The sequence below is a fragment of the Zootoca vivipara genome, chromosome 6, assembly GCF_963506605.1.
Source record: "Zootoca vivipara chromosome 6, rZooViv1.1, whole genome shotgun sequence".
Taxonomy (NCBI): domain Eukaryota; kingdom Metazoa; phylum Chordata; class Lepidosauria; order Squamata; family Lacertidae; genus Zootoca; species Zootoca vivipara.
This window is the reverse complement of record NC_083281.1, coordinates 29,421,747-29,564,644: the sequence shown is the minus strand read 5'-3', so window position 1 is coordinate 29,564,644 and position 142,898 is coordinate 29,421,747. Positions and strand designations below refer to the sequence as shown.

The 142,898-nt window shown below is 44.2% G+C and overlaps 6 protein-coding genes across 13 annotated transcripts; 3 read left to right on the top strand and 3 right to left on the bottom strand.

Annotated features, from left to right (window-relative positions):
- Positions 1 to 3,491: 3,491 nt before the first annotated feature.
- Positions 3,492 to 23,790, top strand: THEMIS2 (thymocyte selection associated family member 2). Its single transcript, XM_060275719.1, has 6 exons — positions 3,492 to 4,964; positions 10,964 to 11,104; positions 15,196 to 15,426; positions 16,927 to 17,957; positions 19,812 to 19,983; positions 22,478 to 23,790. Exons 1-6 carry the CDS (start codon positions 4,871 to 4,873, stop codon positions 22,576 to 22,578), a joined length of 1,770 nt encoding a protein of 589 aa, XP_060131702.1. The 5' UTR covers positions 3,492 to 4,870; the 3' UTR covers positions 22,579 to 23,790.
- A 76-nt stretch (positions 23,791 to 23,866) lies between these two features.
- On the bottom strand, positions 23,867 to 33,108 carry RPA2 (replication protein A2). The gene is made up of 9 exons (XM_035117965.2): positions 32,985 to 33,108; positions 31,018 to 31,109; positions 29,161 to 29,262; positions 28,741 to 28,854; positions 28,092 to 28,166; positions 26,283 to 26,396; positions 25,866 to 25,979; positions 24,613 to 24,707; positions 23,867 to 24,515 (listed from the first exon to the last, which is right to left on the bottom strand). Exons 1-9 carry the CDS (start codon positions 33,001 to 33,003, stop codon positions 24,431 to 24,433), a joined length of 810 nt encoding a protein of 269 aa, XP_034973856.1. The 5' UTR covers positions 33,004 to 33,108; the 3' UTR covers positions 23,867 to 24,430.
- Positions 33,109 to 42,030: 8,922 nt separating this feature from the next.
- Positions 42,031 to 54,434, top strand: SMPDL3B (sphingomyelin phosphodiesterase acid like 3B). 3 transcript variants are annotated; one of them, XM_035116879.2, is made up of 8 exons: positions 42,031 to 42,543; positions 44,476 to 44,692; positions 45,445 to 45,542; positions 46,646 to 46,789; positions 48,106 to 48,278; positions 49,795 to 49,975; positions 51,443 to 51,576; positions 53,317 to 54,434. In XM_035116879.2, the coding sequence occupies exons 1-8, from the start codon at positions 42,483 to 42,485 to the stop codon at positions 53,785 to 53,787; spliced, it is 1,479 nt and encodes a 492-aa protein (XP_034972770.1). In that variant the 5' UTR covers positions 42,031 to 42,482; the 3' UTR covers positions 53,788 to 54,434. The 3 variants fall into 3 exon arrangements, with proteins under 3 accessions (XP_034972770.1, XP_034972771.1, XP_034972772.1); XM_035116880.2 differs by having other exon boundaries at positions 42,033 to 42,543; positions 44,479 to 44,692; XM_035116881.2 differs by lacking the exon at positions 44,476 to 44,692 and having other exon boundaries at positions 42,484 to 42,543.
- A 2,308-nt stretch (positions 54,435 to 56,742) lies between these two features.
- Positions 56,743 to 66,023, top strand: XKR8 (XK related 8). Its single transcript, XM_035116878.2, has 3 exons — positions 56,743 to 57,983; positions 58,927 to 59,117; positions 60,763 to 66,023. Exons 1-3 carry the CDS (start codon positions 57,661 to 57,663, stop codon positions 61,533 to 61,535), a joined length of 1,287 nt encoding a protein of 428 aa, XP_034972769.2. The 5' UTR covers positions 56,743 to 57,660; the 3' UTR covers positions 61,536 to 66,023.
- Positions 66,024 to 67,538: 1,515 nt separating this feature from the next.
- EYA3 (EYA transcriptional coactivator and phosphatase 3) lies at positions 67,539 to 124,402 on the bottom strand. 5 transcript variants are annotated; one of them, XM_035116872.2, is made up of 19 exons: positions 121,545 to 121,836; positions 103,201 to 103,295; positions 102,495 to 103,086; positions 99,568 to 99,611; positions 97,504 to 97,583; positions 95,235 to 95,301; positions 93,390 to 93,532; positions 89,765 to 89,902; positions 81,265 to 81,350; positions 80,866 to 81,049; positions 79,568 to 79,707; positions 78,231 to 78,314; positions 76,939 to 77,028; positions 76,572 to 76,630; positions 75,706 to 75,863; positions 74,271 to 74,385; positions 72,190 to 72,311; positions 71,339 to 71,439; positions 67,539 to 70,437 (listed from the first exon to the last, which is right to left on the bottom strand). In XM_035116872.2, the coding sequence occupies exons 4-19, from the start codon at positions 99,609 to 99,611 to the stop codon at positions 70,357 to 70,359; spliced, it is 1,692 nt and encodes a 563-aa protein (XP_034972763.2). In that variant the 5' UTR covers positions 102,495 to 103,086; positions 103,201 to 103,295; positions 121,545 to 121,836; the 3' UTR covers positions 67,539 to 70,356. The 5 variants fall into 5 exon arrangements, with proteins under 5 accessions (XP_034972763.2, XP_034972762.2, XP_034972759.2 ...); XM_035116871.2 differs by lacking the exons at positions 102,495 to 103,086; positions 121,545 to 121,836 and adding an exon at positions 124,251 to 124,402; XM_035116868.2 differs by lacking the exon at positions 102,495 to 103,086.
- Positions 124,403 to 124,844: 442 nt separating this feature from the next.
- PTAFR (platelet activating factor receptor) lies at positions 124,845 to 142,593 on the bottom strand. 2 transcript variants are annotated; one of them, XM_035116876.2, is made up of 3 exons: positions 142,301 to 142,593; positions 137,026 to 137,191; positions 124,845 to 128,947 (listed from the first exon to the last, which is right to left on the bottom strand). In XM_035116876.2, the coding sequence occupies exon 3, from the start codon at positions 128,900 to 128,902 to the stop codon at positions 127,844 to 127,846; it is 1,059 nt and encodes a 352-aa protein (XP_034972767.2). In that variant the 5' UTR covers positions 128,903 to 128,947; positions 137,026 to 137,191; positions 142,301 to 142,593; the 3' UTR covers positions 124,845 to 127,843. The 2 variants fall into 2 exon arrangements, with proteins under 2 accessions (XP_034972767.2, XP_034972768.2); XM_035116877.2 differs by lacking the exon at positions 142,301 to 142,593 and adding an exon at positions 137,324 to 137,782.
- Positions 142,594 to 142,898: the final 305 nt, after the last annotated feature.

Sequence of the window (142,898 nt, the reverse complement as noted above, 5' to 3'; positions counted from 1 at the left end):
TCCTGATTGGTAAATTGAGAATCTTACAGGAAATTAAAGGGGGAAACCAACACACACTTTCTATACAAACTACGGCATTTCAGAAAGAAACCTTAATCTTATTTCCTGCACTGTGTATGTATGCTTCTGTATTAATGGGGACTTCCTAGTTAATAACACCAATAATAATAATAATAATTTTACATTTTTATACCACATCTTCTCCAAAGAGGTCAAGATAGTGCACATGGTTCTCCCCATTTTATCCTCACCTTGTGAAGTAGGTTAGGCTGAGAGATGGTGAGTGACCCAAGGTCACCCAGTGAGCTTCATGGCTGAGTGGGGGGGCGGTGTCCAACACTCTAGCCCCAGCTTCCTCAACCTCGGCCCTCCAGATGTTTTGAGACTACAATTCCCATCATCCCTGACCACTGGTCCTGCTAGCTACGGATCATGGGAGTTGTAAGCCAAAAACAACTGGAGGGCCGAGGTTGAGGAAGCCTGCTCTAGCCACTATAGTACACTGGTCTTGATATATAGTGAAAGAAAACTGCTAGCACATTTGTAAAGCCAAGCAGGGTCCAGTATGATCTCAAATTGGTGGGGGGCCACGTGTTGACAATTCCTGCATTGCAGGGGATTGGACTAGATGACCCTTCGGGGTACCTTCCAACTCCACAATTCTGTGATTCTGAGTTTTGTGGGGTCTTTAGAACTCTGCCCGTTGCATAAAGCACATTGCGCTAGTGTTGTGAATAAGTGTGTTAAGCTTCTTAACCCCCTTTGTGGTTGCAAATAAATGTGCTAGGCCACTGCTCTGTTCAACCTCCATGTGGGCTGCCCAGTCCACTGGGGCGGGGAACAACACTAGCCCCCCCCCCGGACACCAGCAACCCACCATATAGCACTGCTTTAAAGGTAAAGGGACCCCTGACCGTTAGGTCCAGTCACGAACGACTCTGGGGTTGCGGCGCTCATCTGGCTCTGTTGGCCGAGGGGGCTGGCATACAGCTTCTGGGTCATGTGGCCAGCATGACTAAGCCATATCTGGCGAACCAGAGCAGTGCACGGAAATGCCGTTTACCTTCCCACCAGAGCGGTACCTATTTATCTACTTGCACTTTGACGTGTTTTCGAACTGCTAGGTTGGCAGGAGCAGGGACCAAGCAACGGGAGCTCACCCCATCACGGGGATTCGAACCACCAACGTTCTGATCGGCAAGCCCTAGGCTCTGTGGTTTAGAACACAGTGCCACCCGGGACCCTTTACTGCTTTAAGGTATGCCTAAAGTGATAGCCCCAAGTACCATGGATAGCAGGTCATAGCACCGAACCTCTATCCTGTAACAAGGGTGACCAAAACAGACTCACTTTTTTTTTAAGCCATTATTGAGTTTTCAAAGGTTGGTCATGAATGTGTGTGATTCCACCTAGTGATGCATGAAAATAGGTGTGTTGGGGGGGGGGGACGAGTTTCAAAAAGAAGATCTGAAAGTGTAAAGTGAGGCTTCCAGGAAATTGATGTCAATAGTCATCAGTGACTGGACTCTGGAGAAGGACAGGCTTCCCGTATGTAATGTATTCATCTAGTTACTTAGGAATTTAGAAACTGCCTGGCAGCCGGAAGCCATCAAAGCTGTGCCCAGCAAGATAAAAATGAGATAAAATACCCCTGGAAAAGTTCTAAAAACAATTGAAACCATACAGACTCTTAAAAACAATAAAACCATTTCTATAGATGTACAATTAATAGCACATAAATAACTAGGCGACACCTCAGGGAAAGCCTTCTTAAACAGAAATTTCCTCAGTAGGTTCCCTAAATGTTGTGTTGCTAGTATCCTGCTGAATTTTCAGCAGATAATTGATGTTGGAGGCCAAGACATTGTGGGAAGTTAAAATGGCTGCCAGGATGGATTCAGAGTGCCATTGTAGCAAAACGCCAACACTCTCTTTGAAGAGCTGTCCAGTCCAAGTCTTGTTTACAGATCAGGAACCCTAAGAAGGGAGAGAGTTTTTGTCAGAAGTGGACATCTAGGCAGCAAGCTGAACACAGGCCACACACTTCTTCACTACGGTGAAGTGTCTCAGGTCTCTTGCCCTCGCTATCAAGCCAAAGTATATAAACTGATGTGTTGCATGATGTCTGAGAATAGCATTTTCCACAAAGTTCTCTTTAAAAAATGAATGAATGAAAGCAGAAGCTTCATCACTTCATAAGAGGTTCACAGAGAAGTTCTAACAAACTATGCATTTGCATCAAATTTAGCTTTCATTTTCAACCAGGCTTTTCTTTGAAAGAGAAACTGAAGCTGAAACTTTAAAAATTGCATTAAAAAAAAAGAAACCCACTCGTCATTTTTTCCATTAAAAAGCCACCTTCATTTATCGTTTCTCTATCCAACTTCAGTGGGAGTATATCTATGAGATGCTACTTGCTTGAGTGCGTGTCACAGTGGCCGGAGTGGGCTACTTCAGAGTAACGACTCTACACAGCTCTGCATTTTATCTTTTTATTGGTGCTGCGTATTTACAGTGCTAAAGAGCTGCGTATTTACAGAGACACATCTTATCCGCTTGAATCAGAACCTCCGAATGGCGTTTGGCGCGTTTTTCTCCAACATAACAACTTGGGGAGACCCATCCTCTTCCCCCTACGTTTTCTGCGCAATTCCGGAGTTGGGGGGACAGGTCTGCCCCCCTTGCTTCCCCCTTCCTGTCCCACCTGGGACGCTGGCTCCGCTACCCTGTCTGAGCCTCGGACCCCACTTCCTGCTTCCCCACTTGAGACGGAACTCTCCCTGCTTTCCCCTGCACTCGGGGATGGGCTGGAACTCAGGAGGGGAGGGACTTCGCGATATCCCCTGTCCCTCACAGTGCGTATTATATGAATGTTGCTGTATATGTGTGCATTGCTGTTGTTTAGTCGTGTCCGACTCTTCATGACCCCATGGACCAGAGCACACCAGGCACTCCTGTCTTCATGTGTGCATATGTTTTGATTTTAAAGCTAAAGATTCCAACTGATTAATATTTCCTTCAGGTTAAGTATTTGTTGTTCTGAGCCTGCAGATCACTTCATCCTCTAGGACAGGCATCCCCAAACTGGGGCCCTCCAGATGTTTTGGCCTACAACTCCCATGATCTCTAGCTAAGAGGACCAGTGGTCAGGGATGGTGGGAATTGTAGTCCAAAACATCTGGAGGACCGAAGTTTGGGGATGCCTGCTCTAGGGAGTATTTGTTGTTTGAAAAGGTGCCTTGAGTGCATTTCTAAACATGACTTAGGTTGCATATGCACCATACATTTAAAGCACATCTCCCCCCACCCCAGTGTAAGGGGGAGAAGCATCATGAAGTTGAGGGGGAGAGTAGCCCTTCTTGCAGTGGTTTAGCAAGGCTTGGGGTGAGGGGGAATGACCTGTAAAGGGAGGGGGTTGGTCATCTGTAGGGGGAAGGGCAAAAGGGGAGGTGGGGTTAGCGAGAAGGGGAAACAGCCCCTAGTAACTGTATACCAGCATAAAAACCTTGCTAGATGTGCAAATGTTGGTTTGCAGCCAATGTGAACATAGGAAACTGCCTTATATCAGGTCAAGGCATTGGGCCACCCAGATGAAGATTGGCTCCTCTATAGGGGTGGAATGATCTGTCAATTTCAGTTCTCTTAATTTCTCATTTTTATGAATGTTGAATTCAGTTCTCCACATTTCTGCAGCAATTTTTTTTAAAAAAGACTTCATGTAAATTCTCCAGGACGTTAGTGCAGATTTCTCCTGATCAACACATTTTTGCATGCTGCTTTGATTAATGTACAGTACACAGTTTTGCAAGCAATTTCTCCTCCTAATAGATTGCATTCTTGTGTGTTACTCTCCACCACAGTATATACATTTGTATACATACTGTCCCCTAATAATATGCCTGTTTGTAAGCATTGTTTGGTTGGAAGAACTGCGTTGCAAAATTTGGATGGGTGTGGATTTTGAAAGGTGGCTGGCTGTGTTTCAGTTCTCTGGTTGTTTTTGTAAGGCGTGAGTTTCATAGACCTGCCTTTAAAAGTGAACTGAATCGAATTTCTCCCCTATCCCCGCTCCTCTGTGATTTCCCAAGGTCAGGCAGAAAACATCTTCCCCATCAGCTGCTACCTGATTCTTTTAACTGGAGAAACCAGGGACTGAATCTTGAACTTTCTGCACCCAAAGCAGACATGCGCTCTACCACTACATCATGATCCCGCCCTGAATCTGAGAACTTCCTAGTGCAAAACTGTGCGTTTCCTGCATGCCTGCTTCAAAAAGTGGAGGTGCAAAAGCACTCTTCTGCCACTTCCAACGGGGCGGTTTTGGTGGGTGATGTTGCCCTGTGTGCCCACTCACATCCATCCCATACATTTAAAGCACACTTCTACAGTCATGGTTCCCCAAAAAAATATCCTGGGAACTTTGCAAAAGGTGCTAACCTCACAGATCTACCATTTCCAACACGCTTAACAAACAACAGTTCCCAGGATTCCTCATGGCTGCTAACGTGATATAGGTAATAGTGCTTTAACTGTAGGCTGTGAACATGTCCCATGCCACCCAGGGACTGCATTATGATTTCCTGTCAGACTCAACTACAGTACTTTAAATGGCAATTTGGCCACCAGTAGCATAAGCTCAGGTGACACAGCCCATTTTTGTGGTGCACAATAAGCCACTACCTCTTGTCTGCGTTGCACTTCTTGTTAAGTGCCGAGCATTAAACCCAATCTTGGGAAGGCTACCCTTTTAAGACCACCCTTAAAAGAGGAAGTGAAAATCACAGCTGAACATCCACATACGCAGCACAGCTGTCCTGCAGAGCAGCAGAGTCTCCCACACACTGCAGCAGCACTGCCTGCAACAGGAGTTATGGATTCTGTTTCCTTCCACCAGTACATCTGCGATCTGGATCTTTGCTCCTTGCCTAGAGTGGTGAAGATCTGCTCTGGAGTCTACTTCCAAGGTGAGCATCACTGACTGATTCTCTCTTTGCCGCCAGCAGATTCATCCTAAAGTTGGGAGGCAGGAGGTGAAGACAAGCAAGGGAGCTATTTGAGCACGCTGATTGTAATTACGGCAAAGCTTGAGCTGCAATCTTAAGATTGGCCTGGGATGAGAGTCTTGTTCTTGGCAGGACGGCATAAGGCCAGCAAGCCCCTGGTGTCCCCCCCCCCCACCCTGACTTAGCCCTCCAAGTTCCGGTGCAAGTGTACCTGGCTGCTTCCCCTCTGCACAGACCTTCCCAAAGCTGTTACGATATGCCAGGATTGATTTGCATAGCCGTTGCGGGTGAGATGGCTGGTGTTCAGTGTTTGGGGAAGCAATGACTGTGTTGCTCACTGTGAAAGAGTTGTACGTGAGGACTCCTTTCACAACGATGTCAAAGTGGGGAAGTGGGAACAAGAGACGTTGCTGATCTCCCACCCTGCTTTTGGACTTGCCGAAGGCATCAAAGTATACCTTGAAATATTTGTTGCTGGCAAGCAAAATTGGGAGAAGGCTGTTGCTTTTGTGTGGCCTGTTTGTTGGCTTGCCAGAGGCATTTGGTTAGCCGTTGTGAAGAACAGAATGGTGGACTAGGGGGTGGCCAACTCCCAAGAGACTGAGATCTACTCACAGAGTTAAAAACTGGTGGTGATCTACCCCCTTTTGGGGGGTTCAGGTCAAAGTTGTTGAGCTTTTTTTTATGAAGGAAAGCCCTGTTTTTGTAGGGGTTCAGATCACAGTTGTTGAGCTTCTTTTAGGGAGGAGGAAAGCCACATTTTTAGGGGGTGCCGGGCAAAAATGTTGAGCTTTTTTTCAGGGGAGCCAAAGTTGTTGAGCCTCTTTGGGAGGGACACAGTGATCTGCCAGTGATCTACCACAGACTTCCAGTGTTCTACCGGTAGATCGCGATCTACCTGTTGGACATGCCTGGACTAGGTGAACCTTTCTTCTGGCTTCTGAGGGCTCTTCTTACCTTATGTGACTTGAGCAAGGCTGTTCCTGGATGTGATCAGAAGCCATGGTGCAGCATTTATGCAACTCATTTACTTGGAGGGATGGAAGGTTGTTAATTAATAGAGCTCTATTGCTAGCACTATAGAACAGGGGTCCCCAAGCCTTTTCCTTCCACGGACCACTTGCCATGGGCTGGCTAGATGCAGAGGAGGTGGTGGGAGGCAGCAACTGGGGGGAACCCCCAAGGGAAGAAGGCTCAGAGCCCAGGAATTGGTGGTGGGATGACAATGAGTGGCCAGAGAAAGAAGAGGGAGCCGACTGGGAGGAGGAGGTGTCGGAAGCTGAAGAGGTAACAGGGTTTAGTGAACAGAAAGAGTCTGTGACAGAGAGCAGTTCAGAATCAGAGGCAGAAGTGGAGGCTGGAGAGGAGGGCAATGAGTCAGGCTGGTTAAGAAGCTGGATCTTGAAGTGGCATGACATTATTTGATTTGATTTGTTTTATTTCTATGCCACTTTTCATTCACATAAATTGCAAAGTGGCTTACAAACAATAACATAATAGAACATCACAAATACAACACAAATCATATAAAATAATTAACAAATCATCAGTAAAACAATTACCGTCTATAAAACACTATTAACAAAACAACTAAAAAAAGCTAAACAGCACAATTACAACATTCAGAATGCACTAGCAGGGGTCCCCAAACTAAGGCCCAGGGGCCGGATGTGGCCCAATCACCTTCTAAATCCGACTCGCGGACGGTCCGGGAATCAGCATGTTTTACAGGAGTAGAATGTGTCCTTTTATTTAAAATGCATCTCTGGGTTATTTGTGGAGCATAGGAATTTGTTCATTTTTCTTCCTCTTCAAAATATAGTTTGCCCCCCTCCCAAGGTCTGAGGGACCCTGCTGAAAAAGTTTGCTGACCCCTGCACTACAGCATTCATAATCTACAAAACAATATTAACATTAACATAATAGCAACTAAAAAATAAGCTTAAGTTTTGTTGAATTCACACCCCCACACTCCCCACCCCCATGACTAATAATCTTCCACTCTATTCAGTTCGTGAAAAGACATCTGCAGATAATGCTCCTAGGGTTGGTTGGTGGGGGAAGGCAGGTGGAAAAACCCATTGCCAGATGGCCAGCACAAAGTCTTTCTCCTCCACATTTCAGGCTGTATATGTATACTAGGTAGAAAAATGGTGTTAAGACACCAAAAGCATCCAGTGAGCTTCTGCATGAACATTGCATTCTGGTGCCACAATTTGGGAAGAGGAGAATGAGCAACCTTTTAAAAAGATATATGTAATGATAATCTTCTTATCCTCAAAGTTTTATTGGAGTAAATTTGGAAAGTGAAATAAAACATTAAGAGATGGCTAAGATGGTGTTAAGAGGCTGTTTCGACTGAATAAAAGTTTTGCTATTATGACCAATGTTGTTAAGACACCTTTATAATTGACACAATTTTTAAAAATGAAAGTTTCTGTGTCACAACAATCACATGTGCATCAGTGTTTTGGAGAAAGTAAGAAAAATAAGAGCGTGAAGAAAGAAGCCTGTTTTCAACAAATATGTGTGAGCCTAGAGTGTGTGGGGATTCTAAGTGTATATTAGATTTGATTTGATTTTTAAATGGTGTGCGTTTGTGGCATGCATGTTATTTGAAACTGCTGCTCAGGGTTCCGCTTTATTGTTTCCTGCTGACTTGTTTACTTTGCCTGCTTTTTTATCAGAGCCTTTATCCGATCCTCCAGACCTTTGTGCTGAATGTGGATAGGGCTAAAGCAGAGATTGCCCATGATTGCCTTGCTGATGTTGCTGGACTACACTTCCCATCATCCCAGACCACTGGTCATGCTGGTTGTGGATGATGGGAGCTGTAGTCCAACAATCTCTGGAGGGCACTTCATTGACTATCCCTGGTCTAAAGTGGTACTCACGTGCGGAGACGTCGAGAGCAGGGCTTTGCTTCCCCACTTCATTCTCTCACACGTTGATCCAGCCAGGGCCTCTGTGTTGTCTCCTGCATTGAATCCTGTTTTATCTGTATGGGTGGGTAAATCTGTCAATTTTGGTTTCCCTCAGTTCTCTGTCTCTCTCTTTTTTTTCTTTTCATTCTTAAGTTCAGTCCTTCAAAGATCCAAATTGGTTTGAGATTTAACTTCTTTATTTTAAGTCCTTATGAAAATCATCAGCATTTTAGTGTGAATTTCTCCTATTCTACACAATAGTATGTCACTTTGCCCAATATGCACATTTTTGCAAAGCAATTTCTCCTTATACAATGCATTTTTGGATGTAATCGTCACTAATATGCACACTTCACCCATATGCTGCCTTGCGGGACCTCTTCGGGAAGAGAAAAGGCTAAGGAGTAAACCCTACTCAAATCCAGAATGGAGTCCCTAAGATGGCTGGATGGTGTCTGTACGCCTCCTTCAGCAACTTCTGCAGCCAGATTGGTGCTGCATCAGCAAGGCTGGGGGGGGGGGGTCATGTTGTCGAGGCAGCCCAGGACCTCCATATACACTGCCCAGATGTGTGCCTTGCAGAGTTCACTTTGGTTCTGCTAATGCAACATAAACAAAGTGAGAGGCAGATGTTACTGGTCTCTGCAGCCACGGCAAGCGCTGCGATTCTCCACTGATTTCACCTCGCCCCTGGAGGCAACACTCCATTGTATTTCCAGACAGATTCTAACAACCCATATGCATTTTTGCAAACATTACACGGCTGAAGAACTGCATTGCAATATTCTGTGAAGTATGCATTTCGAAAAAGGGCTGTTTCAGTTTTTGTATTGTTTCAAACACTGCAAATGTGCTAGTATGCATTTCAGATTATTTCTCCCCCATCCCTAATTGCATTAGGCTTTTTCTTTCTTTGGCCTGAGCATGGAAGCTATTGAGGGAAGCTATAAAGCAGAAGGGCTAAACTACACATATTGCGTCAGAGAAATTGAAAAGTGGGAACTGCTGCTGTTACCGGGAAGACAAAATAAATTGGGTATGGGAAATCAGGAAGTTCTCCTGGCAGATTGCAGAGCCTTGGGTTAAAGAAGGGCAAAGCTAAGCAGAACCCTTCACAGTAGCTTGTATGGGGGGGCAGCAGGGGGCTGGTTTTATTTCAGGCCCAGTGGGCTTCCCCTTTCTCTCCCTTACTAAAAGACAGCAGGAAATGGCATGAAGTGTGTGCATTGAAGAATGCTCAGAATAGAGAATACCAACTTGAGGATGGCATGTATACAAATTATGAACATGCAAATTGGAAAGGCTAAAAGAATCATAAAGAACTTGGAGGGTTTTAAACACACACACACACACACACACACACACACACACACACACACACACCCCAAGCAGTGTACAAATTTTATGAAATAGAGTGTGTGTGTGTGTGTGTGTGTGTGTGTGTGTGTGTGTGTGTGTGTGAGAGAGAGAGAGAGAGAGAGAGAGAGAGAGACATCTGCAAATGACTCAGATTTCATGACTCAGATTTAATTGGTCTCATGCAGGAGTCAGCAAACTTTTTCAGCAGGGGGCTGGTCCACTGTCCCTCAGACCTTGGGGAGGGGCAGACTATATGGGGGGGGGGTAAACGAATTCCTATGCCCCACAAATAACCCAGAGATGCATTTTAAATAAAAGCACACATTCTACTCATGTAAAAACACACTGATTCCTGGACCATCTGTGGACTGGATTGAGAAGGCGGTTGGGCCAGATCCGGCCCCCGGGCCTTAGTTTGCCTACCCATGGTCTCATGCAGGGGTCAGCAAACTTTTTCAGCAGGGGGCCGGTCCACTGTCCCTTAGACCTTGTGGGGGGCCGGACTATATTTTGAAGAAAAAAATATGAACGAATTCCTATGCCCCACAAATAACCCAGAGATGCATTTTAAATAAAAGGACACATTTTGCTCATGTAAAAACACCAGGCAGGCCCCACAAATAACCCAGAGATGCATTTTAAATAAAAGGACACATTCTACTCATGTAAAAACATGCTGATTCCCAGACCGACCAGGGGCCGGATTGAGAAGGCAATTGGGCCGCATCCGGCCCCCGGGCCTTAGTTTGGGAACCCCTGCATGCTTTCAGGGATCATTTCCATAGTACCAAGCTAGGGAAGTCTACTTCAAAGCAATGGGGCCCATGACTGGTGGTTGGGGAAAAGGATATTGAGCAAAATGGGGCAAGGAAGAATGGAAAAAAAGAGATCTGAGAAAGAGTGGAAAGGTGTTGTGCTGGTTTTAGTCACTGGATTCTGGTCTGTTAGGGCAAGGGAGCACTGCCCCACTGACCCGAGTCATTGCCCACCTGTGTGGCTTTTTACTTCTATCCAATCCTGAATCTTGAGGCTGGCTCTGAGTCAGACACACACCTGTGCCTCCCCTTCCCTCATTTGGATTCTGCATGCACTTGATGAAGCAGATGTAGGCTACCTCTTTTCCAAGGGGCATTAAAAAGAGGAAGAAAGAATGCTATTTGAACAGATTCGTTTCCCACCCTCCCTCCCAAACAGGTACAAGGAACCTGTAAGGAAAAGTTGCTTTATGTCTCCCTACTTTACAGAGGACAGCCCTCAATTTAAAGGAGTCCTTTATTGAAAGGATAATAATAATAATAATAATAATAATAATAATAATAATAATAATCTGATTTAATAATAATAATAGTACTTAGTACAGTATTTGTAGAATGTTTTTCATTATTTTTTAAAATCTTTACAGCATCCCTGTAAGGTAGGACAATACTGTTATTCCCAACATTAGAGAAAAGAGAGGGGGCTCCCAAAACTGAGAGACAACAGCTCATCAAAGTCCCTCCCTGGATTTGGACTAGGAGCACTACAGCTCTGGTCCTACACTCTACCCACTAGACCATATTGTATTTTATAATCAGTTGTTGTTGTTATTTATGTTTTTACCATATTGTCTTTTTAACCACCCTGCTAGCAGTTTGTCTTCCTGTATATATACTAACTAAAGACCTCCACTTTATCCAGGATCTGTTTATGAAGTCTCTGGCAATGAATGCTGCTTATCAACAGGAGATCTGATGAAAATTATTGATATTCAGCTGCAGAACATCTCCTGCAAGAATGTGGAGAATGGGCACATATATGAGCTGCCGCTGGATTTTAAAGGTATGTGCATTGTTTGCTTGTTTGATTAAATTTCTACTCTGTCCTTCAGCTGAAAGTTCCCATGCTCTCAAGGCAGTTTACAATACAAAAAAGTGTTCTCTGCCCTTTTTAGTAGTGCCCACAGTGGAATTTTCACAGATCGCCTCCTGCACACTGAGATGAAACTATTTCCAGTGTGGGTCTAGCATGTGAACCTTCCTGCATGACTGGGGGGGATTTTTTAACGTTTCCTTTTACAGTGGACTTCTGTGTGGAACACATGACTCGTAAGCCTCTTCTGCTTCCTGTCTCACCTTATATAACGTAACATATATGATGTCATATATAATGTCAGGTGTTTTGGGCAGGTAGGCATGGTTTGGCTGAAATGGCATTTTGTTTAGTTAGTTATGACAGCATTTATAAAACCGCCCTCTTGTAGAATATTGAGGCTGTGTACAGCAATACAAAAACACCTTTTAAAAGCATGTTGGAAGCCGCCCAGAGTGGCTGGGGAAACCCAGCCAGATGGGCAGGGTATAAATAAATTATTATTATTATTATTATTATTAGCAATATGGAACAGTTATGAAAATGACTGGCTACTCAAGAAAATCTTAAACAAGGGCATAGTCCTGTCAGCAGGAAAAAGGAGTTTTCAAGAGACATCTTGAAGACTAAGGCAAGGATAGAAATTTAGTGACTCAGAAGGAAGGCACATATTAAGAGAACAGACATCAGGAAATGACTTGGCAGAAACAGTATCGAGACAGAGAAGAGGGACACGGGACTAGTGACACCAAATACTGTACCTGAATTCTGGTTAAGACAAGCTGCGGCTCTATAATGTGGGCAACAGCTGCCATCACTGCTCTGGTTGACCTCAGTGGATTTATATCCCACTGATATTATTATTATTATTATTATTATTATTATTATTATTATTATTATTATTATTATTATTGGTGGCCAGTGCAGATGTCTTAGCAGAGGTGTTGCATGCTGTCAGCCATCTGCCCTGATCTAGCTGTTGCACTCTGCCATACACTGGGCCGTAGTTCAGCGGTAAAGCTTTGCATTCAGGCCCCCATTTTCATCCCTGGCATCTCCAGGCCAAAGGACCGGGGCTTCTGGCACCATTAACTCTCTCCTCTTCAAACAATATGAATCACGTGGAAACAGAAGAGCATGGCACTTCCCCCGCCCCCAAGGAGTGAATATGTCACCTGTAAGAGCAGGATTTGCCAGTGGTATAAGCTTGGGGGTTTAGAAGACAAGGCAGGACCTGGCCCACAATCACTTTGTTAGACCAGGCTCAGGCTGCATATACACACCATACATTTAAGGCAAATAATATTAGGAGTTGTAATTTGTTGAGGGTGCTGGGACCAGGAGTAATTACAATTCCCACAATTCTCTGGAGGAAGCAATGTACTTTAAATGTACACTGGGCCCCTCCTGATGACCTGTTTATTCAGCATTCAATGTGATGTCCTTGCACAGAGTTTATACTTGGACACGGGTGCCGACATGCCCTACTTCCACTGGTGAGAGGCACTATTTAGTGGGCTGTTGCTGGGGCCTGACACCCACCCCCCACCCCCTCCAACTTTATTTTCTTAACCCTCCGTTTTGTGCAGGTTCGATATATCAGAAAACCTGTTTCCCCAAAATAATTGTTTCTCACTCACAGGTAAGCAAATAGTTGCAGTCATGCCCACAAGGGACTCGTTTCTAGAACTTAGGGAGGGTGGGCTACTGGTGGGAACAGGCACAACATGATGATGATGATGATGCTGCAGCAGCAGCAGCAGCAGCAGCTTTATGCAAGTCTGGTTTGTCAGAAAACTTATACCCTATTAAAAAATTGGTCTACCTGCATGCACGGCCACAATGGACATTAGGTTCCTGGAATAGGGAGGGTGAGGAAGTACAGTACTAATTGTGGGAAGGAGACAAGAACACAGTGTGTGAATTCATCCCATCAAGAATCACCCACAAGTGTGAATGTGGGATACTGAGATACGAGTTCAACTGAAAGTGCTTGTGTGTGGGTGATGGTGCACAAAAGCCCATATGAAGCACATGTGAATTAACGCTTTGGCGTGTACACAGCTCTTGCCTTGTATTTTATTTTTTTGCTTTAGACTGAAACCATCAAGAAAAAGCTTGTAATGAAAGTTGGCATATAAAGGGCTGTCATGTGTCCTGCTTTACACTGAACAGTGCCAGGAACAGATGGGGCAGGACTCTCCTCCTGACACTGCCATCGCTGCTGCTGACCTGATGAGGCAAGGCAATGGTGAGGTTGGGGCAGTGCAGACCACCAGCCATACCTGCCAAGTTTTAGCCTGAGAAATAAGGGACCGGAAGTAGCAGACTGGAAGTAGCGCTGCCACCATTTTGGAACTGGGCGGAGCATGCTCAGAAGTGACTTTTGATGCTGCTGTGCCCAGTTCCAAAATGGCCACCGCGCCAGAATAAACCGGGGGAAAAATCGTTTTTTCGGCTTGGAACAGCTGGAAAAACGGGGGTTTCCCGGGGAATACGGGAGACTTGGCAGCTATGCCACCAGTGGAAGCACCCAACCAGTGGCGGAGGAACCCTCTCTGGCACCTGGGGCAGTACAGCCTGTACGGACTGCACATGTGTGGCATCCCACGCGTGCGGACTCCATACGGGATGCCGCACATGCGCAGACTGTACGGGCTGCCTCTCACGCGCGGCAGCTGTACAGGCGGCATCCCATATGGACGGCGAGAGAGAGCGGCAGCCTGTATGGACGTCGTGCCTTCGGCCGCTCTAGAGCTGGGGGGAGGCAGGGGCCATCTTGTGGCCCCTCCCAGAGTGACACCCAAGGCAGCCTGCCCCCTCCGCCCCCCTTCCTACACTACTGCACCCAACTAGCTCTGCTGCTGCACCAGCCCTGCCTGCAACCTCGCCAGCAACCTCCTGCCCAGTCCAGGTAACCTGGCGTCAGGCAGGTGGCCACGACTCACCACACTGGCCATTCCTTTCTTTGAAGGGCTGTTCAGTCCAAGACTAGTTTAAAAATAAAGAGCCCTATGAAGAGAGGGCAGCATATACTGTGTGAATTGAAAATATGAATAATTATCCTTGGGATCGCCTGGAATGTGGTTAAAGACTCCTCAAATTACGGTATGGTCATCAGAGAAGCTGTCTTATTAGCGGCTGGAAACATGTCAATACACTTTTGAGTTATGACGCAGCTTTAATTCAGAGTCCGACATGGAGGAGACTATGCTGGCTCGAGATTAGTCAAAGGGGGGGAAGAGAGCCATAAATAAGACAATGGATGTGTGTTTATAGTTTTGATTTGGCAATTCTCCCCCTGGAAAGGCTATCTCGAGAAGCGATCTGGAGCGAAATACTACAGGAGTGTAAAGATCTGATTTATGGTGACTGCTCAAAGATGGCTGTTGCCGGCTGAGAGAAGGATTCTTGGACAGACTTGGCAAGATACCAGCGTGCGAAGAGATAGTGTTAATTTATAGAGGAATCATAGGCATAAATTCACGCAGATATATTTTGGTCAAACTTGCTTGCCTGAGAAAACTCAGGGGCTTGAAAGAAGATGAAAGGACTTTAATAGATTATTGGACAAGATCTGGACATTATTGATTAGAAAGCAGTGACAAGAGGAGGAAGGAACTTTCTGAGTCTGAAGCATGGGAAGTCAATTTTAAATTTGTATAATTTGGCAGCAGATTTGGATTAATTGTTTAAATGAAATTTGTATAATTTGTATAACTTGAGAATGAATTAGATGTTAAAATTGGAAAATCTAATAAAAATGTTTATTAAAAAAAGAAAAAAGAAGAGAGGGCAGCAGGCTTGGAGTTGCCCTTAGACAGAGTAGCTGCATGAGCCACCTGGTCTTTCCTGCTTTGGTGAGATCATACTGTATTCCTATTAAAGCAATAGGAATTACTTATACTGTAATTTGGCTTCTGTACATATAAATTAGCATATGAAGTTGTTATGCAAATTGGTGTCCTCTCCTCCACCCCCCCCCCTGGCAATTTGCAGGTGGCCCCTCTCAGGATATAGCTACTTAAAATAACAACTTTAATTTTGCATACCCCTCCCAGGTCTTTTTCAGCCCAGTTCAGAACTGCCGCGTGGAGCACAGAGGAAATCTTTCTCTCGGGGCTCTCCCTTCCCCAAGGACAAGTTTTTGGACTGCCAACAGCCACAGCGCTACACGATCCAGGAGGTCCTGCGGTCAGCAGTTATGCGGCAGAAGAGGCTAACCTGCCCGGAAATTGGCAAGAGTGAGGTCCAGCTCTACCCAACGTATAAAGTGAAAGCAATAATGCATTGTAAGTATAGACTGAGCTGCGGCTTCCTCAAGGCTGGGAAGACATGGTGGAGGGAAGAGCGTGATTCAAGGCGAGGTGCATGTGTACACATCTGCCAAATGTCTGCTCGGGGAACATACTTCCTGGTAGAGCGCCTGCTTTGCACACAGGATGTTCCAGGTTCAGACCCTGATATCTCCCTGCTTAAAGAATCTGATAGCAGGTGGTGATGGGAAAGCCCATGCCATTTAGGGGTTACAAAAATGGTAGCTGTGTGAAATTCAGTTCAGTTCCACCCTGAAAGGCAAACCTATCTAACTAGCACTCTCTGAAGAAGTAGGCAAACTGAAACACAACTGTCCTTCACACTGAAATTCAATAGGATTATTGAATAGGATTATTTGCCTATGCAACTGAAACCCCTTCTATACCCCCTAAATCTGTTCTGGGGGTTCCCCAACACACTGGAACGTATTTGGAGTGGGCAAAGAGAGAAGAGAGGGGACGTCCCACTACACTAGCAATTGTTGCACTGATGGCACATGGCAGAATACTGCCCAGTTTTCATGTCTCATCCTTTTAAAATAGAAGCCTGTGTGGTGCAAGGGAAGGGCTTTCGCCCATACAAAGCTCCTCCTGCCCCTGAAACTGCTACTGCATTTGGCACAGGAGGAAAGCTGCTGCAGTATGAAATCAAAACAGGGTTGGTAAACTGTGGCTCTCCAGATCTTGTTGGAATACAACTCCCATCAGCCCCAGCCAGCATGGCCAAGGGTCAAAGATGATGGGAGCTGTAGTCCGGCAACATCTGACCAGTTGCACAGGTTCTCCAGTCCTGAGTTAACGCTGCAGCCAGATTGTGGAACTGATTCCTTGCAATTTGCTTCTTTCTTGTGGCACTGCTAAGCCACCCTTGCCACAAAAGGATTTTATTTTCCCCGTGGAGGCATCAGACTGATGCCACTCTTTCCCCTTCCCTGCCCCCAATCCTTCATTTACACATTACCTCTTTGAGGTGTTTTATTCTGCCCTTCGCAACTGACTAAAACAACCTTACATTAGTAACACACTTTAAAAAAAATACTATCAAAACACACAAGAGGCACAGATAAAACAATAAATGGCAGGGGGAGAAAGCAGCAAAACAAGGAACTCAATAGAACAGTAAACTGGGCAAAGGGCGACAGCAGGAAACATCATTAAAGCAGTTGATAGGGAAACTGCGGCCCTCCAGTGATGGCAGTTAAAGTCCTGCAGGAGGGAGACAGGTTTACTACCTCTACATTAATGGTTTGAGATCAAGATTGGCTATCTGTGGAGTCTAGATGATAATGACGGCAACAGGTAGAAATGCCCAGGAGTTCCATTAAAATAAAATAAAAGTTAAGTCCTCTCTCCCTTAAGCCTCCCACCCAACTTTCAAAGACAGCTTCCACATGATTTCTCAACTGATGGGCAGGTTCCTGTTTGTGAGAATCTTTGCCAGGGCTCTTAATGACCATGTGGTGCTTATTTCCCCAGTTCGAAATGACGTTGTGCAGATCAACTCTACCCTGGATGTAGAGGTGGTCGACGTCACCAAGGAGTCCCAGCACATCCACTTTATTAAGCCGCTGATGCTCAGCGAGGTCCTGGCAATGGAGAAAGCGCTGCCAGTGGAGGCCGAGATCCTCGAGGCCCCAGAGAGCCTGCCGGTCTTCCAGAGTGACTGGTTCTCCCACCTACAGAAGGGCTGCCAGATTCACATCCACAGCAAGTCCTCGGCATGGAGGGTCCTGGCCTCTTCTCGCAAAGGCAAGACCCGGACCTGCTACTTCCTCCTCTCCAGCAGCTACGAAGGCCGCTTTCGCCGATGCCCACGCAGATTTAGCTGCACTTCGGAGCTGGCCCTCAGTTTAGCCACAGGCAAGAAACTGCAGGTCGTCGTCACCAAGGACTGTGAGAGCAGCGAAGGGGAATTTCCTTTGTTCAGTGTAGGAGACCGGCTAGAGGTGCTGTGGGTCGCGAGAGCCAGCAACCCTTCAGCCATGGACATGCTTGTGTGCTGCAGGGACAATGGAGATGAGGACAGAGAGCAAATCCATCTGCCCCTGTTCTTGGAAGCTGGCTTCGTAGAGGATGTCCGTGACAGCAGGAAATATACCATCTCTGAGGCAGTGGAGCACCTGCAGCTGCCCTGTGAGGTCAAGGTGCTTAGTACTGACTGTGCCTCAGATCCTCTAGGCTGCTCCTCTGTCCTGACCCTGGAGACCAGGATCGACTTGCAATTTCTCACTATCAGCCTGGCTAAGGAGCCAGCTCTCACCTTTGACATTCCTCCACAGTGGTTGGACATGTCTCTCTTCTTCACTGGAGGGCCAGCGAAGGCCACTCCTCCCACTTCCAGTCCCGCGGTGGAAGAGTTGACAGAGGCCTTTTATTATCATTTGCTAAAGATACTGCCCAGCAATGCATCAGCACCTCCGAGACCTCCAAAGCGAAAGGACTCCAAGTGCAACATGGACCTCAGAAAGGCCAAAGGAGGAGAGAAGAATGCAGCAGAAACATCCAAGGTAATAAGGAATACAGGAGAATTAGAGAAATATAGCAGGGGCAGGATGTGTTCGTGCAAAGCATTAAATACTAGGACTGGAATGGTTTAGTCAACTACAGTGGTACCTTGGTTTAAGAACAGCTTAGTTTATGAACAACTTGCATGAAGAACGCTGCAAACCCGGTAGTAGGTGTTTTGGTTTGTGAACTTTGCCTTGGAATAAGAACATGTTTCGCTTCCTGTTGAGTGTGTTCCATTTGTAAACTGAGTCCCCCGCTGCTATGGGAAAGCACGCCTTGGAATAAGAACGCTTTGGTTTAAGAATGGACTTCCGGAACGGATTAAGTTCGTAAACCAAGTACCACTGTAATGGATTTTCCAAAAATTCACTGATGAAAGAGGTGCCACTGCTTAATAAGCCAGCAAGTTTTTAAGCAAAGAATACTTATTTGTATTTTGTGGCCTTAAAAGTTTATAGATTGCAGGTATCTTAGAAGAAGCATTCTTTCATTCGGGAATGCTTCTTCTAAAATCGTGTCTGCTATGACACATGTAAACATAATCTAAAAATGAATAAAGATAACCCTCAGTCGTTCAGAACCGGTTTCATCATATTGAAAGGTTGGGAAAGCCGAATTGCGTGCTGTCCCTAGGAGCAGACAAAATAATACTGATTTAAGGGCAGAACTATCTCCAAACCTAGTTGTGTCTCCCAACAAGTAGTGCCTTTTGATTCCCCTCTTCCATGTGTTCAATTTCTGAATACCTTTTAAAAAATTGTATAGGTGGCCCATTTCATGACTTTGATGCACGAGTTGAATGAATGATTAATTCCTAACACAAGATGCTAACTTTGCATGCATGGAACTAATCACAATTGTGCTCGCCCCCCTGCCACCCACTGATTCATTGATTGGGCATGGATGTAATTTTTCCAGTGAATTAAGAAAGCAAAAGGAATGCTAGCAAATCATTGGCCATGCAGGTCTGAGTTGCCAACTTGACAAAATAAGATGAAATGTTTATGTTATTTATCTCAGATGTTGAGGGTATAGCTGAGTAGACAGAAGGTGGCAAGGAAGAGCACCATCTGGTTAAGACTTAGAATAATGGAATCATACAATCATAGAACCATAGAGTTGGAAGGGACAAAGAGAGATAAACTAGTCCAACCCCCCCCCCCAAAAAAAAACAATGCAGGAATCTCAACTAAAGCATTCATGACAATGTTCACCCAACCTCTGCTTAAAAACCTCCAAGGAAGGAGAGTCCACAACTTCCCAAGGGAGACCGTTCCACTGTCTTAACAGCGCTTACACTCAGAAAGTTCTTTCTGACTTTCTGGCAGTCAGAGGAGATGGCAGCGTAGATGGCCATGCCCCCACTCAACACAATAAACAGAAATGGTCCAACAAGTTATATAAAGTAATAACTTCAACCCCTGTAAGACCATTTGAAATCCAGGAAGTAATACACATTACTATCTTAAGCATCCACCTCTGATAAGACCATTCAGTTAAGTGCAAAATTAACTACCTACACAGGAGCCCCACCACCTTGCTCTGAGTCAGACACCCACTTCCCACTTCAGCACTCTAGGCAGGTACTTTCCACCAAATCCAGCTCTGCCAACTATTAACACACTGCTTAAAGATTCTTCTTAGCCTGCTAGACTCTGGTTATTTACTGTGCAGTAGCTTATCCCACTGGCTTCTGAAGTGAGCAGCTTAGTAATCAAATCGTTAAGTTTCCTTCTTAAAGACAGAAGTTTAGGTCTGGGTTTGGACTAAGTTTGTTAAGCTGGTCTTAGCATCTTCAGATAGAAGTTGCCTTCAGTGCGGGGAAAAATACTTGTTCTGTTTTCCTGTATCAGTTACCTTCTGGCAAGTCAAGCAGCACATCGAGAGAGCCTGCAAAACTTCACTTCTCTGGACCTAAGCAAACAGGCGCAAGTGGGAGTGTTCTGAACAATCTTAATGAGTACACCATGGAATGCGAATGTCAAAGATTCCAGGAGTGTTCTAAACCCGGGAAACAAACCACAGGTATAATTACTTTTTGCTTGTGAACAACTAGCAGCAGGGGTGGGGAACCTTGTTCAGCCCAAGGGCCAAAGGAAAAAGTGGGTGAAGCAATGAATACTTTGTAAAATACGTAAGCTAGTTTCTACATACATCCCTCTCTGTTCTCCATCCAAGAAAGCAAGAGTCATTTATCAGGGTTCAAGGGTACATTCCAGCCAAGCAAAAACACTCAAGGGCATGTGAAGCTAGCCTAGAGAGGGCTGTGGCATGGGTAGATTCCCCAGAGCCAGACAGTACGGCTTAGAGGGCTGCATTTGGCCCCTGGACCTGAGGTTCTCCAGCTCTGTATTAGTGAAGGCACTGAACATATCAAACCAATCAAATTCACCTTAGATCTCCCAAATCATTAGTTCAGTATTCTCTGGAAAGGGGAGCAAACAGGCTAAGTGGGAAAGGGACCATAACTCAGTGAAAAGAGCATATGCTCTTGTCAATCCCGGTTAAAAGGTAAAGGTAAAGGGACCCCTGACCATTAGGTCCAGTAGCAGACAACTCTGGGGTTGTGGCGCTCATCTCGCTTTATTGGCCGAGGAAGCCGACATACAGCTTCCAGGTCATGTGGCCAGCATGACTAAGCCACTTCTGGAGAACCAGGGCAGCGCACAGAAACACTATTTACCTTCCCACCAGAGCAGTACCTATTTATCTACTTGCACTTTGACGTGCTTTCGAACTGCTAGGTTGCCAGGAGCAGGGACCGAACAACAGGAGCTCACCCCGTCACGGGGATTCGAACCGCCGACCTTCTGATTGGCAAGCCCCAGGCTCTGTGGTTTAACCCAGTGCCACCCGTGTCCCATCAATCCCAGTTAGCTCCAGTTAAAAGATCACACAGCAGATGATGTGAAAGACCTTAGTCAGAATACATGGATTGGGAGCACAGGGATGCAGTTTGCCAGACTAGCATAGGAGATGTTGAGAGAATGAGGATAAGTCAAAGAAGAGGCTGAATGCTAGTACTTTTAATGATAAATATATTTGCAAGACTGAATCAATTAGATATGCAAATGCTTTAGAAGTTGAACCTATGAAATCAGAACATTGCGTCCAATAAATTATGAAAAGGATGGACAAATAGTCTGACCTGATGTAAGCACACACCTTAGCAAGTAAACTGTTCCAATTGCACCTATATTCAATAAGGGGAAACCTTGTGCATCAGGAAGAGATTAGAATGGAGTTTTTAATTATAATGTAGTTTAGCAACAAGGACTCCTAGAAATTAAGGGAATTAACAGTAGAGGTTTCCACCTGCAAGTCCCTGGACATCAACACTAGGACAACAGAATAAGTAGATAAAAATGATTTGCATTAATTGCATGACTCTCTTCATTGTTTTGATGGTAGAGCATGGGACATAGCCTGAAAGAGACTGGCCTTCAGATTTTTGCTGAGGCAACATCCTTCTTCACCTGCCTGTGTTATAAAATGAGGTAATTCACCTAAACCAGGCATCCCCAAACTCCGGCCCTCCAGATGTTTTGGACTACAATTCCCATCTTCCCCAACCACTGGTCCTGTTAGCTAGGGATCATGGGAGTTGTAGGCCAAAACATCTGGAGGGCCGCAGTTTGGGGATGCCTGACCTAAACGTATGCTGACCTGGGCTCCTTGCAGGGAATACTGAGTGAAGTTCCTGCTGCAGGAATCTGAAGGCCTAAATTCATGCTGGGTGTGCAGGTGTCAAACTCATTCTTTTAGGCTCATATGGCAAGTGATCCTTATACAGTGATACCTCGGTTTATGAACACCTCGGTTTATGAATTTTCGGTTTATGAACGCCGCGGACCCATCTGGAACGGATTAATTCACTTTCCATTACTTTTAATGGGAAAGTTCGCTTCAGTTTATGAACGCTTCAGTTTATGAACAGACTTCCGGAACCAATTACACCCATGTTTCAGTTTATGAACGCTTCAGTTTAAGTACTCCGCGGACCCGTCTGGAACGGATTAATCCACTTTCCATTACTTTCAATGGGAAAGTTCACTTCAGTTTATGAACGGTTACTCCGCGGACCGTCTGGAACGGATTAATCCACTTTCCATTACTTTCAATGGGAAAGTTCGCTTCAGTTTATGAACAGACTTCCGGAACCAATTGTGTTCATAAACCGAGGTACCACTGTATGCCTCTTTAAATCATGATCCAAGGACTTCCTGTCTTAACTGCCAACTAGCTAGGCTAGGCAAGACACAACCTTTTTCTACAGTGGTGCCTCCTTTGTGAAAATCTCACCTGACTCATCAAACAATCCTATTGTGCAGTTAATGCGGTACACTTGAGAATATAAATTGCCCTGCAATGACTTTTTTATATTTTCTTATGCTGCCTTCAGTAAATTGTTGCTTGATTTGAAATGTGTATTATTATTTTTATTATTTATGCTACCTTTCAGAATGCAAAAGTAGCAAAGTGGGATATAATAAAAAAAATTACACGAATTATTTTTCAGGCACAGCTTTCAGTGATGATTCGGATCATGACTATGAAGAAATTAACAATGAGGTTTATGGAATGACTTCCAAACTGCGAAGAACTGTTATTAAACATTGAGATACCTGTCTACAAAGCCACAATCCTAGGCTACATCTTTCCTTCCCTACTTCCATGGTCAGAGCCCTGTTCAGGAATGAGGAGAATTCTGTATTTTTAAGCAAACAGATCTACTTTGCACTTCCTGGACTAATACACCAATCAGAATGTCACACTGCACTTTGCTGAATTTATGCACCCTGAGCTCCAATGCGTACTTAAATATACACGTTCTTAAAAATTCAGAGGCTGATGCAGAAATGGGTTAAGAATGGACTTGCGAAAGAACACTTCTGAAATTACACCAGAAACAGATTTGTCCATCCCTAGGCCAGTATAACAAGCTGCTGGTTCTTTTCCCATTATTTTTGCCCAGCAGCAGCAGCCTTGCTTTTGAACCCAGGGCCAGGAGAGACTGTGTACGACTGTAATTAGCACTTCTAAGCCCCAAACTGGCAGGCCATGACAACTATCTCCACCCTGAAGAAAGCACAACGTATGAAATGTGGTCTTTAGAGCCTTGCATGTGCCCTTATGCTTTATGGTGGAGCCTGACCTAAAGGAAGTCGGGTTCCAAAAGTCACCAGCGCTGCAAGGAATCAACATTACCAAACACCCCCCCCCCCCCCCGCAGGGTGAAGAAACTGCAATCTCATTTCAGGAGACTTAGCTTTGGCAACAAAGAGGGTTTTTAAGAGTACAATACTGCTGCCTGTCCCCACCCTTACAGTAAAACGAGGTTCTGAAGTTAGGCTAGAAGCAACCATGCCAAACACAATGCAGTACATAGAAACTATAAGGGGTCCCTCCTATCTGCGCTGCCAGACTCCCTTGGAGATGACATATTTCTGGGGCCTAAGAGCTACCATTAAAAAAAAGTGCTGAAGCATAAAATGATATGGGTCTGCAATTCAAATGAAGCTGGGTTTTTTATCATTTTGTTTTAACAAGATGTACTGGTACCAGTTACACAAATATGTTGCGGGTTTCAATGTAAGACTTCTGCCTATTTCAAAACTGCACAGTTGCATTTGCTAGTGTATTGACAACGGTCTATTTTTTAGCATAACTAAAATGCAAGTGGTGGTTAAATTTTGAGGGTTGGGTGACTTTTAAAAAAAATGTCACTGAACTACTTTTTATGCCACACTAAAAAAAAGGCCTAGCTTTAAGGCCTTATCAGTACTGCAGTAAAATATGGATTGCAGAGTCCCCCAGAAAGAAAAGGTCCCCACCCCTGTGTTAGCTACGGTATATATTGTAATTGCATAATCAAATATTCTCAACAAAAGAAAAAGAAACACTGATGCAAAATAAAAATAGCTTTATTGAGATAGGAAATGTTTCTTGAAAAAAGGCTACTTGGCATTCACAGTGCAGTGGGGAACAGATGTGTTCAGAATTTAAAAATATATAACAACTCTAAGCATTTTTCTTCTACCTATAGAGAAATCTGACGTGCCATTTCCAAACCATGGCAACCAGTTGAGGGTCACAGCTGGGTGGAGTTATCACTTCCAAAATTGCCCAAAATATAATATGAGCAAAGACTTATGAGTTTGTATGCTCTTACCATCAAGCCCATTTTTCTCTTCTGAAATACATGTACTTGCGTGTGTATCCTTATACTATTATTAATTTGTGCACTATTTATGTCTATCTAGAATAGTATGTTCACCATCAACAGATAAAGATACTACCTTCTATAGATGTACAGCTTGTTGTCACTTCTGCATTATAATCTGATGGTTGATCTGGGCAGAAACCACTCATTCCATAATAATCAAATTCAAAGGACACTTCAGCTCAGTTCAGATATGATGATCTTGGTCTAATAGTTTACTAGACGAAGGTATTATATCTAAACAAAGCATTAATCGGCATCTGTAGATTTAAAGTGCTCATCATCGATAGTGGAATAGATATGTCCCTCGCTGCTAAGAAATTCAACAGCTTTCCTGGAAAAGAGAACAAGACATAAAAGATCCAATTGGAAAATTGAGATCACTGGGTAAGTTCTCCTTTCAAAAGCCTAGGCTGCTTATATATACGTACTTCAGTGTTGGCAGATTAATACTACGCAACTGGGACTGCAGATCCTGAAGACTTATCCCCTCAGCAGATGTGGAGCTTTTAATCAAATTCAGAATCTTGAACAGAAAGAAATTAAACAGTGTTACCCAAACACAAATAGCAGTGCAGTATAGACTTACAAGACGAATATGCCATCTGCTTTAAGAAACACGTTCAATGCACATCATAATTATAATATGGAATGTTATTCCTCCTGTTGTCAGGATGAACATAACTGCTGAAATTCTAAACAGAGGTGTAGCAAAAGCAAATCAACTTTCAGCAGTGGAATATACTAAATTTAACTGATAATAAAGAGGTTAAACTACTACTGACGAAAACTACTTGCACATTTTTAGAGAGCAATTCAAGGCCTTCCTGTTCAGGAAGGTCTTTAGCAAGCTATGATCCAAACGGGATTTTATTCTGATATGATTCTTTTTGTACTATGATGGATGGTTTGGTATTTCATACTATTACTGTGTGTTTGTCACTGTCACATCAAATTACAACATTTTAGCTGATCATGTTCTTTTTATTTAGCTGCCTTGATTATTAACAAAAAGACAAAATAGAAACGATCAAAAATAAGTGTTGGAAATATGTATTTTTAAAAAATAATTTTGCAACAACAATTGGGGCATTTTGACAGAATTAATAATTCACATGCAGCTTTCTGTACTGGATCTCAGGGGAAGAACACAGCAAGAAGTGTCTTTACTCTACCCTAGCAATGTTTGCACACAAAAAGAAGAAGCAAGGCCCTAGCTTATGTGAATCTCCCCTGCTGCAATTCAGTTCGTTCTTAAGTTTTGGTTTTGCCATTCAGGCAAGTTACCCACTTTTTAAACAGCCAGCTGTCACTCCTAGAAGGCTGATTTAGTGTTTTATGTTGTTTGAGATCTAATGTTAGTCTAACTTGTGAGTAGACCTACTGAAAGGCCTATTCTTAGTATGGCTAGCATTGGTTATCACCCACTGCATTTATGACCTGACTGCATGGCAAATTCCCAAAGTACAATAAATTGTGCGCATGAGAGAAACTCAGAAGAGGCTGCCTCTGCAGATATAGGGGCTGAAAGCAATGGGTTCAAAGCTAGGAGTTTGTACTCTCATTAGAAAAGGCATCAAAAGTGACCCAACTCCTAAGACCTCAGACAAAGCAGTCACTGGAAGACCGAGAGACAAGGAATCTGACACTCTGCCCAGAATTGTCCTGTCATCCTTATGCATACCTGAGTCTGGTGTGCTGTGAGCCCACTCACTGGCAAGGCACCATTTCCTCCATAACTTGACGTGTTGCCCATCCCCATCAAACCAAGTGGTTGCGGCATCTTCATTGACATTGGCTAAGATACATGGAAAAGGAACAACCACCAACTTTGGTTAGTATATAATACTACAGGTGTGAAATTAGAAGTTTTAGAACTGGGGAAAACATGTGACAGGCAACTGCAAGATTCTAAAGGATAGTGATGTTGAGAGGTTCCTCTGTGCCACTGAAAAAGACCCAAGCCCGCCCTGGCTGTGCTAGTGCAAACCTCCTGCTTGCTAACACTTTCTGCGCTGCTCATTTTTCTTCACCAATCAAATGTTTCGAAGTTGTTTGCCCTCTGTGAAAAGGCTAGTGTGCACCTCGTTTCTACATGTACCATGTTGCCTTTTCTGAGGATCATATGGGCATTTACGACTTCAAGCAGGTGTGTGGTAAATTCGTTCATATCTTCAAGTGGCAGGATCTTGAATGCAACCAGGCTCTTCTTGTTCTATGATAAAGAAAACAAATGACATCTCATTGAACAGTTATTGCCCATGTATTATTTATTTATTTATTTATTTTATTTATTTATTTATTTATTTCCTGCCTTTCTCCTGACAGGGACTCAAGGCAGCTTACGGATAAAATGTTAGCTTCTAATTTTTTTACGTTAGTGATAGGGGAAAACAAACTTTTTAAAAAAATGCAAATGTGCTCCCTGCTAAGTGGCATCTTAAAACAATGGCCGAGTGCATTTTCCTAATTATGTTCATGATCTTAAGAAACTTCCACTCTCCCTTTTAAAGTCAAAGTTCAAATTTTCAGTGTTTGGATGACTAGCCCCACATCTTAAAGAGCCTTCTGCATCCAAGAATACATTAGTAAATGAACCACTCCTAATCAGCATTTTCAAAGAATTACCATATTTTTCGCTCCATAACACGCACTTTTTTCCTCCGAAAAAGCAAGGGGAAATGTCTGTGAGTCTTACGGAGCGAATGCATGGTCCCTGGAGCCGAATTGCCCAGGGGCGAAAGGCAGATTGTGTGTTGTTTTTTTAAGAAAGAGCTGGAGGCTAACAAGAGGAAGAGTGTTGAAAGGACCTGCTCAGCAGCTGATTGCAAGAGATCGGGAGGGAGATAAGGGAGCTAGCTCCCGCCCCGTCCCCTTGCCCAGGCCTCAATTGTTGTCTGCAGAGGGAGGCTGCTTGTTTCCCCAGCAACATGTGACTGGCTGATTAGATTATCTGTCTGGAAACTGTAGAAATGGGTCCCTTTCCTTTCCTAGAGAAGCTGCAGAACTGTGAGTTGAACCCCATAAAAACAGGATTTTTTCCCCCTGTGCAAAGTAAGCTCAACAACTTTGAGCTGATCCTCAAAAATGGAGCTTTCCCCCTTTGCAAAAAGATGCCCAACTGTGAGCTGAGCACCCCAAAAAAACAGGGCTTTTCCCATTTGCAAAAAAGCTGCACATCTTTGAGCTGATCCTCAAAAAAATGGAGCTTTCCCCCTTTGCAAAAAAGATGCCCAACTGTGAGCTGAGCACCCCAAAAAAACAGGGCTTTTCCCATTTGCAAAAAAGCTGCACATCTTTGAGCTGATCCTCAAAAAAATGGAGCTTTCCCCCTTTGCAAAAGAAGCTTCCTCAAATATTTAATGGGGGGGGGGCAAAGACACCTAGGTCTCTAGGAGTTGGCTACTATGCCTAGGACAATTCAAGAAAGCAAAATCTTTTTTTCCTTGTTTTCCTCCTATAAAAACTAGGTGCGTCCTATGGTCAGGTGCGTCCTATGGAGCGAAAAATGTGATATTATGAGTTTGATACATCATGCATTTATGAAAGTCATATTCTCTCTCTCTATGGAATATCGTTTTCACATATGCCAAATCCACTCATTCTGACACTATATTTTATACAGAGGTGAATAAAATGGAGGGGTGTATATTAGGCTTGGAAGCATGTTTCCCATCTCAGTGAACCTAGAGAGAGTACTAATAAACTAAATATAACCCAATACCCAACAGAGGAGGAACACATTTCAAATTAAGGATCAAGGACTGATTTCATAGGAGCACAGACCCTTCCTACTTAAGTAATTAATAGTCACACACAAAATGAACAGGACTCTTTATTGCAAGGATTAGTCCTTTTGGTGTGTGGGAGGGAAGAGTGGTATTAGTAATGGATAATCTTATCTTCTTACCTGGAAAGATCGCAGATGGCCTAGAACTTTCACATAGGTTTGAGGAGGCACCACAACATTCTCACTACCTGCCTCCTGTATAATAAAATTGAGAATAGAATGGTGGTTTCTTGGCCTTTACCAGCAATTTGGTAATCAAACTTGAGAAAAGTGTTTTAACAACCATCATATATAATACATGGAACAATATGGACAAAGCCATTCAAAACACAATTTTTCACTTTTCCATAATTATGGCACAGTTAGAGAGATGACAATAGTTTGCATAGTCCAATCAGAAGGGCTCCTCTTGTTTTTATGACTGCTTCCCTACAAGTTTTTCTGCTGCAATGTGTACAAGCAAGAATAAATCATTGCCTGATCACCTGTGGAACAATCATGGGCAGGGACTGGAAAGACACTAGGCCAAATTAAAAAATTATGCACCAAATGAAGTCAAATTCTGTTCAACTTGCATTAATAATTCAATCAAGCAAATTTGAACTATTTAGCTATTTTAAATTATGTATTCTACTTCTGCTACACAAGAAAAGGAGGGAGAGGTAAGATGCCAGGCAAGTCTCCTACCACCAAGTCTCCCCAGTTCTAGTTGGGCACTCTAACTATAACATTATGCTGGCTCTCTTAGTTTAGACAAACTGATATTTACATCTGCGTCGACCCACTGCCTGACATCCATCGGGGCTGCGGTCATGTCATCCACTTTGTAGAGAATGTTTGTTGGTGCTTTTTCTGCTTGCCTGATTATGCCAACAATAATGACCTGCAGAGAAACAGATGACATTTTTTACTGACACAACCTCTAGCTTCAAGTTGTATCACAAGCTTAGAAACTATCTCAAGAGCATTTAGTTAAATACTGTAACATTCTATATATTATTAACTACTGCCCACAAATCTATCCACCCCAAATGAATAATAGGTTGCCACAACCAGCAGAGATGTCTCATGATTGAGAAGAATGCTCGATTTAAGGAAGCAGGTAGGGAAATTCTGAGGAGTACTTTAGTAAAACAATCCAGGTGGCACATGACAGATTTCCTTAATCCCAGAACAATTTACATCTTACCTGCGAAAGCTCAACATCTCGGACCCTGAAAGCATCATCTACCTGTTCAGCAGAAAGTAACTGTGACACTGTACAGGGAACAATATTTTGTGATCTTGACCTCTGCAACGACAATATTTTAAAATGTTCATCTTCAGGAACTTGCTCTTTGAAAAGAAAAATATATATTGCAGAGTTCAATTAACAAGTTTTGTTGCAGCTTGAAAAAAAAATATGCACAGAACAGCAAGAATGCTTAGAGGAAGAAATGAGAAAATTTTATAAAAAATAAGCAAGAGTAGTAAAGGTGTTCTAATTAATTATCATTGTACTGCTATGGACCACTGCAAACAATTAAAATGAATGCATAACGAACTACAAAGCCTGTAAACAATTCCTTAAATATGATCCACAGATAAACCGCCACCAATAGAAATCACAGTTTTACCTCTTTCCTCATAAATTAAGACTGCCATTATCAAGTTTAAATGTTAAAATTTCAATTTCTAGCTTTGAGAGAATGGGATTTTTGTGGTGCTATTACTGTATAACTGTTATACACCAAGAAGCCAACTATTAAAACCTGCACAGAAAATAAACATGCTAATGAGTCATGAGGACCAGAACAGCAAAACTGGCCCACACATTTTGCTGCCCGAGGCAAAGAACAAGATGGTGCCCTACCCCATTCCAAATATAACCAATCAGACTAGCAATTGACTCTTACCAACAGTGGTGATGGAACAATGTCTGCACCACTATACCCAAGGGCAATAGGTTAGCTTAGGGGCAGGGAGGATAAAAATCAACGATTTTTTTTTTTAAAAAAAATTAAAAATCGGATTTTTTGAAATAAAATGCTTTTTGAGGAAAATATATTACCATCCAAAGGTTATTCCATCATGAAATAAAGATTAGTTTTTTAATTATGTAGAATAAGGTTGTATATGTTTAATTTTTTGGTAAATAAATTCCATTAATCCATTCACAATGTCATGCTCTTCCAGAGGTTTTTGTAAGATTGGGCAGTTTCTCTGCCTGCAAGATATTATCACAGATGCTTGGTTTACTTTTGCAGTTCTCAAAACTGAATTTGACTCAGCAGAGATCACATGCCTCTTCTTCACAGCAAAAATGTTATAACATGAACAGAGTTGAGAAAAAGACCTTAATCCTATTGTTCTACAAACCTATGAATACAGAATCAACCCCTCCAGTGCTAAGTTTCAAGAAGTTCAGTGAATAGAATACAGTAGAAACAATATTTTTCTGATTGTTTGGAGTGGACAGTATTTAAGTTTTTCATGTGTAGGCTGGGCTGACAGTCTTTAAGTTTCTTAAAATATATATATATTGTTTTTGTTTAGCCAAATTACTTAACAAACATGGATGTTTGTTTAAGCAAATAACATATGCTGTAATGTTATTGTTTCAGTTGAACAAATCTATTTAAATTGTTATTATTAAGGTAATGATTATTTTTCTCCTTCCTAAGTACAACAGAAAAGTTGTCCAAATACAGTACCGTATGAATGATTAACCTATTAAACTGGGGATAAAAAAACTAATTTGAAAAGTTGTTATTCTAAAAATCTTCATCTACCAGCATATTAAAGTTATACCAGCAAGAATTAGTCTTTATGTAGAAAACTATGATTTAAATCAAGCCTTACTGACTAGTGATTTAAATAGTGATTTAAATCAAATCCACCCTGCTTAGGGGCAGCAAATTCAGTTGTGATCCAAACATTATTTCTGTAACAAAGTGCATTTCATTCTATGAAACCAATATGACGACTCTTTGAGAAGGGAAGCAAATAATAATAATAAAATTTCAAATGTGTAACAGTCCTCACTTGTTACAGACAAGTTACATACCGATTTTCTTTCACCTTGGGTTGCTGAAGGTGATGCAAACCCTCCAGGTGATTGTGTATATCCACTACCACCATAACTATTGTCATAGCCACCTGGGAATGAGATCAGAATAAAATTAAGTTGCAGAGCTATTTTCACACTGTTAGGTCCCTGGACTTAAAAAGAGCAAAAGTCATCCAAGTGAATGGAGCAAAATCTATAAAAGAAGTTATAGAACACTTTAGGGAGAGTTGTGAGACACAAGGATCCTAGAAGCAATTAGTTGCAGCTTCCAAGAAACCCAAAAGAAGCCCACCACACTGTCCTGGTTCACTGATAATGATAAGCCATGGTCAGAAATAAACCACAGCTAAGCTGCATGGCCAGAGGCAGGTGACAAAACACCTGAGCAGAAGGGAAAGAGTTGGAGGCACGACCCACCAGTCATTTTAACCCACACCTCTGTCTTTGAGGATCACCCACAACACTCTCTTCCACACCCAAATACTTTACACACAGAGCTGCCCTCTCCCCACTTTGATACACCTTTTACCTCCATTTCCCCAATTAATTAAAATTCAATAAAATCATAGAGCTGGAAGGGACCCAAGGGTCATCTAGTCCAACCCCCCACAATGCTGGAATCTTAGCTAAAGCATCCATACAGATGGTCATCCAACCTCTGCTTAAAACCTGCAAGAAAGGAGAGTTCATACAATTTAATTCAAGTGATGATGAGAGTCCTACTGTGACATGGGGCGGTGACTGGATGGTTTATTGTCTTCCCCACTTCCCTCAACTTTGCCTGGCAAAGCTAAGCCAGCAGGTGCAGGAACTGAAAAGTGCCTCAAAAGTGTATGGAAGAAGGCAACCGAGGAAGAGGCCTCATCCAGAGTCATGCCATTAAGCCACCTAACTCAGTACAGCTCGCACTGACTGGCAACAGCAGCTCTCCCAGGTTTCAAGGCAGGGGACCTCTCCCAGCCCTACCTTGGAGGTGGCCAGAGACTGAACGTGGGACCTTCTGCACATCATAGCCTTTCCCCAAAGCCATCTCCCTACCTCACAGGCATAGCCACCCAGCTACTGCCAACGGAAACGAAAAGGCCCCTTTGGCCCTCCCGTCCCAGCACCAAGCATGCTGCAGTGTCAGTGGCCAGCTTCTCCAACAGTACAGCCCTCACCACTGCTCTCTGTAATGCGGGACATGCATTGGTGCTTTCTCTGGGCGAGAATCTAGCAACCCTGCCTAGTGGTTAGGGCAGCCCTGCATAGTCAAATGCTTTAAGCAGCCCCTTGGCAACTCGGTCGAGCCATGTTGAGTCTTTTACCCCAATGCACCTGCTCCTGTACCAATATTTGTGTACCTTTCCACCCCACTTTTACACTCTTCCCATTATGTTAAATGACTTCTCCAATAAAGAGTCTTCGTTCTTCCAGCAACCTTGTGACTCAATATCACTAGTTATCTGTGTTGCTCAACGTTTAACAGCTTGTTCCTTCTAGGATTAATAATGCAATTAATATTAATGCAATTAAAACAATACAATCTTAAAGACAAAGACAACGGAGACGGGAAGCTGCTGCACAAAGGGTTGTTTTTGTTTTGTTTTTGGTGGGGGAGGGAAGAGGCCTCCTAAAATGTGGGGACGCTGCCTACTAGTTTACCCATGATAGCCAGCCTTGGCTCAAGGGTACTGGCGCGCCGCCCCAAAACTGCCCCCCCTCTATGGACGCCGTAGCCAAGAGGGGGGGACAGGCCCCAAATCATTTTTTTAAATAACTCAATGAGGCAAGGCACGTCGAGGAGACTTGGACTGACTCCCAAACTCTGGGCTTGGAGAAGCGGGGCCCGAGGGCAGCAGAGGGAGGAGGATCCCGGAAACCCCCACCCCGGGAAAGAAGCTCCGCGACGTTCCTTGGCGCCAGCCGCCTTCGCGGAACCGGGGGTCTCCCCACAAGCACGCGCACCGCACACAGCCGCTCACCGGCACCGCCGAGCCACATGCCGCGAGGAGGAGGAGGAGGAGGAGCAGCGCGCGCCAAGAGGGACCGTTGCGGGAAAGCGGGTCCACGAGCTCTTCTCCCTCACCAAGCTCTTCCTCTCTCTCGCCCCGCCCCACCCTGAGCGCGCCAAACGAGCGCTCAGGATAGGCCAGCCTCCTCAAGCTGACCCGAGCGGGCCAATCGAGGAAAGGCAAAGGGGAGGTACTCGCGGGGGCGGGCCCTGTTGGAGCGCCGCGCGCGAAGCCTTGGGAGTATAGAGGGAAAGGGCTCGCGGAGAAGCGCGACGCTGTAGGTTCTCGTGCGAACGCCAAGGCTGGGTGATTCGGCTGGCGATGGCGGCGGGCTAAAGCTGTCCAAATCGGTGGCTGCCTCTTATGCGCACGCTAAAGTAATATTAAAGAACACCCCCAACCCAGATATATCTATGCAGTGTTTTTTCTCTCTCTGGGGGTACGCAGGGGTACGCATACACCAAAACATTTTGTGAATCTTTGTACTTTAGTCCATTTACTGTATTTTATTTTTCCCAATTTGAACTAAAAATTATGGTTTTCTTGAGTCAAAATGAAAGCACCCCTAAACATTTTTAAAGAAATAAAAAAAATCACTGTATCTACGTATATTAAAGCATGCTCCAAAGGGGGAAAAGTCAATATTAAAATACAGAAGATTAAAGGAATTGAAGACATCAAAACTATCCGAGCAAATCTATGTGTGTAATGCATAGATTGTTAATGGTTGCTGAGAGTTCTTAGAAGACCCCTATCCCCCCCCCACTAAGCTACAGTTCTCAGAATGGTTTAACAGACAATCCCTTTCCCCAGGGAACTGGGAATTGTATACTGTATATGTATGGTGAATTCTCCTTACCCTACAAGTGCCTTTTTGTAAAGGCTTCTTTTAAGAATGACTGCTTTCAGAGGCCATGAAGTCTACCAATAAGGGCAGTGCTATTTTTCTTCTAGAAAAAGAAGTGCTGGAACTCACCAGTTCAAATACTGTGCATGTATCGCCCAAGTCACCAGTGAAGCTCTTAACCATGCCAGTAGGTTACGATCAATAGCTAGTTCCCAGCTTGGCAGCCAATATAGATGGCAATGTTTTTTCTGTATCAGTGCAGGCTTGTCTGTTAGGCCAAATTGGGCACTGCCCCACCAACCCCAGTCTGCATCCAGCCCACCTCCACCTGCCTATCTACAACTAACCCAGAGGGTAGTAGCAGTTCCTGCCCACTTCCTCTTCCTTAATTTCATTATTATACCAGAGAGGAGGAGAGGGACGAAACTGGGATTAATCAGCTCTGTCTCTCATTGGCTCTGGGGCCACATACTGTTGGGCTCTACCAGCCACACTGGGCATATTATATCTTGTACTGTACATTAAATTTCCTCCTATGCATGACTATTCAAGCAGCAGGGGCCCTGCCCTTTCTCTTTTTCCATCTAGCCACTCCACCACCTTAGTACCACACAGTATTGTCTTTCTGGTGCCAGACAAAAGATTCACACACACATCCCAACTTCTTTAGGTGTTTAAAAGGCGCAGTCCTATACATATTGTTTACTCAAAAGTAAATGTCATTGAGTTTGATTACCCTTCCAGGTGAAAGATTGCACACCCACAATCTGTTGATTCTTTTATGTTGCTATGATCACTACGGCCCCAAATAACCTTTAATGGGAGTGAGTCCCATTGAACTCAGTGAGATTTACTTCTGAGTAGACATATGTCGTCCCCTTCTCCTAGTGCCCTCAATCTTTCCCAACATCAGGGTCTTTTCCAAGGATTCTTCTCTTCTCATGAGGTGGCCAAAGTATTGGAGCCTCAGCTTCACGATCTGTCCTTCCAGGGAGCACTCAGGGCTGATTTCCTTCAGAATGGATAGGTTTGATCTTCTTGCAGTCCATGGGACTCTCAAGAGTCTCCTCCAGCACCATAATTCAAAAGCATCAATTCTTCGGCGATCAGCCTTCTTTATGGTCCAGCTCTCACTTCCATACATCACTACTGGGAAAACCATAGCTTGGTTGGACATAGGTTGGACAGTGTTCTCGAAGCTACGAACATGAGTTTGACCAAACTGCAGAAGGCAGTGCAAGACAGGAGTGCCTGGCGTGCTATGGTCCATGGGGTCACGAAGAGTCGGACACGACTAAACGACTAAACAACAACAGACATATGTAGAACTGTTAGTGTTTATTATCAATTATTGTTCTTTTAAATTTTATTAATTTTATTCTGTTTTTATTTTATTATACTAGCTTTGTTATATTATCCTTTTATTTAAAAAAATAGAATTTGAAGTGTGATATGTAAATAATCTAAAATAAATAAATACGCATGTATACATCTCATTTTTCAAGGTGGCATTTATAGCATTCCCAGGCTCTCCACTATAGCACTGGCAAGGTCCAAACCTGCGGAATTTCAGGAATGCAGGTGCATCATATGCCTTCAGACCATCGCTCACCACAAATTTCAATGTAGGGGTGGGTGGGAGTTAGAAAGTTGCATTTGCACAACTCATAGCTGCCAAGTTTTCCCTTTTCTCATGAGGAAGCCTATTCAGCATAAGGGAATTTCCCTTTAAAAAAGGGATAACTTGGCAGCTATGACAACTGCACTCCACCCTGAGACTGCATTGGACTGATTGGCATGAGGCTTTATGACTCAAGAAATGTATGTGAGTAGAGTTTCTTGGAGCGCCTTTGCTTCTCCATTCAAACAAGCCAGGATTCAGCTATTAGCTATAGGTTTCCATTGCATTGCATTGCAAACTTAGATACTACGGTTAACGTCTGGCAAGCAAGTGGTGATATGAAACAATTGTATAGAGTCTTGTGGCTCTTTAAAAATTAACAAAATCTATTATGGCATGGCCCAGCTTTTGTGGGCTACAGTCCACCTCATCAGATGCATGAAGTGTTATCCTGGGGTGGAACTATAATCAGTAGGCTGTCTCCAGGGTTTGTCCTTTTCAGTGCAGACCCACTGAAATCAATCAACATGGCTGGCTTAAGTCCGTTCATTTCAATAGATCTACTCTGAGTAGTGTTCAGAGGTAAATGAAATTCAGAAAAGCACAGATAGTGATCATTACATACCGTAGTTAACAGCGGTAATTCACAAAGCTGTTGTTAACGTAGTTGTCCTCCTGATGTTGACAAACCAAGTAACACATATGAAGTGCTGAAACTCCTTTGTCTAGGTTCGGTCCACAAGTCAATCGAGCCTCCTGATTCAGTAGTTTCACTTTGCAGCCTCCTTTAGGAATTCCTTTGTTCCAGAATCGCCACTTTAAGACCACTTACGGAGTGTCCTGGGAGAATGAAATGTCTCCCACACTGCTTTTTTGGATATTATATATTTTTATTTATTAAATTTATATCCCACCCTGCCTCCCAAAAGGAGCCCAGGACAGCAAACAGTTCTGTAATTACACACACACACACACACACACACACACACACAATAAAATCTTATTTTAAACACCTGAAAGCTATTTAAAACATCTTAAAACACCTATATACAGCACAATAAAACATCTAATGCAGGCATGTCAAACCTGCGGCCCTCCAGATGTTTTGGACTACAATTCCCATCTTCCCCAACCACTGGTCCTGCTAGCTAGGGATCATGGGAGTTGTAGGCCAAAACATCTGGAGGGCCGCAGGTTTGACATGCCTGCTCTAATGCAAATTTGGGAACAGATGCATCCAAATCATCTGCCTGGGTCTGCCAAAAACAAAAGTTTTCAGCAGGTGTCTAGAAGAGTACAATAATGATGCCTGCCTTATATCAATGGGCAGGGAGTTTCAAAGTACAGGAACTGCTTCAATCGACTTCTTATAAACTTGCCAGATATTGTTATTCTCCCTGTTTCTTTTTATTGTTGTCTTCATAACAACCATGTAAGCAATAAACAGTAAGCATTAACTAGGTTGGGTACAATAACAACTACTAGATACCCCAGTCTCTTGCCTGCCGGTGAAGTTCACCCGAACTTGCACATTCTCGATGTAGAAGGGAAGGGTCACAAAGCTTGAACTTCTACTCTCTGCCAAGCCAAGCTGGCCTTGTTAATGTTTGTGTCAAGAAATTAGAACTGAGCCAACTCTGCTCTGCTGGGTCAGCAGTGTATTTCAGCAACTGAAGCCCCAGAGTAGGAGATTCTAAAGCGACACTACTTGAGCGCTGTTATGTACTGAGCTGAATCCTAGAACAATAGGATTCAGAAACAGCGGGAGCTACCCAATCCAACTCCAGGTGGAAGTGAATCCGCAACCTGATTGGCCTGCTGGAGCAGCCAATCAGGCGGCGGGCAGAAGTGAATCTGCTACCTGATTGGCCTGTAGGAGCAGCCAATCAGGCTGCAGGCAGAAGTCAATCCACAATATAATTGGCCCACAGGTGTAGCCCTGAAGTAGCCAATCACGCAAGGCCCATTGTGTAAATAATGTATATAAGCAGATGGTTTTGGGAAAAGAGCCATTCTTCTTCTCCTCTTCTCCTTGATGACTATGAGCTGAATAAAGAGCATGAAATTCACTCTCGACTCCGAGTACATTTCACTGGCGACGAGGATGGGATCCTGCTGAGCTGACCGCCACCACGCACTGCACCGCAGCACCGCCACCTGCTGCACCGCTGCATCGCACCGTGCATCCAGGCTTCAGCTCCAGGACCCAAGGAACCCAGAATGGCAACCGACAGCAGCTTCTCGCCATTCAAACCAGCATCAGGAGACTGGGAAGGGTACGCTGCCCGTTTCAACTTCCTCCTGCAAGCGAAAGAAGTCACCAACGATGCCATGAAGAGGGCGACATTCTTCAGCGTCTGTGGAGAGGAGACGTTTGAAATCGCCCGGGCTCTCCTTGCACCTAGAGATGTCGCTACCGTCTCGTACAAAACAATAATGGAACGGCTGAAGGAGCACTTCTCACCACAGCCCTCGGTGGTAGCTTGCCGAAATGCCTTCTACGCAAAGTGGCAAGCCCCGGGGGAAACCATAACTGGGTTTGTGACCTCCCTCCGCCAAGCCGCCCGGCTATGCAACTTCTCAGAGTTGGAGAACATGCTTCGTGACCGCCTCGTCGGTGGCCTGAGGGACGAGATGTTGCAACGACGCCTCTACGCTAAAAAAGACCTCACGTTCCAGATTGCTCTGGAGGAAGCCCTGGCAACCGAAGCCGCCGAGAGGTCAACGCAAGAGGCACGACCGGCCCCGCCATCCCAACCGAGGGTCTACCACGAAGACCTCACCGACGAATCCGAATCTGACAGGGAGGAAGTACACCGAGTACAGCGGCGCACTCAAGCAGCACACACACCACAGCAGCCTCGACGAGAAGGAGGGAACTGTGCAAGCTGCGGGGAGAACCACGAGAGGAGGACCTGTCGTTTCCGCAACGCAGAGTGCAGGCAGTGCAGAAAATTGGGACACATCGCCCGGGTGTGTCGGGCTCGACTCACCCGTCGACAAGCATCAGATGACCGACCCAGGAGCCCCAGGTCACATGGCACCATGCACCAAGGCAACTCGACGGAGATCACGGACTACCAGGTATTCCAGTTGCCCCATCCCAGCACAGAGAAAATTTATATAGAGGTACAGATAGAGGGAGCCCCATGCCGCATGGAGCTGGACACGGGTTCAACTCTATCCATAATCTCGGCCCGAACATTAAGGGAACTGTGCCCTAATGGGGGTCCCAAACTAAGGCCGGCCCCATTCACCCTCCGGGACTTCCAGAAACGTAAGGTCCCTACAATGGGGGTGGGGACCTTCAGGGTGCAATATCGAGGGCGAAAGCAACAATTGGACTTGCTGGTAGTTAAGGGCCCCTACGTTAGCTTACTGGGACTGGCATGGTTTGGACCTCTGGGGCTAGCCGTTACCGGGGTGAACCGCACTAGCTTACAAGTGGACGTGGACGCCATATGCAAAGAGTTTCCAGGGGTTTTCGATGGGGCATTGGGACGATATACAGGACCCCCCATTGCCCTACAGCTAGACCCCGCTGTACGACCCATCAGGCACAAGGCCCGCCGGGTCCCGTTCGCCCTGAAACCCCGCATAGACGAGGAATTGGACCGACTCGTGGAGCAAGGAGTGCTGGAGCCGGTGCCCAACGCCCCCTGGGAAACTCCAATTGTCACACCCGTCAAGCCTAACGGTTCGGTCCGCATCTGTGCAGACTACAAATGCACCATAAACAAGGCTCTCACGGCCCATGCATACCCAGTGCCAGTGGTCAGCCATGTCCTCGCCACCCTGGCTGGGTCAAAAATCTTTGGCAAACTGGACTTGGCCCAAGCGTATCAACAGTTGCCTGTGGACGAAGCCACAGCAGAGGCTCAGACGATTGTGACGCACAGAGGGGCATTCAGAGTAAAGCGGCTGCAATTTGGCGTTAGCGTGGCACCAGGCATATTCCAGAATCTAATGGACTCTCTCCTTAAAGGGATTCCTGGCGTCACCCCCTTCTTCGATGATGTACTGATCGCCGGGCCCACACCAGAGGAATTTGAGGACCGCCTCCGCTCCGTCCTGCACCGTTTCCAGACGGCGGGCCTCAAGGTGAAGCGGGAAAAGTGTTTACTGGGAGTGCCGCAGGTGGACTTTCTGGGATTTAAGGTGGACGCAGAAGGGGTCCATCCAACCGGTGACAAGGTACGGGCCATTTGTGAGGCCCCAGCGCCCAAGAGCAAGCCCGAACTTCAGTCATTCTTGGGACTATTGAACTTTTACCATGCCTTTCTTCCGCATAAGGCAGCGGTAGCGGAGCCCCTACACAGACTCCTAGATAAAAGGGCCCCTTGGGTGTGGGGCCAGCGACAAAGGGCCGCATTCCAGGCAGTCAAGGACTTGCTTGTCTCGAACTCGGTCTTGGCACACTTCGACGAGAGGCTGCCAGTGGTGCTGGCATGCGACGCCTCTCCCTATGGCATCGGCGCTGTCCTGGGACACCAACTCCCAGATGGAAGAGAGGTGCCGGTGGCATACTTCTCCCAGACGCTTGCTGCAGCCGAACGAAACTACTCACAGATTGACAAGGAGGGTCTGGCAATCGTGAAGGGCGTAAAAAAATTCCATGATTTCTTGTACGGGCGGCCCTTTACCATAGTGACTGACCACAAGCCGTTGCTTGGCCTGTTTGCCCCCGAGAAGCAGACCCCCCAAGTGTTGTCTCCACGTGTCCTCAGGTGGTCAATTTTCCTTGCCGGCTACCAGTATGCACTAATCCACCGCCCTGGGAAGGCGATGGGCCACGCAGACGCCCTCAGCAGGCTACCACTACCAGAAACAGGCCCCGACCCAGCGCCTGCGCAAGAGGTTATGACCCTGGAGCTGCTTCCCGACCGACCCATTCAGGCACAAGAAGTTGCGCACCATTCCACAAAAGATAGGGTCATCTCCCGGGTCCTGGACTGGGTGTGGCGAGGATGGCCCAGCAGCAGCCCCGGGCCAGAATTCGCTGGCTACACAAACCGCAAACATGAACTGTCGGCCCACAAGGGGTGCCTGTTATGGGGAAGCAGGGTTGTTGTTCCCCAGCCCCTCCGCAAAAGGGTCCTCACAGCCCTACACGAGACACACCCAGGGGTAGTGAGGATGAAGGCCCTTGCCAGGAGTTATGTGTGGTGGCCGGGGATTGACAGAGAGATAGAGGCCTGGGTCCAACACTGCCAGACCTGCCAAGAATCCCGCCCGGATCCCCCAAGGGCCCCAGTCCAGCCCTGGGAGTCCGCCCGACATCCATGGTCACGCTTGCACGTGGACTTCGCTGGACCCTTCCAGGGAAAAACATTCTTCATAGTGGTGGATTCCTACACCAAATGGCTGGAGGTCGCACTGGTACCGTCCACTTCTACGGCGGCAGCCATCCGGGTACTACGTAAGCTTTTTGCAACCCACGGGCTCCCTGACACCCTCGTCTCGGACAATGGAACCGCATTCACGTCAGAGGAGTTCCAGACCTTCACAGCGCAGAACGCCATCCGCCACATCCGCTCAGCACCATTCCACCCTGCCACCAATGGCCAAGCGGAGCGCATGGTGCGGACCACCAAGGACAGCCTCCGCCGCATGACACAAGGGGACTGGGAATACCGCCTTGCCGCATTTCTTCTAGCACAGCACAGCACCCCAAGCACAACGACGGGCCGGAGCCCAGCTGAACTACTAATGGGCCGGCGCCTTGCAACTAGACTGGACCGACTTCACCCCGACAGAGCTCAGGATGAGGTAGTGGTGGGGAAAGGCAGGAACCCCCGGACATTTGTGGCCCAGGACGCAGTGTACGCAAAGAATTTTGGGGCAGGCCCAGCATGGGTACCCGCCACAGTCACCAAGGTGACCGGTCCCGTGTCGTACGAGGTACTAACGGAAGGGGGGCAATGTTGGCGCCGCCACTGCGACCAGCTACGGCGACGATTCCCAGGAGGAACCCGGGAGGAGAGCGGGACAGAGGGGTCCCAAGGGGACAGCAGGGCAGTGAGGCCTGTAGAGCGAGAGGGGTGGGCAGGGGAAGCAGAAGCAGAAGCAGTAGGCACAGAGGGGCGCCCCGAGGCTGGAAGGACACCGGAACCAGAGCCACAACCTAGTGGTTCAGTGGCGCCAGACCAGACAGCCCCGGCACAGCCAGCAGCCTCGGAACACGAGCCAGAACCAGAACCCCTGACCAAGGAACACCCCAGGCCACAACGCACACGGAGGCGGCCAGCAGACCTTGGGGACTACGAATGCAACTTCCCGGGCAGGACTGGAACTTAGAGGGGAGGGGTGTTATGTACTGAGCTGAATCCTAGAACAATAGGATTCAGAAACAGCGGGAGCTACCCAATCCAACTCCAGGTGGAAGTGAATCCGCAACCTGATTGGCCTGCTGGAGCAGCCAATCAGGCGGCGGGCAGAAGTGAATCTGCTACCTGATTGGCCTGTAGGAGCAGCCAATCAGGCTGCAGGCAGAAGTCAATCCACAATATAATTGGCCCACAGGTGTAGCCCTGAAGTAGCCAATCACGCAAGGCCCATTGTGTAAATAATGTATATAAGCAGATGGTTTTGGGAAAAGAGCCATTCTTCTTCTCCTCTTCTCCTTGATGACTATGAGCTGAATAAAGAGCATGAAATTCACTCTCGACTCCGAGTACATTTCAAGCGCTTTTGGAGAGTTCCTTTGTAAGATGAGAGCAGGACCAACTACCAGCTAGCCAGCTGCCTTCTTCGGTGTCCTAGCATACACCTTTGGTAAAAGCCTGCAAGCCTCACACCCTTAAAAAAAAAGTATTACAACCCCTCTGCTAAACAGGAAGATGCAGTTCTGAATCAGAGCAGAGTTGCTGCAACAGCAAAAGGAGCCTGTGAGTCAGAGATCTGATAGAGGCAAGCCAAGCCTGAATTGGAACTGGCTAACTTTCCCCAAAGCTACGACTACAGGCGTGGAACTTCAGCCAGGGATCGCTGGCAGCGAAAGATGGATCTTTTGGGAGTCCTGTTGCTCTTGATGCACTGCAGAGCCACAACCGCTGCCTCAGGTAACTTACCCTTTTTGCTGCACAAGTTGGTTGAGAGGAAACAACTCAGCAGTGGGGGTTTAAGGGAAGAAGGTAGGTTGTTTGTTACACAGTTAGGCTGGACAGCCATGGCACTAGCTCATGGTTGCACAGAGCCAACCTATGAGGTTTTGCTGCTTGAGACCAAAGATCAGGTTGTGTCTCCTACCCCCATGTTTTGTGTAGAGATGGAGGGGGGGTGGAATTTGGTTTTGTTTGCGTTTTAATGAGAAATTGCCCAGTTCCCACTACCTCAAACTCACAAGTGAACTGAAACACAATTATCTTTTGAAATTCACACGCATCTGAATTTTACAATGCAGTTCTCCAACCCAATTCTGTATACAGTGGTACCTCGGGTTACAAACGCTTTGGGTTACAAACTCCACTAACCCGGAAGTAGTACCTTGGGTTGAGAACTTTGTCCCAGGGAATCGCGTGGTGGCGGCATGGCGGCAGCAGGAGGCCCCATTAGTGAAAGCACGCCTCGGGTTAAGAACGGACCTCCGGAACGAATTAAGTTCGTAACCCAAGGTACCACTGCACTGCATAAATATGCATCTGTTAGGGGAATGTGTGTATTCAAATGCATACATTAGTGAAAATAGCTTACAAAAATGTATTAATTTGGGGGAAATTGCTTGCAGAAATCTGTATATGAATCAAACCTGTGTAGATTAAAATTGTTTTAAATTCAGATAATTTATCATGGCCAAAGTTGATGGACATTGGATCCCTAACAGCATCAGAAGGGCGACAGGTCCCCCACCCCTAGTGTAGCAGCTAGTCTATTTCTTTTAATTGCTGTGTTGTTTTATTAAGGATTGGTTTATTGCATATTTTAATTATGGATGTTTATGTTTTAATGCATGTGTAACAGGGCTTTTAAAACTACCGTATTTAGAAGCCTATCATGGCATGATATATGCATTAATAAATAATAATAGTTTGCCCTCTGTACTTTGGTCTTCTTTCAGCAGATCTTGCAGAGGAAGGAGCTACAACTTGCTCCTTCCTCTGCAACTCAAAAGTTCCTCCCCTCCCCAGAACAGCTGATGGGGAGGGGAAGGATCTAGAGCAGGGGTCTCCAAACTAAGGTTCGGGGGCCAGATGTGGCCCAATCGCCTTCTAAATCCAGCCCACAGACGGTCCGGGAACCAGCATGTTTTTACATGAGTAGAATGTGTCCTTTTATTTAAAATGCATCTCTGGGTTATTTGTGGGGCATAGGAATTCATTCATATATTTTTTCCAAAATATAGTCCGGCCCCCCACAAGGTCTGAGGGACAGAGGACCGGCCCACAGCTGAAAAAGTTTGCTGACCCCTGATCTAGAGGGCTGGATGAAATCTGGTTGTGGGCTGTATAGGGCCCAGGAGTGCATACTCCTGCTCTGGATTTCACTAAGCACTTTCTAAAGCAAAAGCGGAACCATTTCATGAGGCTATCAATGGCTGGATCTACACTAATTAAAAAACGCTATACAAGCTCTCAGTGGAAAATCCTATTGGCAACAAATAACTGCTCTGTTTATAATGTGGTTGTTTGTTGTTTAGCCGTTTAGTCGTGTCCGACTCTTCGTGACCCCATGGACCAGAGCACGCCAGGCACCCCTGTCTTCCACTGCCTCCCGCAGTTTGGTCAGACTCATGTTCGTAGCTTCGGCGAGTGTAGCTGAGTCCAATGGCAAGCTATTAATCCTGATGGCAATATTCTGCCTCCACTGTTGGAGGCAGTAGGCTCCTGAATACCAGTTTCTGGAAATCATGGTGCAAAGTTCGGCTGTTGCTCTCAGGTCCCACAAGCACTTGGTTGCCCCTGTGAGAACAAGATGCTGGACTAGATGGGCCACTGGCGTGATCTTGCAGGGCTCTTGGGTCCCTTTTTTTTAAAAAAAAATCCTTTTGTCCTTAGCAGGTTATTTTTGGCACATCACAGACCTTCATCTGGACCCGCAGTACAAAGTGAGCTCAGACCCCTTGAAGGTGTGCCCATCTGCTGGCGCCCAACCAGTGGCCAATCCAGGGGCTTGGGGAAATTACTTGTGTGATGCTCCGTGGATTCTTGTCAACTCTTCTGTTTATGCTATGAAGCAGGTCCTCCCGAACCCAGACTTCCTTCTCTGGACTGGGTAAGGAAGCGCTTGTGCATTGTTGTCTTTTGCCGTGAACACAACAAATGCGACTTTCTTCTTTGCCACTTTATTCCCCACTCAGTTTGGCCAACCTTTGTATAAGCCAGGTGTGGGGATCCTTTGCCCTTCCAGATGTTGCTGAATTGCAACTCCCACCACTTTAACTCCCGCTTTAAACAGGCATGGCTTCCCCACAAAAAAAAAATCCTGGGAACTGTAATTTGTTAAGGGTGCAGAGAATTGTTAGGAGGCCCATATTCCTCTCACAGAGCTACAATGGTCAGAGTTCCTTGTGAAGAGGGATTGTTAAGCTGCTCTGAGAATTGTAGCTCTGTGAGGGAACTAGGGGTCTCCTAACAACTTTGTCCACCCTTAACAAACTACAGGCCCCAGAATTCTTTGGGGGAATCCATGACTGTTTAGAGTAGTGTCATTGTGCTTTAAATGTATGGTGGGAATGTGGCCTATTAGTTATGATGACTACATATTACCTTCAGGTATTACCAGTTGCTGGGGCTTATGAGTGGAGGAGCCCTCACCACCTGCTTATGGGCTTCCTGTAGGCATCTGTTTGGCAACAGAATAGACAAAATAAATTTAAAAAATAAAATAAAATAATGTTGGACCAGATGGGCCTTTGGGTTCATCTTTTGCTCTTGATTTATTAACTCTTCTACGTCTATCCAGGGATTTTACTTTTCCCAGTATCTTTGTCCCCGAACCAAATAGTATTTTGTGCTGTTTTCCAGAGACGACACTCCTCATGTACCTGATGAGAAACTGGGTGAAGATACTGTGCTGGAGATAATTGAAAAGCTAACCAACCTGATCAAACATGTATTTCCAGGTAGGGTGTGCCAGAACAATTGGGAAGTAAGAAGCCTGTGCCCAAAAAATAATAATCCAGAAACAGAAGCAATGGGTTTTCAATTGCAGGAAGGAAGATTTAAGGCTGGCGAATGTCTTCAGTCTCCTGTGTGTTTCAACAATGGAGCCAAACTGTGGAATGTAGTTCCTTGAAGAGTGTCAAGAACAGGCAGGGCTGACCCCATAAGTGTAGGTAGGGTTGTGTATTCTGTATTAGTAAAATTAATAAATTCAATACCAAATGATTCTATGATCCAGGTAGTTTTTTTTACAGGGGGAGGCACCTTTTTTTCTGTAGTGGTCTGCAATTCCTTTATAGGTAATCTGTTGCAGGTTGGCAGAGCCAAAAGTGAGTTGAGCCAGAGTAGGTCAAAGATCACCTGCAGCCCCAGGGCTCCTCCTTGACCACGCCTGTTTTACATAATGATATTTAGATCCCAGCTTGCTCCCATTAATTTCTTCCCACATCGGAGTGACAAGCAGGATATATGTAAGCCTTTCTTGCTGCACTCTTTCCTCACTTCCTGTAGCATAGCCGTGGCTCAGCTGAGTCGTCATGTCAAACCATGGTTTGTGCTAACCATTGTTATGAACCCATGTCGTGGTCTGAGCCTGCAGGCTCAGAGCTGCTTGTCTGCTTTCTTGTTCCATCTGCTCAGCCCCTTGCTTCAGAAGTTTATAAATGCAGTCCTGTGTCCAGGGTGCTCTTAATGGCCCTTAACCATGAATTCAGACAGATCTGTAAACCACGGTTGGCCCAAATTGTGATTTGTAAGCCAGCTTCAAACCATGGCTTGATATGCTGGTTTGGCAGCCCTCACACAAGCTGCCATTTGCCAGCTAAATCAAGTAGATACTGTATAGTGTTTGCCTCTGTTGCATTCTGCCTGACATTATGATTTTAGGACAATGTTGCAATGTTAATTGTTGTAAGCGACAACAAATCAGGTTCCAGTTAGTGATGCTAGTGCCAGCATTGAGTTGTTTGTTCTGCAGTCACCTCCAGCCTGTCTGGATGCAAAAACTCTTCTCTTCCTCTGCCTCTAAACCCACTGCACTGTTGTTTTCTTGTATCCCTTCCAGAAACTCAGGTCTATCCTGCAATGGGCAACCATGACTTCCACCCCAAAAATCAATTTCCAGTTAAAGAGAACAGGATCTACAATGAAACTGCAGACCTGTGGAGCTACTGGCTCAGCAACAGCTCTGTGCAAACATTCAGAGCAGGTGCGTGCTAGATCCAGTTGAGAAACTGATGCGGGTCATGGGAGGTTGAAGAGGGATCCAGTAGGCCGAAATGAAATGCATCCATCTGTGCAGGTGAGAAGAAAACTGAAAGATCACAAGCAGGGGGATGTCAGAAGCTGCTTTGTATCAGGCCAGATTATTGCCTGTCTAGCACAGTATGGTCTTCCCAAACTTCCCCAGGGCTTCCCAAACTTGGGTCTCCAGCTGTTTTTGGACTGCAGTTCCCACTATCTCTGACCACTGCTCCTGCTAGCAAGGGATGATGGGAGCTATCCAAAACAGCTGGCGACCCAAGTTTGGGAAACTCTGGTCTTCTCTGATTGCAAATGGTTTGGCATGATATTTATCTTCACCTGCTACCTGATCCTTTTAACTGAAGATGTCAGAGAAGTGTTGTAGCTCCATGGTAGAGCAGACCTGCTTTGCACACAGGAGGCCCCTAAGTTAAATTTCTAGCATCTCCAGGTACCGTAGGCCTCCTGGGAAAACCTCCAGATCTGAAATCTCAGATTGCCATTGCCAGTCTCTGTAGAAATACTGAGCCAGATGTGCCAATAGACTGATTTCAAATAAGGCAGCCTCCTACGGTATGTGTATGATTGAACCTGGCACCTTCTGCATGCAAAGGTCTGTGCAGCATTGAGCTATCACAGTTTTAATTCCATCATTTTTTTGTCCTGGTGGGAACAGGCCTGTTCTGGGTTGGACTACAATTCCTTTCATCCTTGAGCATTGCCTATGTTTACTGGGGCTAATGGGACATGGAGTCCAACAGCAGCCGGAGCACCACAGGTTCTCCATCCCTGAAAATCTAGAGCAGTGTTTCCCAAACTTGGGTCTCCAGCTGTTTTTTTGGACTACAACTTCCACCAGCCCTAGGTAGGTCAGGGATCATGGGAATTGTAGTCCAAAACAGTTGGGTACCCAAGTTTGGGAAACACTGATCTAGAGGGTAGCTTATCTTCGGTTCTGTATAGCTTCCATCTCTTTGTTTTGTGACTGATTCAGTTGGTTAGTATCTATTTGACAGTTCAGTAAGGCAAGGTGTTGGAAATTCTGTTCACTTGTTATAGACATGTGCTAATTGGTCCATTCTTCAAAAGAGAGATTGCTGGCTTTTCAGCAAAAGGAAGAATGAAAAAAGGCATTAGCTAAAAGAGTTCCAACATTATTTAGGGGAAGCCAATGCTGATTAAAGTGATCTGGTACTGCTTTAAATGTATAGTGCAAATGAGATAGCATGGGGAACACAATCGACCACAATGGATGGAACTGTGTTACTGGTTGTTTTGCAGGTGCTTTCTACAGTCAGATGCTATCTGGTCTTGGCCCACCAAGGCGAATGATTGTCCTCAACACAAACTTGTACTATGACAGTAATAATCAAACCAGCAGCCTGGAAGATCCAGGAGGCCAGTTCCTTTGGCTGGAAGACACGTTGACCAAGGCAGCAGAAGCAGGAGAAAAGGTTCCTTAAACCTGCCTTATTGTTTATGGACTAATAAGCTTACCCAGTTGAAAGCTGCATGACTGGTGAAGGCTTTACTACAGATTGGTCACAGAAACAGTATCAGAGTTTTTTTTGGGGGGGGGACAAGGTTGCATGATATCAGGTATTATGGACTGGGGTCAAGGGAAAGTATTAGGTGAAATGAAGCAGGCACCATTCTACTGGGCTGTGACATATATTCGGTAAAATCTGTGTGAAATATGAATTTCCATCACAGATACTTAGCACTGTGGCATGTGTCCGCCGTAGCGAGGCTGGCTCCAGGTTTCAGGGGTCTGTGAGCAAAATGACCTCTTAGTGGGCCCACCTGTCTGTTTGTGGGCCCTCTCAGGTTTATCTGGCGAGGGCAGGTGCCAGCACTTGAAGGAATACTACAGGCAAGGGCAGGTGGTTGTGTTTTGTCTCATCGTTATTTCCCACAATGCCTTGGAGTGGTGCTACTGCAGGGCATTGTGGGAGATGAATATGGTAGCTAGACTCAGCCAATCAGCAGAGCTTCTTGTGCTGAGGCGGCCATTTTTATAACAGAGGACCAAGGTAGGTGTAGCAGTAGGTCTTGTTTGGAGTGCCGATAGCTCCCCAAGGATGTCAGGTGTATTTTAGATAAACTGCTTTGAGATTTCTACTGTTGTTGTTTAGTCATTTAGTCATGTCTGACTCTTCGTGACCCCATGGACCAGAGCACGCCAGGCACTCCTGTCTTCCACTGTCTCCCGCAGTTTCGTCAGACTCAGTAGCTTTGAGAACACTGTCTAACCATCTCGTCCTCTGTCGTCCCCTTCTCCATGTGCCCTCAATCTTTCCCAACATCGGTGTCTTTTCCAGGGAGTCTTCTCTTCTCATGAGGTGGCCAAAGTATTGGAGCCTCAGCTTCAGGATCTGTCCTTCCAGTGAGCACTCAGGGCTGATTTCCTAAAGAATGGATAGGTTTGATCTTCTTGCAGTCCATGGGACTCTCAAGAGCAGGCATCCCCAAACTTCGGCCCTCCAGATGTTTTGGACTACAATTCCCATCTTCCCCGACCACTGGTCCTGTTAGCTAGGGATCATGGGAGTTGTAGGCCAAAACATCTGGAGGGCCGCAGTTTGGGGATGCCTGCTCAAGAGTCTCCTCCAGCACCATAATTCAAAAGCATCAATTCTTCGGCGATCAGCCTTCTTTATGGTCCAGCTCTCACTTCCATACACTTTCCACTACTGGGAAAACCATAGCTTTAACTATGCAGACCTTTGTCGGCAAGGTTATGTCTCTGCTTTTTAAGATGCTGTCTAGGTTTGTCATCGCTTTCATAGTAAAGCCGATCACTATATTTCCCATTGCACAGATGAGGCACTGAGGCTGGGAGGTTATTTATTAACCTATAGCTACCTGGTGGGTATTTGGGCTGTACACAAATGTATTGCCAAGCAGGCCCGACTGCCCTGTCCACTTGGACTTCAGCATGTTTTCCTCCTTCTCTCCTTCTCTTTACAGGTCTATATTATTGGGCACGTCCCTCCTGGCTTCTTTGAAAAGAAACGGGGCAAGCCTTGGTTCCGAGAACACTTTAACCAGAGATATACCGAAATAATTCAGAAGCATCATGGAGTGATCGTGGCACAGTTCTTTGGGCATCATCACACTGATAGCTTTAGGATGTTTTACAGTAACACAGGTACATCCCCCCCCCCTGGTGCCATAGGAAGGGCCATAGCTCAGTGGTAGAGCATCTGGCTTGCCTGCAGAGGGTCCCAGGTTCAATCCTCGGCATATCCATATAGGACTTTGAGAGACTCCCATATGAAACCTTGGTGGGCCACTACCAGTCAGTGTAGGCAATACTGAGCTAGATAGACCAATGGTCTGACTCAATATACAGCAGCTTCCTATGCCTACAAGTTCAGAAATCCACTGTAGGCTGTCAGGTTGCTTTTACACTGCTTTTCAATAGAACCAGGACTGGGCTGGCATCAAAGGTCCAGCATGGTTTGGTGAAAGTCTGCTGTCCCCCCTTGGATCTGCTCCTTCTTTTCACCATTTTCTTTTCATTTATTTTATTTGTATTCCGCTTAACTGCAAATGAAACCTCTAAGCGGCTTACAAAAAAAATCAAATGATAACATATACATCAGAATAATCAGTATCAGCCAAAGTTAGAAGCAAGTTTTTAAAAATTCAAAATATAATTAAAACCAGCAGTTTAAAAAGTACAAATGATATTAATAATTTAATGACATTCCATGGACATTGCTATTGTGTTTTAAGCTGGAAGTGAAATAGCAACTCTGCTTCCGGACATCTGTAAACAAAAACAAAAACAACCTCTGTAACAAACTGGGCACTCCAGCCACAGATGCTGGAGAGGGCCAATTTTCTTTGGGACTGAAAAGGGTTAAATACTCCACCAAGCATGATAGCCCCACACAGCAGAGAGGGCAGAATGAATATAAGACAGTATTACTTGGGAATGAAAGGGTTAAGGTGATAGAGTTGTTTTGGAAAGAGGAGTAAAGGTAAAGGGACCCCTGACCATTAGGTCCAGTCGTGGATGACTCTGGGGTTGTGGTGCTCTTCTCGCTTTACTGGCTGAGGGAGCCAGTGTACAGCTTCCAGGTCATGTGGCCAGCATGACAAAGCAGCTTCTGGCGAACCAGAACAGCACACAGAAACGCCATTTACCTTCCCGCCAGAACGGTACCTATTTATCTACTTGCCCTTTTACGTGCTTTCGAACTGCTAGGTTGGCAGGAAGAGGAGTGGTAGACCATAAAGAAGGAAATGCCTACAGCACTATCTCTACAGGCAATTAACCCCCTGTATAGGCTGAAACAGCTGTACAATGGGGTTGTCTACACTTGGCAGAAATGGTTGCAGTTCTTCCATTGTGTAATAAAATGAAGTTGGAGCTCTGAGCAGGGAATACATGGCAGGAGGATCACTATATCCTGCTGCTACCTCATTAAGAGTGACCAGAACATGCCTGTTCCACCCCAAATACTCAGTTGTTGGAAAGCAGTCTAATTTAAGTTTAATATTGCCTTTTCTGGCAGTGCAAGACAGGAGTGCCTGGCGTGCTATGGTCCATGGGGTCACGAAGAGTCGGACACGACTAAACGACTAAACAAATTGCCTTTTCTTCCAGGTTCTCCCATCAGCGTCATGTTTTTAGCTCCAGGAGTAACACCATGGAAAACAACCTTACCGGGCGTGCACAATGGGGCCAACAACCCTGGCATCCGGGTCTTCACCTATGACCGTGACACCCTGCTGGTGAAGGTAGGGGGCACCGTCGTTTGCTTGCATTTGTCTCTAGTAAAGCAAGTGCTCATGTCGAGGGCGACATGAGGCCATGGAGGGAGAGCATTCTGGCAGAGTTATTAATCCTGCCCAGTAAAGACGAGAGAAGTGGATCAGCCTTCTGCAGAGATTGGCTGTGACTATCTTTGCCCTGGACTGCATTACATAGTGCCAACAAGGCAGTAGATGCCATGAAGACAGCCACAGCTGGCAAAGTCCTGCTCATGTGGGCTTTTATTTACCTTGTTTCTTGCATTAAAATGCTTAAGCCATTGTTTTTAATTACCTGTTTTTAAAAATGCACCTGCATGTTGCAGCAGACACCATCTTAGAAGAGGTAGTTGGCGTGTATATGTTCATTGAGCGAGACAGAGACAGGGAGATTTTTTATTGTATTTTATTGTAAAACATTTTAAAACAATAATGGCAGCCAGCTGTTGGTTTTTTTAGCATAAAGAACATACAAAGCAGCTTAGGATAAATAATAATAATAATAATAATAATAATAATAATAATAATAATAATAATAATAAAAAATATATTTATACCCCCCATCTGGCTGGGTTTCCCCAACCACTCTGGGCGGCTTCCAACAGAAATATTAAAATACACTAATTTCTTAAAGATTAAAAGCTTCCCTAAACAGGGCTGCCTTCAGATGTCTTCTAAAAAGCCATGCTGCGCAGGCAGCGGCGCCGGAGCGATCTCCACGCCTCAGCGCCAGGGCGCCCGACCTGCTCGAGACTGCCCTGATCAAGGAGACAGGTGATTGGTTTCACTCATCCAAGCAGCCTGTCTACATCCTCGGAGGTAACAGATTGAAACTGATCCCATGCAATTTGACTAGACAGGAGTCTAGCACTCCCTCACCCTGGTCCTGCTCCCACAGTGGAGTCTACCTCTTCCTGAATCTGAGCGACTTTATCTGCAAAAAACTTTGCAAAATCATTGCAGGAGATCATGTGGCCCAAGCTGGGCCCCGATGGAGCAGGTGGTTCTGCTAAATTGCGAACCACATGAAAGAGTCTCCTGCTGCTGTTTTCTGCAGATGCAATAGAGGCGGTGAAGAAAGTCTTCTTCGCCGTCGCTACCACCACTTGGTAGGCTCAACATTGAGCTCTAACCCGTGTCCAGTCAGCTTCAGAAGGAGTTATCCGCCACCGGCGCTCTAGCCATCTCAGCGATTGTTTCATTGCCCTCAGATCCATGGAAAACCATGGAGCTGTCCGAGCTCCATGCAATCGGAGAGGGCTTTTCGGAGCCAGACAGTCAATAGCCCTGGTTAACTCCACATTCCAGCGGGCCACCAGGGAATCGGCTGAAAGGCCATCAACATGGGATAAAGCATCCCCTACCACTCTCTGGAAACCATTTGGATCCATTAAGTGGCGGGGGCGGACCATCCGAATTGGTCCCACCTCCCTGCAGAGGGGAAGGGTGGCTTTTGTTGTCATTTGTTTTTTGCAAGACTAACCCTAGTCCCTATAGTTCAGTAAGCCCTTCCAAAAGTTTCCATGAGTCTGGGGCGGGGAATACCTTTTCTAAAACAATGCCTGCTCATTGTATACGTTCTTGTGTTTTAAAGAGTTCTGCATTAGAAAACTAATTTACTGCCTGATTAATCTGCTGCACCGTTTTAGTCAGTCAAAATAAGTTAAAACCAAATGCTTCGTTCCTAGCACCCACCTTTGACTCACAGTGTCCTCTCTTCCATTTCAGGATATGGTAACTTATTATTTAAACCTCACACATGCTAACATGGGGGCCCCTGAATGGGAGAAAGAGTACAGCCTGACAGAAGCTTTCCAGGTCCCAGATGGTTCCGTCCGCTCCATGCAGCTGCTGGTGGAGAAGCTTGAGAAAGACCAAAGCCACTTACAGAAATACTACCGGTATAACTCAGTTCAATACGACCTTTCGGACTGTGACGACGCCTGCCAGACCGACCACATCTGTGCCATCAGGGAGGTCGATTTTGCAAAATACCACCAGTGTATTCAAGCCAGAAGTGCTGCAGCAGTGCCTTCAATCCCAGGGTTGGGTCTTCTGTTGTTTTGCTGCGTGATGGGGCTTGTTACTCAGTCTAGGCCTTTGAGAGCCTTGAATGAACCAAGATATGAGCATGGGCACCCGGCTTCTACACAGAAAAAGCACAGGATGCAACGACTGCCACAGGCCTCAGCATCCTAAGGAGATCACCCTTCTTGGGGTTTGGGTTTGTTTCGCTTTGGCAAACCTAGGCTTGAAAGTATGCATACAAATGGCTGGCTATTGTAGCTCACCTCCTTGCATGGGCTCTTGGACTGTCTGAGCACAGGATTATGACAACATCATTCCAGCATCAGGCAAGATCATTTTAGCAGAATAAGAAACAAAGCTTAGCGTGGTCTCCTCTCGCAAGGAGTTCCCAAAGGAGTTTTCCAACTGGGGGAATGGGCAGTAAAATGGCAAATGGAATTCAATGTAAACCAAGTGTAAAATGATGCACAGTGGGGCAAAAAATGTCTAATTTCACATGAATGCTTTTTTGCTCTGAACTGGCACTGAACAAGTGCTTGGGTCATAGTAGATAGCTCGATGAAGATGTCCTTGACCCAATCTGCAGCAGCTTGGGGGGGGGGAGTGAATTCCATGCAAGGGGTCATTAGGAAATAAAATTGCCAATATTATACTGTTGTCATACAAGTCTTGTGGTGTGACTGCCACTTGGAACGCTGCCTGGGGAAAGTTTGGAAAAGAGGAACTGAAATGATCACGGGAATGGATCTACGGTTACAGTATTTGGGGCTTTTTGGTTTAGAGAGAAGAGAAATAAGAGGTGACATGACAAAGGTGAATAAAACTATGCATAGTTGGGGGGGAGTGGGGGAAAAGGAAGAGAGGGGGGGGGACATCCAATGATGCTGAATGTTGGAAGATAACAGAAATAACTTCTTCACACAACTGTGTGATTTGCTCCCAGAAGATGTAGTGATGGCCACTAATGTGGATGACTTAAAAAAGAAGATTAGATGAACTCGTGAGTGATAAGGCTATCAATATCTACTAGCCAGAATGGCTATGTTCTACTTCCACGGTTTGGGGTGATACACCTCTGAATGCCAGTTGCTGGAAAACACAAGCGAGAAGAGTTGCTGTTGAACTCAGGCTTCACACAGGCATTTGGCTGGCCACTGTTAGAACAGTCTGCTGGATTAGATGGGTCTTGGCCAATCTAGCAGGGTTCTTATATTCTTAAATTTTTATGTGGGACACCTGTTTACTCTGTGGGGAGTATACTATGGTTCCCAGGATTTGGGGTGGGCAGGGAAGCTATGTGCATTAAGCCCAAGATGATGACCAAATATATGTCCTGAAGCGCCTAACAAAATTTGAGCTGCTGTGTCCTGTACTATCATTTGAAGTTTCTGAATACTTTTAATTCCTCTGGCCTTGAAATTATGCTGTGCACAACTATTCATCTGTTCCCTATTTATTTGTTTTTCCTGGATAACTAGATAATATCCTCTCCTAGCAGGCCCATAACACCATTAAGTCCAAAGTCTAAAATAACCTAATTGCACCACTGCCTTTGCAACAGGGGTGGGGAACTGCGTCTGCCTGGTGGGCTGGATTCTTATCTTTCCCTGCCCAGGCCAGGTTTGGCATATGGGTGGAGCTGCCCATCTGTAAATCACCTGGCGTCATGATTCCAGGTGACCTGTTTTTGTCCTCTGTGGTATGTGGTGCTTTGAAGCCCTGGCAAAAGAAACCTCCAGGCTTTAAGGCTGTATTCACACCGTACATTTAAAGAACATTTAAAGCACACAACTTCCCCCAAAGAATTCTGGGAATTGTAGTCTGCTAAGGGTGCTGAGGATTATAGTGAACTATGGTTCTCATGATTCTTGGAAGGGATGTGCTTTGAATTGGTCACTGTTCAGACCAGTATGCTGGACAAGTTGGGCCATTGGCCTGAACAAAAAAAAACACTTATTATGTTATGTTATCTTGTTCTAATGGTGTGTATGTAACTAACCTGGGAGTAGTCGGAACACAAGGAACAAGAGTGTGTAAGAAAATAAAATGCACATCTCCAAAAGCTAAATATTATTCTTTTTAGCAATGTCTGTAATATATATGAAAATCTGTATTTGTCTGGTAATTGAAACTAAGAAAACAAATACAAAGTAGAACAAGCGATGTCCTTGTTTCTAGGGAATGTATCAAGAGTGATTGGAACAGTTTGAATACAGGATGAATACCTTTTTGGTGTTACTTTCTGCTTTTACTTTACCCATGTGCTGCCTACTTTTCTAAGGGGTATATAATGTGATAGAAGGGTGTGGCATACAATGTAAAGGGGAATGTGCCACAGATTTTTTAAATAAAAAATTGATTCATTACTCTCTAATAACGAATGTAGTTGGTAAGTGCAAACACAAATGCAACCAAATCGGAACCATGAAGGAACAAGAGGGAGGTATCCAAATGCTCGTCACAGAGACTGCACGTTTAAAGTCCAAGCCACAGGGTATGTATTGTGACATCTTACCACATAGGCTTTTGCCTTCAGCTGTTTCCAAACCAGAGGAAGGGTTTTTCCTGCAGACAGAGCAGTGTAGCAATTAAACATTTGGGATTAGGACCCCAGAGACCCCAGGTTTCAAATGCCTCCTGGGTGACATTGATAAGCACTGCGGTATGGCTAGTCACATTTGATACCATACACACACACATATAACATTCAAGGAGTCTGTACACACGTGCTGGTGTTAATCTTTTCGCCTAAGCTGCCTCGCAGGGCTGTTATGAGGATAAAGCATGAAGGTATTGAGTATATGGGATAGCTCAGTTGGGTAGAGCATGAGACTCATAATCTCAGGGTTGTGGTTTTGAGCCCCACATGGGGCAAAAGATTCCTGCATTGCAGGGGGTTGGACTAGATGATCCCCGTGGTCCCTTCCAACTCTACAATTCTTTGAGTTTCCATGTACGCTACCCTCCGTAAAATCAAAATATATACTTAGAAAAAGTAGGGGGGGGGAATCATTGACGTTTCGTTCCAAGTACTGTACAACTTGATTTTTATTGCATTTTATTTTTTAGAGGTTGTAGCAATAATCTTTCTACAACCTCTAAAAAATAAAATGCAATAAAAATGAAGATATGCACATGAATGGGTCACATAACGGAATCTCAGCTAACGGAGCCATGACTTATCCATTTTTAGCTTGGTGTGTGTGATTTCCCCAAGGCCAGTTGCACAAGAACCAGCAAAGCAACCGACGTCTATTCAAGGCTAGACGGCGAGTGGGGCCCTGGAGAGAGAAGAAGGCCTGCCCTCTTGCTGGGCGGGTGATGGGCGTGCTCTGTCCCGCTTGCTATGCTGCCTCCCCGCCCAAGGAGGCTCGGCTCGGTTCGGCCCGGCCCAAGGAGGGCTTGGAAGCCGGTAGGAGGTGGAGGGAAACAGCCCGCTCCGTCTTGCAAAAGTTTCTGGTGGGCCTGCAGCGCGGGAAGAGACCAAAAGAGGAGGAGGAGGAAGGCGGGGTGACGGTGCCATGGAGATCGGCCGGCGACCAACCCAGAGCGAATCCCTTTCCGTCGTCGAGGAAGGAAGGATCCCGCGGGATCCAGGACTGAGGAGGAGGAGAACTGGGGAGCATGTAGGGTCAGCTAGTCGCGGGGAAGCAGTCGGAGGAGGCGGAGCAGGCCGGACATAGCGGCTCAGAGAGACGCCCTCGGAAGAGTCCAGGAAGGAAGGATTTCTTGGAAGTTGTAGGGGATTTTTTTTTAAATAAAGGGGGGGGTTGTCCCTGGAAAGACCCTTTTCCTGGACTCTATACCTCCCCCAAAAGAGACGACTGGGAGGGAGACCACCCACGTGAAAGGAGGAGACATTAAGCAAGCCTTAGTTAAGTTGCTCTCACTTCATTTTAGAATTTTTTTTGATGCAATTGAGGTGGGGGACCGGTGTCCCTTTTCTAGTGAATAGCAGCAGCGAGGTTGCAGCCCGCACACACACCCCGCCGGGGTTGGCACTAGAGGCTGCAGACCCACTTTGGACCTGTTGGCCCCAAAACCATGGCATGGTCCGGCTGTGGTCCCAGCTGCAACGCACCTTGGCCACCTCGCTACCGTTATTGGGACCTAGCCTTTGCCTTGATGGGCACGGCTGCATTTCTGGTGGACCTGGGCGCTGACGCATGGGTGGCCGCCAGCTACTTGAAGGCTGGGGACTACCACTGGGGTGGGCTGGTGTTGGGGCTGTTGGCTTTGTCGTCGCTGGCAACGCAGTTCTTCAGCTGCGCCTGGTACTGGAGTGACCCCCCAGAGCTGATGGAAGCACTGCCCACACGGCGGACCCTCCTTGTGTTACACATCCTACAGCTGGGCTACCTGTACAGGTAAGGACAATCAGGGATGCTGTGTCCCTTGCTGCAAGGTACTCGGGGAGCAAGTACCATGAAGTTCTGTGATCGGATGTGGGAGTCCTCTTTTCCTAGGACCAAAGCCCCCCGCCCCTCATTTAGGTCTGTTTTTAATTTATGGAACCCAGCAAAATAATCTGTGATTCTATACCAACATAAGTTTGGAGACTGGGCTACGCAAGGAGGATTGATCTTACCTCCTAGAATGTAGGGTGATTAGAGTGTTAATCAGACAAATACTACAAGTAAAATATTGGCAGGTGAGGCCTGCAACAAAATGCTGCAGTGTGGCGTGTCCTGCTCTGTGTTCCAGACAATTAGCTTTCCTTTCCTTCCCTGCCCAGTTTCCATTTCCCCCCAACAGTCAATCAGCATTCCATGCTCACTGAGTGTGATCATCCTTATTTAACTTATGTGGATAATAATAATAATAATTGTAGTTTTTATATGCCACCCATCTGACTGGATTGCCTCAGATCAAAAACCCTGAGAGTTGTTTTCACCTATGCAAATGTGTGTGTTTTTTTAAAAACCTTGGGATTCCCTTGAGTCTGCTGATAGCTCATACTTTTGTGTGGGTAGTGTCATTCCAAGGAAACTGAACCGTAGGTAAGTGTCTTGAATCTCTCGCTGCTTGAATCTCTCATCGCTCAGAGATTGGGGTGGCATGCAACATTTATTGCATTCTTATGGCCCGCCCTTCTCACGAAGATATTTCCTGTTTATTAGCCTCACAACAACCTTATGAGGTAGGTGAGGCAGAGAGAGAGAGAGAGAGAGACTACCCCAGGGTCACTCTACTGTATGGTTTGGGGCCTCGTGAGGATTTGAGCTGGAACAACAGCCTACCCGCCACCCCCACATTTGCTCTCCTTCATGAGCCACCCTAAGAATTTTGTGTTGCCTTCCCTTTGCGCAGGTGTTTCTATGTTCTGAAGGTGGGCTTCCGCGTGTGCCGGACGAAAGCAGACAAAGATATCGCTTATGCTGTTTTCCTGTCGCATGACATCAGCTTCTTGCGCCTCTTTGAGACCTTCCTGGAAAGTGCCCCTCAGCTTGTCCTGGGGCTCTACATTATCCTATGCACAAAGAAAGCAGAGATATTTCAGGGTGAGTGTCCGTCTAGAAGGGCGCAGGGTAAAGGACTGGTTTGTTTGGTTCCAGAAGTTTCCTTGTGTGGTTTGTGTAGCTCGTTTCAGTTTAAATCCAATAAAAAGACAAGAAAAGCCTTGTTGGATCAGGCTATTAAGTTCCCACTGGTCCAGCATCCAATCTCGCAGTGAGCAACCAGGTGCCTGTCTCAAACCATGGCCCAAGACATTTTGCTAGCTGAGGCGAAGAAGAAGATGGGTCTCTCCCATTTCATGTAGCTGGAGGAAAACAACGAACTGAGGGCAACAGACTAGTGTTTAAAGCCCTAAATGGCTCTGCCCCCCAATATCTGAAAGATTGCCTTCTTTCCTCTCAGATGTTAAGATCAGCAGAGAGTGAGCGCCCTCTTAGTAGTTCCTCCACCCTCTGGAGTTTGTGGTGGCTTAGTGGCAAGAGAGGGCATTCTCTGTGGCGGCCCCTGAGTTGTGGCATTCCCTCCCTGCAGAGGTGTGTTTGGCACCTTCATTATGCAGCTTTTGGCACTCGAGATGTATATTTTAGGACCCACCGTAATTGTGGTTCTGATTTGTTTTTAAATTGTTTTTACTGTTATATTTTATGTCATTATGGCCTGCGCTGAGACCTTATGGTGAAGGGCAGGTATTAAACCTAACAATGTATTTATTTAAAGATAAACAAATAAACAAAAACATTCCAATGAGGTCACCCCCACCCCCACCCACCCTGCTTTAACACCCCAACCCACTCTGCTGGGGGCAACCCAAGGCATTTTGCTGAGGCAGAGGACAAGGTGGCATCTCCCATTCCTTGTGGAGAAGCTGGATGGGTGGGCAGCTGAAGATTACTTCACCCCTGAGGGCAACAGACCAGTTTAAAAGGTACAGAGAAAATAGGACTACCCCAGGTGACTTGTATATATCACATGCACTAATAGCAAAATTATTAGTATTTATTAAATTTATATGCCGCCCTTCATAGGAAGATCAGAGGGTGGTTTACAGTAGAAAAAAACACAAAATGCATAACATAACAACAACAACAGCACCTCACTAATCCACCCCCCCAAAGGCTATTTTAAAGGCCATAAACATGCATTTGTTAGCCATTATTTTTGGCTACTTCTGCTAGTTCACACTGTCTATGAGATAAGGGCAGCATATTCTATTCTCTTCCATCTTATTTTTTTTTATCTTCACAACCACCCTGCAAGATGGGTCAGACTGAGAGACAGTTACCGACCCAACATCACATAGTTTGGTTCAGGGCACTAAAAACCTGCCCCAAGACTACAGGAGGTTATGGAAGTGGCCGTCTGTCATGGATGCTTTCGTTGAGATTCCTGCATTGCAGGGGGGTGGACTAGATGACCCACAGGTACCCCTTCCAGCTCTACAATTCTGTGGTTTTGTAAGTGCCCTCTGTACACTTTGTCACCCGCCCTGGCATCTCAGATATCGCCCATATAGTTTCAAATGCATGCTTTCAGTCTTAAGGACTGGCATCTTACTATTTTTACATGCAACTTGAGAATGTCAGCAGGCTGCATGTTCTTCCTAGTAGCACCAATGCCTGTCTTTGTGTTGGTCTCTTCCTCAGGCTGTTCCTTGTGCCTACTGCTCTCTCTCCCCTCCTCTCATTTCAGTACTTGGGATTTGCACCTCTTTCCTGTGTATCGCCTGGGCCCTCTTGGACTATCACCAAACCCTGCGCAGCTTCTTGCGGGAGAAGCACAAGCTGGGCCGCCGGTCCTCCACCATCTACTTCCTTTGGAACTTCCTGTTGGTGTGCCCTCGCATTCTGTGCCTGGCGCTCTTCGTGGTGGTCTTCCCGAACTACATTTCCCTCCATTTCCTGGCGGTCTGGTCTGCCATGTTTCTCTGGGTCACGTTGCAAGGTACAGACTTCATGGAATGCGCCGCCTTCGAGTGGCCTTATCGGGCTGTGGTGGCCGTCATTCTCTACTTCTGCTGGTTCAATGTGGCCGAGGGGAAGACATGCTACCGTTCTGCAATCTACTACACATTCCTCTTGGTTGACAGCGCCATCCTTGCTGTCTCATGGCTCTGGAACACCCTTCCCTTGAACTACGACTCCCACCATGTGGCCCATGCGCTCTACGCAGCCCTGCCCTGCTACGTAGCCGGGATCCTTTTGAGAAGCGTCTACTACAAATGTTTGCACCCTACTTTGCAGGCTGCAGTCCCGGTCACTGGTGATGAAATAGACAATAGAGAGCCAGCCGGCAAAGGCGTGCCAGCTTTCCGGCAGCTGGTTGTACGAGGTCATGGTGACCAAGAGGCTATACGGGGACATGTCAACCGTCGGGCATATGGACTTGCACAAAGCTTCTTTGCTGGCTCTTCAGAGATTGCACAGCATCAAGGAAATGGGACTCTTGGGGACAGCTGTTTGTGAGCCCAGCTATATGTTGTGTCCCACGTGGCCAAGACTTATTACTAGAGAGGCGAGAGGAGTTCTGGGGTGTGTGTGTGTACCCATATTTTGGTCTGTACCTGTCAAGATGACCCCAGGCCTGCCTTTGAACATTATTTTTTTAATGTAAGAGTATTTTCTAGCTTTGCAGGGACATCATACAGGGCAGTGGGATTGGAGGGGAGATGGTTGATCGCATCACCGTCGTTTATTTTTCCCATATGGTGTCCCTCTTACGGCTGGGGTAGACAACACGTTGCTCTCCAGATGTTATTAATCCCAGCAAACATGGCCAACAGAAGGAGTGATGGGAGTTGTAGCCAGCAACATCTCAAGGGCACTACGTTGGCTATCCCCGCTCTAAGGAATTCATGTCATCACATGCTGATCTTCACAGGAGTGTTGTTGGCCTCATTGCAACTCATGTATCACCTGGGTGGGGGCACAGGTACATGTTAAAGCTGCCTCCAGGATCACCAGCATGGGCTAAGCCTAGAAGATGAGGCCTGGAATGTGGTTTCCATGCTTCTTGGCCAGAGGTGGGTAACCTGTGGCCCACCAGATGTTTCTGGATTACAACTCTCAGCATCCTTGGCCATGCTGGCTGGAGCTGATGAGAGTTGGAGTCCACCAAAAACAAGACTGCTACAGGTTGCATCCACCCTTGCAGATGTTCATTTCAGATACAGGTTATGGTTGCTACAGCCCTTGGCGCACTCTTAGAAAAATGCACCCCATCCTGGGTTTTTTAAATCTCCTGTGACACCCCATATTGACTTGGAAGAGTTGTATGTGTGCAAGGCATCCCTCAACCTGTATACCTGTTGCATTCTTCATTGTGGCATTAAAGGAGAGGAAACTTTACAAGGGAAGACTGTGGCGCTGACCTCCTCGCTGTAGCCAATAGGCTTTATTTTGTCTTCAGGAGACAGCTCAAATAATTCTGTAAGCTTCATTGCTTTAGCTGTCCCTTGATTGAGTCAGGTGCTATCTATGCAAGATCATCTTAGCCATCCCTTGTTGGGCAACTGACACAGGATCCTAGAACCTGAACCTTGTTAGGCCATAGTTAATTAGTTTATAATGCACTTTTGGAGACTTTTATTCATTCCCTTGCTGTTTCCTCTCTCTTGTTCTGTTCTGACGTTCTTGTCCCATTGAGTGACTTAAACCCTTAGCTTCAATGAAGCTTCTACTTGCTGCTGGCTTTATGTCACCAAATGGCCCATTCTCAGAGCCTGTTCCATGAACAGCCTTACAAACTGGCACACCAGTCCCAGGTTCTTCTTTATAGGAGCCACAAACATGTGCCCCACATTTCTAGGTGGAATTGTTCTCCCTCCCCACTCACTTGATGTAGTTAAAGATAAAATGCTTCCGGTGTTGTTACAGCAATGTGTTTCAGATGTTCAAATTGTTGAGCCTGATTATTGTTATTAAAAAAAACCCCTGATCTAGGGCTCAAGTGCAAACAAATTTTTATTCAACTGGCACATTAATAGTCTCCTGTATTTTCTTTTTCGAGTGAAAGCAGCTGTGGGAGGCTGCAGGTTTGAGTGGAGGGATGGGGGGAGGGATAGTGAAAAAGAGAGAAAGCGGCTGCTTAATCCTTTCCTCTTCAGCTGTTTTTCTTCTCAAACTTTATCCCAACCTGCTTTTTCACTCATAGGGGAAAGGATATGAGTATTGTGCCACTGAACCTCCCTCTCGCATTCCTTCCCCCAGGTCACAGCCTCCTGCAACTATTTTTCATTAAAAATTGGATGTGCCCTTCCTGCATAACTTCAGCCATATTCCCGAGTTATTTGGGTATAAAGGGCACTCACATGTTGAAGTTGGAGCAGGGCTGTGTTGTGGTCCCACCCTCAACATAACATCCCCGGGGTAGCCCCCTACTCCCATGTCCTTGCAATCAACACAGTTGATTGATTGGCAAAGGAACCCTTATGCATGAACACCTGCTCGTGTTTAGTGGGTTGGTTTCAAGACACCCGTGCGCTGGGAGTGGGTGGATGGGGGGTTAATCTGGGGGTGCGCCATCAGGAGCAGGGGGCAAGCAGCACAGTCCCATTCCTTACCCACTGGAATGCCCAACGCATGAGCAGAGCTGTTGAGTTGGGCCTTCAGTTTAAAGCGAAAGGAGCCCAAACCCAAAGCATGCTAATTTGAAGGATTTTGAAGTGCTTCCACAAACCACAGTTTGAGTAGGCTTCCGTCTTCCTCCGTTCCTTAGGTAGCTGCCGGGTTTAGTGGATTTTCTTCAATTAGCCGCACCAGTTGTGAGATGTTTGACATGAGATTTATGGCCCTTGGGGCAGAACAGCAGCAGCCCACAAAAGTGGAGTCCACAGGCCTATAAATCACGCAGGCTTCTAGAGAGGCGTTCCCTTGCCTTTGCTTTACACATGCGCAGAAATGAAGCCACATAAGCAGAAGAGCAAAAGTAACTTCACAGGGACAGGCTTGAGGAAGAACAAAGCCATAGATTCCTCTATCAGCAAATTCCTCCACTTCTTCACAGACATCACAACTCTTTTACAACACCCAACACTGTCTTCATGCTTTGTTTTACTGCCTGTACACCTTAGGCTATCTAGGGATATGTACAGCAACACTTTTTCCACCATACAGGGATGACTTATTTTTATTTTAACTGGGAGCCCCACTAAAGCATTTCCCGCTACCCATTCATTCTCTCTGCTTTCAGTCACGTACAGCATGCATTAAATTGGCTGTATTACAATTGAATCCCTGCTTGCCTAACAGTGGTTCACCCAAATCGGCTGACACCATTTTCTTGTGGGTAGTGCTGTTTTGGCTATGTGAAGGCTCCATAATTGCAGAATGACTTCACCGTTAGTCTGTGCAGAATGTGGAGGGAATGAGCAGAGAATATTTTCTCTCAGAATACCAGAGCATGGGGTCTTCCTGTCATAAGAACATCAGATGAGGCCTTGCTGAGTCAGACCAGAGGCTGGCCTGTACTTACTTTTATCTGTCCTGAATCTTCCAACCTTTGGATGTCCATGAATTCTGGTGTCACGAGAGGGAGAAAAACTCCTCTCTATCTTATGCGGCTTAGGACCCTCGTACCTACGGGACCGCCTCTCCCGGTATGCCCCGCAGAGGACATTACGGTCCACAAATAATAACATATTGGAGATCCCGAGTCACAAGGTGGCTAGGCTGGCCTCGACCAGGACCAGGGCCTTCTCAGTACTGGCCCCGACCTGGTGGAACGCTCTGTCCCAGGAGACTAGGGCCCTGCGGGATTTGTCATCTTTTCGTAGGGCCTGCAAGACAGAGCTGTTTCGTTTGGCCTTCGGACTGACGCAGTCTGACCCCACGGTTACCCTCCCCTAAGGTTTTATTTATAATGGTTTTATCTTATTCGTAGATTTTTAATTTTAAAATTGAATTTTAACATTGTATTATTCTGTTGTTTTAACTGAAATGTTTCTTTTATATTTGTGTTGATATTATTTGTTGTTAGCCGCCCTGAGCCCGGTCTTGACTGGGAAGGGCGGGGTATAAATAAACATTATTATTATTATTATTATTATTATTATTATTATTATTATTATTATCCACTGTCTCCATGAAGGGAAGGCCACCAGCCAGTCACAAGCCCAATAGCATTCTGTCACTCCTGCCATTAAGCTGCCGCAGATCTAAAATACTAGAGAGAATGGAAACTTCTGACAGGAAGTTTGCTTCACACTGTGCATATACAGTAGAGCTTTATGGAAATCGTGCCTTGTCTCCAAAAGAGGAAGAAACCTTTTAATAGGACCTTCCTCTCTCCAGCTTTTCAACCCAACCGCAGTGTGATATAATATAGAATGTGCACCTGAGTTATCAAGTTCTTTGTGCAAATCAACAGTAGGTGATGCTGTCTGCTGCAAAGAACACACCCCGGGGAAACTTTATTACGCCTAAGAAGAATGAACTTGCCCTTTTCTCCCAGCACTTAGGCAGATGAATTCTTGAGGTCCTCATCTGCTCTGATAGTAAAGAGTCCTTAGATGAGTCATTTGAAAACAGACAAATGCCTATTTGTTTCAATTCAGCCAGCAAATGGTATTCCACAATTGGGTCATGCAAGATAAGGCTTTTTATCCTTATTCTGTTTGATTGAATTTGCATTATTGCTGGTGCCCTGAGCACCACTGAGTGGAACAGCAGGGTCCATAAATAGTTAACACAAAAGCCAATCAACCAGTTGAAAGCCCCTAGCATGATATCGTGAGCCTGTGGCACAGCTCATATAGGTTAGCACACTTAAGGGCTAAACTCCAGTTTCTATTAGCCATGTGTTTCAGCAAGTGTGCTTAACCTGGCTACTTTTATGTTGGAGCAAAAGCATTCCTGAGCTGAACCGGGACCTCGAACAGATTTCCTATTGAAACTCTCCTTCCCTCCCAGCTGTTTTTCCTGTACTTTCCTGCCCCGCCCAAGAAATTTGTTTGCTTCTGCTTTAAAACGAAACATCCAGAATAAACATGTGACTTAACGTCATGAATTTGACCTGAAAGATGGGGCCACTTTTGCAAACTTTTAAGCCCCAAAATGCAGTAGCAGCAGCCACTCATATAATCTGGGAGAGGCTGATGTTTTTTTTAAAGGCCTGGGAAACAAAGAACCTTATATGCCAAGAAGAAGGTAGGCCCAGGACAAGCCACTCCTGGCAGGCAATTCTAGAGTTGCTGCTCGCAGCACCTCAGTTCAGTGAGGGCATCTGATGAAGAATCTCCCAACAATCTCAGGAAATGGGCAGGCAGATGCAGAGATAGAAAGTACTCCCAAGCTCCTCCCTGAAAAGTGTCAATGTTGAAATAATACACGTTGGTTAGTGGGCGCAGCACATGGCATCTACATGGCATTACTGGGAACACTCCTTTTCCTTTGAAGCCGGGTCACCTGTGCTCATTTCTCAGGGTAGAGCAGCTCTCCTTCAAAGGAATTTTAAACCACTGCTCTAAATATTTTAGAGGCGGGGAGACATGTTGGCTTGGCGTGACTAATTGCTAAAAAAATGCAATGCAACTTTGCTATGAGGCTATGGACTGACAAGATTAGGAGTTCCTTACGTTTTGATTGTGAGCCCCACTAGTCTGGCTGTGCTTCGTATTTCGGGATTATCAGCCTCCTCCATGTCATACTGGTGGCAGCCGTTTCTCTGGGCTCGCAGGTCTCTGCATCGCGGCAGATAAGAGCTCTGACCCAAGGGCTCTGTCTGCCAGCCATGCTTTCCTTGGGCTGTCCCTTGCATTAAAACTACCCAGAGCATATGCATGTAACAGGAGCCACGTCTCACCAAGGGGATGTGGGGAACTGGTGGCCCTCCAGATGCTGTTGTTGGACCCCCCCAACTCCCATCAGCTCCAGCCAGGATGGTCAATAGGGATGATAGGAGCTGTAGTCTGGCAATATATGGAGGGCCACACATTACCCGTCCATGATGCACACTGTTTTGAGCAAATTGCAGGCAGTACAGGCCACAAACATTTGAGCTAAGGGCCACATTGATCCAGGGATAAGCTGGGGGTGGGGCATGTCAAAGTGGCCAACTTAGCCTTTTAAAAATAAAGGTTGTTGAGGTGAGGGTTAGGTGACACAAAGAGCTTATTATGGAATCACAGCAGGGGGGTGGTCAGTAAAAAAAGCGAGAGGATAAGGTCAAATTTTGGGGACCCACAAACAATCTTTTGGCATCATAGTATTACCTATGGGGTCTGTCATTAAATAAAATTTAAAAATAGGAAGAAAATATTGGGGGAGGGCACTTATCAGTGTCAATAAAAATGTTTTAAAGCCTTCCCTTCAAGTGGAAAATGTTTTGGAGGATCATGGCATCAAAGTGGGGGGAACCATAAAACCAGTATGGGGAAATGGGGGGGGGGGTAGGGAGCATAGGGGAGTTTTCCCCCCTTTCTAAAAAGGAATGACAAAATTTTGGAAGGGCACAAAAAAAATATCTCTTGGGCGTCTGGCTATATAAACAGTATGGCTTATAATTAACAAGGCTTGCAGCTTGCATGTGAGGTAAAAAGTCTCAATACATATGAATCCACACACACCAATTTTCCTTGCACCGAGTGTGAGCTTGGATCGAGTTTTCAGAAAGCAGGAATAGAACAACGGTTTTTTTATATAGAAAATAAAGACTTTATTTTTCCAGTTCACAAGGACAGTTCCCATTACACAGAACATGATGCTTGAGGAAACCGACAACCGTTAATGCCTTCTAATCATAACCATAAGCACAGCTGATGCCAATTCTGGACACCTGCAGGACTCTGAGGGTGAATTAGCATTTCTTATCTACACCAGCGCATGCAGTTGCCTCTGGTGCTTGGTGGGATTCAGACTGCAATGGAAACACAGGCAGAATTGCAGCTGAGAACACAAGACGCCCAAGCTCACTGCAGGGACGTAAAGGATGCGGAGAGCCCACGATTGCATTAGAAGGGAACTGGCTGATGCTTGAATGCTGAACAGTGAGAAAGAGTAGGAAGGGACAAGGAGCCAGTTTCCAAATACTGTATGAAGACCCAAGAGAAACGCAGCCAGTGAGTTCAATGATAACAAGAGCCAGGACAATCTTTATTAACGTTAACACAGAAAATGTACCATCCCCTGAGTGGGTTAGGAAACATCAGAGAGGACACTATATAAATATTGATATCTGATGCAAAAACAAAGCTTCACACACGTCAGCCAAAGGTCTTCTGAAATCTTGAAGGCATTCGAAACAGTTTCGCCAAGTAAAACAAAACTCAGGGCAACAGCGGTCAGTTTCCTGGTGGCTTAACAAATCCCTGCCCACTACACTTTCTGCAAACACTATCGTTAAATTAAATGGGGGCCGGGCAAGGTATTCCTCTACACAGTTGCTGACATATCCAAGAGTTGTAATGGAAGTTAAGGCACAGAGTTGATTCCAAAGTCAAGCACAGCCCACACCGATTCAGTAGGAGATGAATCAGAAACGGCTGCTCGGCTAGTGACCTTTCTGGCCTTCACAAAGGAGTAAAAAATTCGCAGAAAGCTGGAATTACAAGAACAGGGTCTTCTTTAGAAGTGAGTTTCCTTTCTGAGGGAGTGGGATGCATTTTCATCCCAAAAAATACTGTTATGTTGCCTTCTGTAAGCTTGCAATAAACATCAGGAAACAGCAGCTTTCTGGCACCCTGTACGGCTTTTTCTGTGGTGTATGTTCCTTTGCAAAATCTACCCATCTAGTATACACTATGTTCTTGCAGGGAAAGAAAACACAATGCTGCCTACCTAGCAAGAACTTATTCTCCGCCTGCTGGTATGAATGGAACTATGAGTCCCTACGGTGCCTGCCTTACTATTTAAGGAGTATGCAGATAAAGCACTGTCTGGTGGGTGATCAGCAGTAGGTACTGCACGGTACCAAATGCAATGGGGACTTTTCTTGGGAGATGAGTCTTTGACTGGGACTAAAAAACAAATGCATCTGCACCTGTCAAAGCCAGAAGCAATGAACTTGGCAGGGTCCCTAGCTTCAGCAACCCATTTTGGAATTCTGAATATTAAGTGGCATATGGTTGAAATAAAAAATAATGAAATAAATTGTTGGAGGTTCCCCCTTGAAACTTTCGGGGGTTTCCACCCCTATAGCCATTAGCATTTTGCACTTTCTGCTCTGCAAGTGAGTACAGGTGTACTCTCTTTCACTAAGCCAGTGCTTGAACCTGACACTATGGTAACTATCTCCTATTCTGAATTAAAGAAATGATTCACAGACCTGCAAGTTGCCAGACACTCCATTCTGCCCAACTCGCCCCCCCCCCCCAGCACAAAAAAACTGCAGAGAAAAAACTGCATGCTTGATGCAAATGAGGAGGCTACAGTTCCTGCCAAGCTGGAATATTGCGTGCAAATTTGGCAGATCACACTAAAGTATTTGCAAAGGAGGTGTTTTCCTAGCTGGATTTTCTCTGCTGGCTGGGCAGCTCCCATCATTTCACACTGTGCTGCCTCTTGAGAAATCCTGCTTCTACTTATGCAAGTCAGCTGTCAAAAAGAAGGAAGAAATGGTGTCTTTCCCTTTTCTGTCACTCAGGTAATCTGACCTCACCTGCATCTAAATGTCATGCTGCTGTTTGGGAGTGGAGAGACAGAGAGACAGGTTCTTCAGACGAACTAGCCCCAGCCACCCCTTCTTGGTGTCAGGCACTGAGGGGATGGCTGCCTATAATCAGTACCCCAGCAGACACTGGGAGAACTTCCTCCACCCTCTCAACACAGAGAATTGTTTTGTGGCCTTTCCATGAAAATCTACAGCCCTTTCTGGCTTTGCAGGAAGGGAAATGTTTCTGGGCCCCTTTCTGTAAAAAAATAAACAATCAGTTCACTTCTCTTTATGTTCTGAAAGCTTGAGAGAGAGGCCTGGAGGTGACAAAGTACTCTACAAAAAAAAACAAAAAAGAAAAACCACAACCCACTGTTTTTTTCCTTTCCTTTTTTTTTTTAAAGAAAATGCATAATATTATACTACCAAAGGTTGCACAGTGGGTTAGGTCTGTACTGCTGGAGATTCCTAGCCAGGATGCTCTGTTTTGGGTCTCCTCCTCAAATTCCCGTCGCCCAAACGCAGACAGCAGTGAAAGGCTTGGGTGGCTCTCCTGGGGAAAACGACGCTGTGGCGCCTCCTACTGTACACTTCCGTTAGCTACATTGCTTTGTCTGGATGAAAAGGGAAGTCCCCAAGTCTGCTCTTGCCAAGATGGGGCTGTCGGGAGCTGTGCCGGACTGCCTGCTGCTCAGCTCCTCACAGAAAGTCCAGTTCGAGGGCCTGGTGGAGCGACACCAGATCGGCGTGATTTGTGATTCTCCAGAAGGGCATGTTGTGCTGCAAGACAAAAGAGGAATGGGTAGTACTCTGCAGGAATGGGTAGTACTCTGCAGGAGATGAGTGAACGCAGGCCTCACCCGTGAGGAAATGAAAAAAGAGTTAGGAAAGGTTAACAGGCAACCAGCCAATGTTGCTATTTTCAGAAGCGAAGCACACAGTTGACAGCAGCTGCTAAAGTACAGCTAGGCCACCCTACCTAGAGAAGGTGAGGCTTTCCCTGGGAGCATGTTCGAAATCCCCTTTGACACTGAGGTCCAGCTCTGAGGGCCTTCTGGTGGTTCCCTCACTGCGAGAAGTGAGGTTACAGGGAACCAGGCAGAGGGCCTTCTCAGTAGTGGCACCCGCCCTGTGGAATGCCCTCCCATCAGATGTCAAAGAGATAAACAACTAGCTGACTTTTATCCTGTTTTTAATATTCTGTTGGGAGCCGCCCAAAGTGGCTGGGGAAACCCAGCCAGATGGGCAGGGTATAAATAAAAAAATGTTGTTGTTGTTGTTGTTGTTGTTGTTGTTGTTGTTGTTTATAAATAAAAACCGTTGTTGTTGTTGTTGTTGTTGTTGTTGTTGTCGTCGTCGTCGTCGTCGTCGTCGTCGTCGTCGTCACCATCATCATCTGTGGAGCCACCCTCCCACCTTCTGAAGATCTCCATTTGGATATGCTGGGTCATCCACAGACACCCCAGGCAACCTCCAACAGAGAAATGAAATATACGCAACAAAAAAGAGGGCAAAGGATGCCCAAGGATGCTATGGCTGTGTTGTCTCTAAGCCAAACAGGCTCTGGCCATTTGGCAGCGCCTGCAGGAGGAAGGGAAGCAATGGGTTATTGTGGGGGTCCAAAAAGGGAGCCTGCTCTTCTCAGGAAGGGTGCTGCAAGACAAACGTAGTCAACAGTCACCTGTTTGGCTGCCATCTCTTCATCACGCCCATCTCCGATCACCACATATGTCACCTTCTTCCCAAACCGAGAGATAATCCTTTCAAAACAGCTCTCTTTACCTGTCAAGAGATTACAAACACACTTGTGCTTATGGTCAAAGGAAAGGTACAGGCCCCAGTGGGGCTGGGCTGGCATCAGTATGTGGTACCTGTGGACAGCTGTCTGGGCCCCAGCACCATGGCAGATCTCACTCCTCCCTTGAAAGGCTCAGCAACCTTTGGCTCGTCTCCAAATTGTTTCCATTCCTGCTGTTCACTACAAGATCTCTGTAATTTAGAATGCCTGAGCTTGCTTTTTTCCTATTCCCTCCCAGTTCTTTCTTTTTGCATTGTGTCTCTTAGTGAGACAGTGAGAAGGCAGGGGCTGTCTTCTCACTGATTTTTGCAAGCCATTCTGGAAGCCCTGTTTGGTGGAAGGGCAGGATAAAAATGCCAATACTACTAATGACCTTTGCAAATTGATCAACATTGTATGACACTTAAGAGACCTTGTTTAAGAAATAAACTGTAATAAATAAATAAAATTATGTAGCTGATAGGAGTACTAAAGCCCAGTTTATCCACCCACTATAAAGACTGTAACAGTATCTGAGAGCACAGCTTTGCTCCAAAAGGCTTTGAGCCAACACAGGTATTTTAAGGAGTCACGCAGAAAGTAGAACATGTGCTGCAGGGGTTGCTTTAATGCACTGAAGTCTCCCCCTCTTTCCAGGGGAGGTTGTACAAACCCAGGTTGTACAAAAGGGCCGTCTCCCTACCGCCACCCAAGACAACTGCCAAAGATAGTTGGAATTTGATGTCACCACCTACCTATTTTTGTTGCGCTATAAATATTTTCAATTGGGAACACGTCACCTAATCCATACAGCAGAACTTTGGCCAGAGCCGGCACCAGCTGAGTAGTCGTTATCAGAACATTCACACAATTCTTTCTAGAAGGTGGCAAGAGAAATGGGTCAGGGAGAGGAGCTTGCTTATACAAAGTTGAAAAAAGGTGGGATGCTGCCGGGCTCATATTTGCAAGCACTAATGGAAGGAACAAGAAATGACATGAAACTCAAGACTGGATCCTCCCCTTTCATGCATTACAGCAGGCATCCCCAAACTTTGGCCCTCCAGATGTTTTGGACTACAATTCCCATCTTCCCCGACCACTGGTCCTGTTAGCTAGGGATCATGGGAGTTGCAGGCCAAAACATCTGGAGGGCCGCAGTTTGGGGATGCCTGCATTACAGTATTTGTTATTCTTTGTACCTCTCATCCATATTTCAAGTGACCCTTGTTCTTTGGGGCTGACATTTGCAATGGTTCAGTGTTAAGGGTGGTTTTGGCTTCCAGTTATTCAAATGGTAATATTGTGAAAAGGGACACGTACAGAGCCTAGGGCTTGCGGATCAGAAGGTCGAATCCCCGCGACGGGGTGAGCTCCTGTTGTTCAGTCCCAGCTCCTGCCAACCTACAGGTCGAAAGCACGTCAAAGTGCAAGTAGATAAATAGGTACCGCTCTGACGAGAAGGTAAATGGCGTTTCCGTGTGCTGCCACTAAAGTGAGATGAGCGCCGCAACCCCAGAGTCGTCCGCGACTGGACTTAATGGTCTGGGGCCCTTTTTTAATATTGTGAAGCAGCAAATTAATTACAAAGAGTTTGCATGATAATGCACTACAGATCCATTTGAAACAATTAAATTAAGCACATAAAAATGCAGAGATAAAATCATGTTTAATATCTAGATGGGTATATCCAGTGCTTTTTTTTCAGGGGGTACTTAGGGGTATGCAGTACCTCTTTTGTTGTTGTTAAAAAGTGTGGTACTTACTGTAACAACTTCATAGCTTTGTACTGGCACCCATTTTTCCAGAAAAAAGCACTGGGTATATCTATATGTGTGTCTCTCGATCTAGCTAAATCTAAATATGTGTGTGTGGTGTATTTCTTTTAAATTTTTATATACCAGTCTGTTTCACTTGATTTCAGCATAGTGCTGAAGGCACGCATGGCAAACCCTCACCGTGATCAACTCCCACTCGGAAACCTATGTCCCCACTGTGGAAGGACGTGTGGATCCACAATTGGCCTCCACAGTCACTTACGGACTCATTGTTAAAACCGTGTTTATGGAAGACAATCTTACTCGGCTACAATGATCGCCAAAGAAGAAGAAGAGGAAGAGGAAGAGGAAGAGGAAGAGGAAGAGGAAGAGGAAGAAGAAGAAGAAGAAGAAGAAGAAGAAGAAGAAGAAGAAGAAGAAGAAGAAGACCTAAGCAGGGCACTGAAATTGCCCTCCTTCACTTCTGATGATGGGGCAACTGGCAAAAGGTATCAACGGATTACATTATTAAACACATAATAGGAAGCAGCTTGCTGGGTGGGGGCAGCAGTGCATATGCACTGGCAGAGCCAATCCAATACTCCTGCTGGTGCTTTTGCACTGTGCTAATCCCCCCACCTCACCCCTCTCCTCCTGTGTAAGCAATAATGACCCACCCACCAGGAAGCAAGTGTAGCAACGCCACTCTACTCAGTGAGCTGCTTCTGCATGTAATATAATATTGTGTGCATGTAGCATGTATTGCAATCAATAAAAATAATAATCTAACCTGACAAATGCATATTTCCTGTAAGTTTTAATGAGATGCAAATTATCCCATTTCGCTTGCCCACCTCCCCTGGCCTTTAAGTCTTTGATTGAATGAAAGGCAATGCAGCCGTGTGTTTGGGTACCTAGGCACAAGGATCTCCACTGAAACACTGTAGTTGCATCATAATTCAGACAAGATATTTCTACCCAATAGCATACAAGACAAATCACTGTAAAAATGCATAGCATGCACCACACTGCACTAGAACTGTAAATACGGCAGCTGGCAGAGCAGACACTTATCTCCATACCTTGACTGGATGAGCAGCAGGGACTTTAATGCTGTTCCCAACCAGGAATCTGTTAACATTTCTATGTCTTCCCTTAATCTCTGCAAAGCCTCCTTCTTTTCTGGGCCGAGAAGGGCTGCAGAATGCACACAAATTACATTTGTCAGAAAGCAGAAACGTAAGTATATCAAGTAACGGGTTGTATCCAAACTAAGTTCTGCTCAGAGAAGACCCACTGAAATTAATGGACCTAAGTTAGCCATTAATTTAAATAGATCTGCGTATGACTCACATTGGATACAACCCTATGTTACTGGCGCAATCAGAGCAAAGGCTTTGTGATTTCTGGATTCACTTCATTTGGAAGTGTTTCAGTACAGAAATGACATTATAAAAACGTCAAATGAAACATTTTCAACCCCAACATTTATTCATTTTAGAATTTATAGGTTGTTTTTCTGCGCTCAAGATGGTTTGCAAATGGTTACATATAAAACATTCCACATTGCACAAAAACAATCTTGCTCTCCATTCATGGAACTCATTTTTTAATTGGCCTCTCACAGATACATTTATGCTAAAATACAGGGATAAATAACCTATTGTAAAAACGTGAAAGGTCTCTGAGGGACACTTTTAATATTTAATAGATTATTTTAATATTCTGTTGGAAGCCACCCAGAGTGACTGGGGAAACCCAGCCAGATGAGCGGGGTATAAGTAATATATTATTATTATTATTATTATTATTATTATTATTATTATTATTATTATTGCCCTCTTCAGGCATTTCACCAGTGTGGGAATAGGTACTTTTTTAAAAATAAAACGGGGGATTTCACAGACATGGATTAGCTATCTCTTTTGCCTTCAATATGTCTTTCAGTTCCAGTCAATTCAGATGTCAAACTGTTAAGACAATCCAGTTTATCCAGTTTGGACAAAATGCTAAGCTGCAGTTTAGCATTATGAGGATGAGCTGCTGCAAACCTCGGGCCCCCATGTGCACGACTACAAGAAGTCTGCAATCTTTCCCTGATGTTTTAGATTAACCACAGCTACCTATGTTGTCCAAACTTGACAAACTGAGGTTAATTTTCACTATTGTTTGTTGAAAGAAGCCTACTTCAAACCATATTTTAAAGGGCCAGATCAGTTTAGCAAACCATAGATAAAATTAATCAGAGTTTGGTGTTTGGATGACATACTAAACTGTGGTTAATCAAAAACAGAAGCCCTGGAGTAGTGGGATGCAAGTCCCAGGCTCAGTGCAACTTGTCCTCATAACACTAAACCCTCCCTTAGCATTATATGTGAACCAAGCCAGTTACTACAATTTTCAGGGTTGGTTGGCTGATTGTGGCCCCACCTCTCCAACACGGAAGAGCTTAACAACGTCAGCATAGTGCCTATACCCTCAGGTTGCAGCAGGAACATGGATGCTGCTCACACTCACCTACTACGTTGCTTTTGTATTTGTCATAGACCTCGCGCACCTTCCGATAGCGGAAAGCCAGCTTCCTCATCCAATCCACTCCACCCTGGACTCCCGCTGAACCATGATTGGCGTTATTTCCTGAGCCACTGAAGCCATCCGTGGAAAAATTGTAGTTGCTGAGACAGAAAATGTTGTTTTTGTATTACACCTACTGGCAACTTCTACCTGCATCCTTGTTGGGTGGATGATTCAAGTCCTCTTGCATAACCCACAGCAGATCTCCCTGCACATGAAAATACTCAGCTCCATTCCCTGCTGATCTGCTGCTCAGAAACCTGAATACCAGTTCTAATTAGACTTTGTGTACTGAGGGTCTGATCACTGGAGGCCTTATCATTATCACCAGATCAGGGCAGGTCCACCCTGAGATCTACAGGCACAGGGCGGTATACAAATTTAATAAATAAAATAAATATAAATATATTGGGCTCAGTTTCCTCTGGAATCTTAAGTCCCGATAGCTGGGGGAAATGTGGGGTTCTTCATGGACAGGTTACCCTGGAATCTCTGTTAGCAAGTATTGTTTCTTGAGCTGCTTTCAGAAATGCCCCTATTCAAGAGGTCTATAAAGGAGAGACAGCAGCTCAGTGGTAGAGCAGATGTTATGCATGCAGTTCCAGTTCTAATACTTGGTGCCTCCAGGTTTTTTTTTAAAAAGTCTCAGGTTGCAGGTGAAGGGGGGGGGAGGCAGGAAGTCATTGTGACTGCTTCCTAGGTAGGGTGGACAAAAAGCCACCTGTTTGAAAGTCCCATAAAAACACTGTAAGGGGTCCTTTCTGTTGCCACATTTTAGACCTTGGAAGCAACCAATACAAATGTATCACCTTAAATCTTGCCCATTGTCATCTGATGCAACGTCTTCCACATGAACTTGGTCACACTCCTGCAATGAGAGAAAAATAAGTTTAGGAAGCTTCCTTATATACCAAGTTGCAGGGGGTTGGACTAGATGGCCCTTGGGGTCCCTTCCAACTCTACAATTCTGTGATTCTGAGTCAGACTTTGTGTCCATCCAGCCCAGTTATTGTCTGCCCCGTCAATAGGGAACTTGCCACTCTCCTAATGTTGCTAGACTCCAACTCCCAGCAGCCCCAGCCAGAATAGCTAGCAGCAAGGCATTATAGGAACTGTAGTCCAATAACCTTTGGAAAGTTCATGCATTAAAACTGGAATTTGGAAGAGAAAACATACCTCTAAGTCATTGAAAAATAAGTGTGTGTCGGCAACTTCAAAAATCATTTCTTCCATGGTCAAACCAGAGCTAATCACTAGAGTTGGATCCTAGAAGTTAGAATGGAAAAGAGAAAGAGGCCAGTATTAAACTGCATTAAAGTAAAATGGAATATTTTAGAACATGAAGCTCATTCCACAAGGTGTGACCAGAAAGATCGGTGAATGGTCACAGAAATCAGACAGTGAGAAATATCCGAACATACAATTGGCATCGGAAACCCACAAAATGCTCACAATTGTGTACGGAGATGAAGCTGTAACTCGAAAGACAGCGTTATGAGTGGTTTAAGTGTTTTCATGAAGGGTGGCAAGCCATCGAAGATGACCCTCGGTCTGGCAGACCGTCGACGAGCAGAACGGCGGCAAATGTCAACAGAGTTCATGAGTTATTGATGTGGGATCGGTGTTTGTCCGTCCAAATGATGGCGGAAGAATTGCATATTCCGTGTGAAATCGTTACTGAGGTTACTGAGTTGTCCCACCCTCCATATTCTCCCGACCCGGCCCCACTGAATTTCTTTCTTTTTCCAAAACTGAAATCTGCACTGAAATGGTGCAGATTTTCCAGCATTTCACACGCCCAAGCTGCTGTGACGAGGGAACAGAAAGCAGTATGAAAAGAGGACTTCTCCAGAAGTTTCAAACAGTTCTACAAATGTTGTCAATGGTACATTGTATCAGAGGGGGCCCACTTTGAAGGCCTATAAGGTGTGTATGTTCGAATATATTTCGTTGTCTGATTTCTGTGACCATTCACCAAACTTTTCAGTCACACCTTGTATTCAGAGCTGTCACTCAATGAAAGATACCCTACAGTGCACTCTTATGCATGTCCATGTAAATCCCAGCAAGTTCAATGGGACTTACTCCCAGGTCTATGGGACTGCAGCCATAGGCTTACCTAGGAGTAAGGCCAAGTCTGAAGCAGGGAAACCAAAAAGGAGAGAAAATGAGTGTGGATCTAAGGCATGTAAAAAAACGCTGATTCCCGGACCATCTGCGGGTTGGATTTAGAAGGCGACTGGGCCGGATCTGGCCCCGGGCCTTATTTGCCTACCCATGATCTAAGGGCATCCCATCTCTGTTACAGGGCCAGATAAAAAGTTTCTCATATTTCCTTCTGAGCACTATCCCTGATTCACTGCTACTAGAGTGCACACTTACTAGATTTGCAATTAGTATTTATTAGCTCAGAGCAAAGAGATCAAACAATTCAGAAGTTTTGCAGTAAAAGCAAAAACAGTAGTTACCTTCCCATATTTCTGGGCATATGATCCTGTTAGAAGAGAATGAAATATTATGATGGTCTCATCCAAGTCCCATAGGAACACTCGCTGAAGAAGAAAGGACAAACAGTCGAGGTTAGTTGCTTTTGTTCAACTGCCTAGCCTAGAAAGTCTCCCCACCTCCATTTTAGAAGCTTAAAGAGGACACCATAGATTAAGTGCTTTTGAAAAAGAATCTTAAATGTTGCCAAGGGGCGATCACCCAATGAAGCTCTACAATAGGAGATTCAGCAGAGTCAAAAAGAAGTGCTTCACACAACACATACACTATGGACTTACTTGCCACAAGGTAAAATATTTGCTACCAACTTGGACACCTTTAAAATGGGATTGGACAAATTCATGAAGAATAAGGCTACTAGTCATGGTGGCTATGTATTACATCCAGTTTCGGAGATAGCATGGCTCTGAATCCCAGTTTGTTGGAGAGGGCTATTGTGCTCATGTCCTGCTTGGGGGCAAATGGTCGGCCTTTGAGAGAACAGTATTCGGAACTAGACAGGCCTTTGATCCGAATCAGCAGGGCTTTTCTTATGTCCCTGTGAGGGTTTTGTGTCTTCTGTGCAGGAATGATGATCGATGACACTGCATCATGAATGTATAAATATGTTTATTAAGAGACACTGTCAAGGACTCTGGGGCTTGAAGTCAGAGGCTGAGGCCTACCATAGTAAACCACTGTGAGCTGGGGTGTGACCAAGTTACAAAGCTCTTTTCAGTTGCAGAAGGTAACATGTGTGGGAGAACATCAGCTCCTCTGACTGGCAGGCAGAATGCTGCTTTTCAATTGGCTAAAAAGTAGACGCCTGCCCTCTGCCTTTGCTTGGTCAGCAGAGTACCTTTACTGGGAGGTTTCTTTCATCACCACAGATGACTTCCAAGTCCTTCTAGTGCTACCATTTTGAAGTGGGATGAGTCTATAAGTTACTTACCGCCACTAAGCAGACAAGATAAAACCACACATTTTCTATTGGCAGTAATTTAGTTTTACATACTTCCATTTACATTTGTACAACTTCTATTTTATTTCATTTTAGCCATTTCAATATTTGTTAAGAGTAAGAATCACTTCTTTTTAAAGGGGCAATGTGTGATTTGCCAAGGAATTTCAGCATTCTAAGTTTGTATATGTTGTAGTTTAGTTGTGTCCAACTAACCTATCCTGTCTTACTTTTATATTGCTTTGCAATGGTCTATGGACTAGAAACACAGAAGTTTGAACTGATCTACAATACCAAACACACTGTTAAAGCTAGGGAGGGAAGGAGGGAGGGAATGTGTGATAATAGCTGGACACTAACTTCAAGCTCGTTATCCTGTGGTGAAGAAGCGTCTGCTTTCCTCTTCCCTCTGTTTTTCCCAGTCACGTTTTTCCTGGACTGCTCCTCTACATCTTTACTAGCTGTCGCTCTCAGCAATGATGGACTTGTAGATGGGTCTCCTGGAAAAAAGGGACAGCACAGACTCGTTATTTTATGCCTCAATATACCAACCCTCAATACATTGCATTTCTACAGCAGCTGGTGTAACATAAAGAATAGAACAGTGCAGAGTAATAAACATGGCACCCAAAACAACAAAGGAGGCAGCAGTATAACACACCTGGGAGTGATACATTTGTAGGTGATACGAAACATTTGTAGGTGATACAAAACATCAATGAGTTTTAAAAAGTCACAGTAGGCACCAGACCAGTATCCCAAATGTGAATCTCTCCCCACCCGCCATGTTTCAAATGGTGGAGAAACCAGCTAGAAGAGGGTCTTTGCAGGTGTGGCCTAAGTGTTCAGGCAGGTTGAGGTGAGATAGGTATTCCTTCAAGTATCTGTGTTTCAATCTGTATAGGCCTTTAGCTGTATAGGCCTTTAGATTTAATTCATGCTCTGGGTGCCCCTTTATTAGGGAGCAATCCTATGTGTCTCTGGTACATCTGGATGGCAATTCATTGGCTACTTGATGGAATTCACCGGTGTAAGATGTGCGGACGGCCACTCGCTTGGATGGCTTTAAAAGGGGATTAGACGAATTTGTGGTGGAGAAGGTGACCAATGCCTGCAAGTCACGGTGTCTGTATGCTACCCCCAGAATCAGAGGCTGCATGCTTCTGAATAACTGGTTCCTGGGTTCCGCAAGCAGAATAGTGATTTGCCCTTATGCTCTGCTTATGGGCTTTCCATGGACGCCTGGCTGACCACTGTGTGAAGCAGGAATCTGGATGCACTGCAGGGGGTTGGACTAGATGACCCTTGGGGTCCTTTCCATCTCTACAATTCTATAACTGTATGAAGAATATGTATGCCACCTTGTATACCTTGGGGGAAAGGTGTGATGTGCAAACAATTAAAAGATAAAGTGGAAGTTGAGACCTTCTGGGACTGAGGGTTGGGGCAGAAGGCAATCGGTAGAATAGCAAAAAGATAATTTCCCAGCGATAAAAGCCAAGTGCATTAACCAGACCAAGGTGCACTAAGACACAGCTCATGGTATAGGCGAGTCCTCCACTGTTTCACCCCAATATGCACACACATAAGCATTTCCATACAAGCAGCATGAACACATGGGGCAATCTGAAATCGTTATCCTTTTTCCATCATATTACCAGAGGAATGTCTCTGCGCTGTCTGAGTAGGCACCATGGCATTTGGTTTTTCAGAAGGATACGTGGTTGTTGCTAAGGTGGGACTCTCTGTGCTGCTGTCTGCTGGTGCTACAATTCCAAAGCTTGAACTGGAGTAATATGGCTGGTATTGACTTTGGCCAAGAATTGTATATGTAGGATACTCCTATTCAAAAATAAGAGGGAAAGGGACAACAAAACAAAATAAGTCTTATTGAACGTAGTGGTGTCCTACTTCCAAGTAAACATGGCTTACTATTGCACTGTTAGCATTCAAGCATACAGTCTGAAAAATAACAAAAGCTTTCTATCATTCAAAAATGAAAAGCATGGAGTAAAAAAAGTTTGATGCAGGCTTATTTCTATGGGAGGAAACCATACCTGTTGAGAGATGCTGGCTACTGTTGATGCTGAAATATTGACAGCAGGTGAGGTGGTGGAAACTGAGTTGGCGTTGGTACTTGAAGCTGTAAAAATCAAGCAGATGGCTATGTGTCAATCTGTTGGAAGTGCAAGCAGCAAGCCAAATGGCATTGGAGCAGGGAAACTGCAGTGCTGGCATTCTTAGCGTCAACTGTGCTTTCCTTAATCAAAGGTGGAGTTTGCAAAGACTGAGCAACAATGCTGCCCCACAGACATCCTTTTGCTAAACAGGATGGAAGTGTCCTCAGTTCTGGAAACAAGGCTTTTAGATTCTGCCAGATAGTTGTTGTTGTTGTTTTATTTTTTTAAAAAACCTACATGAAAAAGATTGTTCCTTCCATACATAAAAGCCGGGAAACTATAACTTCAACTGCACATTATTACTAACAACAGACTAAGTTATCTGCATTTACCTTTCAGGAAAACCAGTGTGAAAAATTAACCAACATATTGGTTTCAAGTGGTCCCAAGTGTGAATAACACTGTCTGGATCCAACCTAATCAATCATCATCTTCATCACTATAGAGAACTATGGTTGGATTGGAGCCAAAATAAGGCTACTGAATATGGATAGGATTGGAGCCAAAATAAGGCTACTGAAGAACATGCAAGTGATATCAGCGTGCTCCAGGGAAATCAGAGGTTTACAGAAACACAAGTCTTTATTAAAAAGAAGCAAAACCAGAAACAGCTCAAGGAGGACTGAGAACACTCAATAGTCTCAGAATGCTAAGTGTCAGCTGGAAAAGAAAAAAGGAAAGGCGAATAGATATTTGGAAAAAAATAAATTGAAGCAGATTCCAGAGGATAAAAGGAAGAAATTAAATGCCTTAGTGACGATACAAGAAATTCAAAATGCCATAAAAAGAATGAAACAAGGAAAGTCCCCAGGACCTGATGGGCTTTCAGCTAAATATTATAAGACTTTGAGTGGACAACTAACGCCGGTACTGGTAGAAGTGATGAATAGTATTTTAAAAGGAGGGAAGATTCCAAATACGTGGAAAGAGGCATATATAACATTAATTCCGAAGCAGGATACAGATGGCCTAGATGTCAAGAACTACAGACCAATATCGTTGTTGAATAATGACTATAAGCTTTTTGCTGATATTCTAGCAAACAGAGTTAAAGGGATTTTGAACGAGATAATCCATAAAGATCAAGCAGGATTCCTTCCTGGTCGACAGTTGAAAGACAATGTGAGACATATTATTGATATAATAGACTACCTGGAGACCAGGATCGATAAGCCTGCGGTGCTGATGTTTATTGATGCAGAAAAAGCTTTTGATAATATTTCTTGGCAGTTTATGAAGAAGACTTTGGAATTGATGAGAGTGGGGGGTCTTTTTATGAATGGAATTGATGCAATATATTCAGAACAAAAAGCAAGACTGATTGTAAATAATGTGTTAACAGATTATTTTGATATAACAAAAGGTACCAGGCAAGGCTGTCCACTCTCACCGTTATTATTCATTACGGTCCTGGAGGTACTTTTAATTAGATTGAGAGAAAGATCAGAAATTAGAGGTGTAAAAGTAGGTGCAAAAGAATTTAAATTGAAAGCCTTTGCGGATGATCTGGTTTTGACATTAGAAAATCCAGAGGAATCTGTTGCAGATGTGTTAAGCGAAATAGAGGAATTTGCACGTTTGGCAGGTTTTAAACTGAATAGAGTGAAAACGAAAATGGTGGTTAAAAATATGCAGAAGGAGAATAAAGAAGAATTACAGAGAAAATGTGGACTGATGATAGTAAAGAAAGTTAAATATTTAGGAATATGGTTGACAGCAAAAAATATAAATTTATTTAATGATAATTACGAACCTATGTGGAAAGAAGGATCTGGAGACTTGGAACAGATTGAAGTTGTCATTTTATGGAAGAATCGCAATGATTAAAATGATGTTATTCTTATTTCAGACAATTCCAATAATTAAGGGGACAGGACAATTCAGAGAGTAGCAGAGAGTAATTTCAAGATTCATCTGGCAAGGGAAGAAACCCAGGATCAAGTTTAAACTTCTAGTGGATAAAAAAGAAAGAGGTGGATTCTCTGTGCCAGATTTAAGACTATACTATGAAGCGTCCTGTCTCTGTTGGTTAAAAGAATGGATAACATTGGAAAATACTGATCTTTTAGATTTAGAAGGTTATGACAACAGATTCGGTTGGCATGCTTATCTCTGGTATGAGAAAGTTAGAGCACATAGAAGTTTCACAAATCATGTATTTAAAAGAGCATTATATGAAGTGTGGGAAAGAAATAAAGCGCTGTTGGAAAGAAAAACCCCATGGTGGATCTCGCCAGTGGAGGTTCTAACTGTTAAAAAATTAAATATGGAAGGGAGGAGAATCACATATGAAGATATTTTGATGAAATCAGATAAAGGATGGAAATTGAAAACATATGATGAAATCAGAGAAGGGTTAACAGGTTGGTTGCAATATCACCAAGTTAATTACGGTATGTTTTGTTGAAAGATAAAAAAGTAGGATTTGAAGACAAATGGTCCAAATTCCAGACAGAATTGATGGGAGGCAGAGTGAAATTGCTGTCAAAAATGTATAATCTTTTGTTAGAATGGTATACTAAAGACAAAATGACTAAAGAAGTGATGATAAAATGGGCAAAAGATTTTGGGCACAATATTGAGTATGACACGTGGTTGAAATTATGGAATGAAACAATGAAATTTACCGCATGTACCGCCCTGAAAGAAAATGTTATGAAAATGATGTATAGATGGTATTTAACACCAGTAAAATTATCCAAGATGTATAGGATAAGTAGTAGAGTATGCTGGAAATGTAAAAAGAAAGATGGACAATTTTATCATATGTGGTGGTCATGTGAGATAGTGAAAAGATTTTGGGAAAACTTATATAACGAGTTGAAAAAAATGTTTAAATATACTTTCACCAAAAAACCCGAGACATTTTTGTTGGGAGTAATGGGAGACGAGATTGCTAAGGGGGATCAGAGACTTTTTATGTATGCCACAACCGTGGCGAGAACTTTATTATCCCAAAAATGGAAAACACAAGAGGTTCCAACTATTGAGGAGTGGCAGACAAAAATGATTATGTTGAACTGGCAAAGTTGACCTGTGCGATCCGAAATCAGGGAGAGACAAAGTTCCAGAGAGAGTGGTGTAAATTTATTGACTATATGGAGAAAAACTGTACAATTATAAAGACACTTGCAGGACTAAAATAAATCCTACGAATTGAGAGCGAAGTTATAAGGAACTGTGAGATAAGTCTAAAACAACAAAGCCATGTGAAGGGAGGGAGGGAGGTCTCAGCTCGTAAGAGTAAAAAAGAGATGAGATGAAAAGGTTATGATGAGGATAATTGGTTTAATTGTTGTGTGTTTGTGTATGATGTTTTGTTTTGTTTTTGTAATGTGTAATTGGAAAATGAATAAAAAATTATTTTAAAAGAAAAAGGAAAAAGGAAAGGCAAGGGGAGTGGAAAGAAGTATCATAGAGCAGCTTCCTGGCTAGAAATAATAATAATAATAATAATAATAATAATAATAATAATAATAATTTTTTGATCTTCTTAAAAACTAACGCAAACACATAATTAGGCATGGTAAAGCCGACTGAAATCAAGGGGTTTACGCATGCCTCACTCTATGCCATATTTAAGCCTGGGTGCTGTGCAAATTCTCTTTGCAAGAGAATTTCCATATTAAACAAACTGGCCATGAGCTGAATGTGAGAGGGGGCTCTGTTACATGCCACAGCTGAACAGCAGCCATGACCTCCCTGCCAACTGGAGGCCCCTCCAACAGAACTGGAGGCCCCTCGACTGTCTTCGAGTCCAGTATTGGACCAATTCGATCAGATACTCCCTGCCAATGTAGACAGATTCCTCCGAGCTGGAAGGCCCACCACCTGCCCCCTTGACCCGTGCCCATCTTGGCTGATTAGAGCGTGTCCAGATGAGGTACGGGCCCCCCTGGGTGAGATCATCAACTTGTCCCTTGGCACAGGGACTTTCTTTTAGATTTGTCAGCAGCCTTCGATATGGTCGATCACGAACTTTTAGACCACCGCCTTGCCGACGTGGGGATTCAGGGCACAGTCCTGCAAGGCGCAATCCTTTCCCCGATGCTTTTTAATATCTTTATGCGCACCCTTGCCCAGATTGTCCGGAGTTTGGGGCTGGGTTGTCATCAATATGCTGATGACACCCAGATCTATCTGTTGATGGATGGCCTTGGCCCCAGACACACTGACCAGGTGCTTGGAAGTCGTGGCTGGATGACTATGTGGGAGCCGACTGAAGCTAAATCCTTCGAAGACAGAGGTCCTCTGGCTGGGTCGAGACAACTTGGGGCTGGGGGGCCAACTCCCATCTCTTACAGGGGCTCAATTAGTGCCAGCGCCTTCTGTCAAGAGCTTGGGTGTAACCTTCGACGCCTCCCTTTCCATGGAGGCACAGGTTGCATCCACAGCAAAGGTGGCATTTTTCCATCTCCGCCGTATCAAGCAGTTGGTCCCTTACCTCTCTCGCCCTGATCTGGCCACAGTGATCCATGCAACGGTCACCTCCAGGCTTCATTATTGTAACTCGCTTTACGCGGGGCTGCCCTTGAAGCTGACCCAGAAACTCCAGCGGGTGCAGAATGCCGCGGTAAGGCTCCTAACGGGGTCGCGGCTACGGGATCACATTCATCCAGTGCTTTACCAGCTGCACTGGCTCACGGTGGAGTACAGGATCAGGTTTAAGGTGCTGGTTTTGACCTTTAAAGCCCTATGCGGCTTGGGACCCTCGTATCTACGGGACTGCCTCTCCTGGTATGCCCCGCGGAGGACCTTAAGGTCCACAAACAACAATATTCTGGAGATCCCAAGCCATAAGGTGGCTAGATTGGCCTCTACTAGGGCCAGGGATTTTTCAGTATTGGCCCCAACTTGGTAGAACGCTCTTTCACAGGAGACCAGGGCCCTGCGGGATTTGTCATCTTTCAGCAGGGCCTGCAACACAGAGCTGTTCCGCCTGGCCTTTGGGTTGGACTTAGTCTGACCCCTGCGTTTTTCCTCCCTCATGGCTTGAATTTGACTACTCAAAATGAGGCTGCATTTTAAATTTTAATACTGTATTTTAATCTGTATTTTAATTAATTGCTTTTTATGTTTTACTGTAATTTTATTGGTGTGAGCCGCCCTGAGCCCGGTTCCGACTGGGGAGGGCGGGGTATAAATAAAAATTTATTATTATTATTATTAATATAGAGATGCTCTTAATGGAGTTGAAGCAAACAATTTAATCCCCCAGAGTGAATGACCTACTTCATCAAAGGCAATAGAAAATTACTTAATTTGAGGAAATCAGCTACATTAGCATTTGAAATCCTTCTGGGAGCTCCTTCCAGATTGTGTGCCTCTTGCTTTATAGTAGACTGTTTGTCTGATAAGCAGAAAGCTCTCAAAGCTAGTCCCCCCCCCCAGTGATGCTGTATTGCAGCTTACAATTCTTAATGCAACTGACAAAAAGAAAAGAAAAAGAAAGGTGCACTTAGGGATGACAGCATGCTGTTGTTTTCAGTCCAGATCTACCAGCTGCTTGGCTGTGGCTCTCCTCATCTTGCTTATGTGATATTGTTTTTGATCAATAAGCCTGCTATGCGTCACAAGGACATAAGATCTGGATGAAAAACACCAAATCTATCCCAGCAGTCTGCATTTCCATCTTATGGGCAAGCGGTTTGGTCTGCATTTCTTCCAAGGTCTGCTCAGTGATACCAAAAGTGAGTTTTTGAAATTCATGTACCCATAGTACACACAATGTGCCAGAGTCGAGGTTTGGTTTCTTGTTTTGGAGACAGCTGCATACTGGTAACCAGAACATTAAGATCACACTCTTCACTGCTGGGTTTTTTTTAATGAACCCCAAACCCTGTGAAATATGAGGATTCACACAAGGCCAGCTGGGTGAATACTAGATGTTTTCGAGCACAAAACAGAAGTTATTATACCTACTTGAATGTGCTATAAAATTAAGCGTTACTTCAAAATCAAATGTAGAGAGGCAGTATGATTCTGTTCATTTATATAAAATCTGGTTAGGGTCAAACTATATTTTACATTAGTTTAAATGCAGGCTTTTTGCACGCAAATGGCCAGTGTGAGGGGCCCAGTCCAAACAGGTGGGGGGGGGGAGCCTTGTGCCTGCAATTTACAGTGGAAAGAAAAACTCCCATTTACTAGAATGGGAGCACTTTTTCTTATACAAACTGCAGTGTGGGACCTGCTCCTCCCACCCCCACCCCTCCAAATCCAGTTCAGGAATATATAAAGGCAAAGAGTTAAAAAAATAAATTTCTTTCCCACTCCATGCTAGGGTGCTGACCTGGATCAGGGCCCCCACAGTGTGTGTGTGTGTGGGGGGGGGGAATACCCTATACTTAAAAGAACAGAGATGTAACTAACATTAACATGTTCATTGGCTCCTAGCTTTAGTAGCTTGAGACCAGCAGCCCTCTTCCAGCTGAAGAGGAAGGAGGTGGCCAATTTGTATTCTAATTCAGGCACCCCCAAACTTGGCTCTCCAGATGTTTTGGGGCTACAACTCCCATCATCCCTAGCTAACAGGACCAGTGTTTAGGGATGATGGGAATTGTAGTGCCAAAACATCTGGAGGGCCAAGTTTGGGGGTGCCTGTTCTAATTGAACTGTTTGGAGTGCAACAAACCATGATTCCCAGTCTGAATAATAATACTAAGCCAGGGATAATTGTTTATTTCCCCTAAACATTTGCAGGGAGGAGCAAAGCAAACCCAAATTGATGAGTTCATGGTAATACGGAATATTGTGACATGCGAACAAGGTCAGTATTGGGGTGGAGCATAAACCATCACATGCAAATGTGGATGGGAACAGGTCACTTGCTGCATGTGTAACAGTTAAAACAGTTGTGTTTAGCAGCTCTAACAACATGGGGAGCTAATCATCTGTAAGTGAAATGAGCGTTAACCATATTCCCACCACAATCTGAGCAGGGGTGTAGCAAGGGGGTGCAATGGGAGCGGGCTGCCCTGGGTGCCGCCCTGGAGGGGGGTGACACTCGGGGTGCTGCTCGCGCAGCAGCCTATACAGCCGCCATGCACAAGCAGCAGCCCGTAAGGCCACTGCGCACGCGTGGGATGCCGCACATGCACAGTCCGTACGGGATGCCACTGGTGCATGGCAGCTGTAGTAGGCTGCAGCATGAGAGCCGCAGCCTGTAAGGCTATGGGGTGCCGCCACGTACCAGCGGCAACCCGTACGGACTGCGCATGTGTGGCATCCCACGCGTGCGCAGTCCGTACGGGCTGCCAAATATGCCCCGCAGTGGCCTTACATACGGTGGACGGAGGCACCCTGTACAGACTGCGCATGTGCGGCACCCCGTACGGAGTGTGCACGTGTGGGGTGCCGCACAGGCGCTGCACCGGGTACCGCCTGGGCTTGGTACGCCACTGAATCTGAGGAAGCAGCAAGTGGCTTAACTTGAGTCAGCCAAATACAGCATGAATGGGCTTTGGGCCCAGATACTCTCTGTTCTTCCCCCTTCCTTTGTGCACTCTGAGTCCCTGGCTTGCTTCCTGATTCACAACAATCAGAATTTGTTGTTACATCCAAACTGGCTAAGCTAAATGCCAACATAAAACAGATGGCCTGCAAACCATGGTTGGAACAGAGTTTCCAATTCTAGCTGAGAGGTAAATCGTGCTTTGCAGCAGTACTGGTAGCTACAGTTTGTTTAATTCAGAGGCAACAAGATACTATGGTTACTGCAAATCAGGCCATGAAGGAGGGAACTGGAGTGCATATGCAGCCATTGGCCACAAAATAAGCAGCTTGTAGGAGATTCTTCCCTGTCAAAAAGTACTCTTAACTGCCAGTTGACCAGGACTGCAGCAGTGTGGGGAGAAAGGACACGTTGATCTCTCTCACTAGCTAGAACAAGAGCTGTTGAATAGCCATTTTCTTTCTTAATTGTTGCAATCTGCCACAGAGACCATTTGATCAACAGGCGGGGTACAAATCTTTAAAATAAAGAAAGTAATAGTTGGTAGCTCTTAACAGCTAGGCCCCTATGCATTTTGATAGCTTAAGCCCAGTGATATTGGAAAACGAACACAGACATGCTGAACAGTGGCATGCATTTGATTTCTGTAACCCATTCCTCCCTTTCCCGAGCAGTCACCCTCCTGCGTCTGTGAGAGTTTCAGAAGCACGGCACAGTGAAATTCTCCTGTTACAGACAGCAGATCTTGGCAAATCAGTGAAAAAGGAAGGCTAATGGCAAGGTGGGAGGGATGGAGGGAACCATGACTCACAAAGCACAGAGAAGCATGCACAAAACAAAGACAAAACGTGCTGGCCTCTTCGCGGTTTCTAAACCGGGTTACAGGGAAGAGGTACGTAGATAAAAAACCATGCTGACCTTTACCTTGAATAGGATAAGAATAATGTGCTGGGCTGGATTGGCTTGTGGTTAACCCTGTAGTGCAGGTAAGAACACTGTGCTGACTTGGAGATGGAGTCTGAATTAAACCACTCTCAGGTTTCATACCTGGCCACAGTGCACCTGAATCAGATAAATTGCACCAGTTACAAACAAAATTGGTGGTGGTCAAGCCAGGCTTCCCACCGAGATCCTTTTTGCCTCCGAGTACAAGTGACAAAACCCATCACCTAAATATGGAAGGTGGTTAATGTGCAAATTTTGAGGCACAAGCCTAGAGAAAACAGCAAAGAGGAAGAAGATGGGGAGAAAAGCTAGCCAAAATTAAAAGAGGGAGAAGAGGTGTGGTAAGGTTAATTTCCAAGCCTTTGCAGGGGGAGAAATGTCCTGGCGTTTCTAATGAAACTCTTACTGGACTGATGTTAAGGAGCTGATCATCACCCTTTCAATTCCTGCACAGCACTACAGGGAGCTGGTTGTGTGGAGGATAATGTTACCAGCATTTGTTTCCGTTCTGAACTGTTTCTCTGGCACACTATTCACAGGAATATTCCACTGACACGTTCAATGATAATTACTGCATGATGCATTTAAGATCAATTACCAAGAATATACATGAGAGATAACACAAGAGAACAGCACACACACTTGATGAAATCAATTTGAAAAAAGGTATTTATTTTGCTCAAACTATCCTCTTGTCACGTACAAGAGCAGCTAGACCCGACTCTCTGCTACTGTGCTCATCTATAATCTTTTATCTATTGTCAACTACGTTTAAAATGACCCAGATCCGAGGTAACTATTCATTTGTCAGACCTTATCAGGTGTGTTGGGTAGAGAGGGAGACCACAGATCACTTTGTGCTTTGCACAGAGAAGATCCCAGGTATATTCCCTGGCATTAAACAGATCAAGTAGCAGTTAATGGGAAAGATCCTTCTCTGGAGAGATCCTGGAGAGCCACTGGCCATAATCACATGTGGCAATAAGCCAGATAACAATGACCAACATCCCAGGGAATCTGCGATGATTTCTGAGGCCTAATTTACAAAGCTGGTAAAAGGCACTCCTAGCTACCAGACACCTCCAGTGACAGAGCTTGATCTAAAAGTACCCCCAGACTATGTACCTGCCCTTGAGGATTCAAACTGAGCTTATTAGTCCCGATCAAGCCCAACACTGCATCCAGACACTGGTCCATGGCTTTCATAACCACTCCTGATGTTACAGAGAAATAGAGTTGGCTACCATCAACATACTGATGACACCTCACTCCTAATGACCGCTCCCAACATCTTAATATAGATTTAAAATAGCACCAGAGATACCATAATGTCCCGCAGCATCCCATAGCTCAAGGGCTAGGGGCCCAAGAAACACTCATCCAATACTGACTTCTGGAAAGAAGGTTAGAACTGCAGAACAGTGCCCCAATACCCAAGGTTGATGATATCAAAAGCTGATGAGAGATTGGGCTGAAACAGCAGGGACACTTCTCATCTTTTCCTGATAAAGGTCATCCATCCTGATTCACTCCTAAAGCCAGATCTGAACCCAGACTAGAAGGGGTTTAGATAATTCATAACCTCCAAGAATGCCTGAATTCTATTGTCATTTCTTTCTGTCTCAGAGTGTGCCTCTGAGGGTGTGGTCAAACTGCTGTGTTAGCACCAAAGGCTGCAAGCCTGCGCAGTGTCTATGGAAGTCTTGGGCACTAGACGACAAGACCCCCTCTTGGCCTCACTGAGGTAGTCCCAAGGATAGCAGCTTGGCTGCAGGAGTTGCCAGAAGAAGGCATACAAGGAGGCATCCAACTGCCTTAGGGACTCTACTCTGGATTTGTGCAGAGTTTACTCCTTGGCCTTTTCTTCTCTTGAATATATACCGCAAGGCAGCATAAGTTTAGGATCAGAGTTTTCCTTCTCCTAGATGGGCTACCTTCCTAGGTTGATAAGCCCTATCTGTGTTACTTTCTTGAGTACTGTGCCCCAAAAGAGGGTATTTAAGACTAAGCGGTAGTTGTTAAATAATCGGTTGGTTTTTTCCAAGAGAGGCTGCACCGCTTCCTCCTTAAAGGCAGCAGGCATCACCTCTTTATGCAAAGATCAATTTGTCACACTCTGGACCCATCCAGTTACAGTATGCCCCTTCACGCTGGCTAGCTTTAATCAGCCATGAAGGTTTGAGAGAGAATGTGGCTGGGCATAAACTTGCATGTCACTGGGTTGCAAAAACTGAAAATGATCCCGCAAAACAAGGCTTGATGGAACATTAGAAACCTGACTTGGAGCTGTGACAACCATGGCATCAAACTAACTATGGAGATGGATGACTTTGACCTCAAAGTGCTCATCACAGTGGGTCTCCCAAGGGTTCTGGGCTCTGCCTAAAGTTATAAATGTCAACAGCCAATGGGCCACTCTGAAGAGCTCCACTGGATGCTTACTTGAGGAGAAGATGAAGGCAGCAAAGTACGCTTTTACACCTTTGCTGCTTTCACCACAACCCACACTCCAGATGTCATCTGGCTTGTTTCTTAACAAGCAGCTCTCCAGTATACCAGGAGGCCAGTATACCAGGAGGCCAAACGCATTCTGCAGCACCAGAGACTCAGGAGCAATCATATCAATGCCATTCCACATCTTGCCATTCCAATGGAAAGCGAGAGCCTGGGAAGTATCACCAGCATCGAGAAAGGAGTATCAAGAACTCCATCAGAATCCAGAAGTATCCGGGATTGGGCCATCTTAATTGGTTCTCCACTCCTGTGGGGGGAAACTGGTACCATTAGCCCAAACTTCATCAAAAAGTGTCACAGAACCAGCTACCCACCTTATTTCCAGGCCACGAAACCTGCCACCAAGGGCAAAACCCAAACTGAGGGTGTACCCTTCACTATGTACTAGGTCGAAGACATCTTGAGACAGCTCCGTGGCTGACATTGAGGTCATGAAGTCTTGAGCCAGACCACTGAGAACAGCTTCAGCATGGATGTTGCAGTTACGCAGGACAATACTCCCAGGTTTCTCTAAAACCATGCCAGAGACCTCCTATATCAGTTTGGTAAAGAAGGCTGCTGGACAGCAGGTTGGGTGGTACTATCACAACAGTAACAGTACAGATAGTGCCCAGGTGAATTTCACCAAAGAAATTTTAAAAACTGCCATCAAATTACTGGAAAAGTTTCTGTGAGCAGCTTGGTAATCCATTATGATAAAGAGTGAGTACACTAGGGTTAACACACCCACACCCAAAATTAAGAATGCCAGATAGCTTTAGAAAATGCATGATGCTTTCACATTCAATAATTCAGGCAATGAAGCAAGTACAGTTTCTTATGTAAGACTCGTGTGTCAGCCATTCCAGAAACATGTGTGGCTTCTTGCATTATATATGTAAGAAGAGTTGCTGTTGCACTCAGGTCCTGCTTGTGAGTTTACCCTGGCATCTCGTTGGACATGGTGAGGAGGAGGAGGAGGAGGAGGCTGGACTAGATGGGCCTTTGGCCTGATCCACAGCAGGGCTCCTCTTAGGTTCTTATGAAGGAAAATAGTAATTTACATACAAAGTTTTACAAAACACCTTTTACTGTAAGAACTCTGGCTTACCAAAAGGAGGTAGTCCATAGGCTTGGGTTGTCTGAGGATAAACAGCATATGTCTGCGACTGCTGCAGTGCTTGGTACTGAGTCTGACCAGAATAAGAGGCCATCGTTTCCGATACAGGTACAGAAAGAATATGTGCATATGGCCTGGTTTAAAAAAAAAGAAAAATGTTGCCATTAAGGGATGTTAATAAGTAACTAGGCAATAGGGTTAGGTAAGGAAGGGAGTGAAGAGTTTCCCACTCCCAAGCTCAATCTGTCTATACTCCCTATAGTAGTATTACAGCAGAACGAGAGAGTCTGCTTGGGGTACATGGAATTGCCTCCCCTTCCTGGCTTCCTCCTGATAGCACAAGGCTGCCACAGGCTGCACACTTGCTCCTTTGGGGAGAGAGAGGAAACTGTTCCTCGTTTCAAAGCAACCTCGTCACAGCCAGGGAACTCAGGAGACAATGCTCATCTCTTATGACAGGCACGTCCAACACTGAGGAGGTTGTGATCTGTAATTCAGTACCAAAAACTGGCAGTGATCTACCACCCTCCAAAGTCATTAAACAAACAAACAAACAAATCTTTATTTCACAGTCAGAGCGTGCAGGGCTCTTCTCCCCCCCCCCCAAAAGCAGCCCATTCTCTGAGATGACAGTCAGAGCACGCAGGGTCTCTCTCTCTCTCTCTCTCTCTCTCTCTCTCTCTCTCACACACACACACACACACACACACACACACACACACACCATCCTCACTCACTCCACCTCCAGCTTTCCCTAACTGTTGCGTTAAAATGCAGCTGATGTCGTGTCAGCATCCCCAAGCCCTTACTCCACCTCTCTTTCCACTACTGTTGTGCGTTAAAGCCTTTCCCTCGCTCAAACTCATGGAGCGCTAAGGGGGCTTTCCCCATGTTTTGTTCTTTGCCTCCCTCGCTGTTTGTGGAGGGGGGCGGCTCCTTTCTTATTTATTTATTTGCTTTTGAACTAGCGGGTGAGCAGGCAAGGAGCTCTTTGTTCCCTGCCTCCCCCCATCCAGTTTGTCAAACATGCAGGCAATGCAGAGGGGGCAGCAAGGAAGGAAGGAAGGCAAGCCAGCTTTGGAAGGAGACTCAGCTGGAGGAGGAGGAACTCAGTCTTACATGAGACTGGCAGCAGCGGCTGCTGCTGCGTCTGGCTGCAGAGAAAGGCTTTCCTTTCTCAGCCTGCAATCAACAAAAATCAGTCTGCAGTCCCTGAGTTGATCACGATCAACGTCTTGGGCATGGGGGTCTTATGAGATTCATGGTCTCCTGTCTATTGCTCAAGTTGAGGCTTCTGGGGTGTATACACCCTCTAAAAGACAGGAGCATGTGGTCTCCAGAGTGCTACGTGCACTTCTGTCACACAGAAGGTGTACACAACAGGCAATGGAGGAAAATATATTTCTAGGTGCAATGCGTTCGCCCTCACAATTTAACAAGTATTTCTGACAGGGGAAGAAGGACTGTATGGTGTGCATTTTTTAAGGTAAACTCTTCCAAGGAGGGGGGAAAGGGCAGGGCAGGCCCATGGCTGACTGCTCCCCATTCCCCATGTGAGCACACAATCCTTTTCATTGCAAGGAGATGGTCTCTCCTGCCATTTAAAGTATTCTTTAGCTATGGGCAAAGTTGCTACTGATCTGAGACTGAACGCTGTGTTGTCAACGTAAAGTGTCTTAAGACAAAAACTGGGCCCACATCCCTTCACCTAGTAGTAGTATGTTGTGAAAACTGGGCCCACATTCCTTCACCTAGTAGTAGTATGTTGTGAAAGTGGAACCCTATTGAACACTATGGAGAAACAAACCATTAGTTGAGCCGAACTATTCAACTTACTTTGCAGAATACATCTGTGAGGTATATTCATTTGATGACCTTGAGATGTAATCAGTGCATGGCATAACTGGAAAATATATAGAGATCAATAAGTACATGTAAATTATTTAAGAGAACAATCATTTTGAACATAGCAGCGCAAACATCACAAAGTTGTAATGTTCATCGTTGTATTTAGAAGACATATGCATTCCAGTATAAGCGGGAGTTTTCACCCTCCTCTCTCATGAGGGAATAAGGAGACGAGGGGAGCAGTGCTAGAGCCTTGCTGTGACTCATTCACAATCTTCTAATGGCTTAGAAGGCATCTGGGTCCACCAGATGCTGTTGGACTCAACTCCCCTCAGACCCAGTCAGCATGGCTAATGGTCAGAGATGATGGGGCTTGTAGTCGAGCAACAGATACATGGCGAAAGGGTCTCCACTCCTGGGTTAAATGATTCTCTGAACTAGGCCAATATGGGAGAATTATTAAGCCAGAGAAGCATTACATAGAAAAGAAGGAATCACAGCAAGAGCTAATTCTAGCTGTGAAAATGTGTGTAGCAGCTCACTAAAATGAGCTACTTTGCCCAAGCTTTATGCCAGAGGAGGGTATTCAAGGACAGCTGTATGGTTACTTCCACGTGTTCTGCATGCTGTGCTTACAGAAGTAACTGTATACTCCTCCGAGAATACCCTCCTCCTATATTACACAGTGCTTATCTATAAGCAGGCAAGTCAGCAGGCAGTAGGGGTAAGTCCTAGAAATTACTTGTACAACTGCTTTGTATGATTAGAAGTCTTCAATATGCTACCATACACCCTTTTCCTTTTTGGGGCTGAGTATACACCATACATTTAAAGCACATCCCCCCCCCCAAGAATCCTGGGAACTGTGGTTTCTCTAGCACAGAGCTGCAATTCTCAGCACTACAATCTACAGTTCCCAGAATTCTTGGCGTGTATGTAGCCTTAGAGTCCTATGGCTCTTTTCCTATGTTAGGGAGAGAACAATCTGGCTAGTGTGATCGCATAGCACTTCAGTGATAGTATCTGAAACTCAGCACTTTCTCCCCAAGCTACCAGTTTGCAACTATACTTGCTATGGGGATGCTGTGCCCAGGACAAGATCCTTCCCTATAGGTTACCTAAAGTTTGGGTGGGTTTACTATAATTAGTTGTGTCCCATAGGAAGCTGCCTTGTTCTAAAGTCAGACTAAAGCCCATTAAGCTCAATATTATCACCGCTGATGGACTGTAGCTCTGTAGAGTTTCAGGCAGGATTCTTTCTCAGCCCTAACCTGGAGAAACCAGGGTCTGAACCTGAAAAACGTGTGCTCTACCACTCAGCTACAGCCCTTCCCACCACTGCCTTTAAGCTATGAGCAGTAGTCTCTTGGTTAGATACCCAGGTTAGGACCAAATGCCAGCTATGGCTGAACCAGCAGGAGAGAGCAAAAGGCAGTTTTGGTATGCTTCACCTGACAATGTATTGACTGTCACCAGAATGATCCAGTCAAACAATTAAAGGAGCAGAGAGATTTGAGAGAATACTGTGGTGGACAGCCCTTCTTAAGAAACAGAGTTAGCAGCTCATGGCTTTCGTTTTCAATATTAGCATCCTAAGTTCTCTCCTGTTGCAGCAGCCTCTTGATATCCTGGCTCAGCAGCCCCACGCGAACAATGGTGTGGGTGCCAACGTTATGCCAAACCTTCGCTTTACAAACCATGATTAGTGTTATGCCTGAATTTAGCCTTTGACAGACCTAGGAGATCTTCAGCCAGATGCTTTTACATCCCCAAGTGCATGAGGCAATGGGGCAAATACTACCCCCATCTAGTTCCTTTGTGGTTACAGAACAGAGAAAATAAAATTACGGGGAAGGGGCTGTAGCTCAGTGGTAGAGCATCTGCTCTGCCTGCAGAAGGTCCCAGGTTCAATCCCTGAAATCTTAAGAGTAGCCTAGACAATATTCAGTATATTGTCAGCATAGACAATATTGAGCCAAACGATCCGACTCAATATAAGGCAGCACCCTATGTTTCTATGACAGAGAGAGGTAGTACATTCCCTTCCCCATTTGGTTTCACTGACAGGCGAGTTCAAAGGAATAGCTTAATGCTATTCTGTGTGTGTGTGTGTGTGTGTGTGTGTGTGTGTGTGTGTGTGTGTCTAGATTCTCCTCAGAAACCTAAGGACTAAGTTCTAAGGACTTGTATATACAATTCAGGCACACAAACTTACCCAGTTCTTCTACTCAACTATAAAGATAAAGAAGCCACTTACTTTCATTGGACATGGACAGGTTTGAGCCAAGGCTTGAGGATTCAGGTTTCTGATCGCTATCGTCTGTGCTGTTCACTTGCCTGAAAGGATCAATAAGAAACAGGCGCTGTTGCTTATCTCTGCAGTACAGAAGCACTGGCTCAATTTCAACATCAGGTCAAAATATAGCTTGCTCTCTAAGCACAGTTAAGAAGACAAACCAGAAGGGATGAATCACTGCAAACTGAGTGTGGTGCCCTGCACAAATGGAGCTCCACTTGCACAAGGTGCCTCCACCCAATTTTGGGTTAACACTTCTCCTCTGATCGTCCCACATGGCCCATCCCACACCATGCAGGAGGATCTCATACCATCTAGAAAGAATTGAGGGGTGCGTGTTCGGGGGGGGGGGAGTCCCTCTCCATGTTCTTCATTCCATCCCCAGTTTTCACAATTGAAACCGTTGTTAAGTTAAATATTCCTTATCCCAGTTCAAGACAGAGAGCCATGTTTAAAGCTGCAGTTCTGTGTGTGCAATGGAACTTCTTCCTCGCCTGTCCCCACAGCCACCCTCCACCCATCCATTTTGTGTTGTGTCTTTTAGACCTTGTTTTTAATCTGTGCACAGTGCTTAGTGGACATGAGGTGCTTCAGACATGATGATGATGATGGTGGTGGTGATACATTTTTATTAGCACAATGTACAGCCATGGTTTTATCCCTAAACAAAAGTTTTTGTAATATTTGGTAGGTTGTGGACTCTCCTTCCTTGGAGGTTTTTAAGCAGAGGTTGGATGGCCATCTGTCATGGATGCTTTAGCTGAGATTCCTGCATTGCAGGGGTTAGACTAGATGACCCCATGGGTCCCTTCTATCTCTATGATTCTATGAAAACATGTGCTTTAACTGGGATCTAGTAATCATTTGCCCACAGCTGAAAATTGTGTATGAAGCTTAATTGTAGCAAGTATGTTTTCCTAGTGAGAGGGTACACATATTTTCCCTTAACTAAAATTACTGAAATGACTATAAAAACTCCAATTTAGAGATGGGAAGGGTCACAGTAATAGAGCAACTGCTTGGCATGCGGAAACTCCTGGCTTTGATGCCTGAAGTGCTGGGGTGCCATTGCCAGGCAGCGTAGACAATACTAAGCTAGATAAACCAATGATCTGCCTTGGTAGAAGACTACTTTCTATGTTCTTATGTGTTGTTAGAGGCATTATTTGCACTCGATGTAATATGGAATTTGGGGGTTTCCCAGCTGCTAAGTAAAGTAATGCTTTCAATAATTTTCTTGAATGCTACATTACACACAAAAAGCATGTGGGATATAACATGCAGTGGGATCCTACAAACAGTTACGCAGGAGCTATCTGAAAAACATCATTTATTGTTATGAGAATGTGGAATTGCAAGCCTAAAGTGTTCATGGCTCCCTCTTCCCTCCCCCTGTGTGGGCAGAGACTGAAAACTTCCTACAGTTTGAAACAAACCACAGTTTTCCAATTCCGAATATGGGGAACTGTGGTTTGTGCAAACTATAGTTAGGATGCAAACTAGGATCAAACCATGGTGCAATATTCTGATTTTTTCAAACCAGCCTCCCATACTCAAATAAAATAGAAAGCTGCACTTCCTTGCAATCTCTTCCTCTTTCATGCAAAGAGGAAAGGGAGGTGGGGTGCACTAGCCTGAGGCTCAGAGATTCATAGACTCATAATAACCAACTAGGCTTTTTCTTGTACTGGGGCACTATACTCAATGGGACTTCTCCCCTCTCTGGATTTGGCTCCAATCCCTACTTCATGAAAGCCTTGAAAACAAATGGCTCTTTTTAAAGTTCCTGGTCACATCTGTGAAATGTTAATAACATTTAATATTAACATTTAATAAATGTTAATAACCTTTCACAGGGTTGTTGTAAAGATTAGTCAAGCAAGATTTGTAATGTCCAGCAGATACTAAAACGATGTACAAAGAAAAATATAAACAGAGTAATAGCTCTTTCTTTTAAACAAAATATACAAAACCCCCACAGAAATCTGACAAGTGCAGTTAAAAACAAATTCAAGAATGACATACCTTAACAGCTGTTCGCCTGATTCCTGCATCTTGGCTTTTTTCATCTGCAAAGAGGAATATATTCAGTGATATCAGGTTAGCCATGTCATTAATACAACAAAAATACTACAAAGAAAGGGCTGCATGCTGCTGGTAGTAAATCAATATATTTATGTTTGCCTAAATAGTGTAAGAGTCACAAAGGTTTGTCTCAAACATTACGGGGAACCACGATTAAGAAAGCAGCCAAAGTACCCTAGAGCTATTATCCAAAATATCTAGTTTTCATAAATTGGTTTTTCCTATTTTGTAAATATGGTGAGGAATATGTTAAAAACAGGATCTCCCATCCAAGTTTAGAGCTACTGGACCCTAACAAAGTGAGGCATATATGAGTAGTTTTACCCTCTTCTAGTGCCCTTACTGCCCTTTTCGCTTGTTGGTTTTCTTAGAATTTTGTAGATTCACACCTTCCTTGAGAGTTTTTGCCTGCCTGGGATATACTGTGATCAGGCCTTTTGCTTGCCACAATGGAGGACAGAGAAAGGTGTGAGAATGTGTTAAAACTTGCCTATTGCCTGAGGTAAAATTTACATTGCTCCACCCGCTTTTGCCTCTGCCACTACTAGCATGTGGCCTCCAAAATGGGAATGTGGCCCTGAAAACAGTTCCCCACCCATGCCATTAATTATAGCTTGCCAATTCAGACTTCACGTTAGGACCCATGCTCAGGGGAATCAGCCAAAGTGAGCCTGTATCGTCTGCTTCTACCTTTCTCCTCTCTCTAGGGAAGTGACAACGAAAGACCAGACTCACATCTGGAAAGATCTGCCAATGCTTTGCCATTAAGCCGTGGGCTCTAACAAGTGCAGATAAGAAATTTTAATTTTCCTGCAAACCTGGCATGTGGCACACGTCTACAGCACTTGTAATAAGATCACTTAGCACGTTTTAACGATAGCCATCTGTGCTGAAATAACACTGGGAAGCGACATTAAATTATCAAGTCTGGGTTACTATGTCAATAAGAGGATACAATCTAACCTTTAATTTAGAGCACTTATATAAATGTTGCGCACAGCGCAGCCTAGAGGAGCAAGCGGAGCCTTTGTTTTCTTCCATCTTTCAGCCAAAACAGAACTAGCCACTTGAAGCTGATTTTAGTATAAAAAATTTCCTTCCTCAAATGCACCTCACTTGGGCAAGGGCCACAACTCAGTGGGAGAGGATCTGCCTTGCATGCAGAAGGTCCTAGGTTCAATCTCCAGCATTGGGTTAGGCATGCCCCCTGCCTGAAACTGCTGCCTATCGGTGTAGACAATAGGGACCAAAGTTCTGACTTGGTGTAAGGCAGTTTCTTGTGTTGAAACCACTGGAAGCCCAACAGTTTCCATGATCTGCTAACTCCCTACTGCAAATATTCTGAAAGCTGGAACTTTTTCAGTGAAAGTTTATCTTGTAAATCACCCTGCAATATTTGGATGAAGGGTGGTATGTTGTTGTTGTTGTTGTTGTTGTTGTTGTTGTTGTTGTTAAGGTGGTGGCGGCAGAAAAGCTAGCAATATTTTTCAGGGGGGATGCATACATTTTATGGCAAACAGGAGATTCAGTGGTAGCTGAAGAAGTTTGCCAAAAAGTGAAGAATGTCAATACATTACATGGTGTAAGGAAACATGACAATCTGGTGATCATTTGTTGTTGTTGTTGTTGTTGTTACTGCTGCTGCTGCTGTTGTTGTTGCCATTGCATTAGATATGCTTTTATAACAGCAAGTCACTTTGAGACATTTTTGTCGTAAGTGGCAAATAAATGTAATAAGTAGTAGTAGTAGTAGTAGTACTCACTGAAGGATAGAAGATTTACATGTGAAAGCTCACAGTGTTAAATTGCTTTATTACTTAGTGTTAACATCTATTACTTTATTACTAATTGTTAAATTACTTTATGACTTTACTGAAAAGTGTTTGATAGCCACCTTTGTACCACATAAACTGCTTTGAGATTTTTTGTTGAAAAGCAGGATATAAATACTCTAAACAAATAAATGATACTAATTTCAAGTAATTATAATTTATTGATTTATATCCCACTGTTTTTACAAAAATATTGAGGAAGGGCCATAGCAGAACACATGACTGGCATACAAAATGCCCCAAGTCCAATCCCAGGTAAGGTTGGGAAAGAATCCGGCGTGAAACTCTGGAAAGCTGCTGCCAGCCAGTGTTGTCAGTACTGAGCAAATTGGACCAATGGCCTGGCTTGTTATATGGCAGCTTCCTAAGCTCCTCCCCGTGCAATAATAACAAGATTAACTGCATCAAAACAAAAGCACAATTTGCAATTTTAAAACATTTATTCATGGGTATTATTATTATTATTATTATTATTATTAACAATGATTCATTAATAGTCTCCTAAACATCATCCTATGTAATGCACCTCCCGGCACTCACATCTTTTGTCTCTACAGCCTTCTGTATCCCTTAGCTAAGATTCAGAATGTTTCTCTCATGCGCAAAAACTTCCCTCTCAGTTGTTATTAAATTATATGTTTCAGTTGGGAAAGAGCCATAGAATCATTGGGGGGGGGGGGATAGTAAGAGTAATTCATCGAAATATTTCATTTTGTTTCCTAACTTTTATTATTGAAAAAATAATCCAAATGCGTGTCCATAAAACAGAAGAAAAGTACTTAGAAAACACTGAGTTTCTGAGTATCTGCCAAGAAGAAAACATGATTCCCCAGTCCCTACAAAAATCTTCAGGTTCCCAAGTTTAATTTACAAAGGTCTATCTTGTTTGGAACCTCATTGTCTGACATGATACACCTTTGTAAGAATTAATATTCCTCCTATGGCTACTGCTAACATTGCCACATTTTGACATTGGCATGAGTGTTCTCCATAGAAATTTCATCCTTTAATATTTCTATACCTCCATTCTCTTACCTGTTCCAAATTAGGAACCTTCAGGAGACAGTATAAAGAAGTGATGGGATGAAGGTCAGATTGGGAAGCTATCTGAAGCTCTTGTGTTGTTGTTGTTGTTGTTGTTGTTGTTGTTGTTGTTCACTGCGTTGAGCCCAGAGTTACACAAAATGCTTTAGGTAGCTGCCTCTTGCATTTCAGTTTGTGTACAAATGCAAAGAGCTATTTTTGAATGAAGAATTGCTCCAAAGCAGTATTTATGGAACAGAAGGTATAGAAATAACTGTGATGAATACTTGTTTAGATTTATTAGGCAAACGTTTTTTGCACGCATTTGTATGTCAGAAGTTCCCAAGTCAGAATTTCAGCTTCCAATCGCCAGCAAATAGTACACTCAAGAAAGCTACAGTTGAATTTTAAAACTTCCTTTTCCTGCAGCATCACAGAATATTGAGATGAAAAAATAATACTGAAATAACTGCTTCTAAAATTTCTTTTCTGGCAAAAATAAATTCATTAAAATATTATCAATGAACTCTATGGTGTTACAAATATCTTGCCTATTAGCCACTGGGTTCAGATATAAAATCCTCTACTTCTTTGTTTTCTATTCCTGCAAGCCAAATAGGACACAGAATCAATGTAACGCACTTCAGAAGACTCCCTCATTCATGTGAAACACAAATATGCTTGTCTATAGCCGCTGCAGTTTCTCTTATATACTCACAGGCTGTTCCGCTAAATCTTGTACCTCTTCCATGGATGTCTTTTCAAAATGCTCCAGTGGGCAGAATGTGTGTCTTCCTCTGCTGTCTTCAAAGTCTGGAACAAAAGATGGTCATAGCTTTATGTACTTTTGGAAGTGCTTATCATCTAGGCTATCAGTGACTACACTCATATCTAATGTGTCAGTTTTAAAAACAAAACAAAACAGGTGGGCTTGCCCAAAACAAAGAGACACCACATTCACGTAGGGGAAACAGCAAGGATTTACCATTAAGCCCCAAGGTACAATAGATACGGCAAGATAACAGAGACTAGTGTATGTGTGCACCCCGCGGCACGTGGCACATTTCCACAACATTTCCCTTGCAACGTAGCCTGCACAAAAGACAGCATTTTCAGTACTTCAGAAGAGCCACGTGTGGGGCACTTGCAGAAATACTTCAGGATTACCAGAGTTACATTAAAATGATAAAAGTCCAGGCCATGTTGTTAGTGAATGCTATGATACAATCTAACCTGCTTTAATGTAGAGCACTTACATAACCATCACACACACACATGCACAGGCACATATCATCAACACAAAACCAGGACAAAAGTTATAGTCGCAGCTGCACAAACAGGTAAATGCCACTAGTATAGATGGCTTTAAAGGAGGGGGCTAGACAAAAGTCTACCAATGGCTCTTAACAAATATGCTACTGAGAATCAGTTTGGGGCAAGGTGGTATTGTCTTCATGCCTTGCCAGCGGGTTTCCTGGAGGCATCAGGTGAACCACGCTGAGAAATGAGATGGATCCAGTTTCTTAATTTCTTGTTTATTTTATTTGCCACTTCTTTTTAGTTGCTCTAATTATTTTCCAAGAATAACAACACAAATAACACAAACAATAACAGAAAAAGACAACTATCAGTTTAGAAAGCCACCAACAGCTGAAAGTCAAAAGAGCACATCTTGCAATTTTTGTAAACAATCGTTCAAAACAGGGCCTTTTCAGTGGTGACGGCATGACTATACACCTCTGAGGAAATCCATCATGCCTCCTTTCTTGCAGTCTTTGGGTGTGTTTAAAATATTTCTGTCCCACAAAATATTTAAGGATAAATCCTTTTTGCCTCTGCAGTGGCTATTTGATTCTGGACCATTTTTAAATTTTTAAATTTTTCTATTTATTTCGACTACGTCAGACCAACACAACTACCTACCTGAACTTATATGGTTTTCATAGTTCTATAACTATGCTAGGATCTCTTGATAGGATTTTGGCCTTAAAGGCAGCATAAAATAAGATTTGTCTTAAAAAATGCACAGGTTGAATATACTTCAGTATAAAACGGACAGGAAAAAGTATTCTCTCTAGCCACAAATGATAAACAGAAACAATGTAAAGATGAATCAAAATTGCTGGACTAGTTCAATATAGTTTTATATAGTTATCTATTTATGCAAAATATTACTATACTGCTCTTCTTCAAGAACGGAAAAATATGCAACATAATATAAAAACAAAGAAAATGACAATAAAGAGTCACAATAATATCACGATAAGCCAGCAGATCACTTTGTCATAAGCAGAACTAAAATGCTTAAAATTCCTTGAAGAATAAAAATATTTTTGCCTGGAAAAGAAATGATGATCATGCAGACAAGCTCCACAGTTTATCCATAATTTCCCACAAACACCAGTTCTCTAGATGTCATACAACAAATTCATGACAAGAAGATTAAAAGAACAGTAAATTCCAAAGTCAGTACTGTACAAACAAATAAAACCAATACCAACCACAATTAGATTATTTAACTCAGAAGGAGAGAGAAAATTCAACCAATTCCCATTACTAGCAGAGACCAATACCGTGTTTCTCATATTATAAGACACGTCTTATATTTATTTTTTCCTCAAAAAAACACACTATGGCTTATTTTCAAGGGATGTCTTATTTTTTTCCTCCTCCTCCTGCCGTGGCCGGCATTGCTGCTGCTCCTATCACTATGTCTTATTTTCGGGGTATGGCTTATATTCCTTGAATGCTTAAAAATCCTGCTATGGCTTATTTTATGGGGATGCCTTAAAATATGAGAAACAGGGTATTACTTGGGGTGCCACCACAGAAAAGGTCCTCAGTCAAATGGCTATATGCTGTACCCTTGACAGGAAGGCACAGAGAGAAGGGCTCCAGCAGATGGCTAACAACAATTTCTTAAAATAAATGGTCAGAAGATAACATAAAACCCAACAGCAACTAAAAACTGCATTTGGTGCTGAAACTCTCCATGGAAAGGTTAAAATTTAAAAGCAAATGATTCTGCTAAACATAATGTTACTTGCTCTCTGCTCTCACTCTGTCTTTCTGCGGCTGCACTAGGATTTGTAAGATGGTTTATCGCCAATATGCCCCTGCACTAGGATTTATAAGATTGTTTATCAACAATAATGTCAAGTGTGCATTAGCATTAGTAAGATAGTTATCAACAGTTGGCTTTTAAAGGTTAACTCTTCCATGGAGAATTTCATGCATTTATTTTACAAAACGTTTGTGTATATATCATACGGAAAACATTTTTGCAACTTTGGCCTTTAATCTTTCTAAACTTCCTAAAGCAGACTTAGCTGCGCAATCCTGTATCAGCCTACTTACCGCTAAGGAATTGTGTATCTGATTGCAGCTTTACTTATGTGATGAGGAAACTAATTCAATCTATGAAGAAAAAATCTCGACCACACACAAATTTACTTAAATTAGGTATGTCATATACTGAAACCGTAAGTTCCAAAATGTTATTTATTCATATGTGTTGTTTACTGTATTATAATAGAAATGCAATCCTTTTTGCATTTATCTTCTTTTGTTTCTAATATTACAAAGGTTAATTTTCCAAAAAATAAAGATCCTAGGTAAGAAAATTTTAGGAGACAGGAGAAAATCTGACAGTGCCAGCCTCCAACAGTGTTGGCTATATTTTCTTAGGTTCCAGCATCACATTTTAACCTTCTCCAGCACTATTAATTAGGAACAAGTTAAATAAGCTTTAGATTTCTAAATGTTATGTATTACCACCAAAAAGTAAATATTTCTGAAGATTTTAATTCAGAACTGCAACACAAATGGACTAATAGCTCCAAACAAAAAAAATCAATTATAGGCAAGAAAAATCTGTTTTGCAGTTTAATGCCTTTATTCCTCATGATTTCCCCAAAAGAGACCCTTTTGCATAGGAAACTAAAAACACAGTCCAGAAAAGCAAAGCGCACATTTATTCTTAGAAATACTGAAATCCACAGTACATAATTCAATGCAAAATTACTGCAGTGTGATTTCAAGTCACATTTCCTCCAAGCAGTATAAAGTTGTGTCTGGGCTGCAAACTTCAATCATTTCCTCCCCTTTTTAAAAAGGGGGCTCACATGATTAAATGTTCCTTTTTTTAAAATCACATATTCCAAGGAGAAGGCTAGGCTAGGACCTTCTCCCTGCCACCCTGGTTTTCTACATGGAAAGCAGTTGTTAAATTATTTGAACCCTTGCAATCTGAAGTGGCACAGTCCATATACACTTACAATCTCATTGGCCAAATTTAGAAAATCCTTCACAGGATAATAAACCATGGCTTAATAAACTCCTCTTTCCAGTACACGATAAATATTGATCCATACAGATTTATGAACTTTTTTATTTCCCGCTCAGGATTTACCTTAGTCAGTCTATTTCATCACATATGCCACAACCTTTTTCAAAGAAAGCAGTAAGAAATACTGCGAATAAATGTGGGTGTCCCCCTCCCCCAAGTTATAGGAAACATTTCACACTAAAGGTACTAACAAGCTTGATACAAATTTGATATCTTACTTTGGAACAAGGGAACCCCTTTTAATTAACCCAACAAATGATATATATTTTGACAGTAAACATAATCAAAACCTGTTCTTCTGTTTATTTTAGATTTCACTAGTTTCTCCATATATTTTAATCTTAGGCCCCCAAAACAAAACATAAGTCAACAGTGGTGGGGTTACATCTCCCAAAATTAGCCATTTGATAAAAATATTTTAATGTCACAATATGATAGCTTGGTAAACACATTTTCTTTGAAATTTGGACTAATCATGGTGTGCATAATCTTATTCCAAATCCATTCCTCCAAATCTTTATAAAATATAACAGATAGTATGTCTTTCCTTTTTAAAGATACATTGTGTTCAAATCTAACAGCAAAGAATAAATATGCCCAAATCCAAAAACCCATGTTTAGACATTACCAGATTTTAATTTAACACCCACTTCATTCTTAGATGAAACAAAAACAGAATCATGTTGGTGCTCTGAAAACAAATCTTGATGATGCAAAACTAAGTGATTAGAAATATTGCTTTCAATATTTTTACTCTACCCAACTCTACAGTTGCATCCTTAAAACACAAATCATTTCATACAAACTAAAGGTAAATGTCTGTAATCTGAGAAATATTAAATACCAGCATCATTTGCACTCAAATCCTCACTGCATGTTTTAACCGCACTCCTGCCTATAACAAGGCTAAATGTGTCTGAACGTACGTTTTATTTTTAATTTTTGAAAAAGGCTAACATAATGCACTCCTGGAACAATGAAAAAAAGAGGCTAGCTTATAAAATTAAAGAAATTAGTAAGGAGATGTTGTAAGGGCAATACTGAAACATTAAATGCTTCAAGGGAGATCAAAACACTAAAAATAATCCCAGGGAGAATAAAGAAACAACAGCTTTATGTCCAAGTAGGCACTTCTGCAGAAGAGTTTTTGCTACAGATTATCTATACCTTATAAATCCAAACTAACTGTGTTGAAATCATTAATACCAGTTCTCCACAGGTGTGCGTATTCTAATATTATAGCAGGGGATTTGGTTCTGGCTACAGAATTCATCATAGCCCAAGAATCTCAGCTTTCCATTTGCAGAAAACGCCACATTTCTAGACCTGATGACTGCAACTTCCAGAGGGGTAGCGACCTTATCTGACACAGCAAAAACAGCAAAAAGCATTGCGGCATCTAACACATTTATTATGTCATACGCTTTCGTAGATTAGAGTGCATCAAATGAAACTTTATAGCTGAAATAATGGGCCTGAAAGTGTCTCCAACCTGGCTCTCTCCAATATTTTGGACTACAATTCCCACCTTCTCTGCTGATCTATGCAATACAAAGTATTGGGGGGGGGGGTTGTTGATTAACAGGATTTCCGGTAGCTGGGTGGTGGGGGTGGTGGAGTTCAGTCCCTTGCATAGCTTCTTAAACATCACCAGGACTATAAACACATAAAAGCATACAAACTACACACATTTACTTCATTTGCATATTCCATGCAGCAGACAGAAATCCCATTTCCCTGATGCAGTATTTGGGTTTTTTTTTCTTTTTCTTGTACAGCCGCCACAGCCCTCACCCACTAGATTTATCTGTCAACAGAAAAGAGTTTTAAACCAAGAACCACGAATAAGAACCATAATCTCCCTTTGATCCAAATAGTAATTTTGATACCACAGCTTCTTGGCGTGGTTGGTTCCATCTCACAGAAACCCTGAAAAATCAAAGAACCCAAAGGCCTCGTTCTTCAGATTTGCTACTTTTCAACAACTTTCTCTCTTTAAATGGCAGCTTTAATGAAGCCTGTGCCACCGTTTCCCAAACCCAACAACAATGTTGTATACATTTCCCTTGCTACAAAGTGTCATTTCCTATTGCTTAGCAACGTTTAATGCCCATGCCAATTGTTTTCTTAGATCTTCAAATTACTTAAATGCTAAACCCTCACAGCATCTACAAGCAGATGCATGTGAAACTGTGCAGAGCAAAAAAGCAAGCTTCATTAACCAACCTCTGGTTGCAAAAGCTTCCCCAGAAGCTTTACAGAAAGGACACAACAAGCAGAACGCGACAAATTACAAACGCATTATAGACTGCATTTCGCTTCATTTCATTTAACTCTGTCTTGAGACTCATTGAATCAAAAGGTGGCTATCAAACAAAAGATGCAATTTTTGTGCTTCTATATAAAGATACCATGACTCAACACTTGCGCTTCTTATTATTGTCATTAATAAAAATTCAAAGATGAGACCAACCTCACATTCTGTGTCAATCTGTGCTAAAATCAGTTAAGTGAAGATGATATAACTATTTGTCATAATCCATAGTCCCTTTATTATGGAAAACAGAAGCAGGTATTTTAAATTAATTTGAAGAATGAACAATCTATCAATATTATTAAAAGCCTTTATGGTACAAAGTTCTTTTTTAAAAAAATGCAATGAGGTTTGCCTTTTGCTTTTGAAAATAATCAAAGACACACATGTCTTCTCAATATATCAAGGACAATGACTACTTTGGGTACCAGTATCTGTCCCTTCTTCCCTTAGGCTTCAACAATTTCTTTTAGAAATGACATTGAGCAGATCCCTCCATCTGTAATAGAACTAACTGTCATACGAGCGAGCGTGCTTAGCACTGTAATCTAAGATGGGATAATGTTCCTTTTAAAGAAATGAAAAAGACAAAAACATTATCAAACTAGATAATAAAATATATAACATTTATCTATGCTTTTTAATATAAATCACACTGGTTTTGTTTCCACGCTGATTTTTTAGTTTACTTCCAAGACTCTGATAGTGTTTTATGGTTCCGATATCTAATAAATATATACTACAAATACATACTACAAAGAATGTTGGGTTTTTGCCTTAGACATCCCTTCCAAAATCTCCTTTTACAGTATACAGTACATTGTTTTATACATTAACGTTCTGTGCCATATACGTCTTCCCCAGTCTTCTTATAATGGGAGTTGTTGTGGTTTCCCTTCCCCTAGTTTCTGACCAACAGAAATGCAACAAGTAATGTTTAGTGTGACCACAATTTAGTACAATTGTACACAATTTAGTACAATTTCAGGTGCACAGATGTATGTGCAAACTGCTGAGTGTTTAGACTTCTTTTTCCAAACAGCCTCTTATATCCTGTAAAGCAGGAGTCTATGGCTATTCAGATATTGCTGCCCTTCAGCTCCCATCATCCCTGACCATTGGCTATGCTGCTTGGGGCTGACAGAAGTTGGAACACAACAGCATCTAGAGAGGCAGAGGTTAACCAGTGGAAAGTAGAGGGGAAGAGCCACAACTCAGTTCTAGACCATCTGTTTTGCATGCCATGTTAAATCCTTGGCATTGCATGTAGGGCTGAGAGAGATCTTTCCCTATTTAAAATGTTGGAAAGCCACTGCCAGTCCATGCAGTAGGTAATACTATAATCTAAATAGACCAATGGTAAAACTCAATATAAGGAAATTTCCTGTGTTCCTAAGTATACTAACAGCAAATTCTCCAAGCATGGATCCTTATATTGCCAAAGTGGTGCCACCAATGCACAAGAGGGAGGTGTCAGTAGGTTTGGGGAAAACTTCTTTTTTAATGCTCTTAGCATGCAGTTATTGCAAGGTAAATGGATACAGCAATCAAGAAGGAGCCATCCACAATGAGTAATATTTAAGCAGAGTACAATAATCCTTTGTGTCAGAATTGCGGCATTATGAATATATAAGAGCATCCCCAGTTTTGTTTGTGAAATGTCAGAGGGTATGCCTTCATGGCTGCAGTCTGCTCAAGCAACTGGTTGGTATGAGAAAGAGATTTCAAAAACAATCCAGCTTCTATGGTGTACTATAGTAAAGTTTAAGATGTTAAAAAACACCCCCTCACTGACTAAGAAACAAAACTGATGCCTTTTAAAGAAAAGAGTCTACTTGTAAGACTGGAAATGACAAACACATAACATAAATAAAAAGTGGAAAAAGATGCAGAAGTGAGGTAAAAACTAGGGCTGAACAAAAACAATCACCAGTAAGAAATTCTCTGTTCCATTTGCAAGGAACAAGGAGGGAAAGGGGATTCCAGCAATTTCATCCATCTGCAGCAGCAAAAAAATGGTTTGCAAAGAAAGCAAATAAAAGAAAACCACCACCCTTCTAATCACCCCTTTATTATTTATTGCACAGGATTTATATACCACTTAATCATCAGAACCTTAATAATCAGAAGTGATTTACATAAAATTTGTTTACAAAACCTCTTTTACATATAACCCTGAATATTTTGGTGAATATTTATGTATTTACTTACTGTATGTATTTATGTTTGCATTTATTTATTATTAATAAAGGGTGGTTCACAACAAAAAATAAAAAATGAGAACACAAAATTAATTAGCAGCCAGTGCAGTTGGGCCAGGATCAGTGTAATAGGCTCAAATCATCTTGCCATGGTTAGCAACCTGGCCACCAAATTCTGCACTAGCTGAAGCTTTTGAACCACCTTCAGGCAGTTATTCCCTATGTATACCAGAGCATAGATGGCAGAAGTTAGGCTATCCCTGTCCAAATAAGGGTGTAAGGCACTCAGCAAAGGATCCAGAAGTACCCCCAAACTACATATCCACTCCTTCAGAGGGAGTGTAACACCATCGAGAGCAGGCCACCTCCCATCCAACCATTAACAGTGTCTGGACGGAGCTTCAGTTTGTTGGCTCTCATCCAGTCCATTACCAGGGCAAAACAATGGTCCACCACATCCACAGCCACACCTGCAGATGTAAAGGAGAAGTAGAACTGTGTGTCATCAGAAAACTGCTGACAACATACTCCAAAACTCTGGATAACCCCATTCAGTAGTTTCATGTAGATGTTAAACAGCATGGGGGATAAAATCGAACCCCACATTGAAGGCTCCACAAGGCCAAAGAGCATTCCTCAAGCATCACCCTCTGGAAACAACCATCCAAGCACATCTGAGGGCTGGCTGAAAGGACAACCACCACTCCTCAGGTTGTAAGAAGGCTGGCACACAGCACAGTTGCTAACTGTCTGCATGCCGTGTGCCCCTCCTGCATACAATACCTCCCCTTGCACAAAACCACATCAATTGGGGTCATCCCTGCTCTCCCCAGCTCCTCTCTTCCCAGGCACATCTTAGGTCCCTTAATTTAAAAAAATCAACAAAACCCCCAATTTAAAAACACACACAAGTTAAAAAGCAGTTTAAAACAATTAAGGCAACAGTAACAGCAACAGAACCCCTGCCCTGCCTTCCTAGGCCAGGTAGAAAAGGCATGCAAGCCAGGAAGCATGTTCCCCAGGACTCGCAACCAAGGTGGTCTCTTGCACCCATGGAATGAACTGGAGCCAACCTTCGAAAAACCACATGGTAGAGTTGTCCCTGGTCTACGCCACTTAAGATGGTTGCCCCATTTAAAATAAAAATCCTTCCATTCAGAAAACTAGCCTCTTTCGCAAATGTGTAGAAAACTGACACACCGGGGTGAAAAGTATAGCACCATTCTCAAATAAAGCTAAAACAGAACGGCAGTATGTCTATTTTGGTTTAGGACAATGTGATAGGGACTTGTGCCTGTCTCCACTCCTTGGGATACTAGATCGCTGCAACAGGTATATTTACTTTCATTCCAAAAAGTAAGCATATGTCAGTACTAAAACATATATTTGATTCCTAGTGCCCTCCTCTTACTGTCAGAGTCCAGCCAAATTTACAGACCATGTTCAAGGAATCTTCCTTTCCCTTCCCAGGCAGCTTGTCTTAACACAACTGTCACATGCTAGGTGGTCTTTGCAGACTCACTTCTGGGTCAGCTGTCCTGGATAGCACTCCATCATGTCCTTGAATTAGGCACTCAGGAATTCTGCATCAACTTCCGTTTTCTCCTCCCCAAAGAGCCATTTAAGGTTCCAGCCACCACAGCTGTAGTACCGTATATTTAGTATGTGGCTTATCCTGCTTCCATTGAAACCCCACACCAATCACTCATCCCTTGTCTTTCTGACATGTATTACTGAACACTGCCAATCTTGGAAACACCATGATGGAGAGGCAGCTGGATTCTGCAATGGAAAATGAGATTGATTAGGAGTGGGGCGCTATATGAATGCCACTGGCGTTTAAGGAAGTGACTTTTTTTTTAATAGCATCATTATCTTCCCTGAACCCTTTGGCTGGATAGATGAGAAATAACAAAATTCAAGTAAGCATTCTCTTTATTAGCCTTCTTTGATGTTTAAGCAGCCGGATTTTAACTGTTTTATTCGTGATTTGTATTTTAACATTTTGCATTATATCAATTTGTATTGATTTTTATAGACCTGCATCATTTTATTGCTTTTTAATTGGGTTTTTAAAATTGATTTGCAGGTGTCTTTTTATTGTGAGCGGCCTCAAGTACACTTTGGCGTAGAAAAGTGGGAGAAGAGTCATTCAAATAATAAATGAATGAAAAGCACTTTAAAAAACAGTATGAGAAGCACTGTATAAATTGGGAGATGGTGATAATATAAAACTATTTAAAATACACCCAATGAAAATTCATGTATTTTGAAGCACAGCTGCCCCAGGAGACCTGCACTATTATGATGTTTTGTTTTCCCATTTAGTATTTATTTATTTATTTCTAATACTCCTAGATTGTCTATCAATAAATACGTTCATGCAATAGTTAACAAACAAATTAAAAATACAAGTATAAAATAAAGCTAATCAAAACCGTAGAAAAAATAATTAGTACTCATTCTGCAACTCTGAAGCAATTTAAGAAGAGGCCATACTCCTTGTTCCTTCACATCTCTGAGATGGGGGGGGTATGGTACTTGGGTTTATTTTAACTGTGCCAAACACCCCCAGAAGTGCAACAGTACAGTAATGGGAGTGTGCAAAAAAATGTTAAAGGAGAGACAATGAAAAGAAAAAGATGTTCCAGGTAACAAAATGCAGGAAACAACAAAACAATGAGAAGAGAATATATATCACTTTGTTAAGTTAAGACTGTTTTAAAAAAGAAAACCTAAACAGAACTCCAACACAGGTTGAGAAGGTGGGAATAGAACTACAAAATGAGACAAAACTCTGAAATGCTTCTCTACACTGCAAAAGACAGCATGCAGGCTGACTCCAATATTATGTGGTATACGTTTTCATGTTTTATAAATTCAAAAGCAAAGCACATATATAGAGAGGTTATTTGCTTCCATTCAGTGTCTTGAAACAATGGCTTTTCATTAATTCAAACACAGACAGAATACAGCATTTGGTTCAGTCTGCAGAAAAAACGGATTAAATGAGAACAGATCACCGAAAAATTGGCTGGTGGGGAAAAGCAGGGATTTCTGATGTCGCTTTCTCACTCTTATGCAACCACCTTAGATAATAAATACAATCAATTACTAAAGTAACAAAGAATAATATCTATTAAACAACTTGTAGCCTGATCTTAACCATGTTGACTCAGAAATAAATCCTGTTAGCATGCTTAACAATGCAGCTCGAGATTTTTCCCCCCTGGTCTTATAATTACATCATATGACCTAATTTTCCTGGAGGCGTCACAAACAAATTTTCAACAGCACTGCCTGTTGCTTTTCCGAAAAAAACCTTCATGTTTGGAACAAATCTAATACCCTTTAAAGCACAGTGTACTATATTTTATTTTGTAACAATACTCAATATGAAATCTTTTTTAAAAAAATTAAAATAATTCAGGCATTCTAGCTGTAAGCACAACTTCAAAGTGCTATAATTTATTTAAGATGAGCTTGCATTACAGAGCTGACTGCCTATGTTGCCGTTTTCAAAAATATTGTGAAGCCAGAATGAAGGAACCACAACATTTTAAAAAATTTATTAAGCAATAAATTGTTAAAATTACTATCACTAATCTAGCTATTATTCAACATGTCTTACATTTCCTATCACTGGGAAAGAGCCAAAAAATCACACAACTAGTTCCACATTCCCAAGGTAGCCCTGGATTTGAGAGCCAGAATACTGTAGTGGTTAAGAGTGGTTAAGAGTAAATCCCCATTTAGCCATGAAGCTCTCTATATCTTGCTGTGGGCCAGTTACTGTCTCTCGGCTGAACATAATGTAAACAGTGTTTTTGTGAGAATGAAATTGGATTTGGGGAACCACATACACCACTTTGAGCTCCTTAGGGGAAAAGTGAGAAATAAATGTAGTATCTTAAAGACTGATTGATTCCTCATGCTGCTACAACCTTGATCACTGACAACTTCTGATTGGGCACTTTTGGAAATCTCCCAAGCCACTGAGGTTTGGGCAGTCTTTCTCAGGAGCCAGCCAACAGAAGTTCAGCAGGAGTCATCCCTGCTTTCTTTTAGGCATATTTTAAAAACTTTGCTTTCAGACATGCCTTTGGAATATATATATTTCTAATGCAATCAACCATAGATCATCTTCTGAGACCCTTCTTTGTGTGCCTCCTCCACGAGAGGTTCAAAGGGTGGCAACACACAAATGGGCCTTTTCTGCAGTGGAAGGAATGTTCTGCACTTGCAGAATGCTCTTCCCAGAGAGGTTCGACTGGTAGCTTCATTATACACTTTCAGGCATCAGGCAAAAACATTCCTATTTAACTAGGCCTTTGGCTGATTGACAGCTAATGCCCTTATAAAATGTGTTGTGGAAGGGGAGATTATGGGGTTGCCTCTGTTTTTGTTTTTATTATGTGTTTTGTGGTTTTTTTATGGTGCAATTTTATGTTGTAAACCACACTGAGATTTACCGTTATAGGGCGGTATACAAATTAAATAAATAATAATGATCTGATGGAGTCAGAAATCCAAATTCTGAAGCAGAATGCATTGTTTTTCATGCATAATCTAGCAGCAGAGGGCACAGACAACTGGGAATTCAGATGCCATGCAAATTATTGGGCACCCCAAAACCTCCAATTAAAAAGCAGCGTTTTGTGATTTATTATGTTCTTATAGAGCCTCTAGGTCCCACCCATCAATCCTGATCGATCAGTCGATCACGGGGTTGATCTGGGTCAATCGCCGGCCCAAGGCAGCCGGAGCACAGTACACTCCTCAATAGCGGGAGGGAGGGAGGGAGAAGTGTGTGCTGGGAGTGGGGGAGAGCATCGCCTGCGCAGGGGTGGAGGGAGGCAGGGTGAGAAGGCCGGATCGGCATCGCCCGCCCACTCTGCACCCATTTCTGCCCCCTCGATGGAAGCAGCCAGCGCCCACCTGCCCACCCTGCACCCACCCCTGCCCCCTTTGGGGAAAGCAGCCAGCAACTGCCCACCCACCCTGCTCCCATCCCTGCCCCTTTGGGAGAAGCAGCCAGCGGCGTGCACCCACCCACCCTGCACCCATCCCTGGGTGGTAGATCACTGCCAGTTTTTATATTGGATCGTAGATCACACTCTACTTCTTGTTGGACATGCCTGTTATAGAGGGCTTTAAAAGAGGACTGAAAGAATTCTTGGAATAGCAGGCCATCAATGGTTCTTAGTCAAGAAATCAATATGTCAGCTCCAAGTTCAGAAACTCAGTACAGGTTCCTGGGGAACATTCCAGGCTGCCAAACTGATTCACAATTTTAAAAATCCCACCAAAAAACAGATGTCAAGGTTTGTACACACACACCAAAAAAATGAGACCAAGACTTTGCCCTATTCCTTGTGTCAAAATTACATCTACAACATTTAGTCTATTACTTAGCCAGATAAACAAAATTTAAAACTTTTACATTGAGTATAAAGGAACTCCCATTTATCAGGCAGCAGATATACACAATTTCTTAGTACAAGTGCTTAAAAACTGCAGCATCTTAAATGAAGCATTCTTGTTTCCAATGAAAGATAAATGATCCTGCTTACTATGGTATATATGTGCATAATCTAAAAACACAGGAAGAATATCCCTGGCTTCAGAAATGTTGTTTTTACCCATTGACAGATGAACTGATCTGATCAACTAGTATTTATGAATAATCTGTTAAAATCTCTTATGAACACCTGCAACTACAGTACAGGATAATTAAAAGAAAAATAATCAGCTTTAAAGAAACACATTGGCCGCAATCTGACAAGGGAGGACTTACTTCCATGTAGACATGCACAGGATTGAGCTATTAGTGATGCAATCTAAGCATGTTCACTCAGAAGAAAGTCTTGTTCAGCAAGTGCACTGTGGATTGCAGCCTTAAGCTTTCTGTGTTGCTAGCAGTTGGCTGACAAAATCAAAGCACTAAACGAGAGTTGTATTTATTTAACTAAGGCTGCCATCAGTCTTAATTTAGTTATCTTGCTTCAATTGCCAGCAAGAGCCAAATGTTCCAAACGTGTGCAAGGCTTCAATATGTTGTTGGGTGGTGTGTGTTTTTTGTAAGTAATTTTTATTTGTTTTCATAGATGCGTAAGTAGACAATTAAAACATAACAGTTTCACATGTTGAGCACTGAAGGCCGCAAGATTCTGGCACATCCTGCCTGTATAGATCTCTAGCAAGATCTTTTATTTTTGTTTTCCAAAACATGTTTAGTGCTTTGCATTAGCCTATTCCTCTGACTAGAACACTGTTCAAAGCAAGAAGCAGCCATGCCATTTGGCAGTAAGCAACCAGGTTTAGTGCTTATGCTTTAGCAACCAGGTTACCATAGTAACAGGCTCAAAACAATGCAAATAAAAATAATTTTGAGAAAAATCAGAATTTTACTGAAATCTAATTTTCCTTTTAAGTTTTCTTTAAAAATCATATTGTCTCTTTTAAAAAACTGATATAAACTAAGATCTGAGTACTGTACAAGGCAAGTGTACACTCATAACCTCATGACTGTCTATCAGTGTCTCTCTCTGTTTAACAGTGAGTTAAAGCCTATTTTACTGTGGCCTGGAGAGAATCCTAGAGCCTCATTTGGTCCCATGCTCCCCCACCCCTGGCAAGCTCTTGTCCTACTCCCAAACCTGGAACTGGGGCAAAGAGCAAAGAACCCTCTTAGCAATTGCTCTTCAAATATTCTCTGAAGTTTGGACTGGCTTCAGAAACAAGGCCCTGCCACTCTGCCAAGTTGCTTGAGGAAGGGAACAATTCTGACTAAACATCAGGAATAACTTTCTGATAGCAAGAACTGTTTTGACAGTGGAATAGACTCCCTCGGGAGGTGGTGGACTCTCCTTCCTTGGAGGCTTTGAAGCAGAGGTTAGACAACCATCTGTCATGGATGCTTTAGCTGAGATTCCTGCATTGCAGGGGGTTGGACTAGATTAGCCTTGGGGTCCCTTCCAACTCCACAATTCTATAATGGGGTGGTTGTGTTTAACATTGTGACCATTTGTGTGAATGCTCCACTACAATCTCCTAGCTAACCCAGATTTCAAAGGAATCCAGGTTTGTCTATATAGCATGCAAGATCATGTACACAAATGGCCACCACGTCCATTACTCAGTTATTTTACCTGAGTCTTCATAGTTAGCTTTTGGGTCTTTCTTTCTGCTGCTGCAGGATCTATTTTCTTTTTGCTGTTGTTTTTATTAGAACCTCAAGATCCACCAACTGAAACCAGGTGTAAAAATATAGCCGAGGGGAGAAATATTCCTAGAATTAAGAAACAGGGTGCCTCTGGTTACATGCTCAGGACAGGAATTTGTTTTCAGTCCCATAACTGAGCTGTCCTTTCCCACAAAAACTACAAGTATACCTCAGAGAATATACTGTTGGTTCAGTTCTAGACCACTACAGTAAAGCAAATTTTTGCAGTAAAGTGAGTCACTACTTTTTTAGTTCGCCCTCGCAAGAAGATCAAACCTATCCATTCTTAAGGAAATCAACATTGAGTGCTCACTGGAAGGACAGATCCTGAAGCTCAGCCTCCAATACTTTGGCCACCTCAGGAGAAGAGAAGACTCCCTGGAAAAGACCGTGATGTTGGGAAAGATTGAGGGCACAAGGAGAAGGGGACGACAGAGGACGAGATGGTTGGACAGTATTCTCGAAGCTGCCAACATGAGTCTGACCAAACTGCGGGAAGCAGTGGAAGACAGAGGTGCCTGGCGTGCTCTGGGGTCATGAAGAGTCGGACACGACTAAACAACAACATGCATATAAAAGTTATGTTTTACCCATGGGACCACCTCTGCTGGTATGTACCACAAAGGACCTTACGGTCTTCAAATAAAAACATATTGGAGATCCCAGGCCACAGGGAGGTTAGGCTGGCCTCGACCAGAGCCAGGGCTTTTTCGACCAAAGCCCCAATCTGGTGGAACGCTCTGTCACAAGATACTAGGGCCCTGCGGGACTTGACATCTTTCCACAGGGCCTGCAAGACAGAGCTGTTCTGCCAGGCCTTTGGCCAAGGCAGTCTGACCCCTTCTCTCCTTCTGTAATCCTCATAGAACTCTAACCCAATGGTTGCTATTAATTTGATTCTGAGTTGATTTTAATTAATTGACTGTGATTTTATGTACACTGTGCTTTTTTTACTTGTTGTTAGCCGCTCTGAGCCCGGCTTTGGCTAGGGAGGGCGGGATACAAATAATAATAATACTGTAATTATCATTATCATTACACTATACTGCAGTCTATTAAACCAGGCACCCTCTGGGTGCAGGAGTTGGAGGAGGGAAACCCTAGCCAGTTCCTCTCCCATGGCCAAAAGAGGGGCAGCAAGGGGCTTCCTTCCCCTGGAAATGGCTGGGCTGCCTGCAATTGCACCCACACACAGTCTCACAAGGAGCAATATATGTGAAGAGCAATAAACTATGTATGCTTGTACCCCCAATCTTTATTTGTAGCCATTAGAGTTTAAAATTAGTTATTTTTTCCATTTTTCTGGTTCAGGTCTGACCTATGTACCTTTTTCTTCAAATAGCAATAGGAAGTTGGTTCAGCAACATGTATCATCTGTTTTGTATCCCTTCCTAGGGATGTCTTAATAATGTTTTGATATGCCAGTTATTTTTGAAATGTTATTCCTGGTATTAGTCCCATTGCAGTTCTGGATCCAATATAGTTGATTTAAAATAACATGTGGTGAAATACGATTGAGGGCACAAGGAGAAGGGGATGACAGAGGACGAGATGGTTGGACAGTGTTCTTGAAGCTACCAACATGAGTCTGACCAAGCTGTGGGAGGCAGTGGAAGACAGGAGTGCCTGGCGTGCTGTGGTCCATGGGGTCACGAAGAGTCGGACATGACTAAACGACTAAACAATTGGTGAAATACCAGTACTGTACAGTATTTTGCCACAACTGTCGTACCACTGCCCATTTGTGCCCGGGTTCAGGAATCTTTTCAACAATTTGAGATTCCCAGAGTCCACACAAGGGCAATCAAAGAACACACACCTGGGAGTTGAAATTAACTTGGGGTACATAAATGGCAAAACAGAACAAACACAGAACAAACAAATGGCAAAACAGAATCATGGACCATTCCTGTTTTGATTCCATTCACGTTTTTCAGCTTCACTTACCGGGTACTACTTCCAACCACCCCATAGCTGCCAAGTTATCCCTTATTTTAAGGGATTTTCCCTTATGCTGAATAGGCTTCCTCGCGAGAAAAGGGAAAACTTGGCAGCCATGCCACCCTCCTCCCCTTTCAAATCACCAGTGAACAAATAAAACTACAGACCACCAGAGAAAAGGCCCAACATCGGCATGACAGCTGAGCTGACATTTTATTTGTTATGAGTCCTATATTATTAGACTTGTATCTTCTTTTAAACAAGGGACCCAACTACCCCTCAGGGACCCAACTACCCCTATATAAGAGGTACTTCAAGATCAGTCCAAAATTCCTATCTAGCCCAGAATCCAGACTGGCCAACCAGATATGGCCAAGGGGGGTTGCACAAGCAGGACCTGAAAATAACAGCCCTTTCTCCACCTGGGTGCATCGCCACTGTCACATGGTATTCAGATACACTGCCTCTGAACATGGTGGCTCTATTTAAGCCACCAAAAATTACAATGCAAAGCAATGCCGTTGCTGTGTCCTCCCCCTCCTTTCAGAGGATCACACACCTTCTTCACCTTTGTGACTCTCCAAAAACCCCTATCAACCTTGTGACAATCGAAGTATGCTTTTAGATGCAGGAATGCGAAACCTGCGGCCCTCCAGACGTCATCAGCCTCCAATTCCCGCCAGACCGGCCAACGGTCACGGCTGCTGAGGAGCTGTAGCGCGACACCATATGCAGAGCCACAGCTTCTCTGCCCATGTTTTAAAGCCATCACACGCATGATGTGGCAGTGAGTTCCACAAGTCCGCCACGCCGTTCCTGGGAGCGAGCAGCTCTCCCTCCCACCGCTCTCCTTCCCTCCCTCCCTGCCCGGACTGACAAGGTAACCGGCGAGCGAGGGGGGAGGAGCCACGCCAACAGCTGCCCGGGCCACACCCACCGACCGCGAGCCGATCGCGCGAGAGGAAAAAGGAGCGGGTGAGGTGGGGGGAGTGCGGAGGAAAAGAGGCGGAGTAAGAGCTCTTTCCCCTCTCACCGTGACGAGTCGTTTGCGCGGCCGACCTCAGCACTGGGCGACATGGCAGCGGCGACGGACCGGACTCTCAAGGAAGAAAGGAAGAAAAAAAAGGAAGGGAGGGAAGGAAGGAACCGAGACCAGCTTCGGCAAACCTCGGCTAGGCTTCACACCCGGAAGCGGAAGTTCTATGCCGGAAGTGACGAGCGGGGGAAGCGGGGATTTGGTTGGCCGAATCTTTGCTATGGGCTTCTCTGAGGCGAGTCCTTCTCTCCCCCCCCCCCCCATGGCGCCTTGTTTCTGTCTTTCAAAGTGACCGTTGGTAGCCGGGGGCGGGGGAAAGAGAGGAGCATGAGGTTTGGGCTGCGTGACTGTCAAGCAGCGGCCCGCTTGGCCTCGTATGCCTTCGCTCCCCGCTGAAGAGGCTGGTCAATTGCAGCGCATGCGCCGCTTTTTTTGCGGACCCGACCTTCTCCAAAGGTTAGCAAAGGGCGGCGGGGAAGCAGCGGTCGTTCGCCTGCAGATGTGGCGGCGTCATTCGTCTCCGCCCCTAGGTGTCGCCCGCCGCAGCTGCTGCCTGCACGCCGTGCGATTAGAGCACGCGACTTCCCTCAAGGGAATCCTGGGAACTGTAGTTCAAGAGTGCTGGGAGGTAGAGAATCTAGTGTGAACTGCTGTTCCCAGGATTCCTTGTGGGAAGTCGTGCGCTTTCGATAGTTGGTGTGTACGCAGCCGATTGTACGAAACATAAATGCATGCATGTAATTTTTATTACGTTGTGCACTGCCCTGGTTTGCTTTAAGACACAGGGCAGTATATAAGAACTTTTATTTTTATCATTAGTCAGCCTAAACAAGCCATCCTGAAACCCCTTGGCAGGTTAGATTTTAAACTAGAGATGGAGGACCTGTGGCAGTCCAGAACCAGCTGGATTGCAGCCGAGACAGCATAATCGTTGGCCAGGAGTGATGGGAGTTACAGTCCCAACAACTGCAGGGCCACAGCAACCCCTGCCTTAATTGGAGCAGCTTTTCCAAGAACTGGGCAATGGGGTGCCCTATGCTAGCACACTCCTAAAATGAAGAAGTATCTGAAGAATTATAGGTATCTGAAGAAGTGTGCATGCACGCGAAAGCTCATACCTATGACAAACTTAGTTGGTCTCTAAGGTGCTGCTGGAAGGAATTTTTTTATTTTGTTCCTAAAATGAAGTATTTGGACCCATTGTCTATCGCAAGGGTTCAGCTTAGAAAGTGTTGAGTTTTTGTAACTTTCTACTTGTATACGTAATCCCTTCCTCTCTGAAGTTCAAAGCAGCCTTTTATCTTAAGCTAGGCTCTGAAATGGTGTCTTGCCCATAACATCTAAATCTGCTAATCTCCCTTACCCATACTAAAAGTATGCCAGTCTGGGCAAAGAAAAACTTAAGTGAGGTCAATTACATCTGAGGGGTTTTGGCTTTCCCAGTTTCCAGCTTTTCCTTAACTCACAAGATCTTAGAATGATGTGTGTGGAGTTGCCAGATTGCCTCTCTTCCAGTAATTGCCAGGATGGAGATTTGCCCATTGTTCCCTTACATGTGGCCTCATGTAACATATTTTCAGGCTTTATTGTAGAATCCATGCTTGTGTAAAAACAACCCATACTCAATGTGCATTTTTTTAAACTAAAGATTCAAATGCATTTTTTTTGTAAACTTAGTTTATTTATTTTAATACAATAAAGCCTTTCCACAGTCTTATTAGTCTTTTCCAATCTCTCTTGCCCTTAACATTTTTTACATTTATAACACATCACTATAGCGTCTCTGTAAGCCTAGGTACGACATCTGGCTGTAGAATCTAACCACTTATTTGTAGTCTTCACACTGTACAAAAACATTCCGTTTCTTTGCTGAATGGCTGTCACCATGATTTGAACTTTATAATACTAGGAAGTTTGAATAACTTTATAATGCTATGAATGTACAGTGGTGCCTCGCTAGACGAAATTAATTCGTTCCATGGGTCTTTTCTTATAGCGAAAAATTCGTCTAGCGAATCCCATAGGAATGCATTGAATTTTTTGAATTTCAATGCATTCCTATGGGAAACCGAGATTCGCTAGACGAATTTTTCGTAAAATGCATTCGTCTAGCGAGGCAACCTCCGCTCGAAAAATCCTTTCGTTAAGCGGAATTTTTGTTAAGCAGGGCATTCGTTAAGCGAGGCACCACTGTAATGTAAAAGGGTAGTGAACCAACAACAGAGTGTCTTGATAATTCTTCAGTTGCCACTAAAGCTACTTTAGAAGAAATAACATATTTTAAAAGGCATCCTCCCATTTTTGCACAGAAAACCACACAAGGATTGTTAGACACCCAGAAAAGAACTTAATAGCTGTAAGGTCCTATTGATCCCTACTTCCTAGTAATTAGGATTGCAGCTCTATTCAATCTACATTTACATGGCAGCAAGTCCCACTAGTTTCAGTGGAACTGACTTGCGAGTAATCATGCTCAGAACTGTAGCAGTTCTATTTTAAAGGAATAAGTACATCTAACATCTAGATGGGTTTGATTTTATTAGTGTGAGGCTACTGATGTGCTCTGATTAAGTATTAGGGTAGTAAGGCTTGTTCTGTAATAATACAGAAAGTTTATACGGGGAAAAAACCTTTCCCAAATAAAAAGTTTGAGAGCAAAACCCAAAACCCCTTTCTATTATGATATGGACATATTATACATACTTTCCCCATAGCTCTTGGGATGGAGAACATTTCTATCCTGTAGATTGCTGAAACCAAGATCAGAGGTCACCTCCTGAAATGGTCTTGTTGAACAGCAAAGGGTTAGATGAGGATGATGTTAAGTCCTGATTGCGTGTTCCTGAAGTAGCAACCACCATTTCCTCAGACACTCCCGGCAAGAACTGTCTCATCTTGCACCGCCTGACCTGCTATATTTGGCTCTTTGTTAAGAAAGTACTTGGCCCTTTGCCTGTGCAACAAACACATCTGTGGCTTTTTTAGCTTCCTTGTATTTGATTTTCTTGCCTGTGCTGCCCCCTTCTGGTTCTTATTTTCCTATCCTTCCATTCCCCTCTGCCTGGTTCAAATAAACCTATTGGTTTATTTAATAACACTTTACTTCTGAAAACACTCAAAGAATATATATAATAAAATGATGAGTAAATATGTTAAAATGTTAATGTGAGTTGCTACTCAGGTTCCACTTCCCTCCTTAGGGTTGATTTTACCCATTGAAGCTGCTGGGGTGTGCTTCGAATTGTTGACAATACATTGGAGGACAGGATCTTACCTCCTCCACGGGGACACGCTCCTCGCGGCAGGTAAGGGGGCGTGTATCGGCCCCCTGCTGCAGCCAATCCCTGCTGCCGTGCCAAGCCTCTGGCTGGCCAATAGGGCCGGCCTGGGGGCAGGCTTTACGGACATTTAAATCTGCGCGGCAGCAGGAGGCTAGGGCCATGGCACGACCCCCCCCGGTGACACCAGGGGGAGCTTTCAGTTGTATTTGCATCAACAGGCTCCTCCCTTGGGGTGGGGTCATGCTTGCTAGGGTGTCCAATGCCTAAGCCAATACCTCTCACTTGCTCTAACCAATAAAGTTGTGGCCTTATTTTACCCATTAACTCAAATCCATATGTCACTGTGTCTTCATTTCTCGCGGGGGCGGGTCCTCGAACCACAATAGTATACTGTTAACTTCAAGAATAATCACATTATTGGCTTTTAAGGCTTTTAAGACAAGTCATAATGGACAGTTTCAGCAAGCAGCATAGAGCACCAGTGTGTAATGTAGGGACATTGTAGTGGTAACCTTTATGTAGCACTATGAGTATGGCAATCATGTCTGTATTTCCATCTGTGAAATGTTAGAGGGTATGTATTTGGCTCTCCACTTTGTCTCCTTTCGTCATATGTTGGTGAGCCCCACCCCAACATCATTGGACAATTTTATATTCACAGAGGGTGTCTCCTTTAAGGGATTGAATTAACCAGGTCTCCTGACCATAGAGTTCCCTAGAACAGAGGTCAACAACCTATGGCCCTCCAAATTTTGGCTTCCTATAATCTCAGACCATTAGCCTTACTGGCTGGGATCAATTGGCATTGACATCTTAACAACATCTGGAGGACCACAAGTTCCCCATCCCTGCCCTACAATGTCATTCAGCCTTCCTGTTCTATTGAGGAAGCTTGGGTTTGGGTTTCAGCACTCAAATCTCCCTAGATTTGACAGCAGGAGGAAGTGTGAGGATTCATCCTCTAGTAGTGGACCCAGAAGTTGCAGTGTAGCTGTACAACATTCCAGACATTCTACTTGGTGGTCTTTTGTCTCCCATCCTGTTCATGTTTTTCTGCCCCTCTCTGGTCTCAGCCTATGGCTAAAAGTCCCTAGTCTAGAATCTGCTGTTCATTTCCAGACATCTGTACTAGCGTGACCCTCAATATGAACCTACACCAAAAAAATCTACAGACATGCCCACTGGGCTGAAAGTAGCAGTGCTGAATAGCTATAATGGTTAGAGCTGTCATTTTTATTAATGAAACTACAGACAAGCAACAGGTATACAACTTTTCAGGCTTTCCATGATAGTATGGTGTTAGCATAGTTTCTGTATATGCAGTGAATAAGCATGGTGTTTACAATGGCTTCTCACTTTTACTTCTGAGTGCCGTTTTATTGGTGCTATGGTTTGCCAAGCAGAAAAATGGATAATCTATTTGGGTAGGGACCAGCCCTCTATGATCTAGGGCTTTCTTCTACCCTCCTCACATCACAAAAGCAGTGATGTGGAAATATTTAAGATACATGTGAAGCAGTCTTATATCCAGTTCGAATATTAGCCATCACCTGCTATCTGAAATTTTCAGCTAGAGATGCTATGAATTTAACCTTGGTCCTTCTGCAAGAGAAGCAGCATTATTTTTTTATTACTTATTAAATTTGTATACCATCCTTCATCCAAAGATCACAGGGCAGTTCACAGCATAAAAATACAAAATGAGAACACTAACATAATAAAACAAAAACCAACCAACAACGCCCTCCTTCCCACAAAAACATTTAGAAGGCCATAGAACATTAATCAGCCAACAACCTGGTTATAGCAAAAGCATGTTGTCAACCCCTGAGCTACGGTCCATGCCTGAACCCATTCCTTTCTTCCCCTCAGTTCCTGAAATTTCTACCATGTGTACATTGAATGCACACCTGAGACCCATAGGTAAATTTATGCAAAATCTCTGCTCTCAGATTATGATGGTTTCTGGATGACAGCCTATGGTAGAGATTGTGAACATGGCCCTCCAGTTGTTGCTGGACTCAACTACCAGTCAGCATGACTAGTGATCAGGGACGATGGAAGATGTAATCTTGCAAAGTCTGGTGTGCTACAGGTTCCCCACCCCTGTTCTATGGTCACTGACTATTGCAATAGTCCCTGTTGCTTTTGAAGCCCAAATGGTATTAATTCAAGAGTGATTGGGAGAAGTGTGTATGTTTTAGGTTAGATGCCTTCAGTGGAGCCTCCTCCCTGACAGGCCCACCTTCTACATGCCACTGTCACCATTGCCAGTCAATTATCCTCTTTCTCTGGGTCAGGGTGACTGGTGCCCACTGGGTGAAAGTCAGGGAAACCAGCAGTAGGAGCCAGAGCCATCCCCTGGCCAGGTGTAAAAAAAGAAAGCAGGCAGGTGGGAACAGGCTCAAATTTGTGAGGTTGTGCCCCATTTGCCCTTATTGACCAGCTTTTCACTGCTGTAGGCCCAATCTGAATAGCTGCTCAAATGAGGAGGCTGAGCCGAGCCAACACTGATGTTCCTTTCCCTTGTTCCTATCACAGCTGAGATAGCTCAATCACTCTGGGGGAATAAGTAGAGAGCCAGGAGGCTCTAAGGGTTGGTAGTGGACTTTGAGATGAGAGACAAATCTCAGCAGGTGCCCAGGGATGCCCATGCCTGATGCCCAACCCTCTCCAGAGAGTTCTGAGCTAGCTTCAGGATGAAATTATGGAACTAAATGTCACTACAATCTGGATCTGAACCAGAAAATGAATGTAATGCCCATCTTTTTAAAAGACATCATAAGTGATTCCAAGCATTTCCCTTTTGTTACAACAACAAAGGACAACTTAGATAGTCTATGTTCTTCCTGAGTCACAGTGTTCTAGCTCTCCTAAGTGCATTTCAGTTCCTGCCGTTGCATCTAGGGAAGAGCTGGAAAGCTGTGTGCATCTGCCAGGCTCTTGGTGAAATGCAGAGAGTCTGTGCCAGTCACCAGCCTATATTTGCTGCTGCATAAGCAGAACAGAAGACTCTTAAGGTTTGATGGAGGCACAGAAGCCCTCTTCCATTGGCACCATCCCTTCCACAGTGGTCTCAGTTGTTTGTCTGGAACACTTTCGACTGTCCTTTATGCTTTTCAAGTTATCAGAAAGGTGTTTCCTGAACTTTTTGGTGAGGAAGCAGTAAATGACAGGATCCAGAACGCAGTTGGCACCCAGGAGGAACAGGGTCACCTGATGAATATGATCCCACCACCTTTTGCTCCTACAGCTTATATCCCATTTGCCCAGAACCATCAAGGTCCAGGGAAGGTCCACAATGTGGTGAGGCACGAAACATACCACAAACACAATCATGACAGTGCACACCAAATAGAGCGCCCTTTGCCTGATGTGGGCGCTCTTCCGAGCTTGAGGTTTCTGGGAGAGCAGTGTTCGGATAATGGACGCATTGCATACCACGACAAGCAGGAAGGTGATAAAGAAACAAACGCAAATGACGATGTGGGAGGCAAGGACAGGGATGTTACTGCTTTCTGGGTCGTAGCGCTCAAAACAGCGTGTCACATGCCCCTCTTGGGTAGTGCCGCTGCCAAACAGGAAGTATGAAGAAGGGCCTGCAATCAGGACCCAGATAGCTATTGTGACATAGATGCCCCTTCTTCGCGTGGTAGACTGAGCTGCCGAAATGGGCTTCGTGACTGCTTGGTACCGATTGTATGTTATGACCCCTAGGAAGGCAACTGAGCAGTATGTGTTCACAAAGAATAAGTAACCTGCCAAGTTGCACAAAAAGCTGGGCATGATCCAGTCTCCTCTGTAGTGGTAATATACGATCCACATTGGCAACGTGATCAGGAAGAGCAGATCGGCTGTCGTCAAGCTGACCATGAATATCTTTATTTCGTTTAGTTTCTTCGTAGCATAAACCCGTGTGAAAAGCCACAGGACGTAGCTGTTGGCTATAAAGCCCAGAATGAAAATGATGCTATAGTAGACAGTGAACAAGGTATATCTGAACTCGGAATCCACGTGGCAATCTTCCTTCGTGACGTGAAGCAACGAGAAGTTACTTTCACCCTTTTGGGACATGGTTATTCTTTTAACGAAGACTATTGTTGCTCTGTTTTTCTTATCCTGAAAAGAGAGAAGGAAATGAATAGTACAAGAAGGAGACAACATTTAGCAATGAAACACAATGCTTTGTATGCAGAAGTTCAATCCCTGACAGGGAGGTGGTTAACCCCCCTGTCCTGAGATGGGATGAATAAGCAAAGTGGCATTTCAGTTCCCATTTCCATTTTTGATGGACTTTAACATCCCTAGCTTTAAAAAAGGTTTTTGAAAAGTGGGGGAAGGGTAGGAGATCTGGGGCCCAAATGAAAGGACCTGGAGTTTGGGGCCCTAGACTAGCTCCTGCAATACCCCGGAATGGCACCACACCTGTTTCCGAACAGAAGAATCATTTGACTTTTTCAGACTACACAGCTTGATTGTTCAACAGCTTCATTGACACTTTGTAAAGCAGTGTGACTACTATGTTAAACTTCTTACTGCTTCCTAAGAGGAAGTGAAAGCTCTGTAGAGAAAAGAGACAACGGCAGAAGAGGATCTGTCCCTGTGAGATTGAGAAGTGCCCACAGGTCACATTAACCACAGAAAGAATTGTGTAATTTGCCAATGTGGTGTGGTAAAAATAATAATCCCCTGCTTAATTTGTGTGAGGGTGTTGTTGCGGCTACTCTTGAGTAAAGACGCCCAAGCCTGCTCTGTCTTTAAGAGTTTTATTGTGCATAGTATTTACAGTGCGGAGATAGCAGAAAACATTACCTCTCAGTCACTTGCAGAATCCGGGAGTGGACATTTCCGGCTACGGGACCAGCATAAGAGTTTGGGCACCCCGAAACGCCTCCTCCCAACCTTACTTTTGGTGGCGTGCCCTAATTCGGACGCCGGAAGTGCTGCCTGCTCCCAGTGGTGGAGCTTCATGCTCTGGCACCGGGGGCGGGGCTGGCGCCTGTTCTGGGGGCGGAGCACGCCTCCTGGAGGGCCGTGGCGCACATTCCAGGGCCGTGGTGCGCCTCCAGGGCCGGCTCTAAGGCAAGCCCAGGTGGCACAGGGCACCGGGCCGCCAGGGGGGCCCCACACGGCTGCGCCCGCCCACCACAGTGAGAAACGGGGCGGGGGGGCGCTGGAGCAATCATCGCACCACAGCGCCAGGGCGCCTGATATGCTTAAGACGGCCCTGCGTGCCTCACTCCCCATAAGGCTTGGTTTCCAGACCTTCTTATGGTGTACATAAGAAACTACTGTTTCTGGTCAAACAGATTTGGTTGTGTGCGTTTTTTGTATAGAACAAAAGCCTGCAAAACTCATTTTGCCAAGGGGCAGTAATCAGAAGCAACTAATCCACACTGGAGTTTAATGTGGATTTGAAGCTGCTTGTGTCTATATTTTTTTGCGTTGTCCACGTAATGTCCTCCTGACCTCCCTGTTAAAGTTAGATTTTCCCAATCTGCGGATAATCAGACCAGGAACAAAAATCTGATATAAACTTTAATGTTACGCAGCTGTGGACATACTGAAGTGAAGCATGCTGTGTGGACAGAGGATTTTTACATGTGTGGTGGCAATTCTGTTGTCACACACATCCTCTGCTTCCATTTTGCTTCCATCGGCCCAAAGGAAGGGATGTAGCCTGTCCTTTTCTACTAGTTGTTGCAGAGCTCTTTTGTGGAAAACTACCGTTTGCCAAAATATCTGCTTTGGAAATAAAAATAACATTTACTCATGCAACTACAGGATGTCAGAAAGGAAGAACAGAAGACAGAAAGTGGCGGCCTTCAATATAAGCAGCTCCAAATGCTTGCTTTATATTTATTTACTTATCTTTGACTGCTCTTTTGTGCAGATCTCATATATGGGAAAACATATTTTTTTAAAAAAAATGCGTAGTCACAGCTAAACAAATACCTGCATGCATGGCCAGCAGGCATCAACCAGGCATTGACTCCTGGGGCAGGGCACATTCTACCTGCTACCTAATGGCAGAGAAGGAGCTTAGCTATGGTACCTTAGGCAGGAGGAAGGAAGGGGAGGCAGGGAGGATGTAAAAAGCACCAGAGGGAGGGGAGAAGGGGAGGAAGCCTAGTGGAGACACAGGGAACAGGCTGGTCAAGCTGAATGCCTAAATTAGATACCTCCACAGAAATTAGGTGGTCCTGACATTGGAGGTCTTCTTCAGGCTGTTCCCTAAGCATCATGGGGTGTGGCCAAATGGGTGAGACCAGCAGCTCATGTTTATCTCGCCCCCCTGCCATAGCTGCCAAGTTTTCACTTTTCTCGCGAGGAAGCCTATTCAGCATAAGGGAAAATCCCTGTAAAAAAGGGATAACTTGGCAGCTATGCCCCCTGCATCCTGGGGAGGCATAGATCTCATAGAATCATAGAGTTTGGACCTTGAGGATCAACCCCCTGCAATGCAGGAATGTGCAGCTGTCCCTTACTGGGATCGAACCTGCAACGTTGATGTTGTCAGCACCACGGTCTAACCAACTGAGCTATTCTGTGAGACCTGGATTTAAGCGCTACCTAGAGAATTGATACAGAAGACCCCTGTCCACTTTGGGGAAGAGCCGCTCCTAGAATCCTGAGGCAGCTCTGGGTGGAACATGCCAGTCGGGCATGTGTCTCTGCCAGGGTCCTACTCAGGGTCCTAGGAGATCCTAACAGTTACATGGGCCCAAATCCTTATTCAGCTATTATGAAGATCTCATTGGTAGACTTGGGGCAAGTCTCTATCTATCTATCTATCTATCTATCTATCTATCTATCTATCTATCTATCTATCTATCTATCATCTATCTATCTATCTACAATCATCTCCTCAATCTACTTTGCAAGATTGGTGTTAGAATTTTAAAGAAAAAAAGGAAGGGGGAGACCCACAAACGCTTTCCTGTTCTCCTTAGAGGAAGGGTGGGAAGCAGGGCTGGCTCTAAGGCAAGGCTGGGTGGCGCAAGGTGCCAGGGCGCAGGGCCGCCAGGGGGGCGCTGTGCACAGCCAGACAGCTGCGCTGGAAAACGGGGGTGGGGGCGGGGGGGGCGGGATCTTCGCACCATGGCGCCAGATATGCTTAAGACGGCCCTGGTGGGAAGAGTAATAAGTAACTAAGTGGAAAATAGAGAAGTTTGTGCCCTTATTTGGCCCTGGCATGAAACATTTTCAATGTGTGTTTTGGGGTTGTTGGTTTTTGCTACTAAGCTCCTATTTCTTCAGTTCTGTTGCTTGGAAAGAGGAAGTGGAACCACAAACACCTTTTCTTTCTTAGAACTCTGAGCTTCCTCCTCCCACAGTTGTTTTTTACCGCTTTTTCCAGATAAGGTCATCTGCCCATTAACTTTGTGCCATGCTCTGGAAGCCTCTTTACACTTTGGGTGTCTCTTGTCCTTTAGAGCAGGGATGAGGAACCTTAGGCCTGAGCAAAGCAGACCAAGAAATTTTGCTGTCTGAGGCAAAGAGCAAAATGGCACTGACTAGGGATGGGAGGGGGAGAGTTAAATTTGGTGTGCATTTAAAGCCTAATCCAGGGGTCAGCAAACTTTTTCAGTAGGGGGCCGGTCCACTGTCCCTCAGACCTTGTGGGGGGCCGGACTATATTTTGGAAAAAAATATGAACGAATTCCTATGCCCCAGAAATAACCTAGAGATGCATTTTAAATAAAAGCACACATTCTACTCATGTAAAAACATGCTGATTCCCAGACCATCCGCGGGCCAGATTTAGAAGGTGATTGGGCCGCATCTGGCCCCCGGGCCTGGCCTAACCTTATAAAATCCACACTTTTCAAAACAATATAACAACCGAAACAGAGCTATCCTTCAATATTCACACTTAGCAGAATTTAGCAATTCAGTTCTCCAACCAAACAGTGTTTGCAAAAATGCATCTATTAGTGGAAACGTCTTGCAAAACTGTGTACATAAAGCAAAACTGCATATAAACTGTTTATTAGGAGAAACTCACACAAAAATGCTGTTTAATTTTCATGAGGATTAAAAAAAAATCACAAATAGCTGCAAAATGTAGAGAACTGAATTTAAGATTGGAAAAATGAGAAAATGAGAGAATTGAAATTGGCAGATCCTTCCATCCCTGGCACCCACACACCCATTCCATTTCATGTACAGCATACTTCCTTCAACACTGCACCCAAGTGCAGCAGTTCACATTTAAAGGTGAATCTCCTTAATATGCATTTTCCGAAATGATATGAGAACCAAAGCACAACCTTCTGTTGAAATTCACACTTTGCAACGCAATTCTCTCGTGAAGCGTTGTGTACAAAAATCCACAAACAAATATGTATTTATTGGGAGAAATATACCGTAGAAGGCTGGTGAGTTCTCATGGGAAGTTTTTTTTAAAAAAGTCACAAGCTGATGTGGATTTGTGGAGAACCAAACTTAAGAATGGGGGGACGGGACGGATAGAAACAAAAAATGATAGATTTGCACATCCCTGAATTCTGAGGGTGCTTCCCTACAAGCTAAGTCTATCCAAATAAATGGAACTTCAGGGGGGAAATGTTTAGTATGGGAGTGTGAATACAGCGTCATTTCTCTTTCAGAAGTCTTAAAATGAGAGACAAATCTTCCTTCCCTTCTCTGCTCTCTCCCCCCTTGTCCCATCATCACCACCATAATTGAACTTTGACCCTTCTCTTCCCACTCTAGAATTCATTCTCCAGGTGCTGTTAACTCCAGGTTGCCTCCACCCCCATCTCTCCCTTCTTCGAGTTATTTATCTTTAAACAAGGCTTGGACTGAACTTTTAAATGAAAGTTGGATAATAATAATAATAATAATAATAATAATAATAATAATAATAATATTTATACCCCGCTCATCTGGCTGAGTTTCCCCAGCCACTCTGGCTCCCAACAGAACATTAACATGCAATAATCTATTAAACATTAAAAACTTCCCTAAATGTTTGGGACATTGCTGAGGGGACTAGTCTGTCACATGCCCACCCACCTCAGTAGGTACAGCTCTGCAATACGTTGAATGGAAGTTTAAGCACCCTATCTGCAGACATACCAAACATTTCAACCGCATAACTTCCCCTTGCCCAAGAATCCTGGGAGCTCTATTTTGTCCCTCACAGAACTACAATTCCCAACACCCTTTACAAACTACAGTTCCCAGGATTCTTTGGCAAGGGGGAGTCATGTGTTTCAAATACGTTGTGTGCATGCAGCCTTCAGCTTATAGACGGAGCATAAATAGCCAGCATTCTCGGGCAGCAGATCTCAGTCAGGGCTCACCTTGACAATGCTATTGGGTTGTTGTTTGTAGCCCTCTCCCTGTGCTCCTGCCAGACCAGGTCTGGTATTACTTAACAGCAATGGCAGGTGGCTGAGAAGCCGCCATTTCAAAGTGCCCACAGTACTCCAAGCAGCTGTCTTGTCAGTGCATTGTGAGGACCCTCGTACTTACGGGACCGCCTCTCCTGGTATGTCCCGCAGAGGACCCTAAGATCCATGAATAAGTATAGCTTAAGGGTCCCAGGCCCTAAAGAAGCCAGATTATCCTCCACCAGGGCCAGGGCTTTTTCAGTGATGGCTCTGACCTGGTGGAATGCTCTCGTGGGACAGACTAGGGCCCTGCAGGACTTGATCCCCTTCCGCAGGGCCTGTAAGAGCTATTCCGCCTGGCCTTCCATTTGAATTAGCCTAATCCTCCATTAGGGGACCCAGGTGGCGCTGTGGGTTAAACCACTGAGCCTAGGGCTTGCTGATCAGAAGGTCGTCGGTTCGAATCCCTGTGATGGGGTGAGCTCCCGTTGCTTGGTCCCATCTCCTGCCAATCTAGCAGTTCGAAAGCACATCAAAATGCAAGTAGATAAATAGGAACCGCTACAGCGGGAAGGTAAACGGCATTTCCATGTGCTGCTCTGGTTTGCCAGATGCGGCTTTGTCATGCTGGCCACATGACCTGGAAGCTATACGCCGGCTCCCTCGGCCAATAAAGCGAGATGAGCGCTGCAACCCCAGAGTCAGTCACGACTGGACCTAATGGTCAGGGGTCCCTTTACCTTTATCTTTAATCCTCCATTACATTTCCCCTTTCCTTTTTCTATGAAGAAACCCTTCTGCGACCCCCACATTTAAACTCTTCCCTGGTCTCCTTGCTGGCCCTAGCAGGACCAACGTGGCCAGTTAGCCCTGGCAATTACTTGACGTTTACTGAACTGGGTTTCCCCCCAAAAAATGACCTTGAATTTTTTGAATTTTATTGACATGGGTGCTACATTTATGTTGTATTTTATGCTGTTTTAAAGTTGTTTTAATTAAAGTCAATTTTAATTAATGTTTCATATCTGCCGTTAGCTGCCCTGAGCCCGGTTTTTGCATCGGGAAGGGCGGGGTATAAATAAAATTATTTATTTATTTATTTATTTATTTTTTATTATTAGTATTATTATTATTATTGAGGGACCCAGGTGGCGCTGTGGTTAAACCACTGAGCCTAGGGCTTGCTGATCAGAAGGTCAGCGGTTCGAATCCCCGCAACGGGGTCAGCTCCTGTTGTTTGGTCCCAGCTCCTGCCAACCTAGCAGTTCGAAAGCATGTCAAAATGCAAGTAGATAAATAGGAACCGCTAGAGCGGGAAGGTAAACGGCGTTTCCATGTGCTGCTCTGGTTTGCCAGAAGCGGCTTTGTCATGCTGGCCACATGACCTGGAAGCTATACGCCGGCTCCCTCGGCCAATAATGCGAGATGAGCGCGCAACCCCAGAGTCGGTCACGACTGGACCTAATGGTCAGGGGTCCCTTTACCTTTACCTATTATTATTATTATTATTATTATTACAACAGTGGACAGTTCAGAGCTGTCCTCCACATATAATGGCGCTGCTGCTGTTGCATATCATTGCCTATGTGCTGGTTACCTGCAGTGGGTCATGCCTCATCATACTCACTGCTGACCCCTGACGTCTCATAGGAAGCTGCCTTAAACTGAGTCAAACCCTTGGTGCACTCGGCTCAGTATTGTCTACACTGATTGACAGTGGCTGTCCAGGGTTTCAGGCAGACGGCATGCACAGCCCTACCTGGTGATGCCTGAGAATGAACCTAGGACCTTCTACATGCAAAGCAGATGCTCTGTCCCTGAGACGTGGCCGGTCCCCTGCCCTCTCTTGGACTGAGTGAGTCACTATGTGAGCAGTGACAGGAACAACCTCAGGTCACCCCACTCGTTCTTTATGGACAGTTATTCAGACTGGGCCCAGAGGAAGAGGGCAATCTTAGGATCGCAGGGACAGTGGCAAAGAGGAGGGGAACAATCAGAGAGGGACCCCCTGAGTGCATCATCATTATCACTATTATTATTATTATTATTATTATTATTATTATTATTATTATTATATTCAAAACCTTTTACTTCTACCAGAAGAAGCATACCATATCAAAATGCACAACATTATTAAACACACACACACACACACACACACACACACACACACACACACACACACACCATTTGGTGAAAATAATCTTGTATTTACACCTCAAGCACTATGATATTACACTTGACCTCTTTTAGCCATTGTAAGAGAAAGTACGGTAGTCCATTCAGCCTCTGGATATTTTCAGTTCCCTTTTTTATGTTACTGGTTAGTAAAAGCCATTTGCCAAGTTTCTATTGATGTTTTCCTCTGTTCTTTAACATAGTTGTTAATGTAATCAACTTTAATTTCTCACCATTTTCCCTCGTTATATCTGATTTGTATGGTTTATGGGCTTTAGCATACATCAACCTTGTAGTAGTTGCTGTGTAGGATTTGAATTTTAGCCTATATGTTTGTAATGGTTAATCCTTGACACAGTTTAAGAGACAAATTGAAGGGTCCAATGGAAGCCTGAGCTGAAAAATAATAATAATTACTTAAACATTATTTCTTCTGAACCAATTTTAATATTAAGTGCAGAAACAAGGTCTGAGACCTAGTGGTGAAGGGTAGGAAAGAAATCAAAATATAATCACAATCACAACAATAATTGTACTTGTTTTTCAATGGAAATGCAGTGTTGTGAGTGCAACCAAGCTCCTCTGAGCATTTTCGTAAGGGAACCTGGGCTGCCAAATCAGAAGATGTTCCCAGCAAATGCCCTAAAAATTGCATCTGTAAGAGCAGCCTCCACTTACCAGAGTCTAGAGGAAGGATATTCTCCACTGAATCCAAGTTGATGGAGGGAGTTCATCAATAGGCGAGTCTTGGGTACTTTTGAACGAGCCCTCTGCCAGCCTGAAGCTTGAGGCTCCTTGCCACGCTGCCAACTTCCACAAACCAGAAGGACCCCGCAAGAGGCACCTGCGTAGTCATTGGGAGTGAAGAAACAATGGGTGTCATCACTGCCGCCAAGGAAGCGCAATGTTGAGTAAGGCTAAGAGGAAGACAATTAACTGCAAGAGGGCAGGAGAGCCACGACAAGCCATTTCTAACCTAGATTTGCTTCTGAAATGCTCTTGTGACCGAGCCACGGTCTTTCTGCTACCAAAGCTCCAGGGAAAGAGCTTCTCGCTATCATTAGTCATAAACCTAATGACAACGTTTAATGACTTCCTTCCAGTAAGCACAGAAAGCCATCGCCCCAAAGCTGCACAGACTCCTTCATCTGGCCTTTGCAAGTGAAACGTCAGTTTGCAGCAGGCGAGCAGCAGGAGGAGAACCTCTCTCCCCACACCAGCTGCCACTGGAGTGGCACGCTTTCGCCTGCAACAACACGCTTTTCTCACAACAATCTCAGCCGCTTCAGAGGGAAGGATTCAAATGGAACCAGTAAAAAATGATGCAATGCCCGCAAGGCTTCCTGACAGATATTGGAGAGGGTCAGCAGGGCACATATCTACTGCACTGGATCATACCTCTCTGTACAGAGGATGTCAGCAACATTTTTCAGTCGCCTATTTTTTCAGTCTCAGGATCAGTTCTCCACATTTCAACATAAGTTTGAGATTTTCTGCTTTAAAGTCCTCACCAGCATTTAATTGCAAATTTCCCCAAATATACACATTTTTTGTATCAATACACATTTATGCAGGGCAATTTTCTTTAGTGTAATGCTCTTTTGAATGCTACTTTCACTAATATATGCATTTTTATGAACATTTTACCATAGTGTATGCATTTTTTTTACATATTACTTGACTGGATAAATTCATTGCCAATTCGAGGAAGTGCAAATTTAGAAGTTTGGCTCTGTTTCGGCCTATGTATTGTTTCAGAAAGTGTTCACCTTTAAATGCAAACGGAATCAAATTTCTCTCCCATCCCTGTTCAAGAATGGACAACATGTGGGTTTCTTGATGTTCTATTGGACCACAACTCCCATCATCCCTGCCAATTGGTCATGCTGGCTAAGGTTGGTGGGAGTTGTAGTCCAGCAACAAAGGGGCCAGCCCCCACAAAAAGTTAATGAGCACTGTCATTCAATTGGTGTGCATGTGCTACATATGCAGGGTGGGGCTTACCTGGGCCCCCAATATTTTATTCAAGATGGCACCCTTGCCCACTGCCCCATTTGCTGGTGATCAATACAACAGCAACATACCTTTTAAAGCCCTAAACAGCCTTACCCCTATATACCTGAAGGAGCGTCTCCACCCCCATCATTCAGCCTACACTGAGGTCCAGCTCCAAGGGCCTTCTGGCAGTTCCCTCATTGCGTGGAGTGAAGTTACAGAGAAACAGGCAGAGGGGCTTCTCAGCAGTGGTGCCCACCCTGTTGAACACCCTTGCAGCAGTTGTCAAGGAGATAAATAACTAGACAACTTTTAGAAGACATCTGAAGGCAGCCCTGTCTAGGGAAGTTTTTAATTTCTGGTGTTTCATTGTATTTTTTAATATTTTGTTGGAAGTAGCCCAGAGTGGCTGGGGAAACCTAGTCAGATGGGTGGGGTATAAGTAACATATTCATACTCATATTCATATTCATATTCATATCATCATCATCATTCCCCATGCCACCCAACAAACAGAATTCTGTGCTGTTTTGCATGAAAGTACAATGCTATGTGTTGTGAGAGCTACTAGGCCAAAGAACTATGGAGGATGAGAATGACCGTAATTTGACTTATGACTGAGTCTGGATGTGCTTGAAATTTCAGGGCGGCAGGATATGAAAACAGATCAAAACCTTAATACCACTGCTGAATAGGGCTCTGAAGCATCAGGAGACCTTGTTTCTGCAATTTCCTTCTGATCTCAACAAATCTGTTCACCCCACACAATCTGGCATCGACTAATTGCATCATACCTTCTCTCCGCACAAGAAAAAGTTGTATGATATAAATTACAGCATTGGCAATGGGGTGTAAAATGAAGGGTTAAGCAGGCATGAAGAGACCAGGGATGATAATTGGAAATAATAATAATAACAACAACAACCCCACCCATCTGGCTGGGTTTCCCCAGCCACTCTGGGTGGCTCCCAACAGAATATTAAAAACACGATAAAACATCAAACATTAAAACTTCCCTAAACTGGGCTGCCTTCAGGTGTCTTCTAAAAGTCAGACAGTTGTTTATTTCCTTGGCATCGGATGGGAGGGCGTTCCACATGGTGGGTGCCACTACCAAGAAGTCCCTCTGCATGGTTCCCTGTAACTTCGCTTCTTGGAGTGAGGGAACCGCCAGAAGGCGCTCAGAGCTGGATCTCTGTGTCCGGGCTGAATGATGGGGATGGAGATGCTCCTTTGGGTATATTGGGCCAAGGCCATTTAGGCCTTTAAAGGTCAACACCAACACTTTGAATTGTGCTCAGAAACGTATTGGGAGCCAATGTAGGTCTTTCAGGACCAGTCTTATATGGTCTCGGTGGCCACTCCCAGTCACCAGTCTAGCTGCACATTCTGGATTAGTTGTTTCTGGGTTACCTTCAAAGGTAGCTCCATATAGAGTGCATTGCAGTAGTCCAAGCTGGAGATAACTAGAGCATGCACCACTCTGGTGAGACAGTCTAAGGCTCCAAGGTGCATGAAGACAGGTGGTGGTGGTGGTAACTCTGCCTCGATTAGAGGTGCTAATGCAGGGGCAGGGAACCTGTGGCCCTCCAGATGTTGTTAGACCACAACCTCCATCAGCCTCACCCACCATGGCCAGTAGTGAGGGATGATGGGAGTTGTAGTCCCATGGAGAGCTCTAGGTTCCTCCACTCCTTCTCTAAATGTAACAGAGTCTAAAAGAAGAAAACCAATGATTTTGAATTCCATATGAAATAAATAAACACAAGGGAGTGGGTGAAATCACCTCCCCTTCCCCCAACACGATATATAGGGACCTCCAGCTTCCCAGATTATCCCTGTACCTCCTATTGAGTTAGGATAGACCAGGAAACATTTCTATCCAATTTATGTTCATCCTACAATGAACTACTTGGATATTTTTCTTACTCTACATAGATCACTGGGCATGACTGTGATTGCAACAAGTGAAAGTCTACTCTTTAAGGTTCACTCGCCAAATGTTGCTCATTCGGCATGCCAAAGGGGTTCAATAGGTAACTGACCCAGTTAATCGCAACAGGACCCATGGAAGGTGTCTTGCCTGAGGGCCCTCCAAAACATGGAGCTGCCACTGCTACTCATGTTCTATTTGAAATGCACACACACACACACACACACACACACACACACACACACAATTACATGTGGAAATAAGTGTCTCTGGGAGAGTAGTAATCATAATCAAGAAACATTGGAAGCCACCTTGTATTGAGTCAGGCCAATTGGTCCATTGAGCTATATATAGACTACCTTGACTGGCTATCCAAGGTTTCCAGTAAGGAGTCTTTCCCAGCCCTAGTTGGAGATGCCTGGAATTGAATCAGGAATCTTTTGCATGCAAAGCAGATTCTCTACCATATGAGAACAAAACATAGCCCTTCTTCAAAAACTATCCCAATTTTGTGATGCAGTTCTCCAATCAACATTTGCCAAAAATGCATATGTTCAGGAAAAATGCACATAAAATTTAACAAATTAAAATAATAGACAAAAATGCATTGCGTTAAGAAATTTCGTTTGCAAAAGTTGTGTATATATTAGTCAAAACAGCATACAAAAATGTGTTTCTTAGGATAATTTCTCACGAAAATGCTGATGAATTTTCATGAGGATTTTTTTTTAAAGCAAAGTGCAGCAGGAATGTAGAGAACTGAATTTAAGAATGGAAAAATGAGAAACAGAGAGAACCAAAATTGACAGTCTTCCATCCCTTCTGAGGAGGCGATTCTTCACATGTGACGTAAATAGTTCCTTGTGATGTTCAACATTATGCACATCCTGGCTTTTCACTGCTTGGCACATCTTATGCAAAGGCCAGGGGTCTCTGTGTGCAAGCTGGTTGTACCAGAACTTAAAAGAGTAAACTCAATAAAAGCCTTGAGTACAAAGTACAAAATGCTTTGTCTGTCCCAGCATCCTCCTCCCAAAACATTTGATAACTCTGAATTGGGGGTTTTAGAGTGAGGGAATAATAATAATTAGAAAAATCCTCTTTGCTCTCTTTGCATCATTATTTTTTTTTAAATACATTTTATTCCAATTTTCCAAATTCAACAAATTAACAAAACCAATCTTTTATACAAAATCTTATATTCACATCTTTTACCTTGCTCCGCCGAGCTATGACTTCCCCCCCCTCCCTTCATGCGGGTTTCTTGTTAATTCCTTTTTTTTGCAGATCCTTTTTTAACATATTGGTCAATTCGTAAGGTTTATTTTAGTCCTGCGAGAGTTTTTAATGATCTACAGTTTTTCTCCATATAGTCCACATATTTACTCCAGTCCTTTTGAAACCTTGTCTCCCCCTGGTCACGAATCTTGCATGTCAATCTAGCATGTTCAGCATAGTCCATCATTTTTATCTGCCACTCCACAATTGTAGGTAATTCCTGTAATTTCCGCTCTCTTTGCATCATTAACCATTTGAATCTCTGTCATGCCAGCAACTGATAGAGTAAGAAAACAGACCCCTTCAAGGAAGGAGGCCTCCACTACTAGCCCTCACAAATCTGAGACTCAGGAGGTGCCAGTGGAAACCATAAATTGCCTAAAGTTACACATAACAGCCCAGGAAGATGCCCCACTCAAGGGGGTTACAGATTTTAGGGCTCCATAACACTCTGACTGAGCCCACTTCCTACCTTCGGATCTTTCAAATTCATACAAATGTATTCCATCAGGGAACATTGCTCCTCACAAATGTGTCTATTTGGCAAAATTGCACGTGAATGTGTGCATATTAGGATAAATTGACACAGAGTGCTGATGAATGTTCATGAGGACTTAAAAATAAATAAATGAGGAAATGTGGAGATGGAACTTAAGGCTTGAAAAAAAGAGAAACCGAGGGAAAGTGGAACTGCCGGATTCACCCATCCCTATTTAGCTCCACCTCAAAACCAAGCAGAGGTCTTACCCCTTTCCACAGGATATAGATCAGCCCAGATCCTGGACCTTCTCCTCAGGCTGCTTCTCAGATCCTGCTCCACATTCTCCCACAGCTGAGGGAACGTCTTCCTTGGTAGGTGTCAGGATCTGACAGTAGGGCTTGGGTGGCTTTTACTGGACTTTCTTCCTGTCAGAGGTGCTCTGTGTGGCTTTTTACTTATTCGGGAAGGGAATAATCACTGGTTGAAAATCAAAGGGAAGCTTTCCCTGTGTGGAAAGAGTAGAGTGCCGGGAGCACCAAAACGCACACAATATCTCTCTGCGTGTTTACGGATTAAGCCCTGGGAAATCCCATCACGTCGGATGTGTTGCCCAACACATTTACTAGTAGTAATAGCAGGAAGCAAAAAAACAAAAAAGCCGCAGAGGGAGTGGACTCTCTGGTGAGTGAGTCACAGCCCTACAGCATGCTTCAGCAGGTCTCTGCTTCTCGTTTTACTCAGGCATCACCTACCTACCTAACAAATTCTGCATCCCATTTTAAAATAATCACTTACATTGTTATTTTCCAGCAACTCAGGACCTACAGTCCTATACAACACAATTTGAACAAGGACTCTTTCATC

Excerpts from the sequence above, each read along its gene's own strand:
- THEMIS2 (XM_060275719.1), top strand. The coding sequence starts at position 4,871 with ATGGATTCTGTTTCCTTCCACCAGTACATCTGCGATCTGGATCTTTGC. Across the intron at positions 11,105-15,195 it reads GCTGCCGCTGGATTTTAAAG|GTCTTTTTCAGCCCAGTTCA; the intron begins GTATGTGCATTG and ends TACCCCTCCCAG. Across the intron at positions 15,427-16,926 it reads AGTGAAAGCAATAATGCATT|TTCGAAATGACGTTGTGCAG; the intron begins GTAAGTATAGAC and ends TTATTTCCCCAG.
- RPA2 (XM_035117965.2), bottom strand. Across the intron at positions 28,855-29,160 it reads GAGATGTTGAGCTTTCGCAG|GTCATTATTGTTGGCATAAT; the intron begins GTAAGATGTAAA and ends GTTTCTCTGCAG. Across the intron at positions 28,167-28,740 it reads GGCAGTGGGTCGACGCAGAT|GAGGCAGGTAGTGAGAATGT; the intron begins GTAAATATCAGT and ends TTTATTATACAG.
- SMPDL3B (XM_035116879.2), top strand. The coding sequence starts at position 42,483 with ATGGATCTTTTGGGAGTCCTGTTGCTCTTGATGCACTGCAGAGCCACA. Across the intron at positions 48,279-49,794 it reads CAGCAGAAGCAGGAGAAAAG|GTCTATATTATTGGGCACGT; the intron begins GTTCCTTAAACC and ends TTCTCTTTACAG. Across the intron at positions 49,976-51,442 it reads GATGTTTTACAGTAACACAG|GTTCTCCCATCAGCGTCATG; the intron begins GTACATCCCCCC and ends CTTTTCTTCCAG.
- XKR8 (XM_035116878.2), top strand. The coding sequence starts at position 57,661 with ATGGCATGGTCCGGCTGTGGTCCCAGCTGCAACGCACCTTGGCCACCT. Across the intron at positions 57,984-58,926 it reads CAGCTGGGCTACCTGTACAG|GTGTTTCTATGTTCTGAAGG; the intron begins GTAAGGACAATC and ends CCCTTTGCGCAG. Across the intron at positions 59,118-60,762 it reads GAAAGCAGAGATATTTCAGG|TACTTGGGATTTGCACCTCT; the intron begins GTGAGTGTCCGT and ends CTCTCATTTCAG.
- EYA3 (XM_035116871.2), bottom strand. The coding sequence starts at position 103,233 with ATGGAAGAGGTACAAGATTTAGCGGAACAGCCT. Across the intron at positions 81,050-81,264 it reads TAGCCAGCATCTCTCAACAG|GAGTATCCTACATATACAAT; the intron begins GTATGGTTTCCT and ends ATTTTTGAATAG. Across the intron at positions 75,864-76,571 it reads GACAATGGGCAAGATTTAAG|CAACTACAATTTTTCCACGG; the intron begins GTGATACATTTG and ends TTTCTGTCTCAG.
- PTAFR (XM_035116876.2), bottom strand. The coding sequence starts at position 128,902 with ATGTCCCAAAAGGGTGAAAGTAACTTCTCGTTGCTTCACGTCACGAAG.